The sequence below is a fragment of the Musca autumnalis genome, unplaced genomic scaffold, assembly GCF_047663935.1.
Source record: "Musca autumnalis isolate F117 unplaced genomic scaffold, ASM4766393v1 scaffold_4, whole genome shotgun sequence".
Classification (NCBI taxonomy): Eukaryota; Metazoa; Arthropoda; class Insecta; order Diptera; family Muscidae; genus Musca; species Musca autumnalis.
The window spans coordinates 12,605,951-12,750,129 of record NW_027411977.1 but is presented as its reverse complement, the minus strand read 5'-3'; positions in this window follow the sequence as shown (position 1 = coordinate 12,750,129).

The following is a 144,179-nucleotide window of genomic DNA, read 5'->3' as shown; positions in this document are numbered from 1 at the left end:
ATGTTTCCAAATGAAAACATTAAGAAAAATTTAACAGTTTTGGAGATATGGTGAGAAATGTATACAAATTATGAAATTTTTAGATATATTATATTTTTTTTATTTCTCCAAATATTTTATTTTGGCCTTTTTCAACAAATTTGCTGCAAAGGTCAGAAGAAGATTTGCATTGGTTTCAGAGATATAGCCCCGAGTTGTTTAAAAAGTCGATATTTAACAATGTTTAGATGGGGCCATAAAATTCAAGCTGTATCTGACTCAACAAAATCCTTACTTCAAATTATTTGCACAAGATTACCTTAAAAGTGTTGCACAGTGTTATTTACCGAAAGAGATAGATTCTGATACCAGGATTATTTTTACTTTTAATATTATGTTACAAAAGAAGCGTTATAATTTGTTTTCTTAATTGCACGGTTAGAAGTTTTTGGACTCGATGACAAACACTTTGATGGACTTAGTTCTATATAGTTTTGACAAATAACAATCGATCCTTATTGAACCCCACATAATTATTCACTAATAATTATTTGAGAGACACTCCTCTCGATAGTTACCGCGCCCATAAGCTTTTTAGTTGGCCACCGTAGTATTTAGAGCTTTGCCAGGAAGCATAAACTTGTCCACGAACAGTAGGATATCGCTGTAAACAAGACTACAAAATGTCCAAAGAATCATCGAACAGTGTTTAAACTGCAGTTATGTTAGACTTGTATAAGAGACCTGAAGATGTTGTGCAAACATATTCTCTTGGACCTTGATGTACTTTTGGAAGTAATCTTGCGAACCATATTAGGTTCGATTTTAGACCGAATCGGTTAGTCCCTTCGACGATTTTAGTGAACATTTTTGAACTTTTATGGCGGAGGTACCGATATGACTTAAATTTAATTTGGACAAAACATTACGAGATCCATAACTTGGACCGAGAGTTATCATGAGATCCAACCTGCCAGACAAACAGAGATACAGACGGACGGACGGTGGTAAGTACTTCCATCTTGGCTGAAACGAATATCGTCCAAACATATGTGAAGTCTTAAATCATTATTTTGATGAAATCTATACAATCCTAGTGTATATAATCTTGTAATCCAAAGTCTGAGGTTACAATTATACTTCGGTAATGATAAGTAAAAATCAAGTGACGCACAAAAATTCATTTGTCTTCTTTATTTTCTCATACTGTTTAGCAGCAAATTTGTCTAAAACAGAATAACAAAATTTTGGCGATGACAGTAAAACAAATTTCTAATTGGCTTTCAATATGTAGTCCACGAAGGACCGACCCTTCATACATTTTATTCAATAGACTTTTTTATATATTTCCATTCCCATAATACTGAACTCGTTATTTTTGTTATAACCGGATGAGTTTTAAGCCTCGAGAGCTCTATAAAGTTGGAATAAATAATATACATGAGGTATATTCATTAAGGAATTAGCTTTTGATAGTGGTATGATATGACATGAAGAAGTAATTCAGATTTTATTGGAAGTTTCTCTCAAAAACAGCTTACAAACAGCTTACAAATATTTTCTTACAAAACTTGTTAATGATGTACATTTTCTGTTCAGAAACTTAAGAAAATATAAGTTTTAATTTGAAATCTTCAAATATACAAACATTTTTATGAGAAAAAAATATAATAACTAGTTACAGTAGTTTAAAAAATGTTGTTCGACCAAACCTGCGTACGTCCCTGCTCAGAATCATATGTAGCATATTCTAACCTAGCACTAGCTCTGTTCCTTTACGTTCAAGAATCTTCAAGTTTTACAACTTTTTGCTCGAAAAGCGTTCCTTTACTTCTGACACCATACAATTCATATGAGAGGAGTTTGCAACTTTTACTACTTTTGCCGGTTTTACCATTTTCAAAAGTAAAGGAACAGACCAACTATAAGCAACATAGAGCCATGCACCATGACGAAGTGTTCATACCCAGCAAAAATCCTCATTACAAACCTCCTTTCCCACCCATTATTTTAACAAGGGCATGTTGCGCGAAATATTTGGTTATTTTGTAACCACTGAACAAAGTATATGGTAACCACTGCCCTTGTTAAAATAATGGGTGGGAAAGGAGGTTTGTAATGAGGATTTTTGCTGGGTAGTATTATAACCTGGAAGTTTGATGCCCATTTTAAGGTAAGTTGCTATAATCATCAATTTGCGTCATCTTTAGGTGTTATTGTGGTGACTTTTCCGTTCCAGAACACCTTGATCATTTCAGGTACATCGGCCAGTATGTAATCTACATTTCTTTAAATTTACGATTACATCAAATAAGCTGTGAACAAATCCATGTTACTGAGCATCATAAGATTTTAATTCGATTGAATTTTTGTAACAGAAAATATGTAATACTTCCCTGTCCGAGCAAAGACACTTAGGTTACACATGTAAAACCACCATTATTGTATGTTAAATATTTCCGGACTGGTAAATACGTATTTAATAACTTTGAGGTTATACAATATTGCTCATAATTGAATCAAACATACACACATATTATATGAGTATTATATGTGTACTCGTATTTATATGCCTCAATGTAAAGGATTCTTATTTTATTACAGCTAATAAAAATATACATTCTGTGTTGAATATAAAATGTTTGTTATGCAAACTTTATGAAGGTCAAACAAATGTTCTAAGCTGATTATATAGACTATGGAAAACATAGAGGTGTACATATGCATTTGTATGTACATACTCGTACATACTCACACATGTATAAATATTGGACCACTTTAGATGTGTGAAACATTTTATTTGGGGTAATTCGTATGAAATTTGTTAAAGAGCAATAAACATTTTCACACATTCAAATTGTTACCAAACTGCTTGGTTGGTTGGTTGGTGCACTTGTTTGTATTCATATTTACTAAGGCATCTCGGTAATACATATTGATTCTATAGGGTTAACTTAGACTTTACAAACACACTTTCTTGGATACATACAGTATCGCAGGAAGTATAAATGTCTGGAGGAGTGTGATTTTTTTTTTGGCAAATCAACCTCTCGCTTTTTTAACGACATGCATAGATCAAACTTGCATATATTGCTCGCTATTATTCTTTTTGTTTTAAGACTAATGCTAATTTTATATGGTTGTACGGAGGAATGAATATACACAGATGAAGTCATGAACCATCTCGAATTTGTAGTTTTTTTTATGGGATAAAAAATGCTGTTCAAATTGTGCTAATCTGTACGAGGACAAACCTTATTGAAATTGGTGCTATTTTGATGAGTTTTTATTAATGATTATATAAAATCCTGAAAATTAACGACACAGGAACCCATACAAAAGCAAATTAAAATTAGGAAATGGAGATAGATTGGCCACAGCTTAAGAAAAAAATTTTCCTAGCATAACCCGGATGTCAAGTGCCATGGAATCGTGGTCGACCAAGAAACAACTGGCGACGAACAATAACCCAAGAGCTCAGACAAAATAACATTACATGGGAAGATGCGAAAACAGCGTCAACTAATCGAGTAAGATGGCTATGCTTTGTGATAGGAAGCCCTATGCTCCCCAGAGGAGTAATAGTAGAAAAAAACATTAAGTCTTATATAGAAGGTAATTCGATAAAGAAACCTCACTCACAAAATGACACATTTTTATATCCTCCGCATAGAACGGTACCGCCCGACTTTAGATATTTTTTAAGGGTTTTGCCTAATTATCACACCGAAATGTCTGAAGATTGCCATTTAGCCTTCTTTGAGCCTACAAAACTTGGCCCCAGAAATGTTACGGGTATAAAGGTTTTAGTTAAAAAAAAAAAAATAATAGCACCACCTGTGCAAATTTTGCTGACCGTTTCATTCTTATTTAAAACTAAACGACTCTAAAGAGTTTAAAAATAACAAAAATCATAGTAATATTCGAAACTTTTCTAAAATATAAACAAAAACTCAAAAAATTTGGCGAAAAAAAAAAATTCTTTTAAAATAATGGAAATTGGACAAATATCTACACTAGGGTTATGACTTTTTTACAACCTCATATCCCTGTATCATAGCGTGATGAGTTTTGCCATAAGATTACATAAAATCATAATTATAAGGTGATTCGATGAAAAACCTCAGGCACAAAATGATTTTAAAATTTGAATTTATCTAAATTATGGACAATTTTTTGAAGTCACTGTAAGCAGATATACAATTGAAAATAAACTTTAGAGTCACAGGAGATAATCAAACTGACATAACATTTATTTCTCACTAATTTTCTTCAATTCTGAGAAGCGTAAAAATGTCGTAAAAGCTTTTATTTAAAGATATAATTAAAAAAAAAAAAAACAAAAAAAAAAATTTTTTTTTCAAAGTGATTTGTGCATGACCTTTTTCAATATTTGAATGAAATAAACATTATTATAGTTATTAGTAGGCTTATTTATTCATTCGTGCAACAAAAAATAATTTTTGAAAAAATTTTTTTTCCTTTGATACATTTTTTCAAAAAATTATATTTTTAAAATCGATTTGTGCGTGAACTTTTTTTATATTTCAATGGAATTAACGATAGCGTAGTGATTATTAGGCAAAAGTTCATTCATCCCTGCTACAGGAAATCATTTTTGAGAAAAAATGTCAAAAAGTCATAACCCTAATCTACACTTCATCACTCAAGAATAGAAGTACATCAATAGAAGCAAGTGTCTACTGATTTATTCTTCAGTTGATTTCGTTAGTACCGCCTGGGGATAGGCGGATTCTGGTATTGATTGCAGGATTATTCTTCAAGGACCTTCCAATATGAATTTCTGGTTGTTGCTTTTGATGCTGTGGTCGCCTTATTGACATTAGTTCAAATTTTTTTTTGATTTTTCATAGTCTACGGACAACGCACAACCCTATCGAATGGGCACAGGTCATCTATAATTCATTTTCTCTGATTTTTCCACAGATTATAACCCAGAATGTTCTATTCATATCTCTTTGGAAGCACCAAACTAGTGCAACATATCACCTAAATAAAATAGAGCCATGTTTTCTAGGATTTCAACGAAAACAAGTTAATTCTTCACAGTTTTGTTTCAATGTCAATGTCGACAAAGTCAGATCCTTACTATTACGGTAAAACAATTTTTTGAGGACGTCTAAGTGAGAAAATAATATTGTCTCCCCATATATAAATATTTAGCCCCATGTTCCACAGTTGTCCATGGTGGTGGTATTATTGTTTTCGCAACTGTACATCCGATTTTCGGAATTTTTTGAGGATTTTTGCTATTTAAGGAATTTTAGCTATTTTGGGGATTTTAGCTTATTTTTCACACAAAAATAACAGTAATTCGTCATTTATTGTTTCTGTGGTTCCAGACGGGACAAGGGAGACTTCTCTCATATCAATGAGTGCAACCCGATTCATATTAGCTCAATGATATGGAACCTACTGTTTATCGCCGAGTCCGAATGGCGGTCTTAAGACACCAATTGTAGAGAAGTTTTACATGGCTGAAATAGTCTTGAAATCTCACCAACATTACTGAGGGGTATTTTACCACCATTGAGAATTTGATGATGGCGGGTGTGCGGAACCATTTAGAGTTTGAGGTCGGGAATTCCCGAAATTTTTGGACGGGATTTCCCGGGAACATTTTTTGAAATTCCTTGGAAAACGGGTATTTCTATTTTCATATATAGTCATATAATATTTGCCTTATAATTATTTCATGCTGGAAAGACAGCGATAACTCGTGCCCCGATAATTCGTAATCCTAGGCAAATCGTAACAAACTGCAGCTCCTTCGATAATTCGTAAAAAGTATACAGTACTAAAATTAGTTTTTTTTTCTGGAATTCGATGTCTATATATAGTAACTAGCAGACCCCGGTCCGCGTTGCTGGCCCGTCGTAATGATTTTTAATTCAAAAGTAGGTATTTTCTACCACACTTCTTCGGTCCATTGTCAAACCGAGAAGGATTTTAAATTTATCAACAGATTTTGTCTGTAACCTTTCTTTTCTCTTACGGACCTTGTCGAATTTTTCGCCAATTTGTGCCTTTTAGGATTTATTATCGTCCATGTCACTGTCTTTATCCTAAAGTGATCTAATAATAAAAGTTAAAAAATGATTAAATCGAATTCTCCCGCTTATTTAGACCTATATGTTTTAGCTTTTCATGGCTGATGGACCGTTGAACCTCACCATTTAAGTACATTTGTAAATATATAGTTTTTCTTGATCGGGGGACAACCACCGTTTTCTCGAAAACTAATTTGCAACCTGATGCACTCATAAGTTTAACAAATACACCGATTATAAAATAATAGGCCCCGAAATTCGTCTACAAATATATAGCATTTTTGACCACGGGACATTCCTGAATATTTTCTGAAAATTAGGTTCAGTCGTTTTGGAAAAATAATGTTTTGAAAAGAGTGGGCGTGGTCATCAGTTTTCAAGATATAACATATTAAAAAAAAGTGGGCCTGGTCCGGTCCTAGGGTGCACACAACTTCATTGCCTACCAAAATGTATGCTGAAACCGATATAATCATAAGTTTGGCTTATATATATAGCGTTTAACAGAAAGGCATGGGGAAGGTACCCCACATAACAACGGCAAATATAGAGCTTTTGCTGCAAATTTTATGGAAATCCCTTCAATAGTATTGGAGTTATGACATACAAAAAAAAAAAAACAGGCTTGGTCGGGCCTATAGGCCCCAAAGAAGTACCTAGATTGTAGATTAATCCATAAATTTTTATTCCGATACATACATAATTTTTGCAAATATAAAGTTTTATTTAAAAATATCGCATAGGGGAGGTATCCCGCCCCCTCTGGAATTCAATAAAATATGTAACCTGTTTTCGGGGGCGTGGTAAACTTTTCTTTCCAAAAAACCTAAGTTGGGTTATGACAGCATTTGATTTTTATTCATAAAGGTATGGCGTTTTTTTAAATATGCCCTCTTCAAAAATCAAGAAAATATGCCTGTACATTCCCTGATATTTTCACGAATATAGGTTCAGTAGTTTTGTAGATGTAACATATTTTAAAAAGTGGGTATGGTCAAGTCTGTGGTTCCTAAAAAAGTAGGTCTCGCAAATTAACTTCCAAATAGATACATTCGTAATTATTGTAAATATAACATTTTTAAAAAAGTAGGGTATAGGGGAAGTTCCCCGCCCTTTCCGAAATTCAACTGAATTTGTAGCCTATTTTAAGCGGGGACCATCTCTGTACATTCCCTGGCGAAAATCGGTTCAGTAGTTTTTGTAGAAATGATAAAAATAGAAAATTGAAAAAAGTGGGCGTAAAAGTGGGCATGGTCAAATTTTCTTTGCATAAAAACCCAAGTCGAAAATCGGTCCAGCCGTTCTCAACTGATGCCATTACCAACGAACGATATTTGATTTTTATTTATAAAGATTTAAAAGTTTAGACAAATCGCGATTGAAAATCCCCTGTAGATATAACCTAATTAGAAAGTGAGCGTGGTCAGATCCTAAGTCACAAAATAAGTACGTAAGGTTGGAGAAACAATCGCCATTGACTCACAAATAAATTCCCAAACCGATACATTCGTATTTATTGCAAATATTGCATTTTTACACAAATAGGCCATAGGGGAGGTACCCGCCCGATCCGAAAGTCAAAAAATATGTAGCATATTTTTATCGGAGACCAACCATGTACATTCGCTGAAAGTTTCAGGAAAATCGAGTTAGTAGTTTCGTAGATATAACATATTTAAACAAGTGAGCCAAGGCTATAGTCGGGTCGGGGCCGACTATGTAATACCCTACACCACTACCCCCGTTCATAAGTTTTTGACTAATAAAATTCAAAATATTAAAATTGGGATAGCTTAGCGCCTTTGCTCTAAATGTCTTCATTAACACAGGTCAATCTTTTTGTGCATCGACAGTACAACCCAAAAAAAAAAAAAATGGAAAAGTGGGATGTATGCCAACCATCAATAAGCTTCTTTCTCTGTTAGACCCCCATCAACCCCCAAAACTTCGTGAGGATCCGATCAAAATTTCGTAGTGTGATTGCACAAAAGTGGAAAAAGGGATGCATTACCGACTATTGCGACATCTCTGTTGTTTGACCACCTATGACAACTTACTTCACATCGTTGTAAAGGTGATATTTTCTACTTTCCTTGCCAGGTTTTGCTTTCGACATACCTCCTACAGAAGGAGATATTAACTTTGAAATAAAACGTTGGTCTTTTTTCAAATATTTTTTCACATTCCGACCCCTGAATAATATCCGCCCATTATCAAAAATCAAAGGTTTTTTTCCTCTGTGGGACACCCAATAACACCCAAAATTTCGTGACGATCCAATTAAAATTGCGACCTGTAGCGTGATTTCCAAAAAAGTGGAAAAATGGATGTATTACCGACTATTGCGATATCTCCGTTATTTGGATACCTACGCCAACCTGCTTTACATCATTGTAATGATGGGATTTTTTACTTTCATTGTCAGACTTTGCTTTTTGGAGGTCCCGAACCAAAGCTGTGATATTCGTCATTATTATTAAAATCGCAAAAATGAAAAGTTGTGTTCTATTAGCGGCTATTGCGATATCTTCGTTGTTTGACCACCTACGACAACCTACGTTGCAAAGGTGATATTTTCTACTTTCATTAGCAGGTTTTGCTTTTGGTATACCCCATATAGAAGCTGAGATATTCGCTTTGGAAAAAAACGTTGCCTTTTTATCCACATAAGTTTTTTGCCCATTCCGACCCCTAAATATTATCCGACCATCACCAAATTCAATAGGCTTTTTCCCCTCCGGGACCCCCATCAACACCCAAAATTTCGTGACGATCCGATCAAAATTGCGACCTGTAGCGTGATTACAAGGTTTAGATGGACATAAGGACAGACGGACGGACGGACGGACTGACGGACGGACACACATAGCCAGATCGAATCAGCTCGTCGAGACATTCATTTTGGTATATATAAGTATGGGTCTACGACCATTATTTCGATGCGTTACAAACTTTTTGGCCAAAACCAACTTATAATACCCTCCCCACATAGTGGTGTAGGGTATAAAAAGTGGGCGTTGTCCAGTCTTAATCGCCATTGACTCGGAAATTAATTTTCAAGGCGATACATTTGTAATTGTTGCAAATATTGCATTTTTACAAAAATAGGGCATAGGGGAGGTACCCCGCCCGATCCGAAATTCAACCAAATATGTAGCCTTTCAACCGGGGGCCATCACTCTAGGTTCCCTGCAAATTTCAGGAAAATCTATTGAGTAGTTCCGTAGATATAACATATTTATAAAAGTGGGCGGAAAAGTGGGCGTGGCCAATTTTTCTTTGCATAAAAACCTAAAGTGGACTATGACTAACATTTCCACCAAAAATTATCCAAATCGCTCTAACCTTTTTCAACTGATTCAATTACCAACAAACGACAATTGAGTTTTATATATAAAGACTAGCTGACCCGGTCCGCGTTGCTGGCCCGTTTTTAGTTTTCCGTGTAAACATTTATAACCCATCTACATATTTATATATCTACACCTTTTTAGATTCAATTCGAATCATTTTAGTTGTAATTCGAGAATTGTATTTGTAATTCGAAACATTTCAATTGTAATTCGAATTATTCCATTTGTAATTCGAATTTATCTGCTTGTAATTTGAATTATTATATTTGTAATTCGAATTATTCCATTTGTAATTCGACTTATTTTACTTGTAATTCGAATTATATTATTTTTAATCCGAATTATTCCATTTGTTCATGTTTTTCCTTTCCTTTTTATAAATGGAATAATTTTATAAATGGAATAATTCAAATTACAAATAGAATAGTCGAATTACAAATGGAATAATTTGAATTACAAATAGATTAATCGAATGACGAATGAAATGTTGCGATTTTCCAACCGAATTGACGTAACTATGCATTCTTCTTGAAACTTCATAAAATAAAATTTTAGCAAAACTCTCATGTAATTGTATCTCCAGATTTATAATAGAAAATTCTTTTAATTATACCCTCCACCATAAGATGATCAGAATAAAACTGAGTTATTGTAGCGATGTTCTTCAGCTGAAATGAAGATAAAGGCCGCAATATTTAACATTGAACTTTGTAATGAATTTCTCCTAGGATGTTTGGTATTGGAAATGGGTTGTACCGGTCCACGTTTTGATATGAATAGGATTTAGTCTTCCTTGGGGTATAAGCATTCCCATTCTGTGTCCAGTTTTTGATAAAGCACCCGATGTTGGGTATTTTCAATATTTAAGCCAAATTATTAAACTGAAATGGCTATAATTAGGTTTGTTGGTGTCCGTTGGGGGTCGTTAATACTCCTGCACAGTATTGTCGCTACAGGTCCACCTTTTGACAAAGCTCCCATAGAACGGTACCTCATGAATTTCTATAGTAAAGATAAGTCCACGTTCTGATATAGGTACCATAGAACAGTTTGGAGCTTCCCCACCGTCATGGCTACAATTTGGTATTTAGTCTTCGTTGTGGGTAGAAGACATTCTCACATTGACTATTCGGTACATGTTAAGGTTTTTATATAGACTACATAGAACGGTACCTCCCGATTTTCAGTATATGCAAGGTTTTAGCCGCATTATTCAACCGATATGGCTATACTTGGTATTTAGTCGCTCTTGGAGGTTTCAGCCAGATTATCCAACCGAAATGGCTAAAATTTGGTTTCAATATAAATTGTGGTGAATGGTAAAAAAGTTCGGCGCGGTCGAACTTAACGCCGTTTTTACTTCTTGTTAACAAAGTGCTGATTCACTGAATACGTTATTATTTTAAGCTCCTATACATGTAAACATCAGTGATTCATGAAAAATGAATTCAAAATGCTAGTTGAATTTATGTAGACTTTGCTTTATCGCGTTATTGCTGATGTATTGAATACTAATATTTAAGGAATTTTGTAAGTACATAAAATTAATTATATTTTAATTGAATTCGTTAGCTAAGTACTCCACTTCAAATGACCCATACTCAATTTGGCGATTTACTCCGCGAAACGACTTAAAAATGCACTCACTAATTTTAACAAATGATGATTTCTGTTAAATTAAGAATCCTCTGGCAAATTTTTCATAGTTTGGACCTGTAAATGTTGGTGATTTATATAAAGTGCGACATTTTTTATTGCTGTGGTGCAATAACCAATATACGTTAAAAATTGTAATGCAGTTCCAACCTGAACTTGATCTCAGAGACATTATTAATAAAATTAATGGTACAGACCAGCTAAATAGCCAAACAAACATTATAGATACAAATGAAAACAAAAAATTTTTGGCATTTTACTCCTTAATGGACGTGCAGGGTTGTGAGGCTTCACGCAAAGTGGACCTATGTTGACAGCTTTTATGTGAGGAGGATTTTTATTCGCTAACATCTTAATATTTACATTTGCATCAAAATCGGTTGCAATTTTTGTCTTCAACATTTAAAATGCCTAATATGAGGGACCCCGTCATATGGAGGCTATACTTCGCACAGAGGTTTTCTATCTCCGAAGAACATAAAATGCCAAAATACAACCAAATACATTGGAAAATGTGTCTGTAACATTTAAAATATGTCCCATCGACCGGCCGCTGAAAACTCAATATACCAATTTGCAGCAAAATCGATTGAAAAATGAATGTAAAACGACAGCCGCCGTCACATGAACGCTACGGGAAACCGCGGGCCCATGTGGCCCAATTTGAGCCCCACACTATACACTAATATGAGAAACTTTTTTGCAAAATTTTAGGAACCTTTACTTTAAAAGTTATTAGTAAAGTTCCGCTAAAGTGCTCATATTTCGCACTGTGCATCGTTTTAGTGACCAATGCTAATTTTTAGACGTTCTAGTTGTTTAACCATCTTTAAAATTAGGTTTTGCCTGATTTCTCAATCGAATTTTCGGATCTTCGGTCAAGTGACATTTAACATTATCGGGGTTGTACTGTATACCAAAATTTGGGGTTGATCGCGCATTCCCACTTATTGAAGCCAGTGTTTATAGCGTTTTTGTAGTCACGCTTACTAAAATTAAGTATATTATCTATAATTATACAATTTTGAAAAATTGAGCTGACCGCGGTATTCCACTTTCGAGATGACCATCCAGGATCAAGACAATTATTACCATAGTATTGCAAGCAATTTTTAAACAATACGTTCAAAAATATCTTTGATTTCACGTTTTCTTAAAAAAATTTGTGGGGAAGGTACCCTGGTCACTCAACTGACCAGTATAAAAAATAGCTAAAAACCTATTCTCAGACCTAAAAACTCCACACACAAAATTTCGTGGAATTCGGTTCAGCCGTTTCGGAGGAGTTTAATTTCGAACATCATGGCAGACTCGAAGAATTTTATATATATATAGATAATAATAATTGTTCCACAAACATCCCAAGCGGGACAAGGTAGACTTCGTTCATATCAATGAGTGCACCCCGATTCATATTAGCCCAATAATATGGGACCTACAGTTTATCGCCGAGTCCGAACGGAGTGTCCTAAGAAACTACTCGTAGAGAAGTTTTATAACCTCAAGTCTGCTTATATATATGTCCTTTTTATTTGTTACATATATCTAAATACAGATTGCAAATACATATATTTAACAAAGGTTCATGTTGAACATAGGGCGATTACGAATTCTCTCCAACTTCTTCTGTCATTAGCGATATTCTTGACTTGGTTCCATGTCTTGTTGTGGGCTTCGTATTCCTGTTTGACCGTTCTTATCCAAGTGGTTCGTGGCCTTCCTGGTCTTCGCTGGCCATGAGGATTCCAGTGTAATGCTGATTTTGTCACATCATCGTCGGAGAACATGACCGATCCAGGTCCATTTGCGCTATTTTATTTCTTTATCAACTAGTACATTGTTGGTGCGTTCTAGCAGTTCTAGTGTTGTTATTGTGTTGGGCCAATATATGCGTAGTATTTTTTTAAGACATCGGTTTATGAACGTTTGGAGCTTCTTTATATTGGATTGTGTGTAGCCGCACGTGGTGGAGCCATAAAGCAGTACCGACTTCACACTGTTGTCGAAAATTCTGAGTTTAGTTTTACGGCTTATATTATTGGATTGCCATATTTTATGGAGCGCTTGAAATGCTACTCGGGCTTTGTTGATGCGATCCAATATATCTTCTTCAGATCCGCCGTTCGCTGATATTATGCTTCCGAGATTGCTGAAGGTTTCGACATTTTCTATAGCAGTTCCATTTACGGTCAGAGGAGTCCATTTGTGGCAATCCTCATCATTTTTGTCTTCTTGATGTTTACCTTAAGGCCTATGCTTGCTGCGTTTATTACCAGTTTGTTTAGTATTTCCTGAATGTCCACAAAACGGTGGGCCATCAGGCAAATATCGTCAGCGCAGTCAATGTCATTAAGACGATCGTTGAGGTTCCATCTAATGCCATAAGGAGCTTCTATATTTGTTGTTTGCATCACATAATCGAGCATTATAAGGAATAAGGTTGGTGATAGTATGCATCCTTGTTTAACACCGGCAGTAGGAGAAAAATGTGGCTTTCTTCACCATAAAAACGTACGCAACTGCTATAGTTTCTGTAGAGTTTCCAAATGAGTTCAACTATTTTGTTGATATTACCATTAAGAGCCAGGATGTTCCATAGCGCGTCTCGTGACACAGTGTCAAAGGCTCGTTCGAAGTCAACAAAAACTAAATATAATGGCGAGTTGTATTCTCTGGACTGTTCAATTATAATGCGCAAAGTGTTTATGTGGTCAGCACAAGATCTTCCAGGGCGAAAACCAGCTTGTTCGCATCGTAGCATATTTTCCACACCTGGGCGTATCCTATGCAGGATAAATGTTGCCATGAGTTTGACAATGGAGTTTAATAGAGTGATACCTCTCCAGTTATCGCACTCCTTTAGGTCGCCTTTTTTTGGAATTGTTATTATGACCCCCTCTTTCCAATCGTTTGGTATTTGCCCGGTTACCCAAACGTGTCGAATGATAGGAGTTAGTATATCCGCCAGAGTTGGTGCACCATATTTTATTAGTGCTGCCGGTATAACGTCGGGGCCGCTGGATCTGCCGTTTCTCAAAGCTTCAAGTGCTGTTTTAATCTCCTCGCAAGTTGGTGGATGAGTTGGGATGTCACGTTTTGGTTTCCGCCTCGAGAGCATGGAGATCATTTGATATTCGTTTTGGTGGTGTGCTGGTTGATTTTCCATAAAAAATTTACGCCAACGATTTAGCTGTTCGGTTGGTGTGGTGAGTTCAATCCCGTTTTTATCCTTAATACGTGCCCTCCAGAATTATTGTATGCAATATTGAAAACTGTTTAATGTATAAGCGACAAAGATAAGATGTTAACCAGATAAAGCGTGCTTACCAAGCACATCTACACCCAGGTAGCCTTTTTCTAAATAGGCTTGTTGATACTTGACTGACATTAGATTGGGATTTTAATGCAGTTAGCTGAAAGCTGGTAGCACACCGTTGATGCTTTGTGAGACGACAGCTTTTAGCTTGTAATAAAGTGTCTTACAATGCCTGCTGGGTTATACCTCCTTTTGCTCGTTGATGCTGCAGATTACACTGTGCAAAAGCCTATCTGGGGTATGGGAAATTTCAAGTTGACAAAAATGTTGGTCTACTTATCCCGCTGAAATGGTTGGTTTTTATGCTGTTTTGGAGATTGTTTTGTTCTTAAAAGAATCTTTGTAGCAGCACAAAGCTGTAACCAGCTCCTCCATTGGTTTTGTAACACATCGAAATGTTCGTTGTCGTCATTATCCCACCGAAATGGCTGAAATTTGGTGCTCGTTGGGGTATAAAACTTTCCACCCAAAATTTGTCGGTATAGGTACACGTCCTCATATAACCCACATAAAGGTTGTAGCCTCAGTATCTCCCGAAATTGGCAGATGTTTGGCATTTAGTCTTGGTTGGTGGTTTACCTGCAATTTGTCGGTATAGTCCAACGTCCTCATAAGCCCCCATGGAACGGTATCTCTCGATTTTCGGTATTTTGAAGGGTTAAGCCTCAATATACCACTGAAATGGCTGGAATTTGTTATTTAGTCTTCGTTGGGGGTATAAAACTTTACACCAGAAATTTGTCGGCATAGGCCCATGTCTTCATATAGACCCCATAGAACGGTAACTCCCGATTCTCTGTATTTTCAAGCTTTTAGTCCCAATATACCACTGAAATGGCTGGAATTTGGTATTTAGTCTTCGTTGGGGGTATACAACTTTTCATTTATCGGTATATAAAACTTTCCACCAGAAATTTGTCGGTATAGTTCCATATCTTCATATAGCCCCGATTGAACCGTACCTCCCGATTTTTGGCATTTTGAAGGTTGTGGCTTCAATATACTCTTGAAATGCTGAAATTTCATATTTAGTCCATCTTCATATAGCCCCCATAGAACAGTACCTCCTGATTTTCTGTATTTTCAATCGGTATTTTACCACTGAAATGGCTGGAAGTTGGTATTTAGTCTTCGTTGGGGGTTTAAACTTTCCATTTGTGGGTCATCGTCTTCATATAGCCCCCATAGAACAGCACTTCCCGATTTTCGGTATTTTGAAGGCTGTGGCCCCCAAAATGGCTGTAATTTGGCATTTAGTCTTCGTTATGGGTACAAAACTTTCCACCTGAATATTGTCGATATAGGTCCACGTCTCCATATAGTCCCCATAGAACGTTACCTTCCGATTTTCGGCAATTTAAAAGTTGTGGCCTCAATATACGACTGAAATGGCTGAAGTTTGGTATTTAGTGTTCGTTGGGTGTATAAAACTTTACGAATGAAATTTGTCGGTATAGGTTAAAGTCTTCATATACCCCCATAGAACGATAACTCCTGATTTTTGGTATAGTCCTCATATATAGTTACCATCTGAATTAAGTTATTTCGACGGCTTTGGCCACATTTTCCAATTGACTAGGTTCTAATAAGGCATCATCGTTTCCCATACATTTTCGCAGAAAAATTTCAAAGTAGGTCTATGCTTCGGAGTAGCGCCCTTATAAAGGTTTTATCACAAAATAAAACGAATTAGGCCCAGAAATTTTAGCATATTGTGCATATTTTGACATATTTTTACATATTTGCATAAAATGAGCATATGCAAAACCATGTGCAAGGATTTGTGGCTTGAATATCCCACCGCACGGCTGAAAATTGGTATTAAGTCTTCGTTGGGGGTATCAAACTTTACGCCAGACCGTCGGTTGTGGTTGTAGCGTCCACATCACACTGAAATGGCTGAAAATTTGTATTAAGTCTTCATTGCGGGTAAACAACTTTCCTCCTAAAATTTTTTGGTTTAGGTTCAGGCCTTCAACTGCCCTCATAGAACGATACCTTCCGATTTTCGGTATTTTGAAGGTTGTGGAAGGTTCTCTATTTTATTGACTTGTCTGAAGACAATTTTAAACAGAACAAGTAAAAAAGTATAAGTCGGCTTTGCCGACAGAGATATACCCTCAGCCTGTATATATTGAAATAATTGTTCCCAAAAAACGTATGTATTTAGGGGTTTTTAAAAATATTGGGAATTTGAACCGACAAAAATGTTCATTAGGATTAGAGATCAAAAGTTTTGCGGAGGAGCTACTAAAAGGAATGTATCGATATTGACCGTTATGGAAGTGGATCTCCAGCCACAACATATGATGCCATAGGGGGTTTTTACACTCTTCGGGCTGTTTGCTCAAGAAGTATGGACTTGCCCCTAAAAAAAACTTTTACTTGCCCATGATGAAACTTGTACCGTCGTATGGAGGGCAGTGAATACAAGTTGCTAAAACAAAAATACAAGCGATTCGAGAGATGGCCCTAAACTGAACTTTTCCGAAATTTTGTGTGGGAGGTACCCGAAGGAGTGGACCTATTAAGACCGTATTGGAACCTCATATTACTCTGGTAGAAAGTTTATGCTATACAAAGTATGGACCAAATTGGTCACTCCCTTCAAGAGTTTTCCTGCGCACAAACTTTCCGAACATTTTCGACATTTTGTGGGGGAGGTACCGGAAGGAGTGGACCGATGTAGCTCATCTTCGAACTTAAGTTTGGGCAAAATATTACGAAAGCCAAAATTTGAACCGAATCGGTTCATCCGTTCGAGAGTTATCGTGCGCTCCAGCCAGCAGGACAGACAGACGGACGGACGGACATGGCTAGATCGACTCCAAATTGTCTGAAACACATTTCGTCCAAACATACTTGGGGTCTAAAACCATTATTTCGATGAGGCACATTTTCATTGTATAAAAGTGTATATACCCTCCTTAGCCTAAAGGCTGAGGGTATAAAAATTGTACACACAAACATTTTTGTATCTATTATTGAAATATATAAATTCAATATTTAACAAATACACTAGCGGTCATCTGAATAGGTTTGAATTTTTTTCTTTTTATATGTTAAGGTATCTTCTGATGGGTTCGTATTGCAGATCCATACTATTTACTTTTTGAGAGTCCTATACTATGCCAACATTCCCAAGAAAAAACTTGACGGTGTTGCCATATTTTCGGAAAATATCCCAATTATAATAAAAAATGTACAAAAAGTGTCCAATTTTTGCGATCATCAGAATAGGTTTGAATCAAATAAAATTGAATAATTGTACTACCCATGCAAATATTGCGCAGTTTTTTGGTATAGTTTAGTAAAATGGAACATTCTGATAAATCTTACAACAAAGTTGACCCGCTTTATTAGGAACGTGGGTTCAATTCTCAACCTGGAAAAGTTACCAAGAACTTTCAGATAAAATCAAGAAATATTCCAACAAAAACGTTTTATAAACCTGCTTTAAATGACTTTTTGTTTTCGTTAGATCTCTTCTGAGCTTCGAAAATTGTCTGAAAGCAAATACGAAGTGTAGCCATATTATTATGATCGATAAATTAGAAAGGTCATTGAAAATAGTTGGTATTTTAGTTCAAGTTTCATTTTTTAACTATCCTTGCAGTACAAATTTAAGTATTATCATGCTCACAAATCCACTATAATTGACCACATGTATCATAAATGTTCGAAAATTGGTCTGGAAGAATGTTTCTTCGACGATAATAAAGTAAAAAATTTGTAATTCAAATTTAACTCAAAGGGGCATGATATCGCCGATTTTTATAGTGCTGTAATACCTATATAGTCAGGTCAAAAAGTTTTTTTTTTCTGTTAACAAGTCATAAAACAAACACGAATAAGTACAAACGAATGGACTACTGAGTTTATACAGCACTATAAGAATCGGCGATATCATGCCCCTTTGAGTTAAATTTGAATTACAAATTTTTTACTTTATTATCGTCGAAGAAACATTCTTCCAGACCAATTTTCGAACATTTATGATACATGTGGTCAATTATAGTGGATTTGTGAGCATGATAATACTTAAATTTGTACTGCAAGGATAGTTAAAAAATGAAACTTGAACTAAAATACCAACTATTTTCAATGACCTTTCTAATTTATCGATCATAATAATATGGCTACACTTCGTATTTGCTTTCAGACAATTTTCGAAGCTCAGAAGAGATCTAACGAAAACAAAAAGTCATTTAAAGCAGGTTTATAAAACGTTTTTGTTGGAATATTTCTTGATTTTATCTGAAAGTTCTTGGTAACTTTTCCAGGTTGAGAATTGAACCCACGTTCCTAATAAAGCGGGTCAACTTTGTTGTAAGATTTATCAGAATGTTCCATTTTACTAAACTATACCAAAAAACTGCGCAATATTTGCATGGGTAGTACAATTATTCAATTTTATTTGATTCAAACCTATTCTGATGATCGCAAAAATTGGACACTTTTTGTACATTTTTTATTATAATTGGGATATTTTCCGAAAATATGGCAACACCGTCAAGTTTTTTCTTGGGAATGTTGGCATAGTATAGGACTCTCAAAAAGTAAATAGTATGGATCTGCAATACGAACCCATCAGAAGATACCTTAACATATAAAAAGAAAAAAATTCAAACCTATTCAGATGACCGCTAGTGTATATGTTGCATAAAAAAATATGTAAAATTCATAAATTTGCATATGCACAAATAATTTTTTGCATTTGCAAAATTTATGCATTTTGCATGTGTCATATGTTTCGATTGCAATTTAATTAGAAGCCAAAAATATGCCCAGTACCAAAATTTGACATGAATCGGAAAAAAAATTAGGGGTTGCATTAAAATCCGCTGTCTACTCATCACTGAACAAAATTAGGTTCGAAACACACTCCCCACATAACGCGAATTTTCGTAACAAAGTTAAACGATTTGTAAACGTTGTAGAGGCGTAAGCTTTTCCATGATAAAATATCAGACAATACTAAACAGAAATAACATGAACACGTGACACACGTGACTGATGAGTGATCCGTCAAAAAAGTACCTCTTGCTGGATCACCCGTTAACACATTTCTTTTGAAAAGTCAAAGGTGTAAATTGTGTCCATCTTTCGACTTCATCTTCATATGAATATCAAATTTGTAAATTACTTGGCACTTTTTTAGACAGAATTTACCATCATCAGGCCGTGACTTAATAGAAATTTGTTGAAATTTGCCCAGTCCATTAACATTGACTAGTTAACTAAATAATGTACTCTTTCTTTTATTGAATGACTAATATTGCGAAGAATTTTGAATACAACTTGACCATGAACTTATCTTATTTATGTGATGATGATAGGTATGTATTTCCATATGTGAAAAAATAATAAGATTAATACGAAATTAGATCATAGTGAGGTGTCAACGCTGGTATTGTATTGTATATGGAAGTCACATTTATGGCAAATGTCCGTGTCACCAGTTTTAGTCCAATTGTTGTTGAAGAAGATACACAAATCAACGCAGACAAATATGTGGTGCTCTTAAACAGGTTCTTCAATGTGTTAAAAGACTAGGTATACACTATAGTAAGTATGTTTGTGCTGTTTGACGGTTGAGCGGTCAACTGGTAGCCAGTCTACTTTGAAAATGTAAAGCACTCAAAAAACCCATATATATTTACAAAATTGGTTTAAAATTTGATTTGATTTATGGATATAGTAGATTGTGTTTTTTTTTGTGAATATTCTTAAATCTACTGCTTATATATTCACAATGTATTCTCAGAAAACTTTGTTTTCTTAAAAAAAAGCATTACATAGGCCCTCATTTCAGATTCATCATGCATGCGAAATACAAGAAAATAGATACATGTATCTAAATCATATTTTGTATTCTCAAGAATACAAAACATTCATTTGTCATCAAACAAAACCAAACAAACATTTTTCAAAACATGTCATCACTAGCAGACAATTTCAGTACATCCATATTTGTTTAACTAAAACATCACCCAAATTATAATTGTTCTGTTTGAACTAAATTCACTAAAGTCAAAGGAATTTCCAAATGATTAAGTGCTCCTAATTGGGATGACATTTTAATGTATTAACAGATTTGGCTGCAGATAAACTAAACCACAAATTATAAAGTTGAGTTTAAATGAAATCATTATTTTTATTTAGCAACATATTCGGTTAGATTTGTCGAAATGTTCGGAAGTTATTGTTGATGTTGTCATTCACATTATCATTGATCCATTAATTATAACTATAATACAATATAGTATTACGTTATTAATACACAATGGATAAATAAATATTAATTGATGAATGGGTATAAAGAAGTGTTATATGCGCAGTATATAACACTAATATTAAATTAAATAAAAAGAATCATGTTTTTTGTCGTTTAATAATGTTAATCTCATCAATCATACATATTAATGTGGTGGATATCAAATTCGGTGTTTTTAGATGTACCTAGAGACATATCTATATAAGAATATTGTAAAATGAGTTTATTTATTATATCCTACACCACTATGTGGAAAGGGTATTATAAGTTTGTTTTGGGAAAAATTCATGGTACACCGCGAAATATTCTTCCCAGACCCCCAATGTGGTATACCATTTTTCATATCTCGACTAGATAGAGCGATATAGCGATGTGTGTCCGTCAGTCCGTCCGTGTGTCCGTCTGTCCATTATAAATTGTAATCAAACTCCAGGCCGCAATTATGGACCGATCGTCACGAAATTTTGTATGGAGGTCAGTTTCACATCAGAATAGATCGCTATTTTAATTGGTGATGATCGTGAAATATTTAGCGGGTGAAATGGACCAAAAACATATTTTTTATCCAATTTTGTAGCGGCTCTATAGGTCGCAATAATAGTCCGATCAACGCGAAATTTTAAATATGGTAAGAGTATATGGCAAAGAAGTAACTTGCAATTTGAGATGCCGATCAGATGATATTTAGAGGGTTAAATGGACCAGAACTTTTGTGTGAAAATTTTGAAAAATGTTAATATACAGCTTATATTTTTGTTCCTGAAACTCACATTCTTCCCTGGTGAGTTATATTTGGAAGACGATCTCTTGACCTTTGCACTCATGTCGATTATGTTGATGTACGTGATCAGATAACAGAGCTATAGCCTAATAAATCCAGTTTTTTGGTTGTAGTGTAGTAATTAACACTCTAAAGGTCGCAATTATAGCTCAATAGTCACGAAATTTTGCACGGGGTAAAATTTTAGGTAGAAGAAAATGCCTATAATTTTGATTGATGATCTGATATTATTTAGCGGGTGACATAGACCATTACTTTTGTATGAAAAATATACAAATTTTATTTTTTGTCCATATTTTAATTCCTGGAGGGCATATACCTGCAAAGTAGCTACATATGGAATAATTACTACTGACCTTTCCACTGATGCAAATTGCAATAATGTGACTGCTAGATAACGGGCCTACTGCCTAATATATAATGGGTTTTGTGTAGAGAACCACAATTTTCTCTCATGCTACAAATTGTCTCTATCATGACAGAGAAATTTTCAGTTCAGTTGTGAAATTGGATTTTTTATACAAATATTGCAACATGGGGTCGCCTCGCCACCTATTTTATACCTCAGGATTTAGGGTAAAGGGAATACAAACAAAATACGACCAAAGATGTGTATCATCGAAATATTGGTTTTAGACCCCAAGCCTGTTTGGACGAAATTCGTTTCAGACAATTGGGAGTCTATTTAGCCCTGCTTGTTCGTCTGTCTCCCTCAATGTCTAGCTGGCTGGTGCGCACGATAACTCTCAAACGGATCTACCGATTAGAATCAAATTTTATACTTCGTAATATTTTGCCCAAACTTTGTTTTAGTTCGAATGTAGGCTATGTCGGTCCACACCTCCCCAAAAGAGTTCAAATTGTTTTCGAAAAATTGTGTGAACACTAACTGGCGAAGTGAGCAATCGATTTGCTCCAAACTTTCCATATATTATTCCTTCCAGATATAGATCGGATAAGACTATATCGGTCCACACCTTAGGGTATCTCCCGCGCAAAATTCGGAAAAGGGAAATTTAAGAGTCCTCTCGAATCGTTTTTCAGCAGATTGTACTTGCGCCGCAAATCCGCAAGATAACTCTCAAGGAGATTTTCTGATTGGTCCAAACTTAGCACATCGTATTATTTCATCCAGTCATGTATCAGGTTGGAATATAGAGTATATCGGTCCGTCCTGCGAGTACCTCCCACACAAAATTTGGGAAAAGTGCAGTTTGAGGAGCCGTATCGGATCTATTTGATTATTATTTATCTAGTGTCTTTTTTTGAAGAAGGTTCTTTTCACGGTCCCTATTCTGGTCCCTTTTCCGGGGTAAGTCATACTTCCTGAGATAATAGTCCAGAAGTTCCAAAAGCCCCTACCGGCTCCAACTAAAATTACAAATCTGAATCTTACTAAAATTGATTTGGTATAGCCTAATATTGGGCGATACCTACATATTCCACGTATTTTGAAGCAAACTCGTGTTACAAAATAACAGCCTGTTTCTGTATGTCGAAAGAAGAATGTGTCCGAATGAAACACGCCCAAACTTTAGTTTTTGAAATAATTTTATTTTTCAAAACAAAAAAATTTAAAAAAACACAGGAGTTAAGGGGTGTTTTGCCACCATTGACAATTTGATGGGAATCGAAACCGGACATTCAGCGCGCAAGCCACATAGGTAATTCCTACAGGTTGTGGTGTAGGGTATCACATGGTCGGCCCCGTCCGACTATAGCCTTTGCTTACTTCTTTAGTACGAGGGCGGTTCGGAAACTTCTTAGCCTATCGATGAAAGAGAATAGTTAGTTTTTCAAAAATATTTTTATTTTTCAATATAATCTCCTGAAACTTCAATACACTTAGTCCAACGCTTTTCTAGCAATTCTATCCCTTGATTAAAATAGTTTTCCTCAAGGTCTTCAAAATAGTGGTTTACAACTGTAATTGCATCGCTTGCCAGCAAGGAATTTGTTAAGATTTGGGAACAAGTAAAAGTCACTGGGAGCTAAATCAGGAGAATAAGGTGGGTGGTCAAGCAACTCGTACTTTAATTCGTTGATTTTAGCCATTGTTAAAACACTCTTGTGCGCTGGTGCGTTGTCTTGATGAAAAATTATTTTGTTGTGTTGTAAGCCAGCACGTTTTTCTCGAATTTGTACACTTAATTGATCCAAAAGGTTGCAATAGTACTCTGAATTTATTGTTTTACCCTTTTGCAGATAGTCAATCAATAAAATACCTTTGAAGTCCCAAAAAACCGTTGCCATAAACTTACCAGCCGATTGAATTGGGGCACTTCCTCCAGCTTCAGTCCATTGTTTGGATTGTTCTTTTGTCTCTGGAGTATAGTGGTGGATCCATGTCTCATCAACAGTTATGAAACGACGCTTAAAATCCATTTTATTTCGCTTAAAGCGATCCAAACAAGCTTGAGAAGTGTTAATTCTTATGCGTTTTTGATCGACTGTTAACAAATGCGGCACCCATCTTGCAGAAAGCTTTTTCATCTGTAGTTCTTCATGCAAAATTAAATGGACTCTATCATTTGAGATGCCCATGATATTAGCAATTTCACGCACTTTTATGCGTCGATCATTTAATACCATATCATGCACTTTGGCTACAATTTCTGTTGTTGTTGCTGTTTTTGGACGTCCACTACGTGGTTCATCTTCAATGCTTGTACGACCACGTTTAAATTCAGCAACCCAATTTTTTACTGTTGCATATGAAGGAGCACTTTCACCTAACACATTCACCATATCATTATGAATTTCTTGTCCCGATAAACCTTTTTTATACCCTCAGCCTTTAGGCTAAAGAGGGTATTTACACTTTGATACGGCCAAAAATGTGCCTCATCGAAATAATGGTTTTAGACCCCAAGTATGTTTGTACGATATCCGTTTCAGACAATTTTGAGTCGATCTAGCAATGTCCGTCCGTCCGTCTGTCTGTCAGTCTGTCTGGCTGGTGCGCACGATAACTCTCGAACGGATCAATCGATTCTGTTCGGTCTCCGACATAGAGGCTGGAGTTTACAGTCACTGCCGTCGTATGAGTCCAGATTAGGTTTAATTAAACTGCCTACCCTAAAAAGCAGACGATCTATGCTTAATGTGACCTTTCTCTTAAATATCATACAAGGAAAAACTGTATCTGATTTTGTATTAGAACGAATTTGCATAAATGTTCCAGTTAGATTAACGCGCAATTATCAGCTACTTCACATTGAGTACTTCAATAGAAACTATGCCAATAACAATCCACTACGCCGACTACTAATTGAATTCAACAAACTATACCATCTGATTGATCTGTCTGAAAACCGTGATGTATTGAAGAGGAAAATAATATTATACTTAAATGGATCACAATGAATATAATCCCTTGGCACTCCTAATATTTGTAAATATATATATAATTAACATAGTCTGTAAGGATCTTGTATCTATAGACATAAGTAAATAAAAAAAAAAAAAAATTTTGGGTATCGACACATTTTGTCCAGATTTGATTTAAGTTCGAAGATGGGCCATATCGGTCCACTCCTTCAGGTACCTCTCCCACAAAAGTTCAAAAATGTTCGAAAAAATTGTCCGCACGATAACTCTTGAAGGGAGTAACCGAATTAGTCCATACTTTGCACATCGTGACATTTCTACCAGACATAGATGAGGTTCTAATACGGACCCTATTGGTTCACTCTTTCGGGTACCTCCCACACAAAATTTTGCTTAAGTGCAGTTTAAGGCCTGCTCTCGAATCGCTTTGATTTTTGTTGCAGCCACTTGTATTCACTACCCCCATTACGATGATATAATTTTTTTCAGGAGTTAGTCCATATATCCTCAGAAATCAGCACGAAAACTGCAAACAAACAACATATAATACCATGTGTCGTAGTTGGAGTGCACGATAACTCTCGAACGGATCAACATATTTGGTTAAAATTTTGGGTCTTTCAATATTTTGTCCAAACTTAGTTTAAATTCGAAGATAGACCATATCGGTCCACTCCTTCTGGTACCTCCCCCACAAAGGTTAAAAATTTTTCGCCAAGATTGTGGGCATGATAACTCTAGGAGGGAATAACCGAATTGAGCCAAACTTTGGTATTGATAATATTACTTTCAGGCATAGATCGAGTTCTAATATGGACTATATCGGTCCACTCATTTGAGTACCTCCCACACAAAATTTGGAAAAAGTATAGTTTAACAACTCCTCTCTGATCTTATTAATTTGTGACGCAGCAGGTTGCACTTGCGGCCCCTGTTACGACAGTGTAATTTTTTTTCGTGGGAAAGTCCATACTTCCTGAGATAATGAACCAAAAAGGTCCAGAAAATCCTACCGGCACCACCTAAACTGCACTAATACATCGGATCACTCCTATGGGTACACCCTGCCCAAAGTTTGGAAAAAATGCACTCGTCTTGGATCATTCTGAATTTTGTTGCAACATGTAGTTTTTTGTGGCCCTTTCCATCCTGGAAAATTTTCCCAACAGCTAAAAAACCTACAGAAGTATTGTGTTAACTTTTTTTCTATGGGTACGTGGCTGAGGGTATATCTCTGTCGGCTCAGCTGACTGATACTTTCTTACTTGTTATGTAAATATTTAATGACAACACGCATTTCTAATTTTTCCATTGTAAAAAAATTGCGGATGCGTCTTTTTTGAACACCTGTTTCTATATGAAGGAGTTGCCAGATCGAAACAAAATTTAACATGTGTTCATAACCAGGGTTTCGGAGTCGAGGTATTTTTGGCTCGACTCCGACTCCGACTCCAGACGAATTTTTTTCCACGACTCCGGCTCCGACTCCGACTCCGGGTCGACTCCGAGAGTGAATTTCTATACCATTAAAAATGAATAAAATATAAACAAATTTGTAACTTTTTCCTATATTTTGGCCTATATAGGGTAACGTGTTAGTCTTACCTTACATATTCATTAGAAAGGGCAAAAAATAGCAAAGTTAGAAAGTTTTTTTTTTTTTTTTGCGCGAGTATATTCTGGACGGAATTGTTCCGCGTGAGAAAATCTTTAAGCTTTCAAAATTTGTGAAAATGAATACAAATCATACGGACTATATGCAATAAAAGTTATGATGTAAGCCAACATTTTGGTGTGCTTAGCCTTAAAAGGAAACCCCCAGTTGTAAAGCTCAGGAAAAGCCATTTTTCTTGATTTTTTCCGAGAAAATTACACAACTTTGTAGCAGATTATTTTCTTCATCTGAAATAGAAAAATATTACGAAGTTTTGAGGCCGCCTACAAAACTCTATTTTTATTAAAGCATTTTGCGATGCCAAATCTAGCTCGAAAACTAATAAATCAATTGCCATATATTTTTGCATACAAAATAAAAAAAATTTTTCCGATCCAACCCTCATACTAAGACATCATTGTTCCGATCGACTTAAAAATTTACCACATATTCTATGCTATTTATACTTTCTACTTTTTTCTGAGATTTATAAGTAGGGATCAGCCCTTAAACTAAAATTCAGCGCTCACATTTTGACCTTTGGTATAGAGTGGATAATTTTATTGAAATATTTGAGATATATTGTGTACAGCACCCAGCACATAGGCAGATGTATGTCTTCTGGAACTGAAAAATTAGCACACGATGAGATGTCGTGCATGAAAATATTCTACAAAAATGTTGTTAGGAAAATTTTATGTAGGGTCGGTCCACTAGGACAAGAAATCGATATTGTCATGTTTTCATTGTCCTTTATCGCTTTTACCCGATCCTTTCTCATGAAAACTCTATGATTATACGTATATGCTATTGATTGTGTAGAAAACTCGGATACACAAGAACTATATCAGTTCCTGGCGGACAGATCCGGTTATTTGAATGTCTATATCTAAAGCCCTCATTGACTATATAATGAATCCTGGAAGAAAGATTTCCCGTTTGTCCGATATCTGAGTTATGGCGGGATGAATCTGTGGTTGATCAACAACGAATTTATGATGCCCTAATTCAGAAGCGTAACCATCCAATTTTCATATATAGTTAATAGGTTATGCGAAATTTACCAAAATACATAAACATACAGTTTTTGTGAGGAAGTAACGGGTAAAACTGATAAAGGACAATGAAAACATGACAATATCGATTTCTTGTATATGGGAATGATGAAACAATATCTCCAAACAGAGATATAAAGCTACTAGCAAATGCCCGCTACTTCGTATGCGGAATGGGAACAAAATATATTTAAACAATATTTAATACGGGAATGGTGAATACTGGAGATTCTGTTGTACTAAGACCTATTCTTAATACCAACATTTACCCCCAGTTTTTGTAACTTATTTTTGTTCGTTCGTCTATATTCGTAATAATTTAGGCATTCATAGCTCAGCCCCCAGATGACATACACATCTAATTTTTCGGATACCCGTTCCATATATCATTAAGGATTCCTCATTTAAAAATCAGCGCTCTACATTTGCGCTAAAGCGAGTAAATCGTTCTACAAAATTTGACAATTCGTGTGAGAAGAATAAAATTTTTTACAAAAACTGGGGGTAAATCGATTTAATTCCATTAATTCCAAAAACACATATCTGCCGTTTCGCACAGCTACCATATTTTTTATTTCGGATTTCGGTTTCGCCAAGAACCCGAATAGGTTCGTAAAATTTTCGCAATATATCCCCATATAACGGTACCCCACGACGTAGGTTTTTTTTAAAAAATAGTACAAATCTATACTGTCCAATTTTCTTTACATTTGGACCTTGAATACTCCGAGGATATAAAAGCTTAATTTAAAAAATGTCTACTTCAATCCACTTTTATTAGAAGATGTATCTTGAAGACTTAGAGTATTTTGAAGATTTTATGCATATTTTCCAACCGAACTCCGAACTTTATCTCAAAGTTCAGAGTGATCTTCATAACAAATATTTTTCTATTTCGTATTTTTTGTCCAAATTATATAATCCAAGCTTTGTTCCTACACCCAACACCAAATTTAGTACCATTTAGTACTTTTCGTTCACCTTACTCGTAGTAGGTATTTCTCACTTTAACCGTTTACACAATACCAAAATGGTTTTGGTACCAACATGTTACTAAATTTTTCGTACACATAATTAAAGGTTTCAAAGCTTACTTCTTTATACTCAACATATATCCCGACCGCAATTCACCTTTCCAGCTTTATATGTTCCGCTGAAAGCAATTATATTACTAGTTAGTACTTTTTGTATAAATACGTTCTAACAGTAATCTTAATTCCAAGATTCACGATTCCAGCTCTATCTTCACCCAAATCCAAATCATACTAAACTCACTACCATTTAGGACTTTTCGACCTTTGGTACACCTTTCTTAGTCTTTATCAGTGACCCTTGATCCAATTTCAGCACTATTCGTTAATTCAAATCCAAATTGAACTATATTTAGTACATTTCGTACACTTTTGGTTCGAATTTCCAAAAACCTGTCTTTGTTACTCTCCATCAGTGACCCTTATTCAAAATTCCAAGATTCCTGCTCTATCCGTTCACCCAAATCCAAATTGTACTAAATTTAGCACCATTTAGTACTTTTCGTATGCTTATAGTTCGAATTTCCAAAAACCTTTCTTTGTTACTCTCCATCAGTGACCCCTCATTCCAAATTTCAGGATTCCAGCTCTATCCATTCACCCGAATCCAAAGTGTACTAAATTTAGTACCATTTAGTACTTTTTTTAATCTCCATCAGTGACCCCTCATTCCAAATTTCAGGATTCCAGCTCAATCCGTTCACCCAAATCCAAATTGTACTAAATTTGATACTTTTCGTGCACTTACAGTTCGAATTTCCAAAAACTTTTGTTTGTTACTCTCCACCAGTGACCCTCATTCCAAATTTCAGGATTCCAGCTCTATCCGTTCACACGAATCCAAATTGTTCTAAATTTAGTACCATTTAGTACTTTTGTTAACCTCCATCAGTGACCTCTCATTCCAAATTTCAGGATTCCAGCCCAATCCGTTCACCCAAATCCAAATTGTACTAAATTTAGTACCATTTAGTACTTTTCGTACACTAATAGGTCGACTTTCCAAAAACCTTTCATTGTTACTTTTCATCAGTGACCTTCATTCCAAATTTCAGTATTCCACCTCTATCCGTTCACCCAAATCCAAATTGTACTAAATTTAGTACTTTTTGTGCACTTACAGTTCGAATTTCCTAAAAATTTGTTAGTGTTACTCTCCACCAGTGACTCTCATTCCAAATTTTAGGATTCCAGCTCAATCCGTTCACCCAAATCCAAAGTGTACTAATTTAGTACCATTTATTACTTTTCGTACACTAATAGGTCGTCTTTCCAAACACCTTTCATTGTTACTTTTCATCAGTGACCTTCATTCCAAATTTCAGTATTCCAGCTCTATCCGTTCACCCAAATCCAAATTGTACTAAATTTAGTACCATTTAGTACTTTTCGTACCCTTATAGTTCGAATTTCCAAAAACCTTTCATCGTTATTCTTCATCAGCGACTCTCATTTCAAATTTCAGGATTCCATCTCTATCCGTTTACCGAAATCAAAATTGTACTAAATTTAGTACCATTTAGTACTTTTCGTACACTAATAGGTTGACTTTCCAAAAACCTTTCATTGTTACTTTTCATCAGTGACCTTCATTCCAAATTTCAGTATTCCAGCTCTATCCGTTCACCTAAAGCCAAATAGTACTAAATTGAGTACCATTTAGTACTTTTCGTACACTAATAGGTTGACTTTCCAAAAACCTTTCATTGTTACTTTTCATCAGTGACCTTCATTTTATTTAGTACTTTTGTTAACCTCCATCAGTGACCTCTCATTCCAAATTTCTGGATTCCAGCCCAATCCGTTCACCCAAATCCAAATTGTACTAAATTTAGTACCATTTAGTACTTTTCATACCCTTTTAGTTCGAATTTCCAAAAACCTTTCATTGTTACTTTTCATCAGTGACCTTCATTCCAAATTTCAGTATTCCAGCTCTATCCGTTCTCCCAAATCCAAATTGTACTAAATTTAGTACCATTTAGTACTTTTCGTACCCTTACAGTTCGAATTTCCAAAAACCTTTCATCGTTACCTTCATCAGTGACCATCATTCCAAATTTCAGGATTCCAGCTCTATCCGTTCGCAGAAATCCAAATTGTACTAAATTTAGTACCATTTAGTACTTTTCGTACCCTTGTAGTTCGAATTTCCAAAAACCCGTTGGTACATCTTTCTAGCTCTCCATCAGTTACCCTCATTCCAAATTTCAGAATTCTAGCTCTTACCGTTTGTCTAATACAAAGGGTACCATATTTAGTACCTTTTAGTACTTTTCGTACACTTCTAGGTCGAATTTCCAAAAACCCAGCCTTATCTCACCCCTACACACCAACAGCAACCTACACCCAAAATTTCAACTTTCTAGCTTCAGCGGTTTCGTCTGGGCGCTGATGAATCAGTCAGTCAGTCATTCACTCACCTCACTACTCTTTTATATATATAGATTTTCTCAATGATTGATGGGGGTCAATCAAAAAATGCATTATGTCATAACTCAGAAATTGTAGCTACGGGATCCGTTGGGGTTCTCAATTGGAGCTTTCATTCCGAAAAGAACATTTTCCAATCCCAGATCTTTACTTCCATTTTGTGTCACAGGGTATTCAGTAAGATTTCCCATAGGGACCACAATGTCTTTAATAGAAGACAAGGATGACTTCTCATAAAAAAAATATGAGAATACCAATAGAACTTTGTGAGAAGACCAGTAAGACTTCTGACGAAAGAGGTTAAATGTCCAATCTTAATTGTCATAGAACTTTACTTTTGTTTGCAAAAATGTGAGGAATCAATTGGATCAACAAAATAGTGATGAATGGACTACACTTCAGAAGATAGTAAATATCTTGTGAATTGTCGTTTATCTTAGTATAATATACCGTTTGCATATATGTTTTCTTATACCTTTCTTTTTTTTTTTTTAAAATAATGATTTTTAAAAAAAATATTCTTCTTCCAAATTTAATGTTTTATTTCTATAGCGTGGAAAGAAATTTGCCCGGAGTCGAGTTATTTTTTCGACTCAGACTCCGACTCCAGCAAAATTGCTCGACTCCGACTCGTAGACTCCGACTACGACTCCGAAACCCTGTTCATAACAGAGATGGAAGTTTCCAAAACACTTTTTCTGTTTATACCGCGTTTTTTTGTGCTAGGCTAGGAAGTTTCCGAACTGCCCTCGTATTACTGTAGTGAACAAATATATTATATAATTTAATTCCATCGTAAATGTATGTACGAGTATGTGTATCCCCGTAAATTTTATTGACGTTTCTGGTCTGAACTTCTATGCTTGTACAGTTTATACTCTAGTTATACTTTTGTAATTTGGGGTCAGATAGAATGTGTAATCAGCAAATAAATGTCTTATGTGTAGTGATGTCTAAACTGTCGGTCGTAAAATTTGATATTATCTCCCTAACCCATTGAGTGTTTTGTGTGCACTTAAGGCATAACTTACATTAGTCGATTTGAGCCTGTTTGTTGTAAGAAAATATGTTTAATAAAATAAGTTCACTACCCGTCGTGCGATAAGCCACTATTCTTATTGTAACCAAACATACATATAACCATATCGGCGTCGTGATGTTCAAAGCCACTGTCAAGAGAGTAAGAAACAAGCAAGAACGGCGTTAAGTTCGGCCGGGCCAAACTTTTTATACCCTCAACCACAAGTTGCACTGAAGTGAAGTAGAAAATAATAAATTTATCCATTACGTCCAGGCTTAAGACCAAAACTCAATCGATTTTTCTTTCTTTCTACGCTTCACTTCATTTCTGATAATAGAATAAAGAACGGCCGAAAAATTCAAACTAGTTTGGTTGTCCTTTGTTATTTATTCTTTTACAAGCAATGGCGCAAGTGGAGCGAACCAAACAAGCGGATTGGGTTTTGATATAGCTTCGATAGGTCGCGATTTTATGTATTTTGGGCCCTATCCGATTTTCACAATTTTTGTGGCATTCGTTTTTTAACAACAACAATGAACTGTTAAAAGATTTCATTGATTGGATCATAAATGTGGATTTTAGAGAATTTTCGACAAAATGCACTTTTGGCCCCATACAAATTACTATGGAAGCAAAGATCCCTCTGTAGTGCGACACTCTAACTCATTTTTTGAGTTACCGACAAAAATCAGTAACATTAAAACGAAAAAATTATGAATGAAATTTTGCAAACAAAAGTGCGGTTAAGGGTCGTTTCGAAGATCCTTTGGAAATTTGATCCGATCTTTCTTAAACTTTCAGAGTATATAACTACTTCGCCTGAAATTAACATAGGATATATAAATCTTTGAAATTCCGCGTTGATCTGGCGATATAACATCAGAATCGGAGGCAATTCCAAAAAATGTTAACTTTGTATGCAAATATCTATAGAATACTTACTTACTTAGCTGGCCCATTACAGAACATTTGTTCCATAGACCGAACTAAGAAAAGATCTCCATTCCTCTCTATTTTTCGCTTCGCTTTTTGGAATACCGCGCCTTTTCATTTCTTCATCTACTTGTATGCTCCATCGAAGCTTAGACCTGCCGATTCTGCGTGCACCGCCATGTGGCATGTATTCATACGCCTTTTTAGCGGGTTCATCATCGCTCATTCTTATGATATGTCCTAGCCAACGCAATGGTTGCATCTCGATACGTTTAACTATATTCATGTCTTTGTATAGCTGATATAGCTCGTGGTGCATACGACGTCGATATTCACCGTCAACGCAAATCGGCCCGTAGATCTTTCGAAGAATTTTCCTCTCAAACACACCAAGCACTGCCTTATCTGCTTGCGCAAGGGGCAGGGCAACGGTCATACGTTTCTTCTAAGCGCTCATAAAATATATCTTTGGTCTGTTCGTCCTTTTCTTCAGTGGGAGCATCAGCGCAAATAAAGCTGATGTTGAAGAACTCAGCTTTTATTCGAATTGCAGCAAGTCTTTCATTCACTGGGGTGAAGCTGGATACCAGATGTTTTAGTATCCGACTAACTACGAATTCGCAACCAAACTCATGCTTTACGTCATGGCAGCTATAATACAGTGCGTCACCTTTAGGTGTTGTTGTGACGCCTTTCCCAATCCATCGTATTTCCTGTATGGCAGTGATATCGGCCTTTTACTTTTCAAGTACGTCTGCCAATGCGAAGACTGCACCTTCTCTATAAAGAGTGCGAACATTCCAGGCGCAGATTCGCAGATCATGGTCCTTAAAACGTTTGCGGGGTTCGTCAACTTTAGAGGGGTTTGTTTTTCTTTTCTTTCGTTTTTTCATAGTAGGCTGTTTTTTCTAGGACAGGGTTACGAACCCGACGCCCAAACCCAAATTTTTAACGTTCTTATGGGTGAACGCGCGGCACATGTTAGCTCACTACCTTTAACGTGTGTTAAAGGCAGTCCCCCAGGTGACACCACGGGGAGGTCAGTGTCCACTTGAGATGAAAGAGGGACCAAGATAAATCCTGGGCTTTGCCATGTTAAAACCGGTCAGGACCGTTCCTTGGTATCTTCCATCCCCTACGTCACCCCAATCCCCAATATTTCTTCGGATAATAGTTCGAAAATATTCCCTAAAATGTTACGGGCGATATCTCATAAACGGATCCAAAGTTTGGATCTCGAAATAATCTCGAAATCGGTCCACTCGTTGGGGTATCACAAACACAGATGTTCAACATTTTTGCAAAAGTGCGGTTAATGGTCGTTTCGAGGATCCTTTGGAAATTTTAACCGACTTTCTTAAACTTTCAGAGTATATAACTACTTCGCCTGACAGTAACATAGGTTATATAAATCTTTGAAATTCCGCATTGATCTGGAGATATATAATCAGAATCGTAGGTACCTCGAAAAATTTAAACTCTGTATGCAATATCGGAACAAATCTAGTTTAGTAAAAACTCTCCGATTTTTTTGAAATTTTTTCCAGAGGTAGGCATTTTTACGCTGATTACGGGAATATAAAATTTTCTTGGGGGACGGACCCGGTTACCCGGTTATTCGACCCGAAAGTCCGGGTACCCGGTACCCGATAGACCCGGTTCTACTGAACCGATTCTTACAAAATGGGTATCGTTGGAAAGCTTATGAAACTACCTATCCAACAAGTGGTCATATGATGGGGTTATCTCCAGGAGTTCAGAAGTTATAACCAAAATACCTCTTTTTGGACCCGGGTTTTTCCATAAAACCCTCAAAAAGTCGAAAAAGGGCCCATTATGGGTGCTCAATTAATTCACGTAATTTTATAGCTCATACTTCAACCTTTCCAAAATGGTGCCATTTGTTATAATACCTTCACTGGGTCCAGAGTTTTTCTAAATTCATCACTTTTTTTAAGTAAATTTTTTTCTAAGTAGCCGGCCTTCGGCCGGGGATTTAAGACTTTCTCCTATGGACAGGTTCAAATCTAGGGAATGGGAACAACATTTTCTTTTAAATTATAAATTTTCTCTAAGTAGCCGGCCTTCGGCCGGGGATTTAAGACTTTCTCCTATGGGCAGGTTCAAATCTAGGGAATGGGAACAACATTTTCTTTTAAAGTATAAATTTTCTCTAAGTAGCCGGCCTTCGGCCGGGGATTTAAGACTTTCTCCTATGGACAGGTTCAAATCTAGGGAATGGGAACAACATTTTCTTCTAAATTTTAAATTTTTCTCTCATTCTAAGGTCAATCATTCTAAGGTGAATTAATTGAGCACCCATAATGGGCCCTTTTTCGACTTTTTGAGGGTTTTATGGAAAAACCCGGTTCCAAAAGAGGTATTTTGGTTATAACTTCTGAACCCCTGGAGATAACCCCATCATATGACCACTTGTTGGATAGGTATTTTCATAAGCTTTCCAACGATACCCATTTTGTAAGAATCGGTTCAGTAGAACCGGGTCTATCGGGTACCGGGTACCCGGACTTTCGGGTCGAATAACCGGGTAACCGGGTCCGTCCCCCAAGAAAATTTTACATTCCCGTAATCAGCGTAAAAATATCTACCTATGGAAAAAATTTCGAAAAAATCGGAGAGTTTTTACTAAACTAGATTTAAGCCGCAATATCTATAGAATGGTAACAGATAAAGTCTCCAAATGTTGGATATGTAACAGAATTTGGAATAGAAATAAATTTGTCGAATTATAATGAAATCGGTTCAGATTTGGATATAGCTCCCATATATATTTTCGGCCAATTAGATGTATTTTATGCACCACGCACGCCATATATGCACGCCGATTTCAATGAAATTTGGAATGTGTGACAGAAGTTGGCCTACAAATAATTGCGCCAAAATATATAGAAATTGGTTCAGATTTGGACATAGCTCCTATATATATATTTTCCTCCGATTTCATGTAATTGGTGCTCCAAATACGCTATATATGCCCGATTTCAATGAAATTTGGAATGTGTGACGGAAATTGGCCTACAAATAATTGCGCAAAATATATCGAAATCGGTTCAGATTTGGATATAGCTACCACATACATGTTTGACCGGTTTGAGGTATTTGATGCACCAAACACCCTATATCTGTCCAACTTTGATGAAATATGAAATGTGTAATGCGGAATGTGGTATAGAAAAAAGTTAGTGCTCATACCAATTTCTTATTTACAAAATTCATTTCATAAAAATCTACAAATATTTGATATCAAATCGAGTAAAGTATTAAAATTATTTTGGGTTCCTAATTAGCTGTTCGACACTGTAAATCTTATAAATAATTTTCTAAATAACTATAATGTTGTTACAATGAAAAATCTTTATCTTCCAAAAATTACAATTGCATTGAATTGAATAGAAACAATTTTTGTAATTCATTGCGTTAAATAAAAGACACAAAATAAATCACATTTGTATCACAAATCGCATTTCATGGTAAATTTGTGGCCATTGTCTGTCTTCTCGTTGAGCTATTGTCAAAATTCATGGTTATAATTTTATGCGGTCATTTCTGAATGAGCTGTCATAAAACAGTCATAAAATTATGAATTTTAATAACTTTGACAACAAGCTACCATCCATAAAATTTTAAATGAATTAACAGTTTTAAATCTGCGTATTTACACAGATTCAATATTTAAATTGTTTCAAGACAATACCCACTAATTGTGGCTTAATGCAATGGTTTTTCTTTGTGGAGATTTTATACTCATTGATTGTTACTAAAAGAGTGCAAAAATGGAAATAAAGATTTGGGCTCGAACCTTGACGAAACTGGTTTTTGAATAATACCAGTAGCTAAGATACCCACAAAAAAACTCTACAATGACAATATGGAATAAAACCAAGCGAACCACCATAATGTTGTTGACCCACTCCCACAAAGGTTCACGATCTGGGAATCTATAAGTCTGGGCTGTACGGTCACGATTCGTCTTCTTTTGTTCGTTTTTCGAATTTGTCGGAAGACTTCTAGCAAACAAATTGTTGTGTACCAGTCAGAATGTTGCTCAAGCGGAACAGTCGCCACACGGAGGAAAAAAGCCTCTCTAACATATGCCCCAAACATATAATTGTTTGCAACCAGTCCCAAACATAACATATGTTTGGGTGCAAACATATCGCGATATGCATACACACTACCAAAGAAAGAACAAACTTTTTCACCCTCCCGTCGTTGCTTCTACGTCTTCTATTGCAAGGCTGCCGAAGAGAGCGCCCATGGGCTCTCAGTGAATCTTTCTCTCTCCACACACACAACTCAACTAATTGAAAATGCATGCACTCACACAATGCCACCCCTTAAAGTATGCAGTAGAAGAAGATGGTGGGCACCACTGTTCTACTGTACCATACACACAGCTCTTTATTATACAGGTCTCCTGCTTACCCTGTTGTTACGCTCTTTGACAAAAATCGTCTCTCCACCCACAAAAAATATGTTCTAACATAAAAAATATTTTGGTACCCAAACAAATAAAATTGAGAAATGTTAAAAAAACTGACATTTGTGACAGTGTTTGAATTTGCTACTAGTTTTTTACAGCATAGCACAGGGTCTATGCTGGTGCTGCGAATGTGTCCCAGCATAGCACATAGCCATAGCAACAAAAAAAAAAAACGAATGCTATTGCTATGCTGTGCTCTTTTCAAAAACAAAAACTATTGCTGTGCTACGCTGCGAACATGAAAGTAGCATAGCACATGGTCTGTGCTGTGCTTGTGAAATCTTCACAGCACATACTCGTACCATAGTCATCAGGATAAAAAACGAAAACTATTGCTGTGCTGAGCTACGAATATTTGTTCTCTAAATTTTGACGTTTGACCTCGAATAACTGTTTTTGCACACATGGGTTTGATGGGGACTTTTAGGACATTGCTTCTATTCTAATGGCAAACACTAGCTCACCACAAAAATTTAGCTTTGTGGGAATTTTTGCTATTTCAATGTCTATTTTGACAGGACTAATAGTTTTCGTCTTTGCAGCATATTTTTGGTGTTTTCAGTGATGTGCTGGTAACAAATTCAAACACTGGTTTTTGATGTCCTTGATAAGACCACAAAATTATATGACAATCGGTTTATTAGTTTTTGAGCTAGAGTTGGCACAGTTTTCAAAATGACATTTCAACACGTTTTAAATTTCTATACCACATGCAAATCACAATGATTTTTTCATTCCAACACTCATATCTCAGTCAATTTTGCTCCGATGGACTTGAAAATTTTACCACTCTATGCTATTTACACTTTAAAATATGCTAATATTTTTTTTCGATTTTCTGAAATTTACAGGGGTTACCCCTACCCCTTAATGTGTAACGCGTCACTCAACGGACTTTATGTATGTACTTGGCCCCTTATAAATTCTGCAATTATAACCGATACAAATAACTTATAATTAATAATTAATTTCGAAATCAGCCTATGAATAAGTTATTAATTGTACTCTGTAATTATTATTCGAGGAACAGTATAGCAATTCAATTTACATTTATAAACTAATTAGTTATTCTTAATTCATACTTTACAAATAATAACTGTATTACATTGTAGTTTTTGTGATGATAAAGATAATTTATTTGTATGTACATTGTACATATGTAAGTAGAATTCGGTTACAGTAATCCGTTTCAATAAATAAGTATGCCAATAAACAATTAAAAGATGGACATTGTTAATATTTAATATGTATTAATTTGTATATTATAAAGTTTTAAGATAAATACTCGTTTGGGTTTCGACTCCTTTCACAAAGTTACATTTAGCAGTAAGTTTCGTGACTTCATACAGTTATGTATTCTTTGATATATTACATATGTATGTACCTTCATTTATATACTTTTATTAACTGATTCGAAAAACCGAAATTCCTAAAATATCTTCCACTGTGCGTAAACTCTTTAAACGGGCGGAAAAAGTGTAAATTAATAATTCAAATTATCTGCTTGATACATCCATCCATGCATACACCACTTGTTTGAAGACAACACCTTAATCTGGTATTTTTAATATGTAAATTCCCAATGATCTGGTTTTGATATGAGGAAGATACATTCATACATAGATACATCCGATTAGTTTATTAGGCTGCCACAATTATTTAAAAACAAATTTATTTTGTTAAAAAATACATGTTATACATTATGTTTGTACATCCCCATATGCATACTTGCTCTATAGCTTTTCAAGCATTTGCGAATATTTTATTTAAGACACATTCAGTGATTATCTAGTGGCGATATTGATATGATTGAGTTTAGTTTAAGAAGCATCATGTCTTCACATACCTGTTGTCAAATAATTTTTGGTAATATTTAAATAAAATCTTGTAGATTATTTCTTCAGCAAAAAAAAATAATTCCACAAAAAAAAAAAAAAAAAACAATAAACAAGTCATCACACCATTTTTGTATGTCGTATTTTATTTATAAATTAATAATTAATTCGTTGAAGATAAGATACACAAGACTTTAATTACACATTTATGTATATTAATTGAAAATAAAATTTGAATTTAGGGAGGTATATATTTGATTTTTATATTTGTTTTGTTAATGCAGAATTTGTTAATTATTTGATTTTTAGTAAATTAAATTATCTAAAGTAAGGATTAACAAGTAAGAGTGACGTTTAGTTCGTCCGAACTTTTTATATACTCCACCACGAGATGTATTAAAATAAAATTTAAGGTACTAAGCTCTTTCCTCACGTCAGGGCTTAGTCCAAGGAAAAAGTGGATATACTAACTGAATAATGTCACTTTCTTGTAAACAAGATTTAATTTGAATGTGACATCGGGGTTTTCTACCTATCAAAATCCGAAATACAATGTTACAGTTATTCCATTTGGACGCTACGTGTATGTATGTATAACGTTTAAAATACGTAAAATCGGGAGGAACCTTATTAATGGGGTGTATGAAGAAAAGACACATTTTTTTATTTTTCCATCGAAAAAAATTTAATTTTTTTTAAGCTACACGAAAGATTTTTGTTACATGGATTGAGAAAAAAATGTCCATTCTCAAATCTGTTCGAGGTGCTAGTTTCGGTTTCGGTTATCAGTAAAGGTTATAGCGGTTTCTATTCTGATAATAAGAAAAATTCTTAAAAAAGCGCTACTCATTATATTGAGAAACATTGAAAATTAATGGCTTCCTACATACAATATGAACGGTGCCGCTACTTAACTTTCCTCCAGAAATTTGTCAGCATAGGTCCATGTCTTATATAGCTTCCTTTGAATGGTACCTAACGATTTTAGGGTATTTCAGGATTTTAGCCGCACTATCTTTTAGAAATGGCTGAAATTTATTATTTAGTCTTATATGGTGCTAAAATAACTTTTCCCCGCAATTTGTCAGTAAATTTCCACGTTTTGATATACCCATCGATATGTAGATTAAGTACCAGCGTTCGAAATGTCAAACAGTCAGCTTTGCACATCTGTTCTCTATATTTTGTGAAACGGCTACATACCTACATATATTGTCAATAATTCCCCGTGATTACTTTTTATACCCTCAGCATTAATGCTAACGAGGGTATATGGTAATTAATAAAAATGTTTTGCAATCGATGAATCCGAGTTTCACCCTATCAGAATTCGCGAACTATTAACATATTCTATAAAGTATGACTACAATTCTTTAAAATGAAGTTTTTTAGGAGGAATCCCATAATGTCGACCATTAAAATTAATTTTCGCGGAAGCTGTTTTGGCATCAATATAGAAAAATGAGTAAAAATGGGTTGAAGCCAACAATTTTTTTTATGTTCCCATACGATTTCTGGCTTAACCTTACATTTTATAGACCTATCCCCAAAGAAAGAATCACAGAATACTCCATGGTGTATGATTTTTTTGTAGTGTATGATTTTTCGATATACCCACTGCATCCACCTAAAATTGATGCTGACACTTTGAAGCCGGAATTTCGGGGTTTTTTGAATTTTTTTAATAATCCGGACGCGCAAGAATATAATATTCCAAACTCTTAACACGATTATAGAACTCGTGATTTTACGTCGTTTGATGCATATCTCATGAGTGTGCTCCTTACAGCATCCTAGTAATTGGAGTCGAAAGTCCAAAATTTGATTTTTCTTACAAAACCTATTTTTTATACCCTCAGCCTTTAGGCTATGAAGGGTATATACACTTTCATACGGGCAAAATGTGCCTCATCGAAATAATGGTTTTAGACCCCAAGTATGTTTGGACGAAATGTGTTTCAGACAATTTGGAGTCGATTGAGCAATGTCCGTCCGTCTGTCTGTCTGTCTGGCTGGCTGGAGCGCACGATAACTCTCGAAGGGATGAACCGATTCGGTTCAAATTTTGGCTTTCGTAATATTTTGTCCAAACTTAGTTTAAGTTCGAAGATGAGCTATATCGGTCCACTCCTTCCGGTACCTCCCCCACAAAAGTTCGAAAATGTTCGGAAAATTTGTACGCACGATAACTCTTGAAGGGTGTAACCGATTTGGTCCATACTTTGCCCATCGTGGAGCGTGTACCAGACTTAGATCAGGTTTTAATATGGACTCAATCGGTCAACTCCGTCGGGTACCTCCCACACAAAATTTTGGAAAAGTTCAGTTTAGGAACATCTCTCGAATCGCTTTGATTTTTGCTTTAGCAACTTGTATTCACTGCCCTCCGTACGACAGTATAAGTTTTATCAGAGGCAAGTCCATACTTCCTGAGAAAATAGCCTGAAAGTTGCAAAAAACCCCTATGACACCGTGTGAGGTTGGAGGGCAAAATAACTCTCGAACAGGTCTGCCGATTCGGTCCAAAGTTTGGCCTTAATAATATTTTGTCCAAACATAGTTTAAGTTCGAAGATAAGCCATATCGGTTCACTCCTTCAGGTACCTCCCCCACAAAAGTTCAAAAATGTTCGGAAAAATTGTGCGTACGATAACCCTTGAAGAGAGTGGCCGAATTGGTCCATACTTTACACATCCTAATATATCTACCAGATATAGATCAGGTTCAAATATGGACTATATTTGTCCACTCCATCCGGTACCTCCCACTCAAAATTTCGGATACATGTTCACTTTAAGACCTGCTTTCGAATCACTTTGATTTTTGTTGAAGCAACTTGCATTGCTGCCTCAATTGCGATGGTAAAAGTTGTTTCAGTGGCAAGTTCATACTTCTTGAGCAAACATCCCTGAAGGTCTAAAAAACCCCTATGGTACCATATGTAGTGGATGGAGATCCATTCTTTTTAGTATCTCCTCCGCAAAACTTTTGATATTAAATCCTAATCAAAATTTTTGTCAGTTCAAACGCACAAAATTTTTAAAACTCCCTAAATACATGCGTTTTTTGGAAAAAAAATTGTTTCAATATACACAGGCTGAGGGTATATCTCTGTCGGCAAAGCCGACTGATACTTTTTTACTTGTTGCGTGTAAAATTTACAACTGTCATTCCATTTCCTTTGAAACCCGCGTGAATTTAGTTTTTTTACGCGACGGTTCTAATGAAGCCTTCTGCGATTGAATCCATCTACTAAAACCGCGGATATAGATACCTTGAAAATCGGAAAATCAGCAAAAATATATTTTGACAAATCCGCGTACTAAACCGCGATTTTCTTAAAAATTTTTTACATAAATGGAATCTTTTACGGGCAATTATAATATTTGCGAAAACGCGTGTCGTAAAAGAAAAGAGATACGCCAGTAATATGGGTCTTTCACAAAAAATTGAATGTGGAGGCACATCCGCGGTTCTTGAAGAATCTAATTAAAATTGGTAAATTTTGACGTATTTTTGATAGCCGCTGATGAAACCGGATGCGCATCAAAATCGTATGCACATTGCGCGACCTTTTCCAAATTTAAGGATTTTGCAGTGTATAATGCAACTGGCGGCACACAAAGGCCCCTGAGTGAAACATCGAAATATGCATAAATTTTGAAAGAGATTGATTCGCTGTATCCAAAAACGGATGCGCATCAACCGACTTTAACTAATTCGCGAATAACAGGCTTTTTAATTTTAATATTAATTGAATGATTATAATTTCAATATTACTCTTAATTTCCTACCCTTATAAGTAATCACAGTAATCAGTTAAACACTCGCGATGGTAAACCATATTTTTTGATGAAGTTTTAACAGTATACATTCATTATTCTATGGGATTTTAGCAAAATTGTTGGAGACTCCCAAATATTTTTTTCTAATTTTTAGAATCAAACCAAAAAAATATTTGCAACAATATTTTCCAACAATAAGTTTTTCTCTTTTGTTGTTGCTATAATATGCAATTTATCCAATTTAAATTTGGTATCATATTTTTCTACGCATTGTCTAGATTCCGCAAATATTTTTTAATTTATTTTTTGAGGGTTTGTACGGATTCTGGGACAGGATAATTTGGATTTTCTTCAAATTTTTTGTATTATTTGCTGATTTTCCGCGAAAATAATAATAAATTTAATAACTATTTAAACATCTACGAATAGATATGGAATGCTGTTAACGATTTATGCATACATTTTCTCATAACAACAAAAAAGATATTTTTAAATATTTTTTCTTTATATGAGAATAAAAACCGCTATAACTTTTGCGCGCATTGGCCAATTTCGTGAACGCGAGCAGATTTGAAACCGGATTTTTTCCCTTTACCTCTATACCAAAAATCGTAGATGTGCTCGCAAAATTTTTTTTAATTTTTTTCAAATGGAATTGTAAAGGAATTTTGTTATTCGCCATATACACTTTCATACGGCCAAAATGTGTCTCATCGAAATAATGGTTTTAGACCCCAAGTATGTTTAGACGAAATGTGTTTGAGACAATTTGAAGTCGATTGAGCAATGTCCGTCCGTCTGTCTGTCTGGCTGGAGCGCACGATAACTCTCGAACGGTTGAATCGATTCGGTTCAAATTTTGGCTTTCGTAATATTTTGCCCAAACTTAGTTTAAGTTCGAAGATGGGTTATATCGGTCCACTCCTTCCGGTACCTCCCACACAAAAGTTCGAAAATGTTCGGTAAATTTGTGCGCACGATAACTCTTGAAGGGAGTAACCGATTTGGTCCATACTTTGCCCATCGTGAAATGTGTACCAGACTTAGATAAGGTTTCAATATGGACCCAATCGGCCCCAGTTCAGGACCTTCTCTCGAATCGCCTTGGTTTTTGTTGTAACAACTTGTATTCACTATCACTCATACGAAGACACAAGATTCATCAGGGGCAAGTCCATACTTCCTGAGAAAATAGCCTGATAGTTGAAAAAACCCCTATGACACCATGTGTAGTGGTTGAGGAGCAAGATAATTCTCGAACGTATATACCGATTCCGTCCAAAATTTGGACTTCGTAATATTGTGTCCAAACTTAGTTTAAGTTCGAAGATAAGAGATATCGGTCAACTCCTTCAGGTACCTCCCCCACAAAAGTTCAAAAATATTAGGAGAAATTGTGTGCACAATAACTCTTGAAGGGAGTGGCCGATTTGGTCCATACTTCACAGATCCTAATATATCTACCAGATATAGATCAGGTTCGAATATGGACTATATTTGTCCATTCCATCCGGTACCTCCCACACAAAATTTCGGATAAGTTCACTTTAAGACCTGCTATCGAATCACTTTGATTTTTGTTGTAGCAGTTTACATTCGCTGCTTCAATTACGATGGTAAAAGTATTTTCAGAGGCAAGTCCATAATTCTTGAGAAAACCTCCCGAAGGGTGTGAAAACCCCCTATGGCACCCCCATGGTCTATGTCGGTCCATTCCTTTAAGTACATCCTCCGCAAAACTTTCGAATTTTTTTTAATTTCATTTTTTTTATAATTTTTTAAAATTAATTTAAAAAGTATCCAAAAATATAAGTTTCAAAAATCTTAACATCGAGGGGGAGGGGGGTTTTCAAGGGAAAATTTTTTTTATTTGCTGACTAGGTTTTTTAGAAAAAATATCGCACTAAATTTTGGCCTTTGGCAGTAGATTATATATATACATATCAAATTATGCGTATTCGCGATTACTTTATTCCTATGATTGGTTTGTTGAAATACCCGAGTGCGCGTCCAAGTTAAATAAAAAAATACAAAAAAACCTAAAATCCGGCTTCAAAATGTGAACATCCATAAAAGGTGGATGCAGTGGAAATTTTGAAAAGTGATACATTAGAAATGTAATCTTCATTTTGTATTCTTCTACTTTTGATTTGGACAAATGTCCGTCATTTGAATGGTTTAACCAACAATCGAATGGTAATGTAAAAAACCTCGCTAGCTTAAACGTGTTTTGCATATGTTTATTCATTTACGCGGTCTTAACTTCCACGCAAATTAAATTTGTTTGCTAAATTTTTTAGCTTTGTTCGAAAACATTTAATTTGATCCAGTTGTAGTCATAGTTACTGGCAAATCTATATTGGAGTTCTAACCCACATACATATATATTTGGCAATTCTGTAATTTTGCGGCTATTTTAATTAACAATAATGAAAAGGTCTTCCAAATGTAACATACGTAGCTGGAACGTGTCTTACAGCATCAAAGATATAGTTATCATATTAAAAAAATTACCAACTTTCACCCAAAAGTTTTGGTCATTAAATCCGCTTATTATTATCTGACCATCATGTTAAATTGCTAGATTCTTCTTTGTCATAAACCCAAACTTTACTTAAAATTTCGCGCCAATCAGACCATCATTACGACCTCCAAAGTCGCTGCAAAATAAGGTGAAAATTTTGTTTTTGATCCGTTTTATCCCTTATGATTATCTGCAACAAATAATGGGGTCTCTTCTGGTCGGAACATTACCTCCCCACAAAATTTCGTGACGATCGGTCCATAATTGAGGCCTGTAGTTTTATTACAATTTTTAATAGACGGATGGACACACATAATACGATCGCTTTATCTCGTCTAGATATGAAAAATGGCAGGGTAATCTGTGACGAATATTTCGCGATGTTGCATGAATATTGGACAAAACAAACTTAAAAAACCTTTTCCACGTTGTTGTGTAAAGTATAAGTATTTTATTTTAAAAAAATCCAAAAATGTAAGGAAAAGGTCGTAAGTCCCAAAAAATTCAAAACTATTCGAGGAAGAGATCGTAAGTCCAAAGATATCCAATTATCTCCCAAACGCGATGGAATTTGATCAAACAAAGTACAGGTATTGAAGCGGGTAAAATAAACGAAGAATCAATTTTATGACCATTCTAAATTCTTTAATACAGAAAGTGGTAGAATGTTTTTCTTCCTCCTGCAAATTTTCTAAAAATAGACTTATGACCTTTTCGTGCAAGCAGACGATGTATTCTTTGAGAGTCTCGATGTGTTATAAACGGAATAACAAAGTTAATTATACCCCCAAATTATGGTGCAGGGTATAAAAATATATGAGAGCTATACACTTCCGCTCACTTGAATAGAACCCCCCTGCAAAATTTTATTCAACCTCCATTTTTTCCGAATTATACAAGATATGAAGTTTTTAACTTTTATTATATTTTGCGTCATGTGTTTGGAGTAAACTTAGTCATTCATTTGCATTAAAATCCAATTTATATAAGAATTGTACAAGAAATACTAAATTAAGTCAAAAATTGGAGTAGAAAATTTGGCTCATTTGAATAGAACCTACCTTTAAAACTTGGGAATGCAGAAAGATTGTGTTAGAATAGTGATGCATATTCACTCTATATTGAAAACGAAGTACTTTCAGTACTATTCAGTAAAAGGATATCCCTCCTGATTAAGGATACATCCGTATATCCTGCGTTTGCAAGGATTCTTTAAATAATCAGGTTTAATGCCTAACAAACCTTGCTTATTTCTGTCAACAAGATTATTTTTGGAAGCGGACTGTCTCCTAGTCATTCCCATACAGTTTAGAGAATATTTACCACTGTAGAATATGGTGGCCCCTCCAGGATATCTGCATTTCTATTCAAATCTTTAAGTTTCGATCAGGGTTTAAAAGCCAGCATCTAAAAACATTAGCATTAGCTGTACACTTCAACTGCTACACAATATTCACGCACACGGCTAAATGAGCAACCGAACGCATATTTATTTTTGTACATTTTTGCTTATTTAGTTTTTTACGCCTAATCTTTTTTTCGTTATGCATAGTAGACAACCACGCTACATGTTTAGCAGTCGGCTGACCATTCGTCGCAGCAAATTAGCCAGAGAGGGTGGTTTTTGTCATTAGAGTTGCCAACGCAGTAATAAAAAAGATGTCATTTAATTTCAAAATGTTCCCATCATATGGTAGAACCTAAAGAATACTAATTATTATTCTTTAAAAATAAAAAAATATATTTTGAACGGCTTCACCAAAAATTCACATGTCCTTTGAACGAAAAAGTGGAATTAATTATATCGTGATTTTAATGCATTGCACTGGTAACCCTGATCTCAAAAACAATTGTTTGCTGAAAACATGGCTAAGCCGTTGAAACTTTGTTGCTTATTCTCTTTTCAGATATGTGTTGATCATGTGTGCTGCAAAATATGAGTATGTGTGTCTGATGCTTTTTTATTAAAGCAACAATATCAAATAGCATCAGCATCGCTAGCAATATTTTTGTGAAATTTGTTGCTACATGTTGCCGTTGTTCATTGTTGCTAAACATATTTCGAAGAAATTTTAGCAGGCAAAGCTGCAAATATTCGGTGCTTTTGCTAATATGGCGTTAGCATTTTAAACCCTGGTTTCGATGACTCGAAGTGTACAAAAGTTTATAAAATCGTAATGAAATTGCCACTCGGGATATCTGAAAATGTTTCTCAATGCTTAAAATGCCTGTTTTAGAACTCCTTTGTAAATTGTCGTGCGCATTTAGGGTGAACTAAATTGACGCCCAAGTGGCAATTTCATTACGATTTTATAAACTTTTGTACACTTCGAGTCATCGAAACTTAAAGATTTGAATAGAAATGCAGATATCCTGGAGGGGCCACCATATTCTACAGTGGTAAATATTCTCTAAACTGTATGGGAATGACTTATGCGTAAAATATACGACTCTAGGAGACAGTACGCATCCAAAAATAATCTTGTTGACAGAAATAAGCAAGGTTTGTTAGGCATTAAACCTGATTATTTAAAGAATCCTTGCAAACGCAGGATATACGGATGTATCCTTAATCAGGAGGGATATCCTTTTACTGAATAGTACTGAAAGTACTTCGTTTTCAATATAGAGTGAATATGCATCGCTATTCTAACACAATCTTTCTGCATTCCCAAGTTTTAAAGGGGGGTTCTATTCAAATGAGCCAAATTTTTTACTCCAATTTTTTACTTAATTTAGTATTTCTTGTATAATTCTTATATAAATTGGATTTCAATGCAAATGAATGACTAAGTTTACTCCAAACACATGACGCAAAATATAATAAAAGTTAAAAACTTCATATCTTGTATAGTTCGGAAAAAATGGAGGTTGAATAAAATTTTGCAGGGGGGTTCTATTCAAGTGAGCGGCAGTGTATACAAATCTGAATCCAACTCAATATAACTTTGCAAATTTATTTCTAATCCAAATTTCGTGAAATTTTTTTACGAAATCGGGCGAACGTACCCGTACATATATGGGAATATGAAATCTGAACCGATCTCAAAATAGCAAACTTATTTCTAGACCGTCACACATTTTAAATTTTATTAAAATCTGACATACATAACGTGATTGGTTCACCAAATACCTAAAAGACAGACATTCGAAAATTGACTCAGAAATTTAATCAATCCATATTACTTGGGTCTATTTCGTTTCCCTTAAATGATTACATCAACGATATTGATTTTCAAGGTCAACAGTTCATTTTTCGTTTGTGTTCATATGTATTTAAGTAAATTCTTAGTTTGTCATTGATGTAATATTGAGATTGAAAAAAAGTATTGAGAACACGCAAGTGCATTCTTCTTTTTTGGTAAATTTTGAACGAGTATTTATTTATTTTGTTTTTTAAACCAACAAATATGAATGACATCTGCAAATGTAAATTATAACCAGTTTCATAGCAAATTCTACCAGCTACTTATTTCGCTGAATGATTGATTGGCTTTTCGGTTATTATGGATGACATTTAATAGTTTTTTCTCAGTAGTCAAATTAATCAAATTGACTTAAATTGTGTGAATTTTAAATAAAGAAAATTAATTAATAGTATATGGAAAAAAATTGCGATATAAAATTTAATTTTCAAAAGAGTAAAAAAATTAAATGAAAAAATTGAAATATTGAAAGATTTCAAATTTCACAAATGTTTAATCCTATGATTGACATCGGAGTGAGCAGAACAAATAGGATGGTAATTGTTGACTTAGGTCAATGTCATGGTAAAATATTACTTTTAGATTTAACATATGTGCAATGTATTAATTTCCCCTAATGTTGAAGGGTATAACCAAATCGTCCCGACTGAGGTAAGTGTCTTTATCTTCTGCTTTATTAAATAACTAAATGACAATGCAGATATTCTAATAAATGTCATGGCGAAATAATCTATTATGTATAACTATCATTGCATCAAACTAGCCAAACATTGATAACTAGTTCAACCTGTTCTTGTAACATTTGATATTAAACTCTGATTCATTCGATTAGAACCAATCTAATTGAACCTACAAATATCGTTGTATATAACGGTAAGAGAGGAATTATTAATTATATTTTTGTGGACGTGTAGGATATATAGTAGCCGAAATTTTCAATACCTAACATGTTAAACATGTTTGGGTGACGTAGGGGATGGAAGATACCAAGGAACGGTCCTGACCAATTTTAACATGGCAAAGCCCAGGATTTATCTTGGTCCCTCTTTCATCTCAAGTGGACACTGACCTCCCCGTGGTGTCACCTGGGGAACTGCCTTTAACACCAGTTAAAGGTTGTGAGCTAATATGTGCCGCGCGTTCACCCATAAGAACGTTAGAAACTTGGGTTTGGGCGTCGGGTTAGTAACCCTCCCCTAGAAAAAACAGCCTACTATGAAAAAACGAAAGAAAATAAAAACAAAACCCCCCTAAAGATGACGAACCCCACAAACGTTTTAAGGACCATGATCTGCGAATCTGCACCTCGAATGTTCGCACTCTTTATAGAGAAGGTGCAGTCTTCGCATTGGCAGATGTACTTGAAAAGTACAAGGCCGATATTACTGGTATACAGGAAATACGATGGATTGGGAACTGTATTATAGCTGCCATGACGTAAAGCATGAGTTTGGTTGCGGATTTGTAGTTAGTCGGAGACTAAAACATCTGGTATCCAGCTTCACCCCATTGAATGAGAGACTTGCTGCAATTCGAATAAAAGCTAAATTCTTCAACATCAGCTTTATTTGCGCTCATGCTCCCACTGAAGAAAAGGACGAAAAGACCAAAGATATATTTTACGAGCGCTTAGAAGAAACATATGACCGTTGCCCTGCCCATGACATTAAAATCATTCTAGGCGATTTTAATACCAAAATTGGAAAGGAGAATATCTTTGGCCCAACAGTCGGGAAATTCAGTCTCCACAGTGAAACATCTGACAATGGTATGAGGCTGATAGACTTTGCAGCTGCAAAAAACATGGTAGTTAGCAGTACCAGATTTAATCATCTCGATATTCATAAGGGCACCTGGCTGTCTCCAGATCAGAAAACAAGAAACCAAATTGATTATGTTGTGATAGATGGAAGACATTCATCGAGCGTGTTGGATGTACGATCGTTCCGAAGCGCAAACATTGATCCGGACCACTACCTTGTTGCAGCAAAGCTACGCACCCGCTTAAACGTAGCAAACAAAGTGCGAACAGACACAACACGAAAGTTGGACATCGGTAAGCTGCAATCACAACAGATAGCCACAGCATATTCCACTCAACTGGCCCAACTGCTTAATCAAAGCACTCCTCGTCCCGATAACATATCAGGACAATGGCAAAACATTGCCCACTCGATGCAAACAACCGCAAAATCAGTACTTGGATACCAGAGACCTTCACCAAGGAGTCCATGGTATGACCAGGAGTGTCGTGCTGCTACCGAAGAGAAAAATGTGAACAAATCGAGATGTACAAAAGACACAATGTAGTCCGAAAATTCTACCAAAGAGTGAAACACAAACTGATGGCTTTGGAACTGGCACTTCCTCCTGTAGAACAGCAAGGTAATCTGGTAACTGATACAGATAGTGTGCTAAGGATATGGAACTGTTGGTATCCAATAGTAGCGAAGTCGACGAAGATACCACAGATCCAATCCCAGAAGATGGTATTGAATGTTACCACCCGGCCAAGATGAGGTAATGGCAGCAATAAACCGGCTGAAGAATAATAAGGCAGCAGGAGCTGATGGCCTACCAGCCGAGCTGTTTAAAACCGGAGGCGACACGCTGATATGGTGTATGCACCAGCTAGTTAGCTTCATCTGGCAGGAAGAACGCGTACCCGACGATTGGAGCCTGAGCATCCTGTGTCCCGTCCATAAGAAAGGAGATAAGACTTTATGCTTCAACTATAGGGGCATAAGTCTTCTCCCTCTCTCCTATAAGGTAGTGTCAGGGATATTGTCCGAACGACTAAAGCCCATGGTCAACGAAATAATTGGATCATACCAGTGCGGCTTTGGACCTGGCAAGTCCAGATATTTACCCTGCGGCAAATCCTGGAGAAGACCCAAGAGAGGCAGATCGACACCTACCACCTTTTTGTCGATTATAAAGCAGCCTTCGACGGCCCGCTACGTTCAAAGGTATTCCAAGCCATGCCTGAATTTGGAATCCCCGCAAAGCTCATTCGGCTTTGTAAAATGACTCTAACTGACACAAGATCTTCAGTTAAAATAGGAAAGAACCTCTCCGAAGAGTTTTGTACCAAAATAGGTTTCTGACAAGGAGACAGCTTTTCGTGTGATCTTTTCAACATCCTGCCAGAAAAGGTTATACGAGAGGCAAACGTCAAAAGAAGTGGTACAATCTACACCAATAGCCATATGTTACTTGATTATGCTGATGATATAGACATCATGGGACGATCAGTAAAAGAAGTAACTGATACCTTTAGGAAGGTCGAAGGAGAATCTGCTAAAGTGGGTCTGGCGGTAAACGGCGAGAAGACCAAGCTGATGTTGTCGACGCGCAATGCGTCCATTGAGATCGGACCAACTGTTAAAGTTGGTACCTATAATTTTTAGGTAGTTAAAGACTTTGTATAACTCGGCACCGCCGTAAACACAACAAACGAGAACAGTACGGCAATTTATAAAGGAGTTCTGAAACAGACATATCCAGTAGTGAGTAACATTTTTGGATATCCCGTATATAAACGTTTGTACACTTCGAGTCATAAAAACTTAAAATTTTGAAAAGAAATGCGGTTGTCCTTGCTGGACCGCCATATTCTACAGTGGTAAATATTCTCTAAAATGTATGGGAATGATTTATGCGTAAAATATACGACTAAAGGAGACAGAACGCTTCCAAAAATAAAACTTAATAATTTCATATCTTGCATAATTTGGAAAAAATGGAGGTTGAAAAAAATTTTGCAGGGGGGTTCTATTCAAGTGAGCGGTAGTGTATATCAAAACATGGTATTAAAAATTAAGTAAATTGTCGACGCAGTTGGAAATCTACTTTTGAATCGACAAACGGAACAAACATTCTATACCGGAATACATAATTAATAAACAAATATATTGCAAATTGTAAGCCAAATAAACTTTATAGAATTCTAACTTCATCAATGTAATGTTTACCAAACAATAAGACCTTGAAACATTTTTATATTTATAAAGTTAATTTATTGATTTACACGTTATTACAAAATGATTAATGCGTTTTATTAAACGTTAATAATGTAATAAAATATTCACTTTTAACGCCAAAAAGGAACGATGATGAGATTTTATGATGATTTATTTACCACTCAGCCAACGAAAGAACAACAAAAATAAATTACGCTGCGCCCATAACATGGAAACAAAAAATTACAAGCATTGAATGGAATGTTTGAGAAGAAAATTTATTTTAACAATAAACGTGAGGTCAACTTAAAAAACCCAAATAACCGTTAGTTTATGTCCGTTCACTAAAGATTTTATGATCTAATTAATAAATATTCTTGTTTTGATGTGAGATGAGACGGAACAAACATGAATATTAAATGGACCCATGTTCAGCGGTTGTTGTCCTGACAGTTATGGGAATTTTCAACATTATTATAAATTATAACATTTAAACAAATTTTGGCAGTTTGACTTCAAATAGGTGTGCGTTAAGATTTTCTTGGAAGAATTTAGTTTTAGTGATGTCTATATTCCTTGGGTTATCTTTGGCTAAAGAGCACAGCAACAACCCACAAATTAAAAATACATTCTTCTCATTATTATTAAAGTCCACTGATTTGTTCTATTGATATAGGCTACAAAACTAGCTAGCAAACTTAACTAACTACTAGTCTCAAAGAGGTAGCCGAATAGCGTTTTGTCATAAATAACATCAAAATTTCGTAGAAGGTCAACCACAAACGGTCAACGACACGCACACTTTGTACCCGCCGTTCTCGGGGAAGCACAGTGAAAAGAGCTGAGAAGAAAACCGTTCCAACAGCAGCAACAACAACCACCATCGCCGCCACTCTAATCAATAGCCAAAAGAGCAACGAATAAAAACAAAAACTAATTTTAGATGATAGGCCTAGAATATTTAAATTGGCAAAAGTTGTTTGTATTATGTAAACAATATTAATATTACTGGTTAATAGCTATATTACATTATGTGTATTTAATGTGTATGTTTTGCATTTTTTACATCTACATGTTGTACACATAGTGTGATCCATATAAAAAATTTCATCTATCAAAATGATGTGCGAACCCATGTGTAACTTTTTCGTTTTAGAGCCCTTCCTATTTTTGTATGTACAATAAATAGAAAACAGCTGATTTGTTTGTTTTGATGAAAGCAGGAATTTGCAAAATTTGCTGAAAGAAATAATTTCTTAAAGAAACTTAAATAAATCGATTTGATAAAGGATTTGTTTACATTTATAGGTTATGTCACACAAAAAAACATATACTGGTGTAATAGCAAAAATTATAAATCATATGTAAAATGTAATTTTTCGCACACACAAAGAATTACACGAGGACAAAAAAATTCAAAACATACACATGAAATACACGTAATGTAATATAGCTATAACCAAGAACATAAAAGAAGATTGGTTTTGGGAAGTGGCGCCCTTAGCTACATATGTAAGTACCGTAAACTAATTATTATCTTTTCACTTCCATGTCATTGCGATTATAACACTTTTAATTATTTCTTTAAGGTCGTCCACATTAATTATTGAAATTGGCTACCAAGTGATAATTTGTAATAAAAATTGAAATTAACAGTTAAAAGGGAAAATGAGAGAAACTGTTCAGAGAATGAATGTGAAGATGTGTTAGACAAAGGGGAAAACATAAATCAAGGGAAAGCAAATACATTGTAATGTATTGACTGAAAATACATACAGTGACTGTCACTGAAAATGATGCAACCTGAAATAAAAATGTAAACGTTGATAACTTGGTTGAGATTTTTTAACAATTCAAAAAACAATTTTGTAGGCAGAAAAGTTGTCTTTAAGATGGCGTACAAAAATATTCCATTTACGGTACCGTTATACTAAAATTTTGCCGGAAAATATAAAATGGGCATTTTTGAAGTGAACATTAGAAATGATGCACCACAGTAATCGATCAATAATTTCCAAATTTTTCGCTTTTTCTGAGATTTTAGTAATCAGAATGGTGGAATAATTGGTCCCCTTTCGATTTCAGTAGTTTTGTCATTGATTCTGATAGAAAATATGATGTTACTTGTACAAATTTCTAGTTTTTAAAGCTATTAGTATTGTTTGGGCTTGAATACCAACAATGGGTGTGGAAATTGTTAACCATGTTTCTAAAGACTATTTTCAAGAAAAGTGCAAAAACCTTTGTTCTATGTCCTGATTTTTTCCTCCATCATAGCAATGCCGTTAAAGACTAGTCTATATGGGGTAAGTCTGGCTAATACAGGACTTTCCATATATCATTAAATTGTTTGAACATACTCCAGACGTTACCCTTAATGATTTTTCAAAGTAATTTTTTGGAAAATAGCTTCAAAAACTAGAAATTTCTAGCCAAATTACCTACAAAGGGACATTAATTACAATCATGCCAAAATTACGTCAGGAACATAATTTTTTCTATCCGAATCAATGACAAAACTTCCACCATTCTGATTACTAAAATGACAGAAAAAGCGAAAAATTTGGAAATTATTGGTCGATTACTGTGGTGCATCATTTTTAATGCTCACTTCAAAAATGCCCATTTTATGTTTTCCGGCAAACTTTTAGTATAACAGTACTGTAAATGGAATATTTTTGTACCCCATCTTAAAGAAAACTTTTCAGCCTACAAAATTGGTTTTTGAATTGTTAAAAAATCTTAAGTCGTTTCCATGTTATTTACGTTTACATTTTCAGGTTACATCATTTTCAGTGACAGTCACTCTACGTGTGAAAAATAAGCCCTTTGAAAACCAGGAAAATATGCATTGAAATTAAAAAAACAAGTAAAAAAGTATCAGTCGGCTTTGCCGACAGAGATATACCCTCAGCCTGTGTGAATTAAAATACTTTTTTCTCAAAAAACGTATGTATTTATGGGGGTTTCAAAATTTTGGGCGTATGAACTTCCCGACAAAAATATGAACTAGGATAAAAGCTCAAAGCTTGCTGTTTTCTCAAGAAGTATGGACTTGCCCCTGATAAAGATTTTACCGCCGTAATGGATACAGCGAATGCAAGTTGCTTCAACAAAAATCAAAGTGATTCGAGACCAGTTATTTAAGTGAATTTATCCGACATTTTGTGTGGGAGGCACCCGACGGAGTGGACAAATACAGTCCATATTCGGACATTATCTATATCTATTACGATGTGTAAAGTATGGACCAAATCGGTCACTCCCTTCAAGGGTTATAGTGCGCACAATTTTTCCGAACATTTTTGAACTGTTGTGGGGGAGGTACCTGAAGGAGTGGGCCGATATGGCTTATTTTTGAACTTAAACTATATTTTCACAAAATATTACGAAGGCCAAATTATGGACCGAATCGGAAGATCCTTTCGAGAATTATCTTGAGCTTCAACAACTACACACGGCGTCACATGGGTTTTTTGTACCTTTCAAGCTATTTTCTCAGGAAGTACGGACCTGCCCCTGATGATGTACCGTCGTATGGGCAGAAGTGAATACAAGTTGCTACAACAAAAAACGCAGAGCTTTAAGAACTGGTCCTAAACTGAACTTCTCCGAAATTTTGTGTGGGAGGTACCCGAAGGAGTGAACCGATTGAGTCGATATTGGAACCTCATTTAAGTCTAGTAAAAATTTCACGATGTGCAAAGTATAGACCAAATTGGTTACTCCCTTCAAGAGTAATCGGGCGCACAAATTTTCCGAACATTTTCAAACTTTTGTGGGGGAGGTACCGGAATGAGTGGACCGATATAGCCCATCTTCGAACTTAAACTAAGTTTGGACGAAATATTGCGAAAGCCAAATTTTGGACCGAATCGGTTGATCCGTTCGAGAGTTATGGTGCGCTCCAGCCAGCCAGACAGACAGACGGACGGACATTGATCAATCGACTCCAAATTGTCTAAAACCCATTTTGTCCAAACATACTTGGGGTCTAAAACCATTATTTCGATGAGGCACATTTTGCCCGTATGAAAGTGTATATACCCTCGTTAGTATAAATGCTGAGGGTATTATAATCAAGTAAAAACCGCGTTAAGTTCGGACGGACGAACTGTTTATACCTTCCACATTAAGTTGTATTGAAGTAAAATTGAATAATTAGTATATGAAAGTACTAAGCTCCTACTCTAGGGTGTCCCTATCGTCGGAAACTCGTCGATTCACTGGGTTACAGTAACTAGTTCCACTTTTGACCCCTCACAGTGCAATCAACTTTTACAAAGGGACGTCCGCGAAAGTAACCAATTGACACTCTGTGCATTACTAGTATGTTTTTCATTCCTCTTGTTGTTTAAAAAAGTGCCTCGTCGTATACTTGGAGGTAAATTTTTATACCCTCCACCATAGTATGTAGGGTATATTAAGTTTGTTTTTCTGTTTGTAACACATCGAACTAATCACTTGCGACCATATAAAGTATATACAGTGTTTGAATTTGCTACTAGTTTTTCACAGCACAGCACAAGGTCTATGCTGGTGCTGTGAAAGTGACGCAGCATAGCACATAGCCACAGCATCAAAAATAAAAACGAGTGCTATTGCTATGCTGTGCTGTTTTCAAAAACAAAATCGAGAACTGTTGCTGTGCTATACTGCAAACATAAACGTAGCATAGCACATGGTCTATGCTGTGCTTCTGAAATCTTCACAGCACATAGCATAGCATAGTCATCAAAATCAAAAACGAATGCTATTGCTATGCTGTGCTGTTTTCAAAAACAAAATCGAAAACTGTTGCTGTGCTATGCTACGAACATAAAATTAGCATAGCACATAGCATTGTCATGAAATCGAAAAACGATTGCTGTGCTCTGCTATGCTGTAAACATTTCTACATAGCATAGCATAATTAAAGTTAACCCAGCAAACTCACTATCCCCCATTAATATAGATAAGCCTTCTTTGGTTATAGTTTGGATTTTTCGATCAGATTTTTTAGCGTTCCGGTTAAAATAATATGAAAAGGGATCATTCAATTTCAAGGAGAACTTTATTGGCATTAACTTATAATGTGAAAATTATATTTTTAATGTCTTCAAATTCGTTTATTTTGCGTTTTCAAATACATCCAATAGTAAATTAAAAATTTATAATAATGACACTATGAGTTGTTCAGTGTTGGTTATTGCTTACAAGGTGCATACATGGTACTTTTTTCATCGATTGGATAATAAATGTGGTCTATAGAGTGATTTTGTGAAAATTCGCCTTTGGCCCTATAAAATGGGCACAAATTTTAATTTTAATTTGTATTGGCGAATTTTCACAAAATCACTTTACAGATCACATTTATTGTCCAATCGATGAAAACAAGTTGCTAAACAAGTAATCCCACAAACATTTCTGAAAATCGGATCAGATTTTAATTTTGGCTATATAAAGGGCCCATGGAAACTTTGAGGTCCCAGTGGCACGTTTTAACATACTCCGATTGAACTGAAACTCTGACAATTTTAATTTTTAACAAAACAGGCGAAACCGAATGAATCACGAAACTCTAGAAGACATATTAGCTTTGTTCCCTTACTTTTTAATAGTAAAACTCGTTGTCTTGTTGTCAAACAAAAGTTTTTTGATAAAGTTCGGGAACGCAAAAATGGAAAAAACGTCAAAAAATCTGGAACAAATGCCAAAGTCGGCGTACCAGCCAATCAGACGCCGGCATCCATGATACTATTTTTATACGCTCAAATTTGTGAGTAGAAAGTTTTTAAAGAGAGCGTCATTCAGCGCCATTTTGGTTTAAAGAGAAGTGAACATTTTACAACTTTTTTGTTTACAGGAACGGGTTTTCGGGTAAAATGTGTAAAAGTCGTAAAAATTTTAAAAACTTTTTAGTTCTGGAACAGAGCTATTATTAGTAAAGTTAAATTCAGCCTTTATAAACGAAGCTATAAACAAATTGTCCCTTTTTGAAGACCAGAATCAAGAAGATTAGTGCAATTTTTTTTATAATAAGCCATCGTTATGCATTTTTCTAATTTCCGTTAAATATTCTAAATGTTCCTTACAGTAAAAATATATTTATTTGTGTATCTAAGCACTCAGACAAATACATTCTTATAGTTGAGCAGCAGTTGAATATTTCCACCAATTTGCTGTTTGTTATATAACTGGCTATTTGGTAAGTAGCCTGTCTATAAAAGATCCATAGGGTAGAAAGATATGCTCTGTTCCAGAACCTAAAGTATCTACTATTTTTGATTTTTTTGACAAATTTATAAAGAAAAGTGTCAACATTTAAAAAATAGTAGACTGTTGCAGGTTCTGGAACAGAGCAATAGTTGCGGTCAAAATAACAGTAGTGTGTTAAAAATATCGAAATGTACTAATTGCACATGGTTTCACAGCTCAATAGCAAATTCCGTTACATTTAAAATACATACATACTTTTTTGCCATCAAACATTTTTCTGGGTTATGTTTGATGCTATGCTGTTGATTTTGTTCATAGCGCAGTACAGCAATAGCTTTCGTTTTTGTTTTCTTGACTGCGGCTGTTTACTATGCTGTTAAAATGTCTGCAGCACAGCATAGCAATAGCATTCGTTTTTGATTTTGATGACTATGCTATGCTATGTGCTGTGAAGATTTCAGAAGCACAGCATAGACCATGTGCTGTGCTACTTTTATGTTCGCAGCATAGCACAGCAACAGTTTTCGATTTTGTTTTTGAAAACAGCACAGCATAGCAATATCATATTTTTAGTGATTTCAGTGCTGTGCTGGTAGCAAATTCAAACACTGAGTATATATATATGAGTTCGTGATCAACATAAAATTCTAAGACGATCTAGCCATGTGCGTCTTTCCGTCTGTTGTAATCACTCTAGCATCTGCCCTAATTGAGATAGAACGCTATTTTTTGCACCCAAGTGTATTTTTGCAATAGGCAGGTAAGTTCGAGGATGGGTTACATAGGTCCTCGTTATGGTATAGCCCCCATATAACGGTACCTCCAGATTTAAAGTGTTTTGAGACTTTTTGCTATATTTTCTGACCGAGTTAACTAAAATTTGACATTTGAGGTTCCCAATGACCAAAAAACGTCTCCACTAAAATTGTTAAGATAGGTCCACGTTTCACGGTGCGCCTTAACTAAATTTAAATCAAAGGTGCTTACACCTGGGAAGTTTTTGCGGTTTCTGAAACTACAATGTTCATAGATGGGAAATCGAAAAAATTCAAATATATCGCGGTCAAAGTTCACATTTTAAGGGCTTGTTTAGGTTTTCACGATTTTGCTTGGAAACCGCAAACCCCCTCGAAATGGAATTAAAGAAAGTGTTTTAGCAGTGAAAATTCTGTAAAAGATTGTCCTTTATGATGCTTTCAAATGTATTACCATTTTTGAGATATAGAAGTTCAAAATTTTGACAATTTACTGACTGTATGATCTCCCTACAAAACTACCAAGCAAAAATTCGGATCCGTTAGTCATTACGTAACCCATTACAAAGTAATGAAAACAAGCTTCTTTTCGCATTACAAGTAATCTGAAAAGTAATGGGTTACTTTCTAAAAAAATTAACAAGGCAAACCTACTTACTTTACTCCTCACTAAGTAATGAGGACGGTGGCACAGTGTATGTGTGTCCGACTATAAATCCTAGGGTTGTGTGTTCAACGCTCACCGTCGGCACGCGAGTTTTTTTTTAATTAAAAAATAACAGTTCGTGGTGCACATTTAATTTCTTAAGCAACCCTTAATATTCGTGTGCGTGGCACAGTGTGTAGAGTCTTTAGCTAGAAATCAGAGGGTTCGTGGGTTCAATTCGGGCAGACAGTGAAATAAAGTAAAATAAAAGTAAGAAGTGTGATGAAATTTAAAACAAATTCTCTACATAGAATTTTTTTACCTTACTTTTCAACTTCTAGTGGCCACAGAATAACTAGTTATTCTAGTGGACATAAAATAACTAGAAATTGAGTGCGACATGCCCTTGTAAAAATAATGGCGAAGAAAGGGGGTTTGTGAGTAGTTACGGCTGCCAAAAATCCTTTTTTTGCTGGGTAGGTCATAACAGCAATTTCCCAAAATAAACTTTTATATCTCAAAAATGGTACAACCTACAAAAATTACGAAAACAAATCTTATAGAGACTTTTCACAGCTATAAGATTTTCTCTAGTCCCATTTCGATAAGAGCTACACTGAAAGAAAAATGCTTCGTTGTATCAATGAACGGGTTTCATTGATTATTTTTCATTGATGCTAAGAAATGTAACATTAATACAATGAAATGTTTCGTTAATGCTATGAAACCTTACGTTAACTAAAATTTAATGATTTTTGGTTTCATTGAATATATGAAACGTATTTCATTGATGTAATGAAACTACTAATTTCTTTAAATTTTAAAAAATATGTGAGTATTGAAACTGTGCTAAATAGTATGTGCTTAAAAAAACTAGTATTCAAACATCTTTTAAGAAAATGGTGGAAAATTGGATATATTTGATGTTTTTAGTTGGCTCCAAAAATTAATGATATAGTTTCATTAAATAAATGAAATAGTTTCATTAAATAAATGAAACAGTTTCATTGAATAAATGAAACATTTTCATTAAATAAATGCAAGAGTTTCATTAAATAATTGAAACATTTCTGAAGTTCCCAATACTATTTTGCGGAATGAAAAAAGGGTCTGAAATCTTATCTATATTATGACGCTTATATTATCATATTTCTTCTAATTATTTTTCTTTATTAAACAAATGTTTTAAATTTTCCACAATCATAAACAGTACACATTTATAAATCTGCCAAGTACATACATATGTGTGTATAGAATCACATACATCAAACATACATATGTATGTACGAATATTAGCAGAAGCGTCTCTAAAAGCGTAACTGTACAAAAATTCCTTACTTGCTTTACTGGCGATTGGCTTTGATATACATACATATTCATTCTCATTTAAATATTTGTCTCATTTTTTCTACTTGGGTATCAAGGCTTATTCTCTCGGTATGTTATTCTCTGTCGTTCCTTGTTATGTATTTCATTGTTGTTATGAAGTAAATTCCAGCTGTGCGGTGTGAATGTACGTGTGTGCGTTTAACAAGCAGAAAACATGATTAGGCAAAACAACCCTGTCTGCCAAAAAGGTGATCAGCAAATTTTCAACAACATTGTTTTAGTTGACATTATAACGCCGCCATGTGCGGATGAATAAAAATTTTACGATTCGTGTTTTTAACTTAGAAGAGTAAGTATGTAAATATTGGACAAACTATTTCTGTTAAGTTTTATGTATTCATTTGTTTATATAAGTGAATTTTCGTTTATTTGGTTTTTTTCTTTGTAATAGATGCAAGCAACAGAAAATCTAAAGAAGAGAGGAATGACGGAGAAAATGTCAAGAGTTTGGTGTCCAGCGACAAAAGACAATAAATAAAAAGACAAATAAATTACTAACAGTTTTTATGATTTTCAATTTTACTTAATGGTGACAACGCCCAATAGGATCATAAACTTCTTTGAAAGTAGGTATGAAGTGTTTAATGTGAAAAGAAAATACAAATATTAAACTAAAACTCTTTCATGTAGTTTTTATATGTACAGTTGTTTTATGTGAACTTTGTATGCTGTATCCCAACATCATGGAAGTACACAGGGGATGACTGAGCGGCAAAATATGAAGGTAAGTTATTGTGTAGAAAACCAGTTATTTAGTAACAAATTGTTTATTCTTTCAATTTTACTTACAGATGACAACGACCAATGGTATCATTAATGTATTTAGTTATTACCTAAGGAATCAAAAATGACGTATTGTATCCATGGTCAAAACTAATTGCAATAAAATGAATTAATCATATTTAGCGTTGACTTAATTTTTATGCATTACGTAAGTATGAAATGACTTCATAAAATAAATGAAATCTTACGTTACATCAATGAAATGTATTATTGATTTTGAGCCAACGTAAGGCTTCATTGCATTAAAGAAAGTATTTCTTCACATTAATGAAAGTATTTCATTTCACTAATGAAAATATTTCATTGCATTAATGAAAGTATTTCATTGTATTAATAAAAGTATTTCATTATATTAATGAATTTATTTCGTTGCAATAATGAAGAAGTTTCATTGCATTAATGAAGGGGTTTCATTGTACTAATAAAGAAATTTCATTGCATCAATGAAGAAGTTTCATTGCACTAATAAAGAGGTTTCATTGCATCAATGAAAAAGTTTCATTTCATTAATGAAGATATTTCATTGCATCAATGAAGAAGTTTCATTACATTAATGAAGAGATTTCATTGCATCAATGAAGAAGTTTCATTGCAATAATGAACAAATTCGTTAATTTTACTTCAATGAAACTCAATGAAACTTTTTTCGTTTATTCAGTGAAGCTCTACGTTGGCTCAAAATCAATGACAAATTTCATTGATGGAACGTAAGATTTCGTTTATATTATGAAGCTTTTTCTTTCAGTGTACAGTTTTCAAGCAAGTCGTGAAAACTTTACAAAAAAAAAACTAAAAATGTGACCTGAACTTCTATATCTCAAACATGGTGAACCTTGCGGTTTCCAAGCAAAATCGCAAAAACTTAAAATAAACCTAACAATGTGAAGTTGGACCGCGATTTATTTAAAAATCCCTCCAGCGATTTTTTCTTGTTTTTTGGATTTTTCTCATCTATGAACATTGCTGTTTCAGAATCCGCGAAAACTTCCCAGGTATGATGATTCTCTGCCTTGTAGTGACGCATAACAGTGGGAGTAGTTAATTTCGTTTGCATATGCGGATACGAGAGTTTCTGAATGTTTCTGTTGAATTCGAATTTAAACAAATTCGTCGGTCACATTTATTCTTGAGCTCGAGTCGTAATAAAATTGGGGAATAAAAAATATTTTACACTTTAATGTTCAACTTTTTCGGCCTTTAAGCACATTGTTAAAATTTTTTATTGGCTTTTATATTTACTTCTTAATTTAATTGTGATTTATTAAAAAAAAAAACAATATCTTCGCAATCTTTCATCCGCTTCGAACTAAGAGACAACTAACACGTGTTTTTTTGCACACACATTTTGTGTTTAATTTCAAGCACTTTCTGTTGCAATTACAGTTTTTGCAACACCTTATGCTTTAAATTATGCAGTTTGTGTTTAATTTCAAGCATATTTTGTTGAAACTACTGTCTTTGTAATAATTTGTGTTTGAAATTACGCATTTCCATAAATTGCTCTATAATATGTTAATTATTACGCAAATCCCAAAAAACCAACAAAAATCACAGAGATTTTCCTTGAAATTTTCAACAAATAATTTGGAATGTAACCTAAATGGGAGTACAAAATATTCCCGATGAGAATGGTCTGTAAAGATCCACTTTTTGATACATCCCCCACCCGATTTTTCGTTATTTTGATGGTTCTATCCACATTACCCTACCTAAAAGGTTGAGATTTGCATGAATATTAAACATGCCTATAGACATGCCTAAATTAGCAAATTGGTATGTCCCACAACTGCAAGAATCTATTAATTTTTACCATTTTTTCGAGATCATAAAGGAAAAATTGTTATTGTAAAATTATGTAGATTATTGCAGGTTCTGGAACAGACATAATATGTAGGTCACATATGTGCATAATTTCGTATTTTAGGGGTACATAAAAGCTAACATAACACTAAAATCTTCTGACCGCTGATATCTCGCAAATTGAAATCATTGGCGGATATGTAAATAAATGTTTTCAATACCAATTTTTATTGTGGATATAAAAGCGCGTCTCCATGTCAGAGTTTTAGATGATATGATACACCAACAACTCCGAAAGTCAAAACCCCATAAAAACTCGTGTCCCAATTAAGTAGATTTTATAATTTAACACATTTTTTTTTTTCAAATGGAGTAGTGGTTTGCAAAAATTTGTCACGCGGAAATACCACCATGACGATATCGAAAAAAAAGAAAAAAACAACCCATCAGAAATAGTTTGTGTGAGAGTGTAAATTGATTTAAATGACAATTAGAGGTACTAATTGGAAACATTAAAACTCAGACACGCTAGAATTTATCATCATTTTTTTACTTCAGATTTTGGGAGAAACCAGCAACCCACGTTCTTGATTTTTTCTGGGAATTTTTGGCTACAATAAATGTTCACTTAAAATGTTTTAACAAAGCTACAAATAAGGTTGGTAATAAAAAGTTGAACATAAATTCTAGAATGATTTCTAAAAAAACATTATTGAACTACCTACAGGTGTGACTCGGCTATTTAATTATTCTGATTCATCACAAGATGAACATTTTTTTTTTCGAATTTGAATAAAAAACCACATTCATTTAATTTAATATTCGTTTATATACACACTTCTTTAAAATTCCAAATTCATTCTACACACTAAATTAGGGGTTATCATTTGACATTAAGAGCTGTGACATATGCCACTGGTATACGTATACTTGTATTACCCACACCTGCATTTGATTGATTGGTTTTAAATAAACAATCACTTGATTAAATATTGCAAAAATTAATATATCTTAAATTCTCTTTCAAAAGATTGATTAGCCGGAAATATTGTGTTAATATTTTGTTATCCTCCTTGCTAATATACTCGTTTTTTTATTATTTTGATTTGATATACATTTGAAATATTTGAGATGACTTTCTATTTCTATTATTCTTTTTTCAATAGCTATGGCTGCAATCAAAGAAATTAAATTCGTAATTATTAAATAAATCTATGCATGCATTAAAATTGTGAAACCTGTCTTCGAGAGTTCCTAGCGTTCTACTAGCAGTCCATACATTGGTATTTGGCAATTAAATTTATTTAAATAAGCGTACATCTGACTTTGACCACACCCACATGGGAGATGATTGTACCTTCTTAGCAAAGAAGTTACAATTGTTCTTTCTTGTTTAATTATGTGATATGTACACAATAGTTGTGTTCGTTTACTCAATAATTTTTACAAATTTGTACAAGTCCAGTAACTTCTTGTAAACGATGAAGGTCTTTTGCATTGTACTGGAGAGTAAAGGAACAACATCCAGTAACAATTTGTACAAATTTTGAGTAAACGAGCAGACATTATATTATGCAACCTTCACCACAATATATGAAGGATTTCCGAAAAATATAGAAATCTTAATATATAAAAGAGCTTAGTGATGACTGAGTTACTGAGTGACTGTTTGACTGACTGACAGATCATCGCCCGGACGAAACGACTGAAACTAGAGGCTTGAAATTTTGAGTGTGGGTTGATGTTGGTGTTTAGGGATGAGATATGGCTGGGTTTTTGGAATTTCGAACTAGAAGGATACGAAAAATACTAAAAGATACTAAAACGGGTACTCTTTGTATTAGGCAAACGGGAAGAGCTAGAACTCTGAAATTTGGAAAGAGAGTCACTGATGGAGAGTTAAAAAGATGTACAAAAGCGTTATTGGAAATTCGACCTATAACGCTATGCAACACGAAAATTATTAACCATATTTTGACATCGCAGCGTGCTAGAAGACCAAAAAAGAGAAGACACGTGTCTCGCCGTTTTTTTCTATTTCATTCACTTTCGCGGTTATAGGTCAGAGGCAAAGTTATAGCACTTCTCACAAAGAACAAAAATATTGAACACTTAAACTCCATCAAACTTCATCTTCTCGGTCATAATCGTCAAGATGTGATTTCCTTTTACATTTTTCTCGATCAAAATTGAAGCAAACAACCAACTACATTTACCTTACCTTATATCTCACTAAACATCTTTTTAGAACATACGAATTCTGTATAAACGGTTCTTAAAGTCAAACTAGCAAAACAGATATGAACCTTATTCTTTAAGACAAGAGCTACAACTTCGCCTCTGAGAGTAAATCAATTTTCTTAACGGTTTGGAAGATATGATCCTGACAAAATGATCCCTTTTGACATCAAAGCCTAAAATTTTTGTAGGCCTACAACCGCGAAAGTTGATGAGATATAGAAAAACGGCGAGGCACGTGTCTTCTCTTTTTTTGGTCTTTTATAACGTTGCGGTGTCAGAATATGGTTAATAAAACATGAATCAGAAACTACACGCAGTGTAATTGTACGAAATGGTGACGTAGGGGATGAAATATACCAAAGAACGGTCATGACCGGCTTTAACATGGGAAAGTCTAGGATTTATCTCTTGGTCCTCTTTCATCTCAAGTGGACACTGACCTACCCGTGGTGTAACCTGGGGTAGCTGCCTTTAAAGCCCATTAAAGGTAGTGAGCTAAAATGTGCCGCGCGTTCACCAATAAGAACGTTAAAAACTTGGGTTTGGGCGCAGGGTTAGTAACCCTTCTCTAGAAAAAGCAGCCTACTATGAAAAAACAAAAGAAAACCAAAAAAGGCGTCACAACAACACCTAAAGGTGACGCACTGTATTATAGCTGCCATGACACAAAGCATGAGTTTGGTTGCGGATTTGTAGTTGGTCGGAGGTTAAAACATCTGATATCCAGCTTCACACCAGTGAATGAAAGACTTGCTACAATTCGAATAAAAGCTGAGTTCTTCAACATCAGCTTTATTAGCGCTCATGCTCCCACTGAAAACAAGGACGAACTGACCAAAGATATACTTTATGAACGCTTAGAAGAAACATATGACCATTGTCCTTCCCGCGACATTAAAATTATTCTAGGCGATTTTAATGCCAAAATTGGAAAGGAAAACATCTTCGGCCCAACAGTTGGAAAATTCAGTCTCCACAGTGAAACATCTGACAATGGTATGAGACTGATAGACTTCGCATCGGCAAAAAACATGGTAGTTAGCAGCACCAGATTTCAACATCTCGACATCCATAAGGGCACCTGGTTGTCTCCAGATCAAAGAACAAGAAATCAAATTGATCACGTTGTGATAGATGGAAGACATGCATGGAGGGTGTTGGATGTTCGATCGTTCCGAGGTGCAAACATAGACCCGGGCCACTACCTTCTTGCAGCAAAGTTACAGACACAACACGGAAGTTGGACATCGGTAAGCTGCAATCACAACAGATATACACAGCATATTCCACTCAACTGGCCCAACTGCTTAATCAAAACACTCCTCGTCCTGATAACATATCAGGACAATGGCAAAACATTGCCTACTCCATGCAAACAGCCGCAAAATCAGTACTTGGATACCAGAGACCTACACCAAGGAATCCATGGTATGACCAGGAGTGTCGTGCTGCTACCGAAGAGAAAAATGCGGTATATAGGGCTACTTTACAATCAGTAGCAACACGTAGCTTACGGGAGAGATATCAGGAGAAAAGGAGAGGAGAAACGTTTTTTCCGCAGGAAAAAGAGGGAGATGGAAAAGCGGGAGTGTAAAAAAATCGAGATGTACAGGAACCAGAATGAAGTCCGAAAATTCTACCAAAGAGTGAAGCATCAAACTGATGGATTTGTTAAAGGCGAGGATGTGCCTTTGTGTAGAGACCAGCAAGGCAATTTGGTAACTGATACAGATAGTGTGCTCAGGATATGGAAAGAACATTTTTCAAAACTGTTGTTATCCAATAGCAGCGAAGGCGACGAAGATACCACAGACCCAATCCCAGAATATGGAATTGAATGTATACCGCCCAGCCAATATGAGGTAAATACAGCAATAAATCGGCTGAAGAATAATAAGGCAGCAGGAGCCGATGGCTTACCAGCCGAGCTGTTCAAAACCTGGTGGTAAGGTGTATTCATCAGCTAGTTAGCACCATCTGGCAGGAAGAACGAGTACCTGACGATTGGAGCCTGAGTATCCTGTGCCCCGTTCACAAGAAAGGAGATAAGACTGTATGCTCTAACTATAGGGGCATAAGTCTACTCCCTATTGCCTACAAGATCGCGTCAGGGATATTGTGCGAACGACTAAAGCCTATGGTCAACGAGATAATAAAGTCCACCATTGACCAGATATTTACCCTGCGGCAAATCCTGGAGAAGACCCAAGAGATGCAGATCGACACCTACCACCTTGTTGTCGATTATAAAGCAGCCTTCGACAGCCCGCTGCGTTCAAAGGTATTTCAAGCCATGTGAATTTGGTATCCCCGCAAAGCTCATCCGGCTTTGTAAAATGACTTTAACTGACACGAGGTCCTCAGTTAAAATAGGAAAGAACCTCTCCGAAGAGTTTGGTACCAAAAGAGGTTTCAGACAAGGAGACAGCCTTTCGTGTGATCTCTTCAACATCTTGCTGGAAAAGGTTATACATGTTACTTGCTTATGCTGATGATATAGACATCATGGGACGATCAGTAAAGAAGTAGCTGATACCTTTACGAAGGTCGAAGGAGAATCTGCTATAGTGGGTCTGGCGGTAAAGGATGAGAAGACTAAGTTCATGGTGTCGACGCGCAATGCGTCCATTGACGCGCAATGCGTCCAACTGTGGAAGTTGGTTCCTATAATTTTGAGGTTGTAAAAGACTTCGTCTACCTCGTCAACACCGTAAACACAACAAACGACATCAGTTGTGAAATAAAAAGAAGAATTGTATTGGCCAACAGATGCTACTTTGGTTTAAGTAAGCAGTTTAAAAAACAAAGCCACATCTCGTCAAACAAAAATAACGCTCTACAAAACACTGATACTAATCTGCGTTGAATATCGACGTCGCATGAACCACGAGCTGTATCTGCTATACAACGACATCAGTATAGATAAATGTATCGAGATGCAGCGATTGCGTTGGCTAGACCATATCATAAGAATGAGCGAAGATGAATCCGCTAAAAAGGCGTATAAATACGGACCGCTTGGTGGTGCACGCAGAATTGGCAGGCCAAGGAATAGATGGCTCAAACAAGTGGATGAAGAGATGAAAAGGCGCGGTATTCCAGAGTGCGAAGCAAAAAAAGGAAGAAATTGAGATCTTTTCTTAGTTCGGGCTATGGAACAAATGTTCTGTAATCGGCCAGCTAAGTAAGTAAGTGAGTACGAAAAGTACTAAGTGGTACTAAATTTGGTACAATTTGGATTTTGGAGAACGGATGGAGATGCAATCATAAAATGTGGAATAATAATTACGGTTGTAGTATAGAATTGAGGTAGTTCTGGAAATTCGTACTTTAGTGTACGAAAAGGACTAAATGGTTCAATTTTGATTTCAATTAAGATTACTGTTGGAGTGTAGGAGTAAGTTATACACGAAGTTTTAAAAATTCGTACTTATGCATGAAAACTAAAAGTACTAAATTGTATTAAATGTGATACAATTTGGATTTGGGAGAACGGATGGAGTTGGTATCCAGAAATTTGAATTTGATGGTTTTAACTTGGTTCCATGTCTTGTTGAGGGCTTCATATTCATGTTTAACACTTCTGATCCCAGACGTGCGTTGTCGTTCCGGTCTGCGGTGGCCTTGAGGATTCCATTGCAATGCAGATTTGGCTATGTCGTCATCAGGTCTTCTGAGAACATGGCCGATCCAAGTCTATTTTCGCTTCTTAATTTCTTTTTCCACAGATATGTTAATTGTGCTTGGCCAATAAATACGGAGTATACGTTTTAGACATCTGTTTACGAATGTTTGCAGCTTCTTCATGTTTACTTGCGTTATTCCCCACGTGGTAGAACCATAGAGCAACAAAGATTTTACGCTGCCAACCAAAGTTACCAGTTTGGTTTTACGGCTCATGTTGTTGGATTCCCAGCTGGAAGGCTACTCGTTTATGCGGGCACATACATCTTCTAGAAATTCGTACTTATATGTACTACATTGGCTACAATTTCGATCTAATTTGAAAATATAGAGACAATATCCTGAAATTTGGTATTTAGATTACATTTAGAGTTTAGATTTGAGGTGTTTTAGAAATATGTACTCAGGATTGAGGTAATTTTGGAAATTCGTACTTATGTACATGAAAAGTACTAACTGGTACTAAATTTGGTTAGGATCACTGTTGGTGTGTAGAATGGAGATAAGGAAGAGATTTCGGAAAATAGTGCTTATATGTACGGAAAGTACTAAATGGTACTAAATTTGTTATTGGATGTAGGGATATAACTGGAGTGTAGGGTTGGTATATGGAGGTGGTGTACGGACAGCGCTGGAATTCTAAAGTTTGGTATTGAAGTCCCTGTTCGTCTGTGAGGCGATACAGTCAGTCCATTGTCCCAATTTGAACTTCAATATCTCAAAAATGGTTATTCCTGGGAAAAAGTCATAAAGGCCAATCTTGTAGAGAATTTTCACTGCCTCAACATTTTTTGAGTCCCATTACGATACGGCTCGTGGTTTCCAGCAAAATTGTGAAAACCTAAAAAAACCCCAAAAATGTGAACTTTGACCGCGATTTATTTGAAAATCCCTCCGGCGATTTTTTGTTTGTTTTTTTTTTCTCATATACGAACATTGTAGTTTCAGAATTAGTAATTTCATTTCGAAACGTAGATATGTATATGTGAAATTTTTTGACAATAAGGGTTGTCCTGCACTTGAAGTACCTTAAAATTATTTGTCGCTTATTTTTTGGAAAATTCGATTTAAAGGTTTACGAAGAGTATTTATGTATATGAAACTAAATATCAAGTAACAACAATTAACAAAAATTTTTTCATACTTCGCCATTTCCATATATACATTTCCATGATATATATCAAATATTGTTTGTTTTTTATTTCCTTACCGCATACGAAGTAGCGGGCACTTTGCCAGTTAATATAAATAAATTACCTTATCTGTTGCTCTAGTTTGAAATTGCCTTATATTCAAAGGAAATCTTTTGGTTAGACATTTTGAACCTACATACATACATACGATCTCGTTCACATGAGTAATTACTAACAATAATAATTTCCAAGATTTGGTACTAAATAGTAGCTATAGTGACGATGTTACAAAACTAAGCTCAAAGTATGGAGTGTACGATGTATGTTTGTATGTGCATCAATTTGTTAGCACCCACTTGTAAGAGGAATACACACTCGATAAAAATCATTTAATTAGTCCATGTCCTTTTCACATATTCCATACGAATCCTTTGCATTCACTTTATGATGGACGTATTTGAATGTATGTGTTACATTATGCCAACACACGTTATAGGTAATTATCCTGCAAACATAAATAAGTTGAATGTGCCTTCTCTCCGCAAATGCGTTACATCTAAGTAACGACCATTCCATTTAAAAACGACAGTTGTCATTTTACTAGAACAATTTAATTGAACCATTCCGACTAACTTATTTTTATCGTTGTGTAGAATCCCTTGCCTGACTTTCTTTGGATAACAAATGATTGTTTATATTTATATATTTTGTACAATGTTGCACATATAACATCCATTAGTCTAGTTTTTGTATATGAAAAACTCTAAATATAAACAAGATAGCGTGGAGTACACTACAAGAATTTCATCGACCAAAGGGTATTGGTACAAGGTGTCCTTATTTAAACAGTTGCTGTATGATGATGATGATCATAGCATCAAGAGTACTTGTGTATGTTCGCAGTAGACAAGCTGACAGAAGCAAGAATCGAAGTAAGGTAGAATTTTCCACGTTAATAACAAAAAAAAAAAAGAAGAAAAAAGAAGAGTACGCAGAAAAAGAATGCAGCATAATTATTAAATAAATAGAAAGGGCAATCTGGATGGAAACATCTGATGAAATGAATTATTAAAATACAAGTAAATAAGTGTTACGTTCAGCAAGGCTGAATATTTTTTACCCTCCACCATGAAATATTATAAAACAAGTAAAAAAGTATCAGTCGGCTTTGCCGACAGAGATATACCCTAAGCCTGTGTCGATTGAAATATTTTTTTCCCAAAAAAAGGTTATGTATTTAGGGGGGTTTTCAAAATTTTGGGCGTATGCACCGACAAAAGTATGGAAGGATTAAAGCCCAAAAATTTGGGGACATCGATAGATAGGGCTTTTTTTATCACTAGCCTACGAAAAACATAATATCGCTGTAAACAGGGCCACTAGGAAATCTTTCGGTAAAAATGTCCACAGGACCCTCAAATCACACAAAAATGTTGAACGTTTGTGTGGGTGGTACCACAAGGATTGGCCATAGGGGTTTTTACAAGTTTTGGGCTGATTTCTCAAGAAGTATGGACTTGCCACTGAACAAACTTTTACTGCCGTAATTGAGGCAGCGAATGCAATTTGTTTCAACAAAAATCAAAGTCATTCGAGAGCAGGTCTTAAAGTCAATTTATCCAAAATTTTCTGGTAGATATTTTAGGATGTGTAAAGTATGGACCAAATTGGTCATTCCCGTTAAGAGTTATCGTGCGCACAATTTTGAACTTTTGTGGGAGAGGTACCTGTAGGAGTGGACCGAATCGGCAGATCCGTTCGAGATTTATCTTGCGCTCCAACCACTACACACGGTGTCATAGGGTCTTTTTGTATCTTTCAGGCTATTTTCTCAGGAAGTATGGACTTGCCCTTGATGAAACTTATACTGTTAAATTGGGGGCAGTGAAAACAAGTTGCTACAACAAAAATCAAAGCGATTCGTGAACAGGTCCTAAACTGAACTTTTCCGAAATTTTATGTGGGAGGTACCCGAAGGAGTGGACCGATTGAGTCCATATTGGAACCTCATCTTAGTCTGGAAGAAGTTTCACAATGTAGCAAAGTATGGACCAAATCGGTTACTCTCTTCAAGAGTTATCGTGAGCACAAAATTTCCGAACATTTCCGAACTTTTGTGGGGGAGGTACCGGAATGAGTGGACCGATATAACCCATCTTCGAACTTAAACTAAGTTTGGACAAAATATTACGGAAGCCGAATCGGTTGTTCCGTTCGAGACTTATCGTGCGCTCCAGCCAGACAGGCCGACAGACAGACGGACGGACACGGCTAAATCAACTCCAAATTGTCTGAAACACATTTCGCCCAAACATACTTGGGGTCTAAAACCATTATTTCGATGAGGGCACATTTTGCACGTGTGAAATTGTATATACCCTCGTTAGCATAAATGCTGAGGGTTTAAAAATAGAAAATTCTCTTACCGCTGGGATTCCTAATTACCAATTACAGCAAATTTGAACCGAAAATGTAGATTAAAATTTCAAAACACTTTGAATCGTGCGGTGTGGTTTTATGTGGGCTATATCCTATGTCCACAATTTTATGTGGAGAAGTAATAGCTAATTTGGTCGAAAAAGTTCATAATTTTTGAAATCGAAACCGAAAGTATTGAGTCAAATCGCAGTCACAGAAAACAGTTGATAATAACTCCAAAATACCTGAAGTCGGGCGGTACCGTTATATGGGGCCTATACCAAAACATGAAACCATGTTGACAATTTTTTGTGAAGAAGTTTTGTGACAACTGGGTCATTGCTTCAAAATACGTGGAATCTGTAGGAATCGTAAAGTAGGGCGGGACTAGGCCAGGTCCATTTCTTTCAGAAAGGGTCTACGTTAGCACACTTTCATTCTAAAAAGGTCTACGGTAGCACCCTTTCATTCTGAAAAGGTCTATAAACGCATCCTTTCTTTCAAAAAAGGTCTTTGTACGCACACTTCCTTTCAGAAAAGGTCTATGGAAGCACCCTTTCATTCAAAAAAGTTTATGTAAGCACCATTTTTTTAAGAAAATGTCTGTGGAAGACCCTTTCTTTCAAAAAGGCTCTATGGAAGCACCCTTTCTATAAGAAAGGGTCTATGGTAGCACCTTTGCTATAAGAAAGGATCTATGGTAGCACCCTTCTTTCAGAAAGGGTCTATGGAAACACCCTTTTTTCAGAAAGAAAGGGATAGAGAGAGTTATTTTTCACACTAACCAACTTAGTAAGTGCCGTCGTAAAGGGGCCGCAAGAACAATCTGCTGAAAAAAATTTCAAAACGATCCGAGAGGAGGTCTTAAACTATACTCTTCCCAAATTTTATGTGGGAGTTACCCGAAGGAGTGGACCGATATAGTCCAAATTCGAACACTATCTATATCTGAAAGGAATAATACAAGAATTATCGTTCATATCATATTACAAAACCGTTTTGAACATTCGTGAGGGGAAGGTACCCGAAGGAGTGGACTGATATGGTCCATCTTCGAACTTAAACTATGTTTGGGCGAAATATTACATAGAGCAACGAATTCGAATTGGTTCGAATGCTTCGAGAGTTATCATGCGCACCAGCCAATCAGACAGCAGACAGACGGACTTGGCTAAATTGACTCCAAATTGTCTGAAACGAATTTCGTAATAACATACTTGGGATATAAAACCATTATTTCCATGAGGCACATTTTTGGTCGAATCAAAGTGTATATAAACTCTTTAGCCTAAGGTCTAAGGGTGTAAATGGGATCTAAAATCCTTAAAATACCGAAAAATCGGGAGGTACCTTTATATGGGGGCTATACCAAAACGTGACACGATGAAGACCTTATCCGAATATGACCTGCCTTCGGAAAGAAGACCCTCGGATGCAAAACTATAGCGTTATAGTTCAATTTTGGGGACGCTAGGATGATTAAAACAGATGGAAGGACGGACGGACATGCACATATGGTCGCAAATGATGCGTTACAAACGGAAAAACAAACTAATATACTCTCCATACTATGGTGGGGGTATAAAAAAATCATTAATGATGTTATCTTACTTTTCTACGACATATGAGGATTACCGAGAACAGATTAGACTATAGCAGGAGAAAATGGGAAAGTGTTAATTAACAACGAAGACATCGAGCTTAATGATGTGTTGTTTTCTCGAATTACAGATTTGTGTACTTTTATGGTCATGTACAAAGTTGTAGTAGAAGCAACGATCCTAAGTAATATGGAATCTCGAATGTGTTTTTGGAAGATCAAATTATATATTAATGAGTCTGCTGTGTTCTATTTGAAGAATTATTTGAAAAGGCGTTAAATTTCTGCTTAATATCTTACCTAGAATCGGTACACCACCGTGCTCCTTTTTATACCCTCCACCATAACATGGAGAGTATAATTAAATTTGTCAGTCCGTTTGTAACACATCGAAATATTCGTTGGAGACCCTATAAATACGGTGACCAATGTTTTTGGATGAAAATAGAGTACATATACAGTCTGTAGCAAAAGTTAGTATGGCACATTGAAATCAAAATGTGTTGTGTATAACTCTAACTTATTGAAAACAACAAACCATTAGTTTTATTTGATAGACACGAAAGTAGTCTTCGGTGGTAACAATGAAAAGTGCACAATATTTGCATTCATTAGAAAATATACGGTTCGAATCCCAAAAAGTCCAAAATTTGTATCGCAAAATTTAGTATGTAACGGAGAACATTGTTGAACTGGGTAAAAATTTTGATATTTTTGAACAAAATTAAACTAAATCTTTTTTTGTTTTAATGGCAGTTATAGTACTTATAGCGACAAATCCACCACACACGCGATCGTAAAACCCAGAAAAATTGGTCATCTGTAACTCCAACTACTGTAGGGACAACATTTTGAGTTATGCCACTATTTAAGTATATGGACGATTTTTATTATACCTGTTCTGTTTTATAACACATGCGAATGGTTACCTGATGGGAAATTCGTTGAAATTGTCCTATCAATGAAAAAATGTCAAACGCATTTTTTAAAGCGGTGTCCACTGTAGCTTGAAGGCGGTTGATAATATCTTCATAGTTTTTTTTTAAGATTTTTATTCAGATAAAAATCTTGTCGCTAAGCGAGTGACTTTTTTTATTTTTTGCGAATTTATAGCGAAAAACTATCAATTTTTTCGTTAAGATCGAAATTTTGAATTTAACAGTTCACAATTTTTTTAAAAATGGATATTTCTAATTCCAGTACGCTTAAAAACATTTTCTTAATGATCCTACAAAAATATATGCTGATATGTTTAATCGTTTGCAATATTTTGTGTGTGTCACCTTTCAGACGAAAAAACCCATAACCTAAAATTCATTCAAATAAATAGAAACTTCGCTGCTTTTCGGTTTGGTGTGTGTGTGTGAGAAAGTAAGTCCGTCACACGTACACATTTTTCGAAACAGTAATATGCATTTTTTATATTTTTATTAAATAAAAGCAATTGCTTATTCTCCTTTACATTTCTGTGAATTACTTGTACAAAATGTCAAAAAATGCAATTAATGGTGATGACAACTTAACGATAATATCGATAGCAATTGATTTTTTGAAATGAAATATCGAAAATATCTAATGTTGGGAATATCGTTTGCCAGCTCTACTTCACACCTCTCCCATTAAATATCAACATTTATGTTTAAATGCAGTTTACGGTCTGTTCGAATATCGTTTGGCAACTTATTCCGATGATACTCCTTGTGGTCCTGTTTACAGCGATGTTATGTGTTTTTTCCTAACGTAGTGGCCCAAAACTTGTAAGTTATACGGGGACCAGCTGAAGCATTCCTTCAGTTGCCTCCTCTGCAACATTTTCCTTCTGAAGGGAGTGTGAACTGGTTTTTAAAATTCTCAATGGGTAGAAAACCTCCACACAGAAAATTATTAGTATAAAGTAATTTTCATCAGTTAAGATATTATTCTCCTCCAAGGAATTATACTTAACGTAGAGAAAGAGCTTAGTAGCAAGTTGTTCATATTTACTTCAATACAGTGCTGGTGGAGGGTATAAAAATAACACCGTTCTTACTTCTTTCAATGTAGAAATGGTTGCGGACAATTCTCCCTTGAAGCACTCACCCAAACTGGTCAAAAACTTATCTAAGGTTATTTAATCCAGATTATGAAATGACAATCTTAAGGGACAGTACAGAGCAAATAAACAAATAAAGTTCGTCCGTCAATATAATAAAGTTTGTCAATTTATTTATTGTCAAATTTAGGAAAACATTGTATATGGCCTAAATATAGTATTTAGTCTCAATAATATGTGCCTTTAAATGACTTTTAACAAAAAAATAATAATAATATATAAAACAACCGACTTCAACATTTCATACAATTTTTGTGAAAATTACATTAATGTAACGTATACTGGTTCTCGATTCTTGTTCTATGAAATTTTGAAATTACAAATATTTTGTTTATAAAATTGTTCATTTGATATTTAAAATGAAATAAGCCTGATACTTTTTAAAAAAATTAGCGTTATTTATTATTAGGCCGAACTAATTATGTGTATATGTCCTGCTTCGTTAGGTAATTTATTTTATATATATTAATTTTATATTTATTTATTTGATGCAAATAACATAAAAAAGAAACAAAAGAAAACAATGTCCCTTGTCCATAGATAAATTGATAGCATTTTTAGAAGTCCAAAAGACGCAAACATTATACTGGACCATAGCAAATTAATAAAAAATCCGACTATTCACCAATAACTTCCTTATATAGATCACTTTTTTATTCCGAAAGTAATTAAATATTTCTAAAACTTGTCATTCTAACAGCAATTCATTATTAAAATGTTAGAATTTCCGGTCGAATTTATTTCTTTGTGAATATTGATTGTCATTAATAGGTCTCAATTTGAAGGCAGGTTCGAATTTTCACAAATTTTTGACAGATATATTTCAATGAAAAACTTGAATCGTGAAGAAAAAAACACAAACCAACAACAAATTTCTTGTCTCTTCTCAATGCATTCAATTTGAAAGAGATTTAATGTTGGCTATAAAATAGTCGTAAAAACACATTAATTAATTGTTATAGATATAAATTTAAATATGTGTCACAGAACAGAGCTCTAAACAAATTTAATAATCTTTAAATTATGCAGAGGTTTCAGGCAATTGTTTTATGTTATGTAAGGCAATTTTTATTTGAATTGCTAATTGAAATAACGGTAAAAAGTAATTTTGTGGGTAAATTCCATTTGGCAAGAACAGTATTTTTCAAACCAAAAATCTATTAAAACTAATTTTATTACAACAAAATCTACAATCGGATTCTTAAAAAAAATCCATTAATGGGTTACCATCAACACCCATTAACTAACTAAGTAATTGTTAGCAATCTATACTATTGGGAATACTAAACCCGGGGCAGAATAGTACACTGAGAAAAAAAAAACAAACATAACATTTGGGTCCTGTAAACAAATGTATGTTGGGGGGACGCTTACTGAGAGTAAGCGAGTGTAAATTTCAATGTAAAACACATTGAAATGTATGCTCACTTGGTCTCAGTAAGCGTTCACTGGATATCTCTAACATATACACACATTTATAAATGGTGGTGGTTTAGTGAAAGGCATAGAAATACCAAACACAAAAGCAACAACAGACACATAGGTACATACAAATTCCAAAGAAATATATAACAGACTTTAATAAAAGAAAAACGGAATGAAATTATTTATAAAAAGTCACACTTTTAAAAAGAAAAAAAAATTGTGAAGAGTGCAGATTTAGGCCCGCTTCTTTTTGTAACAACTTGTATTCGCTGCCTCCATTACGACAGTACACGCTTTTTAGGAGAAAGTCAAGACTTCCTGAGAAAATAGTCCGAAAGGTTTAAAATACCCCTATGGCACCATGTGTAGTGGCTGGAGCGCACGATAACTCTCGAACGCATCAGCACAATCGGTCCAAAATATGGACTTCCCTTTGGTTTTCGTTGTAACAACTTGTATTCGCTTTCCCCAATACGACGGTACATGTTTTTTTCAATGGCCCAAAATCTCCAAAAAAGCCTGCAGGCACCAACTACACTGGGTAGTACGTAAGATAAACCTCGAAGGGAGAACCCGGTCCAAACATTGTATATCGTTATATATAGACGTCAAAAGTATTGTGTGTTACTTTTTTCCTTAGGTCCGAGGCTGAGGGTATACCTCTGTCGGACAAGCCGACTGATACTGTTTTACTTGTTTTAGAAGATTTTAGTCACATTTTTCTATCGAATTGTTCATTAATTGGATTTTTGTGTTCTCAGAAGATAGAAATCGCAACAAACTGTCCATATATTCCCAGGTTTAAGTCTAGCCGGTATTGCCTAATTTAATATATTTCGAGGGTTTTTTTTATCAAATTTTCGAACCGAGATTGCTGAAATTTAATATTGTGTGTTGCCACAAGTTCAAAACCCCAATTCGGAAAATTGTAAATATTGATCCATGTTTTGGAAAGAACTACGATGACGCCCCAAATGAGCTCTTTACAATATTTAAAAATATTTTAACAAATTTCGGAAGGTTGGGAACCCGGATTTCGCTATTGTTTTAATAGCGATGGTTTTGCAAAATTTATGAACGCAAAGTAAATTGCGTTGTGATTGTATTTACCATGTTCTTAGTTGGTCCGAAAGGCCGCTTTATAAAAAATGTAATATCTCGAAAACTAACGAGTCATTCTCATGAAATTTTCTGGAATGTCCCGTTGTATCCTCAGACGTATATTTCGGATTTGTCACGATATTTATAAAACGATATGTTTACAAATCCCCTTAAATGGAGAGGATGAACGGTACAAAAAAAAAACGACATCAATAAGCGGAAAATTCTAAATGTTGATAATGGGCGAAGAAATGGGGTAGGCAATACACGCAGAGGAAAAAATATGATTGATCCAACAATATTCGAAGAGCAAAATATGCATTGTAAAGATATTGTTAGAATCCGCATGTATTATTGTAATTCCAACAATCGTTTTTGTTAATTATAGCAATTGTTTTTGTCATATCTAACAATAGTTGTTGTCATATCCAACAATAGTTTTTGTCTGCTGGACAATATAATTCTCTTTTCTTCGACAATTTTATTCTCTTTCCTCGGCATTCGATGTCGTGGTGAAAAAAATTGGTGAGTTTTGTTCGTATGAGTTCCCCTTATCTTTGTTTTTATACCCTCCACCATATAATTAAATTTGTCATTCGGTTTGCAACATCGAAATATTCGTCGGAGACCCATTTACAATACCAACCATCCTGCAAGTAAGAAAAACTTCTGTACCAAATATTGACTCTTTATCTTTAAAATTGCGAGCTGTATCTTGATTTAAACAGACAGACGGACGGATAGAGGGACATGGTTAAATCGACATAGAATTTTATGCTGATCAATAATATATTAAAGTATATATAAAATAAAAATAATATATTAAAGTAATATATTAAAGTATATATACTTATTATTCCATTCTCTTTTAATTTAATTTTGGTGGAGGGTATAAAAAGTTCGGTACGGGCGAACTTAACGTTTTCCTACTTGTTTTATTTTATCTTTGTTCTTTTTTGTGTATATACACCATGAAATTCTTGTTTTTATTTGTTTCTTCTTTCTCAGACTTCTTTGTGTTTTGATAGTTGAGCTACACCACAATCTGAGAATTGTTTTTGGTCGTAATTTGTGTTTTCTTTTTTATTTGGTGTGGTTTTATGGTATTCCTTATGTTGGGGTAGGTGCTTGTGGATGAGCGCAATGGAGTAGTTATGTTTCTTCATTCAATTTGTTGTCTTTTTAGTTAGACCTGGCAAAACCTGGCCATGTATAGGGTTTGACATTGCTCATAATTGGTCTGTTCCTTTACTTTTGAAAATGGTAAAACCGGTAAAAGTAGTAAAATTTTAAACTGCTCCCATATGAATTGTATGGTGTCTGAAGTAAAGGAACTTGAAGATTCTTGCACGTAAAGGAACAGGGCTAATATTATACGCGACATTTATACCAAAGTTATGTTGAAAGTGTATACGAGAATTATATACGATCAAATAAAAAAAATCAGTAACACGTTTTCTGGGCTGACAACAGTTTTTGTAAACATTCTACATTATGAGATTTCCTACCATAGGTATTGTCAATAACTTTTACAATATTGAGGAATTTTGCAAGTTGTTTTTGTTTTGTATGTTTGGAGCAAACGATGGTATTTTTGGATTTGCAATTGCAATGCTTGAAAAAAACAAATTAATTGTTGGAACAAAAATAGATATTAATTGGATTAATCGAGCTAATATGGCCTAAGGAGTTTTGTATTGAAAAATGAATTCTAGCGAAATACCACACACTCAACCATTACGCTACGATCGTTTCGCCTGGTGGTTTAAGCCAGGCTCATCAGGCGTATTTGAATGCTAATGGCTAGAAGACAAAGGCTGATTTTGATAACTTCTATTTATACAAACATTTTTACAATTTTGTAATTATGAAGTATTTATGGAAGTCTTTTTCTTTATCAAGTCACACTAGTGTCTTGTCTAGGAATCATTTTCTCAATACATACACATATACAATCGAAGGGGGGTTTCCTTCATGAATTGTAATGCCTTCAGTTTTTGAAGTTTTGGATATCATGTCGACTAGTTTTGTTGATATGATACATTGGCATCATGTCGACTAGTTTGTTGATATGATACATTGGCAGTGGCTTAGAACGCTGAGATCTCGACAACATTGTCTGTTTGTTGGAGAGAACCCAGGTTCAAACCTCAGCCGGGGCAGCCGGGCTCTGCTGTGAAGATTTTTATTTATTATTGTCTTTTTAGGACGAAGGCCATTATTTATGAAAGTTTTTAATTAATTAATTGGATTAATCGAGCTAATATGGCCTAAGGAGTTTTGTATTGAAAAATTAATTCTAGCGAAATACCACACACTCAACCATTACGCTACGATCGTTTCGCCTGGTGGTTTAAGCCAGGCTCATCAGGCGTATTTGAATGCTAATGGCTAGAAGACAAAGGCTGATTTTGATAACTTCTATTTATACAAACATTTTTACAATTTTGTAATTATGAAGTATTTATGGAAGTCTTTTTCTTTATCAAGTCACACTAGTGTCTTGTCTAGGAATCATTTTCTCAATACATACACATATACAATCGAAGGGGGGTTTCCTTCATGAATTGTAATGCCTTCAGTTTTTGAAGTTTTGGATATCATGTCGACTAGTTTTGTTGATATGATACATTGGCATCATGTCGACTAGTTTGTTGATATGATACATTGGCAGTGGCTTAGAACGCTGAGATCTCGACAACATTGTCTGTTTTAGCTCGATTAATCCAATTAATTAATTAAAAACTTTCATAAATAATGGCCTTCGTCCTAAAAAGACAATAATAAATAAAAATCTTCACAGCAGAGCCCGGCTGCCCCGGCTGAGGTTTGAACCTGGGTTCTCTCCAACAAACAGACAATGTTGTCGAGATCTCGGCGTTCTAAGCCACTGCCAATGTATCATATCAACAAACTAGTCGACATGATGCCAATGTATCATATCAACAAAACTAGTCGACATGATATCCAAAACTTCAAAAACTGAAGGCATTACAATTCATGAAGGAAACCCCCCTTCGATTGTATATGTGTATGTATTGAGAAAATGATTCCTAGACAAGACACTAGGGTGACTTGATAAAGAAAAAGACTTCCATAAATACTTCATAATTACAAAATTGTAAAAATGTTTGTATAAATAGAAGTTATCAAAATCAGCCTTTGTCTTCTAGCCATTAGCATTCAAATACGCCTGATGAGCCTGGCTTAAACCACCAGGCGAAACGATCGTAGCGTAATGGTTGAGTGTGTGGTATTTCGCTAGAATTCATTTTTCAATACAAAACTCCTTAGGCCATATTAGCTCGATTAATCCAATTAATTAATTAAAAACTTTCATAAATAATGGCCTTCGTCCTAAAAAGACAATAATAAATAAAAAAATAGATATTGTTGTTCCAACAAAAGCGAAAAATGTTTTTTTTCTCTGCGTGTATTTACTTTTGAACTGTAAAGTATAATATAAAGCCCATTCAAATGTCAATTCCGTTGCTTATATTTCAAATATATCCTCATAAAGAAGGTTAACCCTGCAAAAGGCCATAATATAAACATGGTCTTACGGATAATCGATTTCCCAGGATAATGGGGTAACTCTGTTTCTCATACATTTTGAATCAAAAGAGCAATTGTGAATTTAATGTCAAGTGGAAAAGATTTTAAAGATTCAGTGTAAAATGAAGAAAAAGGCTGTGGTTTCCTTTCCTGGATAATGGAGGTTCGACTGAAATATAAAAACAAGCAAGAAAGTATCAGTCAGCTGTGCAGACGGAGATATACCCTCAACCACTGACCAAAAAAATAAGAAAAACAATAAAACCAAACCAAGCGAATTAAATATGTCGTATATAAAATATATTGATTTTGTGTCAAGAGTTTGCTTTAAAACTTGTAGGTACCGTAATGTGCGCCTATACCTAAGTTTAGAAAAAAATTTTAAAAAAGTTTTAAAGTTATCTTGCACAATAGCCATTTTAGTATGTGGCGGCAGGGTTTTGGAACTTTTGGGCTATTATCTCAGGAAGTACTGACTTAAACCGGAAAAAATTTCGAATATTTCGATGAGGCACATTTTTGGTCGTATCAAAGTGAATATATCCTTTCTAGCCTAAAGTCTGAGGGTATAATAAATTTGCTGTGAGATCAAGACGTCGTATAGAGATGCAAGATGCTTTCCGTAGATATGGAAATGAATGAGAAATGAAATTGCTAAAGTTAGTTTCCAATGGAACCTACAAAAAACATAGAAGTGGTGACAAGTACTCAAGTGGAAGGGCTCAGAAACCTTGCACAAAGTCGAAGGAGTTACATTATTTATGTTTTCAATAATTTTGAGTATCATGTGTTAATGATGTTACTATTATCTGCAATATGGGTTAATCGCCTCATATATTACAAATAATTTGTTCACTTATTTTTACATAATTTTAAGAAAAAATATTTATAAATTGTTTCCGGATTAAATATGTGTTGAATGTGTGCACATTATTTAAAAGCTTTTATTATATTAAAAATGTTTGCATGCACGTTTATTATACAAATTCTGATTCTTATAATTTTTATTATATTGCAAATTGGCTAGAAGATTGTTTAATATATCAGTGCAGATCCTGTTTGCAACACAGAGCAAACGAGCACTGCAATCTGACTCAACATCACAGCAGCAACAGCGTTCCAAAGAACAAATCGAAAAGCAAGTATGTACTTGGCTTTAAATCATTTCATATCATTTCTCGTATTATGGAGTGAATCATTTCTGTAGGAGGTGGAGTAATTTAAAATGTTGTTCCAAGAATGAAACAACATACATACATATCTCGGCAACTTCATTTATTATACTGTCATCAGTAACGTAGGAGAGTGATTGTGGCTTCGGCATTTTAATAAGCAATTTTGCAACACTACAAAGCTATATATTTCACAGCCTTTGGTGCGGCAATGTGTTCGCAATTAAAGTTCACACGTTTATGCAAAATATGAAAAATACATTTTTTATTTGAAAGATTTTTAATGGCAAATAATGAATTATTTGAAATGTTTTAAGTTAAAATAATGTCTATTATTTTTTATTATACATATTAAGCTATACATATTTAAGGCAAAATACTTTCACAAGAATAGACACAGAAGCTTTTTCAGTTGACATCCCCAATTAATTATTGTCACAGTTAATTTATAAATCGTCGTCGTTAATGTGTTTTTGACAAAATATTTATAGATTTTGAGACATTTTGAGTTCTAAAGCTCGTATCGTTTGAAGTTTTAATTTTCCGAATGGAAAGTGAAAATTATTTTTAGAAATTCGATACAAAAAAAAAAAAACAGGAAATCGTAAAAGAAAAATATTACACTAGTTTTATTTATTTATTTCAAAATTCATACATGATACAAAGCCTCAATGGCCAAATAAACGTATCTCAAGACAAAAAAACCTGAGTTATAAAATAATAAATTCAATTAATTTACTTAAATACATTAATATATAACAATTAATTATTATTTAAATGCAGATATATAGATTTTTTCGGCTCCCCAGCCATAAAATATTAAAGAAAAACAAGAACAAAAAAAAAAAAAAAAAAAAATGTCCAAAGAGTAGTAACTCAACATGTGCTGATTTTTTAAAGAGTGACATATAGATATATATATATATATATATATATATATATATATATATATACATAATATTATTGTTCAAGTAGCCCTTGAATGTGTCTAAGGATTTTCAAACGAAAAGAATTATTGGTGTGAGAAAAAATACGTAGTTCATGTGGTAAAAAGTTCCAAAACCGTGCAACTCTGACTAAGAAAGATCTAGAATACACATCTTTCCAAATCAAAGGAATAAAAATTTGGGGATTTCTAGTAAAATGTAAAAAAGTAAATCTTCTCCTTAGGGCACTAGGTATACCATTCTTTATAAGGTTATAAAAAAGCAACGTACAACGGTATTTTATGAACATATCGAATGAGCAACCTAGAAACCGAGTGACATGTTCTGATACATGACTACTTCGAGGAAGATTAAACAAAAAACGTGTAATAGTATTGACAATACACCTCAATTTGTCGATATTGCCGCCAATAGTACCAGAATACACCTCAAGTCCATACAAAACTTGGGACATCAAAAGAGAATTAGCAAGCAATAACTTTATTCGGTAAGAAAGATATAAATTAGAACCATAAATCCTACGCAATATGCCCCAAACTTTACCAGACAAGGAATCAATGTGGCTTTGGAATGAAAGATCGGAATCGATAATTACTCCCAAGCATTTATGTTGTTGTACGAAGTCAATTTTAGTGAGACCCAAGAAGATATCAATGGGTGGTAAAGAACAGTTATGATTGAAAAAAGCTAAAGCCTTGGTCTTAGAAGGATTCACCTTTAATGAGTTTCTTGTAGTCCAACGAACAAAGTAACTTAAATTTGAATTTATATTATATTCAAGCATCTTAGTGGCGTCACGTCTGCCATTAAAAAGCAAGAATATATCATCAGCAAAAATAAAAGGTATGCATCCAGAAGAATTAGTACAAAGAGGAAAGTCGTTCATATATAAGATAAAGAGAAGAGGACCAAGAACAGATCCTTGCGGCACACCAGAGAATAAAGGTAAACAACTAGACTCACAACCATTCATTACAACAAACTGACTCCTGTCACACAAGAAGGAAAAAATTAGTTTGCAGGCAGATTTCGAGAAGTTAAACTCATCTCTTAACTTCATTACAAGATAGGTATAGTCTATAGAATTGAAGGCCTTTGACAAATCTAGGGATATAAGAATACTCAACATATCATCATTTATGGCTTCGCGAATAGTGTCAGTAAGTTGAAGCAATAAGTGAGTAGTATTATGTCCCTTGCGAAAAGCAAATTGACACTCACTTATTCGACTTGAACAAACCTGAAGCATTTGATCTTTAATGATATGTTCCATAATCTTAGAAATAGCAGGTAAAATAGATATGGGTCTTAAGTCATCTGAATCCCTAACCGACCGGACTTTAGGAATGGGCACCACTCGAGCAGTTTTCCATGCAGATGGAAAAACTGAAGTAGTTAAAATAGAGTTCATAAGATTTAACATAAGTCCTGAAATATATGGAAACACTAATTTGATGAAATATATAGGTATGCCGTCAATACCAATAGATTTAGATTTAATCTTACTCATTGCTTCAATCAATTCCCCTTCATTTACACAACGAAATGAAAATGACAAATCAGAATCTGTGATTTCATCAATATTGAAGAAAATATTATTAGTTCTATCAGAAGAATTAGCAAATGACTGATTGATAGTATTCACATCAATATTTATCCTTTCATTGTCATTTCCCACACAACCATGACTTTTTAGAACCCTCTAAAGCCTGCAAGAATCCACATTTCCATAAAGTTTCAAATAATGAACTCTTCTCTCTTTGCGTATAACAGACTTAGCCTTATTTCTGTATTTGCAATAGATTCGCCAGTTTTGCTGAGATGGGTTTCTTTGGAATGACAAGAAAGCTAAATCCCTGATTGATGTAGCAAACCTGACTCCTCTACACTCCATCCAAGGATCACCAGAGCACCTAATTTCTTTAGTAGAATAGAATTTGAAATGGTGATGAAGAATTTAGCTTTTAAACGAGTTTTAGTAAGTCTTTTATGTAATGTATTGAAACTCGAGACTTCATGTTTTATTCTTCCACTAAATACAAATCCCCAACCAAACTCATGCTTTATATATGATGAAAGTTAAAATACAGTGCGTGGCCTTTACACCAAAGAGAAAACATCCGTTGTCGATAGTGTATCAACACCGTTTGTGGTCAAAATGAGCACGGGTTGTCAATTTTACAACGAGATGGTGTCAACGGTTTCGAGAATTGACAACGTACCGTGGTCAAAGTGAGCACGTTTGTGGTCGAAATATTAAAAATTGAGCAAGCAAGTGATCATATTGGCACCAAATTAAAAAAAACAAGTAAGAACAGACTATAGTCGGACGGGGCCGACCATGTGATACCCTATACCACTAAACGCGTCTTCTTGGGATAAAGTTATAAGATGTGCATTAGAAATTTTACCAATTTTCACACAAAAGTTTTGATCAATTTAACCCGCTAAATATTATCCGATCATACCGTTGACTTGCACGCTACTTCTTCATCTCAAACCAAAACTACGTTTAAAATTTCGCGCCGATCGGACTATTATTGCGACCTACAGAGCGGCTACAAAATCGAGCAAAAATTTTGTTTTTGGTCCATTTCATCCCTTTAACATTTCACGATCATCGCCAAAAACTAATCAGTTCTATTCTGGTCCAAACCCGACCTCCATACTAAATTTCGTGACAATCGGTCCATAATTGCGGCCTCTAGCTTGATTACAATTTTTAATGGACGGACAGACGGACGGACGGACACACATCGCTAAATCGCTTTATCTCGTCGAGATATGAAGTTTGGTATACCACATGAGGGGTCTACGACGAATATTTCGCGGCGTTACATGAATTTTTGGGAAAACAAACTTATTATACCCTTTTCCACATTGTGGTATAGGGTATAAAAATACAACAGCCGTGGTAAAAGAATGTAACACGCCTGTGCTCCTGTTGACACCATACGGTGTTGACTTTGAATATAGGTCTTAGACTTTGCAAGTACTAGCAGTTGTACTGCACTGCGTAAACTGCACGTTATTTTTAACCCTACCCAGCAGAACAGTACTCCCAAAATCATGGGTTTTGTAAGGGATGTTTGGCAGCCGTAACTACTCACAAACCCTCTTTCTTCCCCATTATTTTTACAAGGGCATGTCGCATCCATTTTCTAGTTATTTTATGACCACTAGAATAACTAGTTATTCTGTGACCACTAGAAGTTGAAAAGTAAGGTGAAAAAAAATTCTATTTTTAGAACAGTTGATGTAGAGAATTTGTTTTTAATTTCATTACACTTCTTACTTTTATTTTACTTTATTTTATTTTGCTGTCTGCCCGAATTGAATCCACGAACCCTCTGATTTCTAGCCAAAGACACTACACACTGTGCCACGCACACGAATATTAAGGGTTGCTTAAGAACTTAAATGCGCAGTGCACATGTGCACCACGAATTGTTTTTTTAATTAACAAAAACTCGCGTGCTGACGGTGAGCGTTAAACAGACAACCCTAGGATTTATAGTCGGACACACACACTGTACCACCGTCCTCATTACTTAGTTAGGAGTAAAGTAAGTAGGTTTGCCTTGTAAATTTTTTAAGAAGTAACCCATTACTTTTCAGATTACTTGTAACACAAAAAGAAGCTTGCTTACATTACTTTGTAATGGGTAACGTAATGACTAACGGATCCGAATTAATCCGAAACTAAAATGAACCCGAATTTTTTTCCGTGAGATAAAAATATTTTTTTATATTTTATTATTATTATTATTATTTGTAGTAGTAGTCGCAAAAATAAGTCCTTTATGCAAAAAAGTCTTATCAATTCGTTGTATTATCATTATATTTTCGTTATTCATGATGTGGAAAAACATTGTTTTTTCGTAATATTTATAATTTTTTACATAAAAATGAACTTTTTTGTAGGATCTAGGGGCCCTTAGCTATTTCTGACTATGCCCATGATTATATTTATTTTTAAGAATATCGTCTATAATATGGCTTTTGGGAATCGTTTTGGTGGAAGAACTTCCATGCAGAAAGTGGTAAAAATAGATCCACGTTTGAATACAGGGATTGCATTCGCGAATACAGTATTTTATATTGTGGAGGATATAAACTACCCGAACATAACTCATTGTCTTTTTCTTTAAAGTACCGATATCACACACTAACTTCTCTCCCATTAAACAAGTTTTGCATTACTTTTGCATTATTAAGTTTTCAATTGAACACATTTTTGACCACAAAGACTGATTCTGATAGGAAGATCTATCTCAAAAAACCTTTTAATGATATTTGTATACCATTATTTAATTAATTGAAATAAATATATCGAAAAAGAAGAATAACTCAAATCCGCGTGTGCAGATTAGACTTGTATCGACAATTGTAACGTGGTTTTCTCGTTGACTGGGGTAAGACTAGTCGCGAAATGAGAAGACTAGTATTCGGAGTTAATTGATATAAACACTAGATTACAATCTACTCGGGGATAAATACGATAAGAATATGTTTAATTGGTATGGATTATGGATCAATCATTGGCGTGAAGGTGACCAGGTGGACTAGGACTTGTGATCTGGGGCTTCGTGATGAGTGGGCGTATTAAGACAATGGTTATCCTTGCTCTGACGGCTCGTCGGAATCGGTGGTGGTTGAAGGGTTTGCTGGATGTCGGAAACCGGGCGATTTCGCCGATAGATCGTAGATTATCGGGAACCTGGTGTGTTGATAACGGTTTGTAGATAATCGGGATGACGGTTTATAGGTAATTGGGATGACGGGTTATAGATGATCAGGAAGCTGCTGTTATGACGACGGTTCACAGATGAGGGTTCGTCTATAGTTGGTAGACGTTCGTGGGATCAACGTTCGATGCAGTCGGTGTACTCGGCGCTCGGCTGTGGGTGTTCGGGAATACGATGCGTGCGGCAGTCCATTGTTGAATTCGGCAGGAACTGCTACTGGTGTTTGGGAACACGATAGGTTCGGCTGTTGTTGTTCGGGGGCACGAGGTATTCGGCAGTCGGCTGTTGGTGTTCGGGAATAAGATGGGTTCGGTGTTCGGCTGTCGATGTTCGGGATAGCGAGGTATTCGGCAGTCGGCTGTTGGTGTTCGGGAGCGCAATGAGTTTGGCAGTTGATGTTCGGGAATACCATGGGTTCGGCGTTCTGCTGGTGATATTCGGGAGCACGATGAGTTCGGTTGCTAATGATCGGGAACACGATGGGTTAGGGTCTTTATTTAATGCTATGGTCTAATTTCTACCATGCGCTATTGGTTTCTAACTACGGAACAGCTGACCCGAAAGCCTTGTGTGTATTAGCCACCACAACTTAATGGGTAGCCCTCAAAAAGTATTTACAACGCTTTAGCACCGATGTGTAAGTTGGCGGATTTAGAACAGTCTTGTGTTCCAACCCGTGTAGCTAACTCCCTGCAGTAGTATGCTAGCCATTTGCCTCAAAAACTGAAATACTACAATAACTAGGAGTTTGAAGCAAATGAGAATTATTAGCCGTAGACAGTGACAACGAGTGAAAATACACTGGAGCGAAATTCATCATTGTATCGTCTAGAAATAGTTGGATGCAGTCAAAGCGCTGACAGTGATATGGGTATTTGATAGTAGTTGTTGTCATGGGTGCCACCGTGGTGCAATGGTATGCACACTCGCCTTGCACACTAAAGGTCGTGGGTTCGATTCCACGGCCAGGCAACATCAACAATTTCCCCGGTGGCAAAATAACCCTCAGTAATGTTGGCGCCATTTCCTGAGTATTTCAGCCATGTAAAACTCCTCTAAAAGTGGTGTCTTAGGACACGCCGTTCGGACTCGGCAATAAACAGTAGGTCCCTTATAAACGAGCTAATATGAATCGGGGTTCACTCATTGATATGAGAGAAGTTTTCCTTGTCCCGTATGGGATGTTTGTGGAACAATTATATTATGTTGTCATACGTACTTGATAATAGAATTGCTTATCATATGTATGTATTAATACTAGTTGTTGTCATATGTACGTGCTAATGACGTCACGTTACAAAATTTGCAATCAAAAATTGTCTACGGCTCCTTTTTCCAAAATTGATTGTCGAGCTATTGTAAGAAAAATATAAAAACGTCAAAACTTTTGTATTTTACCAGAAGTGGTAGAATCCGTGCAAGCCAAGAAAGAAAACATTTTTATCATGAGCCGGGTCAAACAAATTACGACTCATAGGCTCCGAATCCTACTCGCAGTACTGCTTGAGACTACGAAATCTATATTAGGGTTTTGCAAAAACATGGGAAAAATATCTCTGCAAAAAGCTTGGCAAAATTTCAGCAAAATCCTGACAAAATATGTTAAGTCGAAAAACCTCAATCTGATACCCCAATGGTTGTTGGTCGATGACATTAAAAACTTTCCAAGGAATATACCCAAAGATTAATCACTTCAGTCGGCACAGCGGAAGTAAACTTATGAAAATTCATAACTTGCACACTTTACTGGAAAACAAGTAAAAAGGGTTTGCCGATACAGATATACCCTCAGCCAGTTGAGACTTTTATCTATACGCCGGTTGAATACGGGTTACATAACAAAAATCGTTTCCCTAAAAATTGTGTAGTCAGGGAGTCAGAATTTCGTGGCCTTTTATGGACGTATAAACTTTCCGACAAAAATATTGAAACATATGGGGTATATACTTCACGATCATGGGTGTTGCGTTTTCCACTTTTGAGGAGAAGATACCTGAAGGAATGGACCGATATAGTTTATTACGGAAGTGGGCCTGCTTTTGGAAGTAATTCCTTGTGATAGATATCGGATCAAGACATCATTTCAGCTGGTCAACGTACGATTTTGAGCTTTTGAGCATGTGCTTGCCGACGAAAAATAGAATGTCACTGTAAACAAAACCGCAAGAAGTACCATTATATGAGAAGTTAAAGACCATTATTTTGTTTGTATCGTTAGGACAATATACAATACAAATTACAGCAGATTTTAATACCATATAAGCAATGTTTGACCATTAATTATGGTTATTTTCAGCTACAACTTTGTAATTTTTTAAAGTTTTCCATGACCTTTTATTATTTGATAATGATATGACATGACACAAAGAAGTAATTCAGATATTACTGGAAGTTTCTTACAAAAAAGAGTATTCAATAGGGATATGACTTTTTTACAACCTTATATCCCTGTATGATATTTTAATGAATTTTTACCTAAGATTACATAAAATCTTAATTATAAAGTGATTCTATAAAAAAGCTTCCGCAAAAAAAAACTTTTAAAGTTTTTATCTATTTTGAAAATTTTTTGAATCACTGTGAGCAGATATTTAACTGAATATACCTTGGGCACACGACATAATTAAAATGACATAACCGTTTGTTTCCCATTCTATATTATATATAACTTTATTTAATATATCATAAAAATTAACAGTGGTTTGTGCGCGACCTTTTTTTAAATTTAAATGGAATAAAAGTTATTTTAGTCATTAATTGGCATTCGTGCAGCAGGAAAACATTTTTTGAGCAAAATAATTTCATTTCATAGATTAAAAAAAACAAAGTGGATTGTGTGGAACCTTTTTATAATAAAGTAAAATGAATGTTACTTTAGACATTAATAGGAACAATTTAATTCATTCTCACTACAAGAAATCATTTTTGAGAAAAAATGTCAAAACGTCATAACCTTATTATTCAAATAAAATCACGGTGCTCTTGAATCAAATTTAAATGAAAGGTGCTTACACCTGGGAAGTTTTTGCGGATTCTGAAACTACAATGTTCATAGATGAGAAAAATCAAAAAACAAAAAAAATCGCCGGAGCGCTTTTTAAATAAATCGCGATTCAAGTTGATATTTTTAGGGGTTGTTTATGTTTTCACGATTTTTCTTAGAAACCGCAAGTCCTGTCTAAATGAAACTGAAGAAAATGTTGTAGCTATGAAAATTCTCTACAAGATTGACATTCACATTATTTTCGTAGGTTTTACCATTTTCGAGATATTGAAGTTCAAATTGGGACAATGCACTGACTGTATCGCCCCCTTATAAAACAATGTAATGAAGGAGGCGCCTTAACTAAGTTTTAATGAAACTCGCTTACACAGGGGAAGTTTTTGTGATTTCTGAAACAGCAATGTTCATAGATGAGAAAAATCCAAAAACAAGTAAAAATCGCTGTAGGGATTTTTAAATAAATCGCGGTCAAAATTCACATTTTTAGGTGTTTTTTAGGTTTTCACGATTTTGCTTGGAAACCGCAAGTCCTATCGAAATAGAGCTAAGGACAATTTTGTAGCTGTGAATATTCTCTACAGGATAGACGCTTATGATTTGTTCTCAGGCTGTACCATTTTTGAGATAAAGAAGCTCAGTTTACATTTTTAGGTTTTGTTTGTTAGGGTTTCGCGATTTTGCTTGAATACGGCAAGTCTTATCGGCATGGGACCTGAGAAAATCTTATAGCTGTGAAAATTCTCTACAAGACTGGCTTATGTAATTTTTCCTATGTTGTACCATTTTTTTAGATATATAAGTTTAAGTTGGGAAATTGCAGTCATGACATTGTTTTATAAGGAGACGATACAGAATTGAATAGAATTTTTATTGTCCCAATTTCAACTTCTATATCTCAAAAGTTGTAAAACCTACGAAAATATCATTAAGTTCAATCTTGTAGAGAATTTTGACAGCTACAACATTTTCTTTATTCCCATTTTGATGGGACTTGCGGTTTCCAAGCATAATTGCAAAAACCTAAACAACCCCTAAAAATGTCAACTTGAATCGCGATTTATTTAAAAAGCGCTCCGGCGATTTTTTTTGTTTTTTGATTTTTCTCATCTATGAACATTGTAGTTTCAGAATCCGCGAAAATTTCCCAGGTGTAAGCACCTTCCATTTAAATTTGATTCAAGAGCACCGTGAACTTTTAAATATTTCTTAGACAACTTGAAGAATACACACGGTGCTCTTGACCCAACTTTAAATAAAAGGAGCTTACACCTACAATGTTCATATATGAGAAAAATAAAAAAATCGCCGGGGCGCTTTTTCAATAAATCGCTGTCAAAGTACACCTTTTTAAGGTTTGTTTGGGTTTTGACGATTTTGCGTGGAAACCTCAAGCCCTATAAAAATTAAACTAAAAAAATGTGGTAGCAGTGAAAATTCTCTACATAATTGTCCTTTATGATATTTTCGTAGGTTTTACCATTTTTGAGATATAGAAGTTTAGATTGGGACAATTCACTGACTGTATCGTCTCCTTATAAAACAATATCATGTTCAGTGCGCCATTTCGATAGGACTTACGGTTTCTAAGCAAGATCGTGAAAACCTAAAAAATACCCTTAAAATGTGAACTTTAATCGCGATTTATTTAAAAAGCACTCCGGCTATTTTATTTTGTTCTTTATTTTTCAAGAGCACAGTGTGCAATTTGAAATTTCCAAAAATAAAAATTCTTTTAGAGAAAACACGTAATAATTTGTTAAAATAGCTCCAAATATGTTATAGGGCCAAAACATTTCGGACCAAAAATATATATGTATATTCTTGATCAGGATAAAATTCTAAGACGATCTAGCCATGTCCGTCTGTCCGTCTGTTGTAATCACTCTAGCGTCCGAAATAATTGAGATAGAGATAGGTGCTAAAATTTTGCACCCGAGTGTCTTTTTTCCATAGGCAGATGGAAGAAGATAAACTATATAGGTCTAAGTTTTGGTATAGTCTTATATATAACGGTACCACCCGATTTAAGGTATTTTGAGGATTTTATCTACAACTTTTTTGACCAAACAAGATAAAATTTGACTTTTAAAGTTCTTAATGGACTAGAAATTTCTCCACTAAAAATTGTCAAGATAGGTCCGCGTTTTGGTATATCCCCCTCCTGATTTAATGTATTTTGAGGATTTAACTACATTTTCCTCCCAAATTGGCTCCAATTTAGCACTTCAAGAGATCAAAAAACTTCTGCACCAAAAATAGTAAAGATTGGTCTACGTTTTGGTATAGGTCCCATATAACGGTACCTCACGATTTAAAGTATTTTTAAGCTTTTAGTGCATTTTGTGACCGAATTATCTGAAAATAGACATTTGAGGTTCCCAATAACGAAAAAACTTCTCCACTAAAAATTGCCAATATAGGTCCACGTTTTGGTAAAGCCCCCATATAACGGTACCCCTCGATTTCAAGTATTTTTAATATTAAATTATTTATATCACATCTTCTCAAATTTCAATGTATTTTAAAATAATATTTTCTTCAATGAAGACATATGGGCAGAACGCTAATACTAATATTTTTGTTTGTTTGCAAAGGTTCGATGATTGATGGTGGTAATGTTTCGAAATATTTTGCCCAAAGCCATCACAACTAATAACAAACTGGAAACTGAGAAAAGTTCCGGCCTGACTTCTGGTGTCATGATAATGTCATGAAAGAGGCTAAAGTAAAGAAGCATTAATGACTTGGGCTCTTCCGTATATTAAAACATAGAAGCACAAAATAAAAAGAAAAAAATCTCTGCCATTAGAAACAAATAGAAATTTCAGTTTTTTTTAAAACAAGTTGAAACTATTTTTGGTAGCATTTAATTCTTATGCCATTTAAACATTCGATTGTGATGTATTTCTGTGGCTTATTGGAGCTTGTCGTATCATTCCATCCATCGTAAACTATCGTTTAGCAATTTTCTGACATAATAACTGCGTTGTGGTCGGCGGTGGTGGTGGTGACTTGTTTATAAGAAAAGCAAACATTTTTATGAAACAATATCACCATCGAACGGCTGAATTAACAATAACAACAACAACAATCGTGTTGAAGACAAGCAATCAATTTGAACCATTAAAGTTTCTCGCCACTAATTTAAACAACCAAAAACCAGATTAACTACTTAACAGCACATCTTCTAAACAGCCTGTCCTTTTTCAATCTTTGCATAATATTTATGTTTTTTTCTGTTTGTTTTATTCTACAAATGTAGAATAGAAAGAACATCGAGTGCTTGCCGGTGTTGTTGTCTCCAGATATTCGACATTCTCCATTCTCTCAATAATCGGTATTATGTAATCAACATTCTGGTTTGAATATATTTAAATATTGTATGTCTGTTGTTTTTGGGGGACCATTTAAGATATTATTTTATGATAATTTGTTTTTTTTTTCGTTTGTTCTCAACATTATGCAATATGACATGTCAATGACCATTCATTCACTCCAATTTAAAATAAACTAATAAAAAGGTCATTAGTGTTGTTAGTCATTCAAAATCACTAAATACACATACATATGTACGTTTGTATATGCATATACATATTTTCCATTATTGATTCATAATTGTGTTCGATTTTCAAATATTTATGAACATTTCTTCAGATAATTTTTGATTGCTTTTAACTATTGGAATTCACCAGATTTCGCCATATGACATATACATACATACACATGTATAAACCCTTTGTACCCCGATGTTGCCTGTAGATAATTTCGCATATTTGTGGATGCATATTTCCCACACCGTTGGAGATATTTGTAAATATTAAATGCCAATGGGAGTTATGTCCGTTTTTAAAATGCAAGTGATTTTTATTTAGATACAATTTCTATTTCAAATGTATTAGTCCGGTCAAAATAGACATGCGTATAAGGGGGAAATAGCAAAAATTCCCACAAAGCTGAATTTTGGTGGAGAGATAGGGTTGGCCATTAGAAGCAACGTCCTAAAAGTCCCCATCGATCCCATGTGTGCAAAACAAGTTATTAGGGGTCAAAGGTCATTTTTGGAGGTATTATTCAGTTTTTTTAGTTTTACTCAAAAACGGTAATACTTAGCAAAAGCCCGCTAAAGTAAAAGTTGTAGATTTAATAATTGTCTACAAGATTGGTCTTTATGATTCTTAAAAAAGACTTACCATTTTCGAGATATCTCGATCTAAAAGTCAAATAAAAAATTAGCAGCGTAAGTACATTATGAGGCGAACCGGTTAAAGTAACGACACTATGTGTTAGATACTTCCGTAAGCTTTCAAACGATATCCACTTTGCAGTAATCGGTTCAGTAGAACCGGGTCTAACCCGGTTTTTAAATTTGGCCTTTCGGGTCTAATAACCGGCGAACCGGATCCGCAACCGTTGAAAATTATACATTTCCGTAATCAGCGCAACAAACCCTACCTTCGGACAAAACTTGGAAAAAAATCGGAGAGTTTTCGTTGGGGTCGTTTCCGTTGGGCTTTCGATTATACATGTGGGTTAAATGGACTATTTTTGCATAAAATGACTCTAACATTGAATAACTCTACTAAACACACTCCGATTTTGTTGGAATTTTTTTTAGAAGATAGCTATAATTTCGCTCTTCAAGAAAATATATATTTTTTGGGGGGCAGACCCGATTACTTCGCTTATTTTAGCCGGTTCGTCTGAATATGTGCATATTTCCCTTATAAGTGCATAAAAATCATGTGTTTTTTAGAACAGCTATATCTCAAGAATGGTTCCTTCTAAGAAAAAAATTATAAGGGTCAAACTTGTAGATAATTTTTCTGTCTACAATATTTACTTTAGTCATTTTTTGATTAGATCAACCGTTTTCAAAAAATAAATCCGAAAACCTAAAATCCCTTAAATTTTGACCTTTGACCCCGAATAATTTTTTTTGCACACATGGGATCGATGGGGACTTTCAGGACGTTGCTTCTAATGGCAAACCCTAGCTCTCCACCAAAATTCAGCTTTGTGGGAATTTTTGCTATTTCAATGTCTATTTTGACCGGACTATATAGGAAAATTAGAAAAATAACTTTCATTTCATAATATAATTTATAATTGATTTAAAAATTTCAGAAAATTAAGTTCAATGCAATCGAACTATATTCAAAATTTAGTTCAGTCCTATTTTAAATAAAAAATGGTGCCTAACGAAAATAAAAAGTTTTTGTTAAAATTTGCAAATACTTTCTGAAAAACGAAGAGCACGGCAGGCGAAAATATTTTTTAAAAAAATCGTGCGATTTTTTACAAAAATATTTTCACTATTTAAGAAAATAAAAAGTTTTGTTAAAATTTGCAAACACATTTTGGAAAATCGCGCGATTTTTTACAAAAATATTTTCACAATTTAGCAAGATAAAAAATGTTTGTAAAAATATTCAAATACTTTCTGAAAAACGAAAGCGCCCAGTCGAAAATATTTTTGAAAACAGCGCGCAATTTTTTTTAAATGTTTTTACAATTTAAGAAGATAAAACGTTTGTGTAAAATTATTCAATTTTTTTCCTTTATTTATTCCACTTGGGAACATAGGGTATCTACAAGTTCATTCCATTTTACTTTATCATGACAAATCATTTTTATTTCTTTAAACGAAAGGTTTATTTTTGCGATGTCCGTTGTTAGCGTTCTTCGCCATGTATTCTTCGGACGTCCACGTCTTCTATTGCCTTGTGGGTTCCATTCCAAGGCATACCTCGCGATGCTGTCGGGGGTTTTATGAAGAGTATGGCCCACACAGCTCCACTTTCGTTTTATTAGTTGTTTGCCAATAGGTATTTCGTTCGACTTTCTCCAGAGCTCGTTGTTTGATATTGTGTTAGGCCAGAAAATACTTCAAATCATTCGCAGGAATTTATTGATTTGCGTTTGAAGTTTCCGAAGTATTGAGTTGGAAGTCAACCATGTTTCACTGCAGAATAATAATGTTGTTTTGACGCAGGCATTGAATATACGCAGCATGGTATGGATGGATATTTGCGGAGATCTCCATATTTTGTTCAGTCGTCCAAAGGCTGTTCTAGCTTTGCCCAAAATTATTCAAAAAAGTCAAGCGATTTTTTACAAAATATATAGACCTCAAGCTCGAATAAACTTTATTTATCAAACAAATAAAAAGGTCTAAGAAAACACAAGAATAATTACAAAAATATTTTTACGATTTAAGAAGATAAAAAATGTTTGTAAAAACAATTCACATACTTTCTAAAAAACGAAAAGCAGAAGTTGAAAATATTTTTGAAAAAATATTTTCACAATTTAAGAAGATAACAAGTTTTTGTAATAATATTCAAATACTTTCTGAAAACTGAATAGCGCCGCAGGCGAAAATATTTTTGAAAAAATCGACATTTTCTTAACAAATATTTTCACAATCAAACTTTTCAGTCAAACTTATCCAAACTGCTACAGAAATAATTTCGGGCATAATTTCACTATGTGGAAAGGGTATTATAAGTTTGTTTTTGTAAAAATTCATGTAACACCGCGAAATATTTGTCGGAGACCCCCAATGTGGTATACCAACCTTCATATCTCGACGAGATAAAGCGATTTTGAGATTTGTGTCCGTCCGTCTGTCCATTATAAATTGTAATCAAACTCCAGGCCGCAATTATGGACCGATCGTCACGAAATTTTACATGGTGGTCGGGTTCAGACCAGAGTAGACACCTATTGTTATTGGTGATGATCGTGAAATAGTTAGCGGGTGAAATGGACCAAAAACATAATTTTTATCCAATTTTTCGTTCGTTCGCCTCGAAATTTTAAGTAAAGTAAGAGTATATGGCAAAGAAGAAGCTTGCAAATTGAGATGATGATCAGATAATATTTAGAGGGTTAAAAGAACCACAACTTTTGTGTTTAAATGTTTAATATACAGCTTAAATCTTTATTTCTGGAAGACACATTTCGCTCATAGTCACGAGGTAAGAGTTTAGGTCGAAGAAGATGCCTAGAATTTTGGACCATGATCTGCTATTATTTAGCGCGTGAAATGGACCATTACTTTTGTATGAAAGATACAAAAAATTAATTTTGGTCCATATTTTTATACCGTCAGCCTTTAGGCTAAAGAGGGTATTTACACTTTGATACGACCAAAAATGTGCCTCATAGAAATAATGGTTTTAGACCCCAAGTATGTTTGTACGATATCCGTTTCAGACCATTTTGAGTAGATCTAGCAATGTCCGTCCATCTGTCTGTCTGTCTGTCGGTCTGGCTGGCTGGTGCGCACGATAACTCTTGAACGGATCAATCGATTCGGTTCAAATTTTGGGTATCGAAATATTTTGTCCAGATTCGATTTAAGGTCGAAGATGGCCCATATAGGTCCACTCCTTCAGGTACCTCCCCCACAAATGTTCAAAAATTGTCGCAAAACTTGTGCGCACGATAACTCTTGTAGGGAAAACCCGATTTGGCCCATACTTTGCACATCGTGTAATTTCTACCAAACTTAGTACAAACTTAGTTCAAGTTCAACGATGGATTATATCGGTCCACTCCTTCCGGTACCTCCCCCACAAAAGTTCGAAAATGTTCGGAAAATTTGTGCGTACGATAACACTTGAAGGAAGTAACCGATTTGGTCCATACTTTGCACATTATGAAATTTCTACCAGTCTTAGATGAGGTTCCAATCGGTAAACTCCTTCGAGTACCTCCCACACAAAATTTCGGAAAAGTTCAGTTTAGGACCTGCTCTCGAATCGCCTTGGTTTTTGTTGTTACATCTTGTATTCACTGTCCCCTATACGAAGGTACAAGTTTCCTCAGGGGCAAGTCCATACTTCCTGAAAAAATAGCCTGAAAGTTGAAAAACAAAGCCTATGACACCATGTTTATGGGTGGAAGCTCAAGATAATTCTCGAACGGAAATGACGATTCCGGCCAAAATTTGGCCTTCGTAATATTGTTTCCAAACTTAGTTTAAGTTCGTAGATAAGCCATATCGGTTCACTCCTTCATGTACCTACCCCACAAAAGTTCTAAAATATTCGGAAAAATTGTGCGCACGATAACTCTTGATGGGAGTGACCGATTTGGTCCATACTTTACACATTCTCATAATATCTACCAGATATAGATCAGGTTCGAATATGGACTATATTTGTCCACTCCATCCCGTACATCCCACACACAATTTTAGATAAGTTCACTTTAAGACCTGCTATTGAATCACTTTGATTTTTGTTGAAGCAACTTGCATTTGCTGCCTCAATTACGATGGTAAAAGTTGTTTCAGGGGCAAGTCCATACTTCTTGAAAAAACAGCCCGAAGGGTGTAAAAACCGCCTATGGCACACCCATGGTCTATGTCGGTCCATTCCTTTAAGTACCTTTTCCGCAACATTTTTGAACTTTAATCCTAATCAACATTTTTGTCGGTTCATACGACCAAAATTTTGAAACCCCCTGAATACATAAGTTTTTTGTGAAAAAAGTGTTTCAATTTGCACAGGCTGAGGGTATATCTCTGTCGGCAAAGCCGACTGATACTTTTTTACTTGTTTTATTTCTGAAGGGCATACTAGGGGCACTAAAAGACTTCTGGCCTATGCAACACGCAGTGTCGCCAGGCGTCATTTGACATTTTTTTTGGAAAGTTTGACAGTTTTTAGCCTAAGCGTACGTTGGACAGTATGTCATGCGACCATGTGTTGGGTTGTTTGAGGTGGCTTGTTTGAGACACCTCCAAAACATGTTTCTTGAACGCTTTTACAGCATCTTCTGGCGACGAAAATCTTTGACCACGCCTTTTTTTCTTGATGTGCTGCAATCAAATTAAATCATTAGATCCCCAGTCAGGTCTGTACGGCGCATGACCCATCAATTCCACGTTTTGTCCGGTTAAACAGGCGCTGGTTTGAATCGATGTGTGAGAGCTTGCATTGTCATGATGCAGAAAGATTCGATTTCTCTTGTTGGTTTTGCGAATTTCTCAGGAGACTTCAGACAAACAAATTGTAGTATAACACTCAGAATTAACCGTCCTACATATCTTAAGCCGTATAGTCGCCACACGGTCAGTTTTGCCGAAGAAACAGGGGACCATTTGCTTCGAAGGTATTTTTCCATGAACAACTTTCGTTGGATTGGGCTCGCTTTCGAAGACCCAAACAGTCGATTCCTGTTTTGTTTCGGGCTCCTAAGCATAGATCCAATATCCTTCGTCCGTGACGATCTTTTTCTGGCACAACGGCCGATTTTGGGCGACACTGACGCCCTTCGCTTTTTTGAGAGTGTCGGCCACGATTGAATTCATTAAGCCAGTTTTTCATAGTGATATAGGATGGCCCTTTACACATATTTAATTTGATCGATGCACTCTTTCCGTGCTTATCCATGTCGAAATTTTTGAAAAATTATAGGACGACAATGTTCACAAGTAAATTCAACTTTTTGGCAACACAACACATGGTCGTATGTCAAACTGTCCTGAGTACGCTTAAAGTAAAAATGTCAAACTTTCCAAAAAAAAAAAATCAAATGACGCCTGGCGACACTGCGTGTTGCCCGTCGTATACCGGCAAAGTAGCCTACATATGGAAAAAGAGCTACTGACGCTTCCCCTGATGCAAATTGCGATACTCCCTAATATATAGTGGGTTGTTTGTAGAGAACCACACTTTCCTCCCATGGCACAAATTGTCTCTATCATGACAGAGAAATTCCCACTTCTGGCATTATTGCAAATTGCATGGAGCCTCAGCGTGTTAAAGGTTGCTTAACCAGTTTTTTTTTTCAAAATGTACTCGGTGTAGCTATCGTTAAATTTTGGTGAAGGCGAAGACACCCACAGCCTCCTGACATATAATTGAATATGCATTTTTCGGGCCAGGCAACATAAAATCTTTCATGGTGGCAAAACACCCCTCAGTAATGTTGGCGACATTTCCTGAGTATTTCAGCCATTAACAACTTCTTTACAGTTATTTCTTACAATAAGTTTATTTCTTAAATAAAGGCATTTTGATGTGCTAGTAGCCAATTGCAGGGGTAGTGGTTTAGGGTATCACATGGTCGGCCCCGTCCGACTATAGCATTTGGTTACTTGTTTTTGAATAATTTTATGAAATCAGGAGGATTTTGTGGATACTTCGGCATTGGTTGACACTTAGGCCTTCTCAAATTTATAATTCCGCTTATATTCTAACTTCTACTCTAAAATTTATAATTAATTATTATAATATATATAACTATAAATTTAAAAATTAAAATTAAATTATATTATATTAAGCAAAGAAATAATTTTGAAATTAAGCAAAAAAAAAAAATTGTTGGGAGTTTTGGCCGCGATTTTTTTTAGGAGTTATGTCTGGCGGTGGGATTTTCCTACCTATATTCACCTATAGATGTCCACGGCTAACGAAACTGGGTAAGCCCACCGATTTTTTTGGGAGTTTTTTTGATGTTATAGATATCCACAGCTAACGAAACTGAATGGAACCCATCGATTTGCTTTCATTTCCTGAGATAAAATATCAATGTTTGGATTGGAAAGGTAGAAATTTGACTTTTTTGTAATTTTGTTGTAGTCTTGCAAATTGAATGGATAAATATAGTTCATATCTTTTCTATAGATATCGCGCCCGCTAGTCATTTCAGTGGGTCATCGTATAACTTTTGGACCAGTATACCAGGAAGTATGGACATGTTCACGAAAAACATAATATCGCTGTAAACAGGACCAAAACGAACAGCACCGGTATACATTTCCAAAAGATCTTCGAACAGACCCTAAACTGCACTTAGACACAAATGATGAACTTTTGTGGGGGAGATACCCTAAAAATAGGACAAAATGTTAGGAGATTCAAAGTTTGGACCAAATTGTTTGCCCGTCCATTTTATTTCAATTTTTTAAATATTGGGGGAAGTGCCGAAAGTGTGGGCCGTTATTGCCCATCTTCGAATTGAAACTAAGTTTGAACATAATATTACGAAGGCAAATTTTAGTCCGAATCGCGAATCCGTTGGAGAGTTATCTTGCGCCCCAGCCACTTTATATGGTGCCATAGGGGGTTTTTATACCATTCGGGCTGTTTTCTTAAGAAGTATGAAAAACTTTTACCATCGTAATTGAGGCAGCGAATGCAAGTTATTTCAACAACATCAAATTGATTCGAGAGCAGGTCTTAAAGTGAACTTATCCGAAATTTTGTGTGGGAGGTACCCGAAGGAGTGGATAAATATAATTCATATTCGAACCTGGTCTATATATGGTAGATAAATTAAGATGTGTAAAGTATGGACCAAATCGGTCCCTCCCTTCAAAAGTTATCGTGTGCACAATTTTTTCGAACATTTTTGAATATTTTTGGGGGAGGTACCTGAAGGAGAGGACCGACATGGCTTATCTTCGAACTCAAACTAAGTTTAAACCGTACCGGTTAACCGGTTTTAAATTACAAAACCCAAACCGGTTTTCGCCAAAAACTTTATTTTTGTTCAGTTTCCCAGAAAGCTATGAAAATTTAAAATTACATTTATTTGCTTTATGAAATTTTCAATTTCAGCGCAAAACCTAAATTACTGCTTCTTGCGTGTGCGTTCCTCAAAACAAAATACATGTATTTCACATTTGAAATACATGTATTTTGTTTTTATTTTGAAGAACGCACATGCATAATTTAGGTTTTGCCTACACATTTGGTCTGTTCAGTACTGCAAAAATCTTCTAATTTTTACAATTTTTCGATAACATAAACACGAAGGCTATACAGTCAATTCATTATCGTAATTTGAGCTTCTATATCTCAATAACGATAAAAACTACGAAGATATCATCAAACTCAATCTTGTAGAGAATTTTCATAGCTACAACATTTTCTTTAGGCTCATTTCGTAAGGACTTGCGGTTTCAAAGCAAAATCGTGAAAACCTAAAAAAATCTTTAAAAATGTCAACTTGAATCGCGATTTATTTAAAAAGCGCTCCTGCAATTTTTTTGTGGTTTCAGAATCCGCAAAAACTTTCCAGGTATAAGAACTTTCCATTTAAATTTGATTCGGGAGCACCGTGTAAAGAAAAAATTGTTATCGTAGTAAAATACAGTAGTTTCTTGCAGGTTCTGGAACAGAGCAATTTTCATAGCAACAGAATTGAGCCCCAGGACACCTGATTTTTAAAGAGTTGCCAACAATTTACTAATTATCGTCAAGTTCATTGACTTCTCCTGCAATTAACATTCTTAAAATGAAATATTGTATTTAAGGTCAAAAAAGCGTTAGTATACTTATTAGTTTTGTCTAATTTATGCCCTTCCTCCTGTTGTTTTGTCAGATTTATTATCGAATCTATTTATTGAATATAACATATTGTGATTAACACTGAACGTCCGCCCCTAACAACTAATTTAGGTTGAATGTCCCAACCGAAGAACTATCGAATTTTTTTGCAACAAACGACCTTCACAGATTTAGTTTCTTTTGCGTGTGATCGGTTGGTTAGTTAGTCTTTACTTTTGATTTCTTCCATTTTTTCTATTCTTATCTAAATTTCCTGCGACGATGACAGCATCGCTTGGAATTTTAACAGCCACAAATCGAATAAAATAAAGCTTTTAGCATTATTTTAATTAGTTTAGAACAGGTTCATTATCAAATCAATTCAAACCCATACAGAAGACTCCCATCGTGGCCACCGCAATATACTTCGTTATACTCCAATTGCTAGCATCAACTATAAAACATGAACCCACACACACACACACAACTACCAACACCTAAAAAACTAGTATAGAATAGAATTATTTAATTTTGAAAATAATTTAATGCTGAAATTAAAAGAACTTCTTGAATTGCATAAATTAAAAACAAATAAATTTATTAAGAATATATTGTTGAATTCCTTTATGTTCCAAAACATAATGGAAGAACAAAATGTTAAACACACCACAATCGACAGTCAGTTTACGTCATGTGACCAGAAATTTTCTACACTACAAATATTGAAGATTATTACGTTTATTATTATTAGAATTAGCAGAGAATATATGTACATATGTATGACCAGTAGTATTCGGAATCTCTCACATAATGCTTTCGAACTACTTACAATCGCCAGACATGTAATGTAAATATCATTGAAATATTACAACTGTGTTGCAATGTGTTTATCGTCACATGAACATTCATTTTGTGTCCACAGGGAAAACGAAATCTCGAATTACGGTTTTGTGGTCGGACAAATACGTTCTGTGCCATCATACTCATTACTTAGTAATGAGTGAAATACGCAGATTTGTCTTGTAAAGTACTTAGTTCAGAAGTTAGCTTGTTAGATATAGAAATTAGATATAGAAATACTAGATATATTAGGCTTTAACTCTGTTATATTATCATGTACACCAACACAATTGACATCAATAGAAAGCTTACTTACCCGAAATGCATCTTCCAGGAATAAAGATATAAGCTGTATATTCAAAATTTTCACAATTTTCACACAAAAGTTGCGGTCCATTAATAACTCAAATTGCAAGCTTCTTCTTTATCATATACTCTTACCTTATTTAAAATTTCGAGGCGATCGGACTATTATTGCAATCTACAGAGCAGCTACAAAATCGGATAAAAATTTTGTTTTTGGTCCATTTCACCCGCTATATATTACACGATCATCACCAATTAAAATAGGGATCTATTCTGGTCTGAACCCGACCTCCATACAAAATTTCGTGACGATCGGTCCATAATTGCAGCCTGGAGTTTGATTACAATTTATAATGGACAGACGGACGGACGGACACACATCTCAAAATCTCTTTATCTCGACGAGGGGGTCTCCGACGAATTGGGGGTCTCCGACGAATATTTCGCGGTGTTACATGAATGGGAGTTTTAGTTTATTCGACCTTTTTATTGCTAATAAAAGAAGTGTGTTTTCGAGCTTGAGGTCTTTGTTGTTGTATTTATTTAATTTTCAATATTTCGAAATTATGTGAATTTCATCCTCAGGGAAATGTTCTACAATTAAAACAAGTAAAAAAGCATTAAGTTCCGCCGGGCCGAACTTTTCATACCTTCCACCATAAAATATTCTGAACTAAAATGGAATAATTACTTTTCATTCCTGTCCCCAACTTTAAGTGGGTACGTTAAAATGTCAGATAATGTTTATGTACATTTATGCTTCATTCGGGAGGCCCTTTTTTATGGTGCCTATATCTAACTATGTATGTTGACAATTTTTGGTGGGCTAGAAATTGGGAGGTACTGTTATATAGGGGTTATAATAAAACATGGGCCTATGTTGACAATTTTTGATGGGAGCCTTTAATGTCAAATAACTCCTAATTCGGTTTAAAAATTTAGCTAGAATCTTCAAAATATCGAAAATCGATACATAACGTGGGAACTTCAAATGTCATTAACAGCTAGTTCAAAGGCAACTGGGCTATACGAAAATATGAACTTAAATGAACCGTTATATGGGGGCTATACCAAAACGTGGACCTATGTCCACAAGTTTTGCCATATAAGTTTATTGACATTTAAGAACTTTAAATGTCAAAATATAGCTAAATCGGTCTGAAAATGTAGCTAAAACTGTCAAAATACCGTAAATCGGGGGGTACCGTTATATGGGGGCTATACCAAAACGTGGACCTATGTCCACAACTTTTGTTATATAAGTTTATTGACACTTAAGAACCCTAAATGTCAAATTATAGCTATATCGGTCTGAAAATGTAGCTAAAAACATCAAAACACCGTAAATTGGGGGTACCGTTATATGGGGGCTATACCAAAACGTGGACCTATGTCCACAACTTTTGTTATATAAGTTTATTGATACTTAAGAACCCTAAATGTCAAGTTATAGCTAAATCGGTCTGAAAATGTAGCTAAAAACGTCAAAATACCGCAAATCGGGGGTATACCAAAACGTGGACCTATGTCCACAACTTTTGTTATATAAGTTTATTGATACTTAAGAACCCTAAATGTCAAGTTATAGCTAAATCGGTCTGAAAATGTAGCTAAAAACGTCAAAATACCGCAAATCGGGTGGTACCGTTATATGGGGGCTATACCAAAACGTGGACCTATGTCCACAAGTTTTGTTATATATGTTTATTAACACTTAAGAACCCTAAATGTCAAATTATAGCCAAATCTGTCTGAAAATGTAGCTGAAAACGTCAAAATACCGTAAATCGGGGGGTACCGTTATATGGGGGCTATACCAAAACGTGGACCGATATATCCCATCTTCGAACTTGATCTTCCGACGGCTAAAAAAATGGTATTCCCCAATTTTCAGCGAAATCGGTCAACAAATGCGACCTGTATGTTGCGAACGGACGGACGGACAGACGGACATGCATAAATCGACTCAGAAACTGATTCTATGTATATCCCTAGAAGAAACTATGGGTCTATCTCGCTTCCTTTTGTATGTTACATACAAATGCACTAACACATAATACCCCTTACCACATAGTGGTGTAGGGTATAATAAACGAAGTACAACTTATTAACTATATCACAGTGATTCCTAATGCTAACAGGTAAATAAATTATTAAATTTGATCATAACTGAGTTTACTTCCTCTGCTCGCTTTTTGTGACACCGCAACTGATATTGCTTCGTCATCCAAATGGTTTTTCATTTTTCCTCCACCTCCAGTTCAGATTTCCAAAAAAACTCTAACTCCACTTCAAAAATAATTTGCGTCTCGTGAATTACAGCAATGTTCGTATCTTTATTTTTTAAACAAATTCTAATAATTTTAGACACTCTTTCTTGTGTTCAGAAAAAATACTGCGACTGTAGGGATCAAAAAATTGGCTTGCTTGGCTAGGGATCTATAAGCGAGTGCTTCTAAAATGTATCGAGCGGAGTGCATTTTTCATAACTCCGCGTGGACTGCATCGAAAGATGTATTGAAATCATAACTCTGCATTGCACTACTTCCAAACTTTTTTGCTGGGTAACTTTTGGGTTGTAGCAATTTAGCTTGGAAACCGCAAGTCCTATCGAAATGGGGCTAAGAAAAATGTTCTAGCTGTGAAAATTCTCTAGATAATTGACCGTTGTGATTTGTTCCTAGGTTTTTCCATTTTTGAGATAAGGAAGTTCAGGTCACATTTTTAGGGTTTTTGTTAGGTTTTCACGATTTACTTGAAAACGGTAAGTCTTATCGAAATGGGGCTAGAGAAAATCTTATAGCTGTGTATAGCCTCTGCAAGATTGGCTTTCGTAATTTCTTCCTAGGTTGTACCATTTTTGAGATATATAAGTTTCAGTTGGGAAATTTCATGACATTGTTTTATAAGGAGACGATACAGTCAGTGCATTGTCCCAATTTGAACTTCTGTAATATATCATATCAAAATTTTGTAGAGAATTTTTTTTTGCTACAACATCTTCTTAAGTTTCATTTTGATCAGCCTAGCGTTTTCCCAGCAAAATCGTGACAACCTACGGTTCAAGAGCACCGTGCAAAGTGAACAATTAACAAGTAAAAAACAAGCAAAGCAGACTGAGAAATACCCCAAGCCTGAATGAACTGAAACACTTTTTCTCAAAAACTTATTTATTTATTTATTTGGCGCATGAACTTGCCGAGAAAAATATGGAATTGGATTAAATCTCAAAAACTTTACGGGTCAGGTACCTAAATGAATGGAACGGCATAGTCCATTTTGGAAGTGGGTCTTATTTTGGGAGCTTTTCCTCTCCGTAGATATCGCGCCCACCAGTCATTTCAGTTGGTCACCATGTAATTTAGAGCTTTTGGCCCATTATATCAGGAAACATGGACTTGGCCACTAAAAACATAATATCGCTGTAAACAGAACCACTAAGAGTATCTTCGGTAAAATATCCAAGGGATCCTTCAACAGGCCCTTAACCGCATTTAAAGAAAACAAGTAAGCCAAGGCTATAGACTGGCGGGCCGACCATGTGATACCCTACACCACTACCCCAGGGAATTATCTTTCCACAAATCAAAATTTCTTAATGGAACAAATAAACTTATTGTAAGAAATAACTTTGTGGATTCTGGCACTGTATCACACCAAGCTTAAATAATAATAAATAATAATTGTTTTACAAACATCCCAGAAGGGACTAGGGAGACTTCTCTCATATCAATGAGTGAGTGTACTATGGAAACCACAGCTTATCTCCGAGTCCGAACGGCATGTCCTAAGACACCACTTATAGAGAAGTTGTACATGGCTGAAATACTCAGAAAATGTCGCCACCATTACTGAAGGGTATTTCGTCACCGTTGAAAATTTGATGTTGCCTGGCTGGGGAATCGTTTTGAAAAAAGGTGGCAAAGCGACCCATACTGCAATGTATGTATAAAGATCCGATTGCACAATTAATACGCTAGGACACCATGTAATTTGCAATAATGTAAAAACTAGGAATGGGAAAATGTGGTTCTCTACACAAAACCCATTATATATTAGGCAGTAGGCCCGTTATCTATCATACGCGTTGTTGCAATTTGCATCAGGGGGGAAGATCGGTAATTCTTTTTCCATAAGTGGGCTACTTTGCTGGAGTATGTCCTCCAAGAAATAAAATATAGACCAAAAATATTTTTTTAGTAATGGTCTATTTCGCCCGCTAAATAATATCAGATCATCATCCAAAATCTTAGGCATCTTCTTCTACCTAAACTTTTACCGCGTTCAAAATTTAGTGATTATTGAGCTATAATTGCAACTTCTAGCGTGTTTATGATTACACTACAACAAATAACTGGGTGTACTCGTATTAGGCTGTAACTCTGTTATCTTATCATGTACACCAACACAATTGACATCGATAGAAAGGTCAAGCGTTTCACTTCCAAGTATTGCATACTTGCCCGAAATGTTTCTTCCTGGAATGAAGATATAAGTTTTATATTAAAAAATTTCAAAATTTTCACACAAAAGTTGTGGTCCATTTAACCCTCTAAATATTATCTGATCGCCATCTCAAATTGCAAGCTTCTTCTTTGTCATACATATACTCTTACATTATTTAAAATTTCGCGTTGATGGGACTATTATTGGGGCCTACAGAGCCGCTACAAAAGTTAATAAATATTATGTTTTTGGTCCATTTCACCCGCTAAATATTTCACGATCATCACGAATAAAAATAGGGATTTGGTCTAGTCTAAACCCGACCTCCATACAAAATTTCGTGACGATCGGTTCATAATGGCGGCCTGGAGTTTGATTACAATTTATAATGGACAGACGGACGGACAGACACACATCTCAAAATCGCTTTATCTCGTCGAGATATGAAGATTGGTATACCACATTGGGGGTCTTCGACGAATATTTCGAAGTGTTACATGAATTTTTACCAAAACAAACTTACAATACCCTTTCCACATAGTGGGGTAAGGTATAAATATTGAACATTTGTGTTGGTGGTACCCCAAAAAGTGGACCAATTTTTTCAAGCGTACCATTTTAGCGAATATTTTCGAACTTGTGTACCTCCCAATACCGAAAGGAGTGGACTTATAAGCAGCACTTTAGAATTTTATCTTATATTCAAAGAAATATTAGGATATGGAGAATGTGGACCAACGCAGTATTGTCGTGCGGTGCGGCTAGGGCACTACACATGCTGCTAGTATGTGTAGGTTTTGGTACATTTTCTCAACAAAAGTGGACTTGCCACTCAAAAAACGTGGACCATCGTAATAGGGGCCTTGAGTGCACCCTGTTGCAAGAAAACTCAAAACGATTCAAGAGGAGGTCCTAACTGTACTTTTCCGAATTTTTTTGTGGGAGGTACCCGAAGGAGATGATATATAATCCATATTTAAATCTGATCTTTGTCTCGCAGAAATATTACGACGTGCAAAGTATGGACCAAATCGGTTAGTCTCGTCGAGAGTTAACGTGCGCATAATTTTTGCGAAAATTTTGGAAATTTTTGTGGGGGATGTACCCCAGGGCGTGGACCGATATGATCCATCTTCGATCTTAAACTAAGTATAAAATATTAAAATATATTCGGCTGATCCGTTCGATAGTTATCGTGCGCTTCAGCCACTACACATGGTGCCATAGGGGTTTTTTACAGCTTTGGGGCTATTTTCTCAGAAAGTAGGGACATGCCCCTGAAAAAATTTCAATTTCGTTACAGCAAAAATCAAAGGGATGCGAGAACAGGTCTTAAAATACACTTCTCCGAAATTTTGTGTGGGAGGTCCCCGAAGGAATTGACATATATAGTCCATATTCGTACCTGATCTATTCCTTGAAGAAATATTACGACGTGCAAAGTATGGACCAAATCATTTACTGTCTTCGAGAGTTATCGTGGGCACAATTTTTTAACTTTTGTGGGGGGGCGTACCCAAAGGAGTTGAAAGAAATGGCTCATGTTTGAACTCGATTAAAATTTGCGCAAAATATTACGACTGCAAAATTTTCAACCGAATTGGTTTATCCGTTCGAGATTTATCGTGCACTTCAGCCACTACACACGTATGGATCAAATCAATTACTGTCTTCAAAAGTATCGTGCGCACAATTTAAGCGACAAATTTTGAACTTTTGTTGGGGAGGTACCCAAAGGATTGGAGCGATATGGCTCATCTTTGAACTCTATTTGAATTTGCGCAAAATTTTACGACTGCCAAACAGTTGAGGCGAATTTGTGCCCAATTTCAACACACTCCATATTTTTATTTTGTTTTATTTTGTTCTCTGCTGGGCTAGTTTGGAGTATTCGTGCTCGAAAATATTTTGGATCTAAAATTGAAGACATTTAAGGAAACTAATTATTCCATTTTAGTTGAGAATATTTTATGGTGGCCCTACCGAATTTAACGATTTTTTACATCTTCACTTTAGGAACTGCGTTCATTGTATGCATCGAAACCGATATAAATAAATAGTAAATGTGGTTGATATATGGCATGTTCCAGGCTGAAGTAATCTTTCAATTTTACTGCTCGATGACATACATTTGTAAATTCTTTTTTTAATTGTTCCACAAACATCCTAGACGGGACTAGGGAGACTTCTCTCATATCAATGAGTGCACGCCGATTTATATTAGCTCAATGATATGGGACCTACTGTTTATCACCGAGTCCGAACGGCGTGTCTAAGACACCACTTTTGTAGAGAAGTTTTACATGGCTGAAATACTCAGGAAATGTCGCCAACATTACTGAGGGGTATTTTGCCACCGTTGAAAATTTTGATGTTGACTGGCCGGGGAATCGAACCCACTACCTTCAACGTGCAAGGCGGGTGTGCATAGCATTGCACTACGGTGGCACCCAAATTTGTAAATTCATGCAGGTAAATATCAATCGTAAATAAATAACATGTTAGATATGTATGTTGTTGTGTGATGTTGTATTATTTAAAATAATCTGCTGTTTGACTTTGGAAATGCAGAAATTCGGGACTTGAATTTTACGCTTAAGTGGGAAGCATTATTCCCAGATAAAATCTTGTAATCATTCTGTCTTAATGCTTGGTTTACATTTACGAAATCCACTCGATTTCAACTGTCAAATCCATAAGTTTAACGTCAAATGAAATCAAGATGAGGTTTCATTTGACGTTTGAGCTATGGAATTGACAGTTTAAATCGAGTGGATTTCGTAAATGTAAAGTTAGCATTAAGTTTGTCTAAGATCCAAGTCACACTGTCGCAATGAATGGATGATTTCACTAATTTATTAAACATGCACGATTTTGTCTTCATCTCTAAGCTAAACCAAATGTTTTCCAAACTTATATTTTTAAATTTCAAAATTTTCAGTTACTTTTGTTAAACAGGTGCGATATAAGAAACAATTTCCAACATTTTATTAGAATATGGGAATTGGATTGGGTGTCAGTCACCGTGGTGCAATGGTATGCACGCCCGCCTTGCACGCTGAAGGTCGTGGGTTCGATTCCCCGGCCAGGCAACATCAAACATTTTTCAGCGGTGGCAAAACACCCCTCAGTATTGTTGGCGATATTTCCTGAGTATTTCAGCCATGTAAAACTTATCTACAAAGTGGTGTCTTAAGACACGCCGTTCGGACTCGGCGATAAACAGTAGGACCCATATCATTGAGCTAATATGAATCGGGGTGCACTTATTGATATGAGAGAAGTCCCCTTGTCCCTTCAGGGATGTTTGTGGAACAATTATATTATGGGATTTAGATTGCATATAAATACATTCTATAAAATGATAATTCTAGAAAAGTAAATATTTAAAAATTGTACCAAACATATAATTAAAAGCATTCATCTAACTAAACACGTTTGCATAATACCAAACGGGAATATTGGTATTCTTGTTTGAAATTATGTCCAAAATAAATCACATATTAATTAGTTAATCGAATATAATTTGATTAAGGTGTTTATAAAACTTTAATTTTGGGGTACTACTGGTTTTTCCACTCTCATGTGTTTTTAGATTTCGCCCAACAATTTTTTTATAATTAAATAAAAAAAGAACGAAATGACATTGAAGGTTAATTAAGGAAACCTTAGAATTGAGCATAATAACAGGCTAGATCTCAAGGCAAAAAACTGATTGGTAGCTAATTCTCAATTTATTTTCTTTTTGTCCCAAAGCCTGTTCTTTTAATAAAGATTTTGGTTTTACCTCTGTTGATTGGTATAAATCAATATGTCGCACTCACTAAATATGATTATACTCTACATATACAAAATAATGGATTATGACGGACCATTTACTTCTGCAGTATAATAAAGTAGCGTAAATACAATGTCACACATGCCGAACGGGAATATTGAATAAGTAAAATAATATGAGTGCCAGTGGTATGTACGCCCGCCTTGCACGCTGAAGGTCGTGGGTTCGATTCCCCGGCCAAGCAACATCAAAAAATTGTCAACGGTGGCAAAATACCCCCCAGTAATGTTGGCGACATTTCCTGAGTATTCCAGCCATGTAAAACTTCTCTACAAGTGGTGTTTTAAGGCATGCCGTTTGGACTCGGCGATAAAGAGTAGGTCCCATATCATTGAGGTAATATGAATCGGGGTGCACTCATTGATATGAGAGAAGTCTCCCTTGTCCCGTATGGGATGTTTGTGGAACAATTATATAACATAATATTTTCACAACAAACCACCAATGGTGAATTATACTTAGACTGCATATGAACGCCGTATCGTCTATAATGCAAGCGTACTATTGTTGTTATCGTGTCATTGTCAGGGATGCCAACTGTTCCGAGGCAAATATCGCTACAGAAAAGTTGTTTTAAAAACCACTACAAGTCTCCACTGACTAAGACCAAAAAGCAGTACGAAAATGTGTAAAAACGGCAGAAATTATCAACTGTTACACAGAAAGAAAGAAATTTAAAAAAATCGCACGTACATGTTTTTATCCATTTCTTCAATAAAATATCTCAATTCCCATGCTTTTCTGTATTTTGGAACACTATCTGGCCTCTAAATGTATGAACATTTCACTCGCTAAACAATATACTATTTTTCGTTTGCTTTGAAAGTGCTGACAGCAAACAATATTGCGTAAAAATCCCCAGCAAACCAAATGTCGGATGTCCGACATGTCTGAACAATTTTGGAAGCAACGTCGTTCAGATTTCGTTCCGATTTCTAAAAGATTTTTTGGAGCGGAATTAGTTCAGATTTTGCACCGATTTCGTTCCGATTTCGGAACGAATGTCGGAAAGAAATTTCCTTTCCGAATTCGCCAAGGATTTTCTTCAGATTTCGTTACGAAATCGGATAGACATCGATACGATGTCGCTCCGACATTTCGTTCCGAAATTATGTCAACCACTTCATACAACTTTCGTTAAGATATCGTTACGATTTCGGATCCGACATCGGACGTATCGTCCGAATTTTGTTCCGATTTCGTTAAGATGTCTGTACGATTGGTTTGCTGGGTCGATACAATCGCTATTTTAAACAGTCAAATTCGCTACTGTAGCGATTTAAAATAAAAAATCCCTACAACTCCTAAAAAGTGTTTTTTGTACGCCAAAAATCACCACAAGTAGTGGGAAAACCAACAAGTTGGCATCCCTGGTCATTGCACTGTTTTTTATGACTGTTGTGACGAATAACTCTTCCCTCTTCTTCTCTCTCCTTAGCTTTTAAGACTCAGTATGTAAGAACTATTATGTATGGCAAATAGAGTAGGAATAAATGTCATCCATATGTCTAAGCGGGAATTCCTCGAATTACATACATACATATGTATAAATTCGATTGAATTCCCAAATATTGGTCACTGATTGAATAACCATCCATGAAGACACAACGGGCTTTAGTTCGGCCTGAATAATATATTCAAAGTTGTTGATTGTCTTTGATTATACTTCCGAACTTCTGCGTTTTCAAAATGTACACATAATTAACAATGCAAATTGCCCAAAGGCTGTAATCAACGGCTATTCAAACGAACCCTGCTGTTGTGCCTGTTGGAATGTTGCCTCCACTTCGTTTACAATAATGTATGTGTTGTACCTGGTCATAATTCAGGACTTAAGATTACATCTTGCAACGATGACTCAGTCAGAGGCAGTTTGTACATGCATGCCTGCATGTCCCTATTTCCTCTTAAATGCCTTCAAGGCTATAGCATGTACTGTTTAACTGTGCACATTGGGATAATTTGTAAAACATTTCATACCAAGGATATTCTATCGTAAAACTTGATTATCCATTCACAATTCATACTGCCATTTGTATTCCCCACCACAGCAAGGAAAAAATGTATTCATTGTTGCTGCTTTCCACCCATTGTGTTTAACTACAATCAATCGTCTTTAAGTAACTGAAAGTTAATTGACCCCATGTGTGGGTATTGTGAATGTGCGTCTCTTTGGAGTTCATGCAATATTTCACAACTCCTGCATGATAACGCATTCATGCATAGCAATTCAACGAACTATCGAATATCCTTGAAATTGTATTGCATGTTTACTAGCGGTATCGGTGAATGTTTTCTTACGTACAAATATTCTTACCTCAACAATATTTTCATGTGAAGAATATGTTCGTGGAAAAGTTATTCCAATTATTATTATTTTCTGAGAATCAAAGTTCAAAATTTGTTTACATTAACAGAATTTCATTCATTTTAATGAATATTCCAATACAAGGGGCTCGCTTTCAAACAAATTCATGAGTAGATGACGTTAATTTTCATCTGTAAGCCAGTCAGGGGTCAAAAGTGTCAAAACGGATTTCCTATAAAATGAAGCGTAAATTCCAATATAAAGCTGTCATATTTTCTGTATTTTATACAATTTGTGCTGATAGTCCGGTCAAAATAGACATTGAAATAACAAAAATTCCCACAAAGCTGAATTTTGGTGGAGAGCTAGGGTTTGCCATTAGAAGCAACGTCCTAAAAGTCCCCATCGATCCCATGTGTGCAAAAAAAATTATTCGGGGTCAAAGGTCAAAATTTAAGGGTTTTTAGGTTTTCGGATTTATTTTTGGAAAACGGTTGATCTAATCAAAAAGTGACTAAAGTAAATATTGTAGACAGAAAAATTACCTACAAGTTTGACCCTTATAATTTTTTCTTAGAAGGAACCATTCTTGAGATATAGCTGTTCTAAAAAACACATGATTTTTATGCACTTATAAGGGAAATATGCACATATTCAGACGAATCGGCTAAAATAAGCGAAGTAATCGGGTCTGTCCCCCAAAAAATATATATTTTCTTGAAGAGCGAAATTATAGTTATCTTCTAAAAAAATTCCAACAAAATCGGAGTGTGTTTAGTAGAGTTATTCAATGTTAGAGTCATTTTATGCAAAAATAGCCCATTTAACCCACATGTGAAATCGAAAGCCCAACGGGAACGACCCCAACGAAAACTCTCCGATTTTTTTCAAGTTTTGTCCGAAGATAGGGTTTGTTGCGCTGATTACGGAAATGTATAATTTTTAACGGTTGCGGATCCGGTTCGCCGGTCATTACACCCGAAAGGCCCGGTTCTGCTAAACCGATTACTGCAAAGCGGATATCGTTTGAAAGCTTACGGAAGTATCTAACACATAGTGTCGTTACTTTAACCGGTTCGCCTCATAATGTACTTACGCGGCTAATTTTTTAAATGACTTTAAATCGAGATATCTCGAAAATGGTAAGTCTTTTTTAAGAATCACAAAGACCAATCTTGTAGACAATTATTGAATCTACAACTTTTACTTTAGCGGGCTTTTGCTAAGTATTACCGTTTTTGAGAAAAATTAAAAAAACTGAATAATGCCTCCAAAAATGACCTTTGACCCTGAATAACTTGTTTTGCACACATGGGATCGATGGGGACTTTTAGGACGTTGCTTCTAATGGCCAACCCTAGCTCTCCACCAAAATTCAGCTTTGTGGGAATTTTTGCTATTTCCCCCTTTATACGCATGTCTATTTTGACCGGACTATGATGTGTGTAATAATTATACTACTACATGAGGTATTAACTCGGTAAGAATTTATTGCTTTTAGTTTTTAATACGATAGCTGCGAAGAGGTAAGATTTGCATTTGGCATTTTTTGGGATTTTCTATAAATTTGTTAAATCTGTCCGGAACTTAATGTTTGTTAATAATCTTGTAATAACAGAGTAATTATTTCTTTATTTTTGTTTATAGGAAATGCAAAATATTAACAGTAATGTTTTAATACTAAGAACTTCTTAAGAAATAAAGTGAATCATAGTTTTTTTTAAGGAAGTCTTTCAAAATGTACCTAAAATATATTAGTGAATCTTCACAGTCTTTTTATACCCTACACCACAGTGTGGTAAGTGGTATTATGTATTTGTGCATTTGTATGTAACATACAAAAGGAAACGAGATAGACCCATAGTTCCTTCTAGGCATATACATTAGGGCTATAACCCAAAAAAATCTACCACGCTAGTACACGTGCGTTTTATTTCGATTCGATGAAAAAAAGTTTCCGCACCGACTAAGATTTATAAATATCTTTTGAACATTTTTTATAAAGAAAAATTTTGATTTTATTTTTCCACGGTGCGCCTTAACTAATTTTAAATGGAAGGTGCTTACACCTGGGAAGTTTTTGCAGATTCTGAAACTACAATGCTCATAGATGAGAAATATCAAGAAACAAAAAAAAATCGCCGGAGGGATTTTCAAATAAATCGCGATTTAAGTTCACATTTTTAGGGGTTCTTTAGGTTTTCACGATTTTGCTTGGAAACCTCGAGTCCAATATAAATGGACCTTAAGGAAATGTTGTAGCCGTGAAAATTCTCCATAAGATTGACCTTCATAATATGTTTGTAGGACTTACCGTTTTTGAGATATAGAAGTTCAAATTGGAACAATTCAAATTGGGACAAGTCTCCTTATAAAACAATGTTATGACTGCAATTTCCCAACTTAAACGTATATATCTCAAAAATGGTACAACCTAAGAAAAAATAAATCAGCCAATCTTGTAGAGAATTTTCACAGCTACAAAATTATCTTTAGTCCCATTTTGACATGACTTGCGGTTTTCAAGCAAAATCTTGAAGACTTAAGATAAAACCCTAAAAATTTGAACTGAACCTCTATATCTCAAAAATGGAAAAACCTACGAAAAGACCTAAAGATCAGTCTTGTAGAGAAATTTCACAGCTACAACATTTTCTTTAGTGCCATTCCGATAGGACTTGCGGTTTATAAGCAAAATCTTGAAAACATAAAAAACACCTACAAATGTGAATTTTGGCCGCGATTTATTTAAAAATTCCTACAACAATTTTTTCTAGTTATGGGATTTTTCTCATCTATGAACATTGCTGTTTCAGAATTCACAAAAACGTCCCCTGTGTAAGCGTTTTTCATTAAAAGTTAGTTAAGGCGCACCCTTCATGATATTGTTTTATAAAGGGGCGATACAGTCAGTGCATTGTCTCATTTGAACTTCTATATCTCAAAAACGGTAAAACCTACGAAAATATCATAAAGGTCAATCTTGTGGAGAATTTTCGCAGCTACAACATTTTACTTCAGGCCCATAGGACTCGCGGTTCCAAGTAAAATCTTGAAAACCTAAAGAACCCCTAAAAATGTGAACTTAAATCGCGATTTATTTGAAAATCCCTCCGGCGTTTTTTTTTTTGTTTCTTGATATTTCTCATCTATGAGAATTGTAGTTTCAGAATCTGTAGTTTCAGAATCTGCAAAAACTTCCCAGGTGTAAGCACCTTCCATTTAAATTTGGTTAAGGCACACCGTGTTTCTTGAACAAACATTTATTTGTATACATATGCTTTATTTATGTAAATATAAACGATTAAAATATCGCGATTTGATTAATTAAGACCAAATACCAAATTTCAGCCATTTCGGTGGAATATTGAGGCCCAATCTTCAAAATACCGAAAATAGGGAATTACCGTTCTATGGGGGCTATACTGAGGCGTGGACCTGTACCGACAAGTTTCTGGGGGAAAGTTGTATAACCCAACGAAGACTAAATACCAAATATCAGCCATTTCTGAGGAATATTGAGGCCACAACCTTCAAAACACCGAAAATCGGGAGGTAAGTTCTATTGGTGCTATATAAAGTCGTGGACCTATACCAACAACGTTTATTACCCCAAATGAAGACCAATTACCAAATTTCAGCCATTTCGGTGGAAAGTTTTTTTCTACACAACAAGATAATATCTTATAATTACAGTGTAGAATTGTTAATTGAAATGAGATATCCATCTTAACTAAAGGAAAGATCTTTGAGAAAGGTTTTGTAGTAAAATATCATTACATATAGAAAAATTGTAAAATTCGTTTTTTAAAGGTAAAAACATTGCACGGTGCTCTTGAAACAATTTTAAATGGAAGGTGCTTACACCTTGGAAGTTTTGGCGGATTCTGAAACTACAATGTTCATAGATGAGAAAAATCAAAAAACAAAAAAAATCGCCGGAGCGCTTTTTAAGTAAATCGCGATTTAAGTTGAAATTTTTAGGGGTTGTTTAGATTCTCACGATTTGGCTTAGAAACCGCAAGTCAAATCAAAATGGCACTAAAGAAAATTTTGTAGCTATGAAAATTCTCTACAAGATAGACCTTTATGATATTATCGTCGGTTTTACTGTTTTTGAGATATAGAAGTTCAAATTGGGACAATTCAAATTCAATTCAATTCTGTATCGCCCCCTTATAAAAAAATGTCATGACTGCAAATTCCTAACATAAACTTATATATCTAAAAAAAATGGTACAACTTAGGATAAGATACTTAAGCCAGTCTTGTAGAGAATTTTCACAGCTTTCAGATTTTCTCAGGTCCCGTATCGATAGGACTTACCGTATTCAAGTAAAATCGCGAAACCCTAACAAAAAATTCTAAAAATGTAAACTGAGGTTCTTTATCTCAAAAATGGTACAGGCTGGAACAAATGATAAACGCCAATTCAGTAGAGAATTTTCACAGCTACAACATTTTCTTTAGCTCCATTTCGATTGGACTTGCGGTTTCCAAGCAAAATCGTGAAAACCTAAAAATCTCCTAAAAATGTGAATTTTGACCTCGATTTATTTAAAAATCCCTACAGCGATTTTGCCTTGTTTTTGCATTTTTCTCATCTATGAACATTGCTGTTTCAGAATTCACAAAAACTTCCCCTGTGTAAGCGGTTTTCATCAAAAGTTAGTTAAGGCGCACCCTTCATGATATTGTTTTATAAGGGGGCGAAACAGTCAGTGCATTGTCCCAATTTGAACTTCTATATCTCTAAAATGGTAAAAACTACGAAAATACCGTAAAGGTCGATCTTTTAGAGAATTTTCATAGCTACAACATTTTCTTCAGTCCCATTTTCATAGGACTTGCGGTTTATTAGCAAAATCGTGAAAACCTAAACAACCCCTAAAAATGTCAACTTAAATCGCGATTTATTTAAAAAGCGCTCCGGCGATTTTTTTTTTTGTTTTTTGATCTTTCTCATCTATAAACATTGTAGTTTCAGAATCCGCAAAAACTTCCGAGGTGTAAGCACCTTCCATTTAAAATTGTTTCAAGAGCACCGTGATTGCTGATGCTTTGGATTTCTGGGGGTAATGTGTTCCAGAGAAAAATTGACATTCAGAAACGAGGCTTCTCCTTCTAAAAGGTTTTACTCATTTTCCTCTAAGGGAACGCGAGAAAATTAATTGGTCACATAAGCATTTTGGTTTTCGATCCACAATGATTTTATGCCAGAGAAATAAATCTCTGGTATTGAGGAGCGTATTAAAAGTAAAACCGTAAAGGGATAACGCATGGTGTGTGACACTCTGCATTTTATTTAAGCCGTAGACCTAACGGCTTATTAAAGGCAACATTTAACTTTCGCATACTTAAAGAGTCGTTAGTCAGTTAGCAAATAGTTCGCAGCCATATATCAAGCCAGGCACAAGGCAAGTTTTCGCTAACATGCTGCGGATGTTAATAGGTGTGTAGGAGTGCGAAATCCATAAGACTCAAAGCTTACCAAAAGTTTGACCAACAACAAAGCTTACATGATCAGTCCAGCGAAGAGAGCTATTAAAGGTAACTCCTAGGTTCTTTGCCTTAGGTACTACATCAATTTTCTGATTATTAATATAAATATCGGCATTTTGTAGTTTAAAATTTTTGTTTTTGTGCATGATTAAACTTTTTTTTTGGTTTAGCAGCAAACCGTTTGCGGTAGCCCAGTTGAAAACACGCGAGAGATCCGCATTGAGTTTGTCAATTGTTTCATTAGCATTATTAAGGGGTCCACTTAGAAATAGTTGCACATCATCTGTATACATTTTTATTTGGCTATGCAATAATTGTTGAGGTAGATAGTTTGCATAAAGAGAGAACAATAATGGACCAATAACTGAACGCATTTGGAAACAAATAGTGGTTTTGATAGCCTGTACACACCGATTGTGACCTTTTGCTGAGATATGACTTAATTAAGTCACAGCAGTTATTGAGAAATTAAAGAAACGATGTAGTTTCATGCATAAATTGGTGTGGTCGACAGAGTCGAAGGCTTTAGAATAGTCTAAAAGAACAAGGAAAACATCTTATTTTCATCAATATCCTTTCGTATCGATTCTGAAGCCTTCAATAACGCAGTAATACAACTGTGATTAGGTCGAAACCCTGACTGATTTTCTGTGAGTAGTGACTCTCGGTGAAGATATTCAGAAATTTGTGAGTGAAGAATTTTTTCAAATACTTTTGACGTGTAACAAAGAATTGAGATTGGCCGAAAATCTTGATTGGACTTTGGAACTGGAATGACTTTTGCGTATTTCCACATGGTGGGATATACACTCGTGGTCAAAATAGTATTAAATAAATGTGTAAAGGAGGGCAGAAGTTTTGGAAGTATTATCCTTAAAAATTTTGGATCAATACCATCCAGTCCAATAGCATTCGACTTCACTTGTAGAAAACTTTTGAGAACCTCATCTATGGTTACCCAGCAAAAATACTCATTACAAATTGGCCTACTTTCTCATTATTTTAACACGGGCATGTCATAGGCAGTAAGTACTTATTTTTTGGCACTTAAAAGTAAATAAAAAAGTACTTAAATAAGTAGTTACGACTTGAAGTAATCAGGGAGTAACTACTTATTTATCTACTTTTTAGTGGCCAAAAAATAAGTACTTACTCCCTATGACATGCCCGTGTTAAAATAATGAGAAAGTAGGCCAATTTGTAATGAGTATTTTTGCTGGGTACACATCGAAATGTAGAAGATGAGCTAGTGTTAGTATTCTCCAGTGTCCCATTGTTATTACCATAAAATGATGTATTTATTGGTAAGGTAGGAATGTCCACAACGTTTTTATTGAGATCATCAATATCACCAATATCACGTACGACTTTCCATGTGCTTTCAGTACCCACAGCATTGTAAAATTTATTGGCATAGTATGCAGTTTTAGCAGCTTTTATTTTCACACTATTTCTTGCTAAGCGATATTCTTCGGGGAGTTCGGGTGTTTTAAACCTTTTCCATCTGGAATATGCCAATTCTCTGTAATGAAATAACTACATAACTACTATATACAAAATATCTTCCATTTCGGTGTGATAATGAGTCTGAAACTATCAAAATACCGAAAATCGGGAGATATCGTCCTATGGGGGCTATATCAAAACATGGACGTATATAAACATTTTATGGTAGAAATTTTTTTAGCCTTTTGAAACGCAAAATACAAAGTTACAACCGATTCTGTGGTCAAATGGGACCAATACATTCAAAATGTCTTAAAGTGACGCGTACTACATATGTATGTATATATGGGGCGTTATATGGGGGCTATACCAAAACGTGGACCTATATAAAAAAAACTTTGGTAGAAATGTGTTTTAGCCTCTGGTGACACTAAATAATAAATTACAACCAATAAAATGGGACAAATATCTTAAAAATTTCTTAAAACGACGACGAGTCACTTTGTATGGGGGCTATACAAAAACGTGGACCTACATAGCCCGCTTTCAATACCAAAAGTCTAACGTACATATAATACATTTTACCAAAATGCCATCCACCTACTTCAATCTGTTCGGACGCTAGAGTGATGTCCACAGACGGACAGACGGACGGACATGGCTGTATCGATGTAGAACACAGCCGACCAAGAAGAGGGCACACAAAATTCTCAATAATTGCAACTTTTGACAGTGTGTTAGTAACGTTGTATGCACGCATGCTGCAAAAAAAAAACAAATCAAAACATTTGTGTGCTCTTTCGTTGCGTTCGGGTCGTGTATGTGTGTGAATTGCCGAAAAACTTCGTAACTTTAACAATATCAAAGCACGACATTGATGTAGAATTGCACGCTGATCACGAATATACATATATCGTTTGCGGGGTCTACAATGAATATTTCAAGTAGAGTTGGGCAATCTAGTTCCCGGAGCGGATCGATCTTTCTAGTTCCTTTCCCCAAAAGGAACTAGTTCCTTAAAGTAGTTCCATAGTTCCGACATCGATATAGTTCAACGATTTTTTCTCTTTCATCGTTCTTTTCATTCCAAATAGTTCCGAAACCGAAATAGTTCCAGGAATTTTTCTTTTTCATCGCTTTTTTTGTTTTTTTTTTTGTTCCAAATAGTTCCGAGACCGAAATGTTTTTATTGTTAGGTGGATGAATTGACATAAAAATACAACAACGAAAGATCGACGTAGGCGTTAAATTGAAGGAACGAGAAAAACGGAAGGAACTATATGAACTAAAGGAACTATATAAACGCAAGAGCTGGATATAGTTCCAATAGTTCCTTGTCCGGAATAGTTCATTGGAACTAGTTCGTTCCGGAACTACACAACTCTAATTTCGAGTAGTTACAAACGGAATGACAAACTTAATATATTCCCATCTTATGGTGGAGGGTATAAAAACTGCAACTTGTATGCAATCGGTGCGAAAACTTTTTTAACGGTAGGGGAATAGTGATAATGCATTTCTTAATATTTTCCCATGCTCTATAAGGCTATGTGTGGTATTTTTCATATTTGTAAAAAATGCAGAAAAGTTATAACCCCTCACTTTCTGAGTCGATTTAAACATGTCCGTCCGTCCATCCGTTCGCAACGTACAGGTCGCATTTATTGTCTGATTCAGCGGAAATTGGGAATATCATTTTTTTAGCCATAGGAAGAACGCTATTGGGGAAAATCGGTTCAGATTTGGATATAGCTCCCATATATATTTTCGACCGATTTCGTGTATTTGCTGCATCAAACATGCTATATACGCCCGATTTTGATGAAATTCGGAATGTGTGACTGAATTCGGTTTAGAAATAAATGTGCCAAATTATATCGAAATCGGTTCAGATTTGGATATAGGTCCCATATATATATTCGGCCGATTTCACGTATTTGCTGCACCAAACACACTATTTATGTCCGGAATGTGTGACTGAATTGGGTGTAGAAATAAATGTTAAAAATTTTATCGAAATCGGTTCAGATTTAAATATTTTCGGCCGATTTGCCAAAGACGCTATGTACCTAAAATTCAAGGATTCCAAGATATCTTAACTCGAATATTTCGAAAAAACTAGAACGGACGGAACTTGCCCCGCCTACTTGGTTAACTTTTCGAAGTAAACTTTAAAAACGCCGATACACGTGTCTCATATTTTTAGCTCTACTTTCAGTTTTCCTTGTAATTTTTTTTGTTGTCGCACAGTGTTATCCAAGAGAACCCGTTTTTTCACTACATTTACCATTATATGTAAAATCAAAAACCCAAGTGGCCCAAGGAAACCAGAGGTATTTTCATCTTCCATGGGCTCCCACAAAACCGAATTTTTGCATCAGAACCCCTGCAAACATTTTTTTGTCCATTTTGTATCACAGTGTAATCGATGCCAAATAGCAAACAATTATCCTCCATTACCAAATACCTCGCAGATAATCGAATATCAAAAACCACTGAAGTTTTTGCAGCCATCACCTAAGCTCCGTCTGCAATAATTAATTATTATTATAATAAACAAAAAATATGGACGGTTGATTTCTTTGAAACTAAAGCAAACAATCTTCAATTTCATTTATCTTTCAATGTAGAAAGCAAAGTAAATGATGCAAAATTGTCAAGGTCAACAACGAAATACATACTACCAACCAAGAAGCAAGACAGCCATCAACCAAACCTTTAAAAGCGTAAAGGGCACTCTAACGAACACTGGCAAGGTGTTAAATTGTTAAATGTTTGTTTACAATTCGATACAGCATCAAATAAACTCCGATTTGCCTGTGACTCACATACACACACAGTCAGTCCGTCAGTCAGTCAACCGTAAAGAGTCGCACGTGACTTATGTTTCGTGTCTATTATAAAGTTTGGAACATTTGACATTTGCTTTGTACCAATAAGTCAAAATAAATATTTTTAGGATACAACCGTAATGTTCAATCATTATTAGTTGGTATTTGGCCAAATTAAACAATTAAATTTGCTGCATCTCGTAACTTAAATTGGTTTTTATGACAAAATTTTAATTATTGTTGTAATTAAGAATTGGTCACGACATTAGACTACCACTTAATGTCAACAATTAAGTGGTAATAAATAACCAAATTTCCGGACATTTATAATGCAACAAACATTTTTAGGAGTCGTGTCTTCTGTAAATTCATAGATATGTGGGTGTGCACAAATTTTATATTTCGGTGTGTCCAGGGATGGAATCTCTATTTTTCTTTTTTAACACAACATTTTAAATGGATTGGCATACTTGTTCATCCTTTAATTGTTGTCATTATGTATTGCATTTTGATAAATAAAACCGTTTGATATAATAAAACCGTTATGAGGCTAAGGCCGTGACATACCTCTGGCATGCAAAATCATTAAATGTTGTAATCACTGTGGAATTTTTATTGTCAGGGTAATAAAACATGTTATAGCTGTAAAAAAGATCTACCAAAGATAGAAAGATATGACATTAAGTTGACAATTTCTATTTTTGAATTATCGACAACAAAAGAGAACCGTCATAAGATTAAGATTTGGAAGAAAATTTAATTGAATGTTGTACAGTTGGCACATTACGTATTTTTGCAAGCAAAGCCATTAAGATGTGCAATTGCATTGCATTTAAATCACCAGCAGCTTAAATCGTAATATTGATTCCACCGCTCTCGCCCTTTAACAAATCGGTTACTCATTCTAAAATACATTACATTTATTTCCAGTAGACATGTTACCATTACGAACTCAATTTAGTCAAACATTATCCAAATGTGATAAGGACCTGTCGGCAGAATGTCCTCATCTCAAAAGTATTGGCCACGGAGGCTTTTCATTGAATATTCAATGAAAGTACTCAAAGCTGTTATAAATAAATGATGCACTAAATATTTATTTATATCAGCTTTGAGTACTTTCATTGAATATTCAGTTAAAAGCCTCCGTGACCAATACAATACCAATACCATCTCATCATCCTTCTATAAACTTGGCCTTCCCGCGCTGCGTATAGCATTAAGAAGCTTTTCTAGTAGGAATCATTAATTCAATCTCATGACATGACTAATTTTCTGAGGCTATTAGCTGTAAACTGAAACTAGGAGTTACCTGTGATCAAGAGACGTCTCCACCAAACAGTATCACACAATTTCAGTCATTATACACTCATCCTATAGGCTAACGAGGATATATACACTTTAATACGATCAAAAATGTGCATCATCAAAATAACGGTTTTAGAAATTCGTTTCAGACAATTTGGAGTCGATTTAGCCATTTCCGTCTGTCTGGCTGTTGAACGGATCAACCGATTCAAACTAACTTTTGGGTATCGTAATATTTCATAAAGTTAAATATTCATAATAAAGTTCATAATTTTTCTGTATAATGGTGTGAACTTTGAACATCGTATTATTCCTTCAAGATATACATCGGGTGGCGTAAGTCCATACTTTTTAAGATAAGCACCGAAGTTGTGTCAGATTGGAGTGTGTTAGCCTGGAAAGTGGGTGTTAAATGTCCGAATGCAGTAGGATGTTTATGTAGGGCTTTATTGCATGTATACGGAGGAAAAAAACGCTTCTCTAACACATGTCCCAAACATATTTTGCAGCAAACATATATTTTTTTTTCCAATCAGTCCCAAACATAGCATTGGGTCCTGCAAACAAATATATGTTTGGGTGCAAACAAATTATATGTTTGGGTGCAAACAAATACAAACCCAAAAGCCACAAAAAAACAAACACATGCACCAGGGGGCGATTTCTGAGAGCAAGGGATCGTAAATGTCAATGTGAAACACATTGAAATGTATGCTCACTTGCTCTCAGCAAGCGCTTACTGGATATCTATACATTTATAAATTGTGGTGGTTTATTGAAGGGCATAGAAAAAAGCAAAGCAAAGACACATTAGTACATACAAAATTCCAAGGAAATACATAACACATTTTATTAAAAGAAAAACTGAATGAAATAAATTATAAAAAGTCGCACTTTTAAAAAGAAACAAATTATATAGAAAAATCGTTGGAGGCATCTTTTCTTCTTAGTTGTGAAATAAAACACATTTCCTTCAAAGTTGAAATCATCAGCGGGATATTGGCATCTAGAATCATCCATATTTCAAATATACATATGTATGTATATGAAAAATGTATTGATACAATTACCAATATTAAATGCGATTTCTTCCTTGTCCAATAAAATATTTCTATTCACCTTTTTGATTCAATTATAAAATGTATTGGACATTTAATTTACCAAAAAACACAATTTCTTTAAGAAGAGACAAAACACTGATTTATTCACTCACTTTACCGTCTTTACTCAACGATTGTATTTAGGCAACCGAAGAAAAAGGAACAGCATAATTAATAGCATTTTTTCTTTTCCTCTTCGCTTGCAACGTTGGTTAACAAGAACAAAACACGTGTTTTACCGCATACACACTACCAAAGCTTCTGCGTCTACTATTACGCAATACACACAGCTCTTTATTACAAACCAGTGACCTGCAACCGGCGATACTAGTACGCACCACCACTCTCTTTTTTTGCGTTAGAATGTAATCAATATTCTGTTGAAAGTCAAACACAAACATTGCTGATTCATATTTAACGCATTGTATGTAAAGACTTTACTGCTTCGTACAAATTACTACCTCTTGCTCGAATTGTTCGTGTTGACTTCTTTTCGAGTATACTTTATGCATACAACTAGCAAAAAGAAAAACAATCGAAAACACATAAAAAATCTAAACGCATCAAATGAATCACAGTTATGTCCGCCTATGTACGTTGTCGTAACACCAAAACAAACGCAATCTCTGTTTAGCTAACACAGCCTTTGTATAACACAACAACATACCTCTCTCATAAATTCCCCATATTTGTAGACAGCTATGTTTAGACAACTGTGTTGTTTTTGTTTTCAGTTCTCTCATACTTTTTTCCTTGTAGGATTACTACTCTCTCTTCATGTGGTGTTTGTTTGCACATTAACGATCACAGATTAGTAGTTCGTAGATCACACACATTTATGAATGAATCAAACCGATTGTTTGAGATAAGAAATACATTCTTGTGGTAGTCATTGGCGTATGCTGATTTTTGGTAAAATTAATGATTTGTTTACGAAATGATGCGATACACTACATAGTTGCGTTGACTCAACGCAGGCCTCTGTTACAAACCGGCATTCTGCAGCCGCGAGAGCCCTGTTGTTACTCTCTTTGCAAAAATCTTCTCTCCACGCATAAAACATACAGTGTTGTGCATATCAAAAGCAACATATCAAGGATTTTGCATTAATTCAATTTTTGGATCCGTTAAAATTTTTAAAAATGTAATATTTTGTGCCCAGTTGTTTTTTATTATGTATTGAGAGCTTTCAACAAGTTGTTTCTGTACTTTGTAGTTTGATGGGATAACAACAACAACAATACTGACTGATCCTCGAGAACGGGGATTGCAAAACAAAAGCAACAATAGAATATAATTAAAAATGGTAGTGTCATCGTTGTAAATTAACTGTACTTTTGACTTAAATTTATCTTCTGGGACATGGTAGTGTCATTTTAGAAAGAATTTGCATTTGTTATCCTAACAGGGTTGCCACTTTCTACAACTTTTCCCAGGATCTGGGGAAAATATCATAATACCCTCAAGTCAAAATTTTTTCCCTCATATAAAAACTTAAATTTTAAAATATTCATTTGGATATTGGTTTAATATCAACCGTTCTTTTGTTTGCCGCATAATAAAAAAGTTAAACAACCGAATAGTGGTAAACACAATACATCCTGGTGTAAACCCCTTGTGGCCATCGGCACATTGTGGCTAGAAATGCTGAGGAAACTTTAAAAATAATGCGAATAGGAACCCCCAAGTATTAGTTGGGGCTCTTATTTCCGATATATGGCTCAGAGTACTTCGCAGTAGAAGTTTTGAAAACAATTTGAAAAGTTATACACTGGCCAAGAAACCATTGTCATACCCAAAGGAAGACAATTTGTGAAACACCGGTAGAAAATTCAATGTTTTAAGTGGTTTTAACGACCCAATATAATTTTTTTATTTTATGTTTAATCAATATTATTAAAAATAAAATCTAATAACAAAAAATATAAAAAAACCTGAATAATTTAGCCATATGACGATATTTTACCCACTGTTGGTTGAAACAATGGGTTCTTGACCGTTGTGTTGTTTGAGTTGGAAGCTGTATAACTTTTCAAATTGTTTTCAAAACTTCTACTGCGAAGTACTCTGGGCCATATATCGGAAATAAGAGCCCCAACTAATACTTGGGGGTTCCTATTCGCATTATTTTTAAAGTTTCCTCAACATTTCTAGCCACAATGGGCCGATGGCCTCAAGGGGTTTACACCAGGATGTATTGTGTTTACCACTATTCGGTTGTTTAACTTTTTATTATGCGGCAAACAAAAGAACGGTTGATATTAATCCAATTTCCAAATGAATATGTTAAAATTTAATTTTTTATATGAGGGAAAAAATTTTGATTTGAGGGTATTATATTTTCCCCAGACCCTGGGAAAAGTGGTAGAAAGTGGCAACCCTATTAGGATAACAAATTCAAATTCTTTCTAAAATGACACTACCATGTCCCAGAAGATAAATTTAAGTCAAAAGTACAGTTAATTTACACCGATGACACTACCATTTTTAATAATATTCTATTGTTGCTTTTGTTTTGCAATCCCCGTTCTCGAGGATCAGTCAATATTGTTGTTGTTGTTATCCCATCCAACTACAAAGTACAGAAACAACTAGTTGAAAGCTCTCAGTTTACAATAAAAAAACAACTGGGCACAAAATATTACATTTTTAAACATTTTAACGGATCCAAAAATTGAATTAATTCAAAATCCTCGCTTTGTTGCTTTTGATATGCACAACACTGTATGTTCTAACATAAAAAATATTTTGGTACCCAAACAAATAAAATTGAGATATGTTACAAAATGTTGCAAACAAATATTTGTTTGGATCCAAACATATTTCTAACATATATTTTCCTGCGTGTAGGTATATCCGTTTTTGACTTCGGAGACGTTTTTATGCACTTCGCTATCGACAATTGCTAGACATCCAATGGAATAATGCCTTTACGATGGCATCTGATTTCCTAATGGATGTATCGGGAAGGTGGATCTTCCATCACAGTCTGATGGCTGGATGACACGGTAGATAGGACGCCAGCAGGAACTGTATAATCACCAATACATTATGCAGCTTGACTGACTGGTTTCTTCAGTGAAGTGATCCACACTAGATATTTGGACTCAACCCATTGCAACTTGGATCACATTATTTTGCGATCTTTTTGTCGCTGAGGAAGGATGTTCAGACTGGAGCTGCATAGTTAAGGACGGAAAGTTTGATGACTTGCCGGCAAACCAAATGTCGGATGTCCGACACATCTGAACAATTTTGGAAGCAAAATCGTTCAGATTTCCTTCCGATTTCTATACGATTTTTCGTAGGGGAATTCTTTCAGATTTCGTTCCGTATTCTAAGCGAATGTCGGAAGTAAATTTCCCTCTCTAATATACCAATTTTTTTCTTCCAATTTCGGTATGAACTCGAAGTGAAATGTCGGAAACAAATTTCCCTTCGCACAACAACCACCAACGTCACTGTCGTTTTACCATCAACCACAAGGGGTGGGTTTCATTATAGTTTGTTGTCGAAAAACAAAGTGGTTAGTTATAAAATTCGCATATACAAGTTTTAATTATTTTAAATATAAATATACATATATAATATATAATTCTTCCACAGGCATCTCATACGGGAGAAGGGAGACTTCTCTCATATCAATGAGTGCACCCTGATTCATATTAGCTCAATGATATTGGGACCTACTGTTTATCGCCGAGTCGGAACGGCGTCTCTTAAGACACCACTTGTAGAGAAGTTTTACATGACTGAAATACTCAAGAACAAATTTCCCTTCGCACAACAACCACCTTTTGTATGTGTCTAACAGCAAGGAGTTTGTTTCATTTTAGTTTGCTGTCGAAAAACAAAGTGGTTGGTTATAAAATTCCCATATATAATTTGAAATATTTTAAATATAAATAAACAAACTTAATAGTGCTGATAGACTCCACATATTCGTACGCAAAATCTACATTATTCTACTACAACTACAAAATGATAACAAATCACTAGAAATGTGTGAAATTACAATCTTCCAATAAAAAATATAGCAAAGAAAATTTAATAAAAACAAGTAAGAAAAGCGTTAAGTTCGGTCGGGCCGAACTTTTTATACCCTCCACCACAAATTTCAGCCATTTCGGGGGATTAATGTGGCCACAACCTTCAAAATACCGAAATTCGGAAGGTACCATCCTATGGGGGCTATATGATGGCGTGGACCTATACCTACAAATTTCTGGGGGAAAGTTTTATCCGCCAAATAAAGAGTAAATACCAAATTTCAGCCATATCGGTGTGATAATGAGGCTAAAACGTTCAAAATATCGAAAATCGGGAGATATTGTATTATGGGGGCTATATCAACACGTGGACCTATATAAACATTTTATGGTAGAAATGTTTCTTAGCCTCTGGAAACACAAAATACAAAGTTACAACCGATTCTTTGGTCAAATGGGTCTAATACATTCAAAATATATTAAAATGACGCGTACTTTATATGGGGCCTTATATGGGGGCTATACCAAAACGTGGACCTATATAACCCATTTTTGGTAGGAATATTTTTTGGCCTCTGGAGACACAAAATACCAAATTACAACCAATTCTGTGGTCAAATGGGTCTAATACATTCAAAATATATTAAAATGACGCGTACTTTATATGGGGCCTTATATGGGGGCTATACCAAAACGTGGACCTATATAACCCAACTTTGGTAGGAATATTTTTTGGCCTCTGGAGACACAAAGTACCAAATTACAACCAATTCGGTGGTAAAATGGGCCAAATATCTTAAAAATTCCTTAAAACGACGACGCGTCACGCGTCATTTTGTATGGGGGCTATACGAAAGCGTGGACCTACATAGCCCGCTTTCAATACCAAAAGTCCTACGTAAATATAACATATTTTCCCAAAATTTCATCAACCTACGTCAATCCGTTCGGACGCTAGAGTGATTTCCACAGACGGACAGACGGACAGACGGACGGACATGGCTATATCGATGTAGAATTGCACGCTGATCAAGAATATATATACTTTGTAGGGTCTACAATGATTATTTCGAGTAGTTACAAACGTAGTGACAAACTTAATATCAAGCTTTTTGTAGAAAATTAACTTATGTTGAAACTGACCCAGCAAAATTTGACGGAAGGTGTTCTTTGCGATGACGTGATTTCATTACATCTTTTGCATTGGTTCAAAGGAAGTCGTGAAAGATCCGATCTTTTCATTAGGATTTGAACCAATGCAAAGGAAGTCGTGAAAGATCCGATCTTTTCATCAGCATTTGTACCCATTCCATCGATCCAATAGAGATGATGTTTGTGTTTTTATTTACACACCTGTTTATTTTCAAAGTTGTTAGAACTGTCGTCGTGATGTTGTCTTACATTTCCTGCATATCAAACAACTAAAACTTCTAAACAATTGGTATTATATGAAGTCCCAACCATTGAGCTAAAAATAGAATCGGACTGCACACATTGCTACTTTAAAAGTTCCCTTGTCTGTTCTAAATCTGACATAGAATGAAATCAATCAAATCTCGCTTCTTGGAATTTGAAAAAAAAAGTCCGAAACGAAAAGGAACAAGAATCTGAAAATAAGGAAGAAACTACTTTTGGAAAGAAACAATTAAAAATAAATTAATTAAGCATAATTGGTATTTTCCATAAAAAGTCTCTCCTCCCCGTTCGTTACATTTTGTTCTTAGAGATCCCTAAAGCAAGCCGGGTTGTAGATCCCTACATATTTCCGTCACTAAACAAAAGAGTATAAATTACCAAAATGTTGTTATAAAATAACAAAATTATAAAATAAAAGTAATTTACGAAATAAAAATACTTAAAGGAGTGCATTTGGAGTCCATGTTGAAATCTGAACTGGTGATGGGAAGATAATTGAAAAAACCTTTTGTAAGATGAAAGAATATCAGTTGCGGAGAACGGAGGAAGTAATCTTTTGCGTTGCAGCGGTGGTGATTACATTGCAATTTTGGATATAAACTTTTGAAAAACTAAACTGATAAATTAATTGTAGTTATTTCATGAATTCGTTTGAATTAATAAAGAGTTTTGTTTTTGATGAAAACCATATTTCAACACAGCATTTCCATTTTCCAAACAATACATGAAAATTTCATGCCAAGGGGTTGGTGAAAATGACGTGTCAAAGCATTGGTGAAAATGACATGTCAACGCATTGGTTAAAATGACATGCTTAGGATCCAGAAAAGAACGTCATCTTTTGGGGTCCACGCTCATATAAAATTCATCGATGAAGATGCTAAAAAGATGACATGCTAGATCACTTGCACCCATGATTGAATGTCATCTTTGGCATCGAACATTTTGCTGGGGAGGTATGGGGCATTGTAACTCGCGATCAGTTTTACTATACCATGACTTTTGACCGCATTTCGGTAAAATAAACTGTTTTAGCCCGATTCACCGAGGGGTTTCCTCAAAGAATAATTTGAGCGGAAGCTGTGGTCGTACTAATGTAAAAAAATCGGAAAAAATCGTTGAAAAAAACGAGTTTTATTATATTATTTTCCAATTAGTGGTTTTACAACACAATGTAGAGCTTAATGCTCAAAGGAGAAGTTAAAGAGTACACTTCAGAGTTGATGTTTCTAATGTATGATTTTTTAATATATCCACTGTATCTACCTCAAACGGATGCTGACATTTTGAAACGAGAAAAATGGGGTTTTTTGAATTTTTGCTCTAATCGGGACGCGCAGCTGGATTTCCCTTATAGCTTATTATTTGATTGTAGTACTCGCGATTTCGCATTTTTTAATGTATAACATGAGGGTGTAGCCCTCACAGGATCACAGTAATCTGCGCCCAAACACGAAATTTTTGTGCGTAAATTTTTCTCAAAAACCTATTTTTTTGGTTTAAAATTTACAAACGTCAATCGATTTCCGTGGAAACCCGCGTAAATTTAGTTTTTTTGCGTTCTGAATCTAACAAGCCACGACGCGTAAAAATCCACCCACTAGATCGGCGGATATGATACCCCTCAAATTTCGAAAATTTGCAAAAAATTATTTTGAAAATATCGCATAATAAAACGCGTTTTGGATGTGTCAGTTCTACTCAAATAAATAGATCGATACGCGTGTTAAAACTGCGCGAAAACAGATATTTAAAAACTCTCGTAAATCCAGAGATATAATAGATTTTTTCTAAAAATTGAGTGCGATGCTACATCCACGGTTCTTGATGGATCGCATTGAAACGGCATAGAATGATGTATTTTTTAATGGTGATTATTGAAATCGGATGCGCATAAAATGTAAATGAACTTCGCGGAAATTATGACCATTTTACTGTGTTTTGCACCCTAATATGCAGCAGATGCTACATCGTGGTCGCTAAATAGAATTTGACAAACTGTACATCAAATAAAAGGGATTGATTCGCTGTGTTGGAAAATCGGATGCGCATCATGTCATTTTCATAATTGCGCGGTTTATATGCATCTCAAATGTTGTAATATTCAATATAACATTATTTTAACGTTATGCCACCATTGGAATTCCTTGTGATTTGATATAAGGTTCTAATAATATTATCCAATAGGAAAACTTTAAGCGAAAAATTTGTTACAACGGAATATCATTATTATTGCGTGAAATTTTGACGAAAATGCCGAAGAACTCAAACATTTTTTCTCCAACTTTTCCTAGAAAACCATAAAAAAATAAAAGTAGAATAATATGATTTTAATTTTTTCGTAATGTTTTCTTCGTATTTTTGCAAATAACTTGAATACTATAGCTCCAACCTTCACAACTTAGGTTTCATTTTACTCCTCAAAATGTCTGGATGCTGTTATAATTTTTTTATATATTTTTCGTAAGTATGAACGCTATTGTTTCTCAAATTTGTTTGTAAATACGTGAAATTATTTAACAAATTTGATTTTTCGCGAATCCATTGAGACTTTGCGATAATTTTTTTGCATCATCGCAAAGGTTACGAATTCAGTTCACGATAATAGGATATAACAGCTAACAATATTAAGCCGCGATTTTTTTAGAATTTTTTCTAATTATCATAATTAAAACAGTCATATCTTTTGCGCGCAACGATCGAAGTTAATAACGAAAACAGATTTGGAATGCTGATTTTTTTCTTAATCTATGTACCAAAAATCATTGATGTAGTATCAAAATTTTTTTTTTGATTTTTTTGAAATGAAAAAGACAATTTTAGACATTTTTCCTGATATACCCCCATCCTATGGTGGAGGGTATAAAAAGGCGTCAGAGAAATTTTTCCTTCGATATTCTTACGACATTTTACCGAAATCTTTACGAAGATTCGGAGAGTACATCCGATTTTCATACGACATTATTCCGATATCGTTCAGAAATCTGTACGAAGATTCGGAACAAAAAAAATTTGCCAAGGATTTTCTTCCGATATCGTTCCGAAATCGGACCAACACCGAACCGATTTCGCAACGACATTTCGATCCGAAATTATATCAACCACTTCATATAACTTTCGTTAAGATATCACTACGATTTCAGATCCGACATCGAACTTAGCGTCCGAATTTTAAAAAGATTTCGTTGCGATGTAGGTACGATCAGTTTGCTGGACGTAACCAATCCCAGCAAAAATTCAGATCCGTTAGTCATTATGTAACCCATTACAAAGTAATATAAACAAAAATAACTAGTTAAATTACTCCTTACTAAGTTATGAGTACGGTGGCACAGAGCAAGTGTGTCCGACTACAAATCAGAGTGTTCTGTGTTCAACGCTCACTGCCGGCCGGGTACTTTTTGGTAAAAAAAACCAATGAACACTTGGTGGTGCACATGTAAACATTGAAACAGCCCTTAATGTTCGTGTGCTTGGCCTAGTATGTAGTGTGTTCGGCTACAAAGCAGAAGTTCGTGTGTTCAAATCCAGTAAGGGGCGAACTAAAATAAAAATATGAAGTGTGTTGAAATTGAAAACAAATTCCACCTAAACTTTTCTAAAAATAAAAAAATTATTTTTTTCATATAGCTTATTTTTCAACTTCCAGTTGCCGTAGAATAACTAGTTATTCTAGAGGTCATAGCACAACTAGTAAATCAGTGCGACACGCCCTTGTTAAAATAATGGGTTAGTAGGGGGTTGCAAAAATCCCTTACAACACCCATTATTTTGGGAGTATTTTTTTTTGCTGGGATGTTTCTTATTCACAGGACTGTATTCATAGCTATCTCTATTCGATTTACATATGTGGCGTGTGCGGCTTCTTTACATCTACATAACATGATTGTACACTTCAAACTAAAACCTATTAGATTCAGCACATACTCACAACATGATCTAGGTAAGTTCCGTTTCATAAGACAATATGTTTATTGGTTTTTCGAAACACTTTTCAGGGTACCATCAATCGTTGTTTGTTTCCGCTGATGGCCCATCTAAGGCAGATGAAACCTAGTACCTACTTCAATGTTGCAGTTTCGTTTAGAGAACACCAACAACTAAAGTGTTTAGTACTTATTCGTCACTAAAATGCTTAGTTGTTATTGTTTAGTGTCACAATCGTGACATGCGCCCATCTCTAGTTTCGTGTTCTCACGTTCTTTCTTAGCATACAGGATGTCGTGCATCATGTTTGTCCTGTTGCAGCTGACTGCCAAACGCAATTTAGCAGAAACCTATTGATTTTTTTTAAAGTTGACTTTTGAAAATTTAGTTCATATGCTGTTCAAATATGTGAATTCGCCAATGCGTAAAATTAACTCTGATGTAATGTGCATTTTTACTTTAAAAATATTTTTGTAAGGATGGTTGGCGATTTTTATTTTGTATGACGACTTCTATTTTGCTTTTCAAAATAGTCAGGCTTAATCCCATAGTCGTTGTTTTAATATTGGCACTTGAGTGTTTTGTTAAAAAACATGAAACAAGGGAAGTGATGAGCATCTGTGGCGAGATCCGAGCTATAGTCCTTCCTGCCGTACCCCTTGGTAAGCATCGCCAATTTTCCCACCAATAAATTAAAGTTGTTTTAATAAAATATTAAAACAATTACTACCGGATCAAGCCTGACTATTTTGAAAAGCAAAATATGTTTGTAAGTGATAGTAAATAATTGATAGTAATCACAACCTTTTACACATATTTTATTCATAATATTATATGTTGTTTATTTAAGAAAGAAAGAAAAACAATCTGACTTAATCCAAATTTAATGCTTTTAATTTCATTTGCACTCGATAAAAAAATCTATTGTTTGTTTGTATTGACAATAAACAAAAAAATCACCCCCACATCTCTCAATGTATCGTGTCATGGATTTTGGTTTTCCCCATGCTTTTAAATTTATTGGCCACAAGCTAAGCAACGGCCCAATAAAAATTTGGATTTATATGACACAACAAAGTGTCAATTCTCCACATAACACAAAGCCAATAAACCATCATCATCAAGTGTTACCATCGTGTTTAAGCCATAATATAATTTTAAATGCTCGAGTTACAATGCATATTTGCCGAGGCGAATACTGTTGATATTCGAGATAATAAATATGGTGTTGTCTGACAAGCTGAAATAATTGCTTGTCGTCAGTTTTAGTTTGATAATTGAAATTTACAATAACAGAAAACAGCCTGCCGTCGTGTCACCTCTCGAAAAATTTTGGTATGGATGATACGTGTGTATAAAAATTACCAATTACATTCAATTATTTGGATTTAGTTATACATGAAAAACACAAAATATGAGAGGCGTAATTTTCATTGCCCAGCAAAATTTTGCGAGACACATGAGCCGTAACAAAAATAACGTCTTGTATACATTATTTTGTACCTTACGCGAAAATCGCGGCTGTTTTTGGTAATTCTTACAAATGTTCTTCTAAAAATGGTACTGTTTATTTAGTTCTGAAATTTGGATCAAGGGACACTGATAGAGCATAGAATAGGTCCAAAGAGTCGCCGCAAATTCGAAAAAAACTGTACGAAAAGTGCTAAGAGGTAGTGAATTTAATACTATTGGAACTTGACTTGAGAATCGGGGCTGGAATATGTGGTTGATGTATGTAGGTGTTTTTGTTTGTTTTTTTGTACCTTCCACCATAATATGGAGGGTAGAATTATTTTGTCATTCCGTTTGTAACACACCGAAATATTCGTCGGAGACCCTATAAAGTATATATGGGCAAAAATCCGTAAAATTGAATTTTCCATTTAAAAAAAAAATTCAAACATTTTTTTGATGCTACATGAATGATTTTTAGTACATAGACTAAGAAAAAAATCGTCATTCCAAATACGTTTTTGTGACTTACTTTGATCGTTGCGCGCAAAGGATATGACCGTTTCAATTTGAATGTTTAGAAAAAATCTAGAAAAATCGAGACTTGATATAATAAGACACGTGAATTCTTATTTTTGGTCTTCTATCACGCTGCGGTGTCAGAATATGGTTAATAAACCATGACTCAAAAAATGACACACAGAAAAAATGTTTCGAGTTCTTTTTCTTTGCAAAATTAATCCAGAAATGTCTAAATGGATTCGCGAAAAATCAAATTTATGATAAAATTTTACGTATTTGCAACTATGTTTTGTGAAATAATAGCGCATATGCTTACAAAATATGTATATATAAAAAAAAATACAACAACATCCACAGATTGTGAGAAATAAAATTAAGCCTATGTCGTGAATATTGGAGGTATAATATTCATGTTATTTGTAAAAATCCAAAGAAATTTTGAGGAAAAAAATAAAAATTTTATTACACTATGCAACACGAAAATTATTAAACATATTCTGACACCGCAGCGTGATAAAAGACCAAAAATAAGTAACACATGACCCGGGGTTTTTTCCTATCACTTCCAAAATCCATTCAACCTCATCTTCAAGGTCAAAATCGCCAAGGTCAAATTTCCACTATACTTTTTCTCGGATTTTAGGCTACAGATATCAAACCGATCAGAATTGAAGCAAACAACCATCCACAAAAATGTACCTTAGGTCTCAATAAACAACTTTCTAGAGCATACGAACTCTGTAGAAATGGTTCTTAATGGCCAAAATAGCAATACAATTGCGATTTGTATCCTCTTTTATCAGTTTCTCCTCCATAGATACTAAACCGTTCAAAATTCAAGAAAAGAGTTAATCACATTGATGTAGCAAAAATATCAGTTAACAACTTTCTGAAACATACGAACTGTCTATGAACAGTGTTCATTGAACACTCCTTAATGGCGAAAATGGGGAACAACTTTTGAAAATATTACATTTTTGTACTTTCTTCTCAGATTCTGATCCATTGATACCAAACCGTCCAACATTTAATGATACCATCAACTACAAAAATGTACCTAAGATTTCCATGAACTACTTTTTAGAACATATGACGTTTCTAGAAATTATTGTTTAAGCTGAAATTCACAAACAATTGAATTATTATTATTTTTTTTGAATTATTTTTACCCCTGCTCAGGTCTGTTCAAAACTCAAAGAAATTGAAAGGTTTGTTACACTGTGCAGCAGCATTTTTGGGGGGTGGAAAATTTCTTTTGAATGTGAAAGCCCTTGATGAGTATACTAAGAACCCAAAAGGAAATTTTCGCCATAGGTCAAGTTTCTGAGATATCGCGCGATGAAGTTTTTGATTTTTTCCTTATAATACTTTGGAAAATAGCTCCATATCTCCGTTTGGCGTTGTTGTAGCTTCATTTTGAAGGACAGTTATGCCGTAGGTCAAACTTCTGAGTTATAGCGAAATTAATTTATTGACAAACTATACATACCTACATGACAAAAAACCTAACGAAATTTGATCGCGTCGCCGAAAAATTCTTTTTGGCGATGAAAGTCGATGAAGGTAATATTACGAACCCGGAAGGACAGTTATGCCGTAGGTCAAACTTCTGAGTTATGACGCGATCAAATTTCGTTAGGTTTTTTGTCATTTATTGACAAACTATACATACCTACATGACAAAAAACCTAACGAAATTTGATCGCGTCGCCGAAAAATTCTTTTTGGCGATGAAAGTCGATGAAGGTAATATTACGAACCCGGAAGGACAGTTATGCCGTAGGTCAAACTTCTGAGTTATGACGCGATCAAATTTCGTTAGGTTTTTTGTCATGTAGGTATGTATAGTTTGTCAATAAATTAATTTCGCTATAACTCAGAAGTTTGACCTACGGCATAACTGTCCTTCCGGGTTCGTAATATTACCTTCATCGACTTTCATCGCCAAAAAGAATTTTTCGCCCCCCAGCCTTTGATCTCCATATTTGCGCGTATTGATATTTTTCCTTAAAAACGGTTCAAGAAAACGGTTTTTTTTTGTTCTAGAACTGCAACTAACAACGTTTTCAGAAGCGAAATAATTTAATTTGATTGACAACTCTATAAGCTTTTTAACGGTATACATATAAGTTTAATCGGTTACTTAAAACCGGTTCAAAAATCGGTTTTAATGTCGGAATATCCGGTTCAAAAATTGAGATAACCGGATCTATCCTCCAAGAAAATTTGTTATTAACGTGTTCATCATTACAAGAGCTATTTGTGGTAAATATTTCAGAAGCACCCCAGATGTCTACATAAGCAATAACCAATGGTTATGTGTACATACCAATAAATACCCAATGACGAATATACAGAAAAACAAAACTTAGTTTATTTCTGAACCAAAACCGATTAAATGTCAAAAAGGACAATGAAAACGGGACAAAATCGATTAGTTGTCAAAGAGAACCGTACCTAAAATCTTCTGAGCAACATTTTTGTAGAATATTTGGATGCTGAAAAATCTCATCTTGTGGTACTTTCACTACGGTTCAAGAAATAAAGGACGAAAAGGACATGAAAGGCATTGAGTTAGAAGAATGAAATGTTCTACAAAAAGATTCGCCAATCGATTTGACTTAAGACATGTCACCTCAAAATGAAGCTACAACAACGCCAAACGGAGATATGGAGCTATTTTCCAAAGTATTATAAGGAAAAAATCAAAAACTTCATCGCGCGATATCTCAGAAACTTGACCTATGGCGAAAATTTCCTTTTGGGTTCTTAGTATACTCATCAAGGGCTTTCACATTCAAAAGAAATTTTCCACCCCCCAGACTTTGAGTTCCATTTTGTGTCACAGTGTTATTTACGGACCTGAACAGGAAAGAGTGATCTAAAATGATCGAATTTTGAGCTTGAAGGACGTTTCCTAGAAAATTCATATGTTCTAGGAAGTTGTTTATTGAGATCTTAGGAATTTTTGTAGTTGATTGTACTCTTAATTTTTAGGGCGGTTCGCTATCTGTGGAGCAGAATCGGAGAAAAAAGTATACAAATCGAAAATTTTCAAAAGTTATTCGCTATTTTCGCCAATAAGGAGAGTTCATAGACAGTTCGTATGTTTCAGAAAGTTGTTAACTGATATTTTTGCTACATTAATTTGGTAAATTCTTTCCTTGAATTTTCAAAGGTTTAGTATCTATGGAACAGAAACCGAGAAAAGAGGATAAAAATCGCAATTGTATTGCTGATTTGGTCATTAAGAACCGTTTCTAC